The 121896-nt window shown below is 44.4% G+C and overlaps 2 protein-coding genes across 4 annotated transcripts in view; both read left to right on the forward strand.

The window, feature by feature from the left end:
- SMCHD1 (structural maintenance of chromosomes flexible hinge domain containing 1) overlaps positions 1-11612 on the forward strand; it is a 155120-nt gene extending 143508 nt beyond the window's left edge. For both annotated transcript variants that reach the window (XM_032152699.2, XM_058438574.1), the window contains 3 exons: positions 2265-2423; positions 2731-2845; positions 9155-11612. In XM_032152699.2, the coding sequence (XP_032008590.1) occupies positions 2265-2423; positions 2731-2845; positions 9155-9179 (299 nt within the window). In that variant the 3' untranslated portion in view covers positions 9180-11612. The remainder of the gene's footprint in view (positions 1-2264; positions 2424-2730; positions 2846-9154) is intronic.
- Positions 11613-54951: 43339 nt separating this feature from the next.
- EMILIN2 (elastin microfibril interfacer 2) lies at positions 54952-121505 on the forward strand. Of its 2 annotated transcripts, none has more exons than XM_058438575.1 (8): positions 54952-55085; positions 55574-55696; positions 92450-92625; positions 97935-99860; positions 114159-114542; positions 116383-116415; positions 117105-117233; positions 120474-121505. In XM_058438575.1, exons 1-8 carry the CDS (start codon positions 54952-54954, stop codon positions 120809-120811), a joined length of 3243 nt encoding a protein of 1080 aa, XP_058294558.1. In that variant the 3' UTR covers positions 120812-121505. The 2 variants fall into 2 exon arrangements, with proteins under 2 accessions (XP_058294558.1, XP_058294559.1); XM_058438576.1 differs by having other exon boundaries at positions 114162-114542.
- The last annotated feature ends 391 nt before the right edge of the window (positions 121506-121896 follow it).

Raw genomic sequence — 121896 nt, forward strand, 5'->3', positions numbered from 1 at the left:
AAAGAAAAGAAAAGAAAACATTGCTTTAATGTGGAATTAGAAATCAGACCAGAATAAAGTTCTTAATAAAGTGTAAGGAACATAAGGGTTTTATCGTCACTCAGTTTCACATATAGAATTTGTATTTAAATATGAATATATTCACAAGCACACACAGATGTGTATGTGTAATTTGGTCACTCATTCTAAGTGTAGATTTCTAGAATATTGGGTAGATTTCTTTTTAAAACACTACTCTTGACCCTTAAAGTATAGAATATCTTATGTTATACCTAATGTACTCTGTACTCTTAATTTCTACCACAGTTTTACTTATAAACTACTTATATATGTTTAAGTATTTGAATGTTTATATGTCCATTTCCATGGATATTGATCATCTTGGTGTGGGACTAGCATCTTATCCAGATGCTAAATGTTTTAGGTTTTGCAAGCCAACTGGCAAAATCAAGGATGATGTTACGAATATATTTATATAACTATTTAAAATGTAACCATTTTAAACTGGATAGGCTAGTGGCTCACTCCTGTAATCCCAGCACTTCGGGAGCCCAAGATGGTTGGATCGCTTAAACCCAGGAGTTCAAGACCAGCCTGGACTCAAGCAGTCCACTCACCTTGGCCTCCCAAAGGTCGAACAGCATAGTGAAACCCCTTCTCTACAAAAATTAGATAGGTATGCTGGCCAATTTGCCTGTAATCCGAGCTATTCACGAGGCTAAGATGGGAGAATCACCTGAGCCCAGTAAGTTGAGGCTGCAGTGAGCAGTGATTGTGTCACTGCACTCCATTCTGGGCGACAGAGTGAGACCGTATCTCAAAAAACAAAAACAAAACTGAATAAACCATTCTTGGCCAATGAGTGGTAGTTTACTAACCCTTAGCCTAGAGTATAGTCACTATTTAATACTTAGTGTCTAGTAAATCATGGAGACAGGCAATAATCTCAAACCTGAATAATGTAATACTTTTTTGGAATTTCAAAATTTATTTTTATGGCAAAAAGAACATTTGATCATTGTGGAAAAAAATTGGAACATACAGGCAAGCATCATGAATTTTTAAAAGAACTCATAATTCCCAAACCTACAGATTAAACATTATTAATAATTTATTGTATCACCTTCCAGCCTTTTGTCTATACAGTGGGAGTATATATAGTTTAAAATAAGTTGGATTATTCTAACAATGTTGTTTTATAGTCCCTTTCTATATACTATTCTATGGTGGAAATTTTCCCAGGTCATTAATTTGAATAATGTAATACATTTTTAGACAAAGTAATTTAAGGAAAGTTAAGTTTTTTGAAAGTGAAGTATTTTTCTGAGGGTGTTTTTTAAAAATTCTGTTTTTTTTTTTGTTGTTGTTGTTGTTTGGTTTTTTTTTTTTTGAGACGGAGTCTCGCTCTGTCACCCAGGCTGGAGTGCAGTGGTGCGATCTCAGCTCACTGCAAGCTCCGCCTCCCGGGTTCACGCCATTCTCCTGCCTCAGCCTCCCAAGTGGCTGGGACTACAGGCGCCCACCACCATGCCCGGCTAATTTTGTTTTTGTATTTTTAGTAGAGACGGGGTTTCACCATGTTAGCCAGGATGGTCTTTATCTCCTGACCTCGTGATCCACCCGCCTTGGCCTCACAAAGTGCTGGGATTACAGGTGTGAACTACCATGCCCGGCCTAAAAATTTTGTGTTTAAAAATAATAGCCATGGTTTTTGGAAGCAATGATTTTCTTTTTTTACAGTACAAAAAATAAGAAGAATTAATGAGTTGCATCGCTGTCAAGTTTGAACCACCACAGCATGCTCACTGTCAGTTACACTTACACATCTTTTTATTAGAAACCCCGTTACTCATCAGTTTTCATTTGGGAAATAGTGATTTCTAACAATACAGTATTTAACGTATTTGCCTTCCCCCTGCAAAATTTGTCCACATGGAGTTATATTGAATACTGAATATCGGACAAGATATAAACATTGGCTTGAGAGAGAGTGATCCAGTAAAAAACAGAGCACTTTTATATAGAGAACTCTTCCCTGACACAGAAGTAAACTTAAGTCAAAGAAAATTAAATTTAACAATTTTGTGCTGGGATCTTAACTATGCTTTTTTATTTCATTTGTTTATATTGAATGTTTTATGGCTTTAAAAGTAGATCCCCTATGTTACCATAACACAAATCCCAGTGTTGCTCATTTTTTCCCCTAAAACGTGAGTTTGGTTTAATAGCAGTAATTTAATCAAATGCATTTGGTTTCTTTACAGATCTTCTTCAGCAGTATCGTTCTGCTGTGTGCAAACTAGACAGTGTGAATAACGATCTTAACAGTCAATTAGAGTACCTTCGCACTCCGGATATGAGGAAGAAAAAGCAAGAACTTGATGAACATGAGAAAAATCTCAAACTGATAGAGGAAAAACTAGGTAAGTCTTTGCTTTTTGTTAACTTCTACTTTCTTTGTATGGAGATAAATATTTATGATGAGAGAGAATCCAACGGTAAGAAAAAAGAATGCAAATGATTCAGAACTTAACAAAAACTCTTAACCTCCAAGTCCTATCTGATAAATGCTTAAAAACTATTCTTTCACCAGAAGTAATAAGAGGCATTCTCAGTATTCTTTCTTTATTCTTTTTCTATAAATTATGACGTATTCATGTTTGCATTTCTGTCATACAATTCCATTGTTTTTATTGTAAAGTTAACTTTCTACATTTTCCATCTTCACAGGTATGACTCCCATACGTAAGTGTAATGACTCATTGCGTCATTCACCAAAGGTTGAGACGACAGATTGTCCAGTTCCTCCTAAAAGAATGAGACGAGAAGCTACAAGACAAAATAGGTGAGTTTGTTTGACCTGATAATTATGCTTGGTTAGTTTACCAAAGTTCTTGGGTCTCATGATAGCTTTGTTTTTTTGAGATGAAGTCTTGCTCTGTTGCCCAGGCTAGAGTGCAGTGGCACAATCTTGGTTCACTGCAACCTCTGCCTCCTAGGCCCAAGGGATTCTTGTGCCTCAGCCTCCCGAGTAGCTGGCATTACAGGCATGCACCACCATGCTTGGCTAATTTTTTGTATTTTTTTGTAGAGATGGGGTTTCAGTGTGTTGGCCAGGCTAGTCTCAAACTCCTGACCTCAAGCAATCTGCCCCTCTTGGCCTCCCAAAGTGCTGGGATTACAGGCGTGAGCCACTGCACCTGACTGGGTCATCATACTTTAAAAACAGTATGAGTTCATGTCTGATTCTTCCTTTGAGCCAGAATTAATATTTTAAATTTAAAAAAAAAGTAATAATGAAGATAAAACTTAAGCATTATATTCTCTTAGGATACTCAATCTTCTAAATAACTTGTGCTAATTATTTAGAAATGTTTATATCTTATTTTTATGTTAAAAGTGATTGTTAAGAGTCAAATTGCTTGTCTATTGTTTGGCTCATTGCATTCAGAGGATCAGTAACTTAAAACTTAATAAGTAGAGAATATGCAAAACCCTTTGTAAATCACTTATTTTAAAATTGCTTATAATTTTTGGTTTGGAGAATTAGGTGCCATTTAGATCACCAAAAAACCAACACAGCCATTTCCACCCTAACTTCATAGTAAGAAAACTGTCCCTTTTAGATTAAATGTTAGTAAAGTCATCCCACAGAAGAATATCATGGTACTGGTGTTTCTCTTTTATTATTTCAAAAGGTTTAATTGTAGACTCTACCTGAATATGTTTTCTCATATCAACTGTAGAGGAATTCCCTTGAAACTGTGGTGTTTGGAATTGTTATTCTTTGCCATATTCATCTGCATATTCTACATTTATTCAATAAAGATTTGAAATCTCACTCTGTGTTGTATGTTGCTGGGTGAATAAAACTGACATGGTTCTTGCCTCCGTTGGAATTCTGTAATTCTATGCGGTAGAGGGACAATTTAAAAAGTAAATTTTTTTCTATTTATAAGGAATGAAAAGGCCGGGTACAGTGGCTCATGCCTATAATCCCAGTACTTTGGGAGGCCGAGGCAGGTGGATCACCTGAGGTCAGGAGTTGGAGACCAGCTTGGCCAAGATGGCAAAACCCTGTCTCTACTAAAAATACAAAAATTAGCCGGTCATGGTGGCGCACGCCTGTAATCCCAGCTACTCGGGAGGCTGAGGCAGGAGAATTGCTTGAACCCAAGAGGCAGAGGTTGCAGTGAGCCGAGATCGCACCATTGCACTCCAGTCTGGGCAACAAGAGCATAACTCCGTCTCAAAAAAAAAAAAAAAAAGAAAATAGGGAATGAAAAAATGATGAAGTAATAGAAAATAATAGGGAAACAATATCAGTTGTCTGGAGAGATGCATTGAAACAGAGAACTGAAGGATGGGGAGGAACCAGCCATATAGGGATTGGTTTCAGTCAGAGGTTGGGAAGGAGGCATGATGCTCTAAGAAAACAGGTGTGGTATGTTTGAGGAACTGAAAAGATGTTAGCGGCTAAGGCATGGTATGGTATGCAAGAGGGAGAGGGCCAAACTGTTGTCGGACATAGAGGCAGAGGCCAGATTATGAAACTCCTCCCTCATCATGTTGCAAAAAAAAATCTATTTTAAAAGTTCATTGACATCTCTTGAGTATCACACATGTAGGCATGTGAATGATGTGTTCATGGGCATGAGGTGTATACAGACTATTAAGCTGATCATTCAAAGTGTGTTGGGGCAGTTTAGCATCAGAAGGACTCTTTGCAGTGGATTTAGACATATAACTTTTAGAAATTATGAGTTCAAAATGACGCAAAAATCCCTTGTTGGTCATCATTGCTGGTTGGTAGGGCACCTGCTTGTGACTGTGACAATTTATATATTCATATAGAAAAGACATGTGTATGAACTATCCTTGCAGGTTACCAAATAGTTACAGAAAGGTCTTCTTTGTAAAAGTTATTCTTTGTAGAAAGTTCTTATATTGGTTAAATAATATGGTGTCTGGGATATACTCTAAAATACTCCAGGAAAATAAAGTGGCAGAGGATATCAAAATAAGACTTGGCAAAATGTTTTCATTACTAAAGCTTGAAATAGGAAATTCACTGTATTATTCCCTCTGCTTTTATGTAGGTTTGCCATAATTTTTTAAAGAAGTATTTTATGAACAGTGGGATTATTTTTTTAAGAGACCAGAATCCACTTCCCACTAAGGAAATTCCTCAAGGTGCAGTTCTAGGCTAAGATGTAAGGTACATGTTTTTGTGCCACAGTCTCAGCACTAAATTTGCCCTAGACCTTCCAGTTACTACAGCACTACTATGGACGTTGATTTGGAATTTGTTAATTAACATTTTGTAGCAATTCAGAGGGAGTTTATGTTTTAGTTTATAATATTGTTAGTAGTATAATGATTATCGGTCATATGTGTATATATATCAAATGGTATAGATTTACAGTGTTGTACTATACGTGAGTCACATATAATTTTAAATTCTCTAGAAGCCATATTAAAAAGGAAAAAAGGAACAGTGAGATTAATTTTAATAATAGATATTATTGAACCCAATATCCAAAATATTTCTACATGTAAACAACGTTAAAAATGATTAATGAGCTATTTTCCTTTTTTTTTTTAATACAAAGTCTTCACAATTCAGAATACAGCAAATCTCAATTTAATTGACTAGCTACATTGCAAGTACTCTGGAGCCACACACATGGCTGGTGGCTACCGTTATGGACAGCACAGGTATAGAAAGAGCTGATGATCCTAAAATCTTGTATCCTATGCATCCTTACCCCTATTCCATCCTTCAGAGGCAACCCTTGTTTTAACTGTTAATTTTTAGTTACTCTGTTGTTGCCTCCACTTTTAAAAGTTACATTATTATGACTATGTAAATATTGTTCAGGCAAATATTGTACTAGGCAAACTTGTATGCTAGAATTACATTTCCTTCTCTATACGGGTCTAATGTCATGACTCTTACCTAGGCCACCAGTTAGTGCTCCAAACATCAGGCTCAAATAAATCTTCCTTACTCTGTTATTCTTAAAATCACGTGAAGTGTTACTCCAATTGTTACTAAGACTCTTTCTTGCTGCTAATTTTTCTGGAGTTTTTAATTGCCACCTTTTTTTTTCTTTCCCTATGTATCTTAATCACATCTTCTTCCTCCTGTACCAGTGACTAGTAACTGTGCAGGCCTCCTGTAAATCTGCCATCCTGGGTCTTCCTCAGTTACTCTCTTGGATTATATCCATTATTTATTGGATTCCATGGCTTTCTCTGTCTTATAAATTACTTAGAAAAAGTGTGTAGAAAGATAACTTGGAGCCCTTCCATGTCCGAAAATGTCTTCATTTTGCGTTCACATTTGATTGAGGTTTTCTGGGGATAACAGGATCGAAACAAGGCTAGAATATACTAGAGGCGAAGGGATTGGGAAATAGTCTAGAAATAATAGGAGACAGTCTGCCTGATTTAGCCCCAGAAACACTTTGGACTCAGAACAAAAGAGTGAGAAGTCCAGCAACTCTCCCTGTTTGGGAGTCCTGTCTCCCAAACAGGGAGAGTGGCAAATAAAAAGGAAGGAACAGAATGGAAAAGGAAAGGAAGCCACAGCCTAGAATGTACCAGATTTTCAACCCAAACTTTGAAAGCTTTGTTTCCTTGTCACCAGGCATGAAAAGATGCCACTACAAAGTTAGATGACAATGGAAATGAATTAAGTGTTGGTATATTGGCTTTTGGTAGTTGCTGGCACACTAGGACCTAATGCTGGCCTGTGGGAACCAAAAGGCTGATAATTGGCTCTACACCTGCACATTTATCTGTTTTGATTTTAATTCAACAATTTTTACTTATTTATTTTGTAGAGATGGGGTCTTGCTATGTTGACCAGGCTGGTCTCAAACTCCTGGGCTTAAGCTACTCTCCTGCTGCCGCCTCCCAAAGTACTGGGATTACAGGCCTGAGTCACCATGCTCAGCCCAACATCCACATGTTTAAAGCAAAATCTGTGGACCCATGACGTTGCTTTGCCCCATCCTGGTTATAGTTACCATCAAGTCCCACTCGGAGAAGAGACTTGATGGTAAAACAGTTCTATTTTTATAGTAGTAGAAGAAATTCCAGCTAGCAACATAATCCTCTTCTTAAATGTAATTGTACAGCTAACAGTCATCACGCATGTGAGGGTAGCCAGCAACGTGAGAGACAAAATCAACCTGGAGGACAATTTAGTAAAGAGACTAGACCTCTTTTATAAAATTATAATTACTATGTAGCAGAAAGGAGCCAGGACAAGAATGAATAAACAGATTGCAAATATTATTGCTGAAATAAAAATGTTCAATAGGAGGACTAAAGTCAAAAAAAAAAAAAACTTCCCAAATACAAAAAGAGAAGACATAGAGAACCAATTCAGACTATTAGTAATCTAGAAAGAAGAAAATGGAGAAGGAAATGCTATCATGTGGAAGAGAATTTCCTAGGGATGAATAAAATTCATTGAATGCCCAGCAACAGTGACTGACAAAATACTAAGATACTTCATAGTAATACTGTATCATGTCAAGGAGAGGGAGAAAGAATGTCAGTGTTCTTAGAGAGCCAAAGAACCATATTTTCAGTGCAGCCTTTAGCACATGGGGAGACACACACACACAAAGCTATCGTTTGTTTAGCTTTGTGATGGCAGTATTAGAAGTTTAGGTTGAAAATTTGGTGTATTCTGGACTGTGATTTTCTCCCCTTTGTATCCTGATTATATTCAGGAAATTTGTTAAAATCACTATTAGGGCCGGGCGCGGTGGCTCACGCCTGTAATCCCAGCACTTTGGGAGGCCGAGGCGGGTGGATCACGAGGTCAGGAGATCGAGACCATCCTGGCTAACATGGTGAAACCCCGTCTCTACTAAAAATACAAAAAATTAGCCGGGCGCGGTGGCGGGTGCCTGTAGTCCCAACTACTCCAGGAGGCTGAGGCAGGAGAATGGCATGAACCCAGGAGGCAGAGCTTGCAGTGAGCCGAGATAGTGCCACTGCAGTCTGGCCTGGGCGAAAGATCGAGACTCTGTCTCAAAAAAAATAAAATAAAATAAAATAAAATCACTATTAGGGATTTTCTCATCCTCAGTCTTTTCCTATTCTCTATAAATCTTTAATAAATCTCACACTCTCAAAAGGTCAGAGCATTTGAAATAAAAATCTTAACAGTATTGAATATTGGTATATTTCATCCATATAATCAGGAACAAATTTAATAATAGGAAAGGAAACAGGTACATTATATGTGTTTCTGTATATTTATGTTTATGTTTTTATTTACATATGTATACTGAATATATATTTGTTAGTGCTTACAGATCACCTACTATGTTTCATCAACTTTTAAGATTTCATTAACAATAAAAATGTCATTTTATGAAACATTAAAGAAAAATATTGCAAATTAACTCATGACCTTATAAAGTACGTCTGGATTTCAGAGATGTTAAATATGGAAAAAATATCTTAGAATTCATTAAATATGCTTAGCAATATATGATACTATGCAGTAGATGCCATTGTTTTCTTGAATAGAGGCTTCAGTTTTCTAAATCATTTCCCACTTATAAAGATTAAAAATTAGTTCTGTTAAAAATATGTGTCTTCTATTTGGAGATGGCAGTTCAGGGAACTATTAGAAAATATTTATATATACCTGAATTTTTAAAATCTGTAGCTATATATGTCAAGGTGCTCTCTGTGTTCATCTCTACATGAATGAGATTATGAATATTAAATAGGTTTTATTTTGCTTGTCTTTGTTACTTTTCTGTAATAAGAATTATAATTCCTGTTCTTAAAATAATAAGTTTATTTAAGGAAAAAGGGATAAAAGCAAAAATCTGCAGAATTTGGGTCTGAGATAATACCATTTCAAAGCACTGTGATACAAATTACTTATATATGTTATATACTGTGTGTGTGTGTTAACTACCTTTATTTGGGGGCTTGTTTTGCATACATGTGAAGGAAATGATTGTATATAAGGATTTAATTAAATCTGTTTATACCAAGAATTATATTTAAGAGAATATGGTTTCATTGGATATTTAAGCATCCAGGTGTGATGAGGGAGTTCAGGGAAAGGAAACCTTTGGTACATAAAACTTTTTTTTCTTTCCTCTTTGACCAGGATTATAACCAAAACAGATGTGTGAGAGGTGACAGAGAGAAGAGGCCATTGGTCTCAATAAGAATGCCCTGCTTTCTGCATCTCTGTTTCAGAAGACCAAGAGGGTGACTTACCAGACTGAGTATTTCTGGGGACAATACAAGTACCTGGGCATGAATTTCCATTTCGATTCAGATGGGACTGGAAACAGCCATTCAATTTTATGAATCTTACTGGACATTATGGATTTACTGGAATTATTCCAGACATTATGCCCTTTGGTTGTCACTACCTTGCAAATGTGTAAGAGGAAAATGCGCTAATGTGGCAGTGACTGTAAAACTGGCACATGGCATTTATTAATCCTTAAGAAAAGTATATGTACTATTTTTCAGTATAAATATAATGAATATGTTAGAACTATTTCTTGAAAACCTTTTTATTACTTTTGCGTGAATTTATTTAACAAAGATGTTTTGTCTTCTGTGTAAGGGAGGTTCTAGAGGCTAGATATTTAATTGTAAATATGTGAGGAAACTCAATGCAGAATTCAGGATAAAAATTTTAAAAGCACAGGTATTTGGGAATTGAAATGTTAAGATACCCAGAACAACATTAAATCGATGAGTGAACTTGTGAGAGTGGTAGCATTTCAAATTTCAAAAGACTTATCCTGTATATATATATATGTATATTATATATAAAATATTCAGCAGCACCAAGTTTTATAACTATTGTTTGTTTGACTTTATTAATACTAGAATATGTAGTCTCAGCCTTAATTTTACATTTACATTATTTTGTAATTTTTTATTACTATTTTTAAGGGGTTAAAGAGAACATACATTCTCACATTAATGTACTTTCTGGTAGAAAGTTGCTGCAAAAACATTTGAAATGTATATTAACCTAATGTATGTCATATATATGTCTTTGTGTAAGTTCAAGACTATTGATCTGTGAAGTTATTTTGTAAGGACATACATTTGGTGAGTTTGTGTCCCAGGAAATGTATGTGTTTTTAAACCCTTTCTAAATATGCAGGCCATTAATAAATAAGATTGTTTCTTCCCTACTGAATAGATAAGTGTTTTTCTTTTTTAAAATTGGAAGCTTCGTAAAAGTTATCTTGTTAAAAAACTGTGATGATGTTAACCTATCTTTATAATTGGAAATTATTTAAACTGTTTGTTGTTACAGAGGAAACAAAATGGTAATTATAGAATTAGCTGTAGGGAAGATTGGCTCCCATAGTGCTACAGGTTGAGTATCCCTTATTCAAAATGGTTGGGACCTGAAGTGTTTCGGATTTTGTTTTTTTGTGGGGTTTTTTTATTATTATTTTGGAATATTTGCATTATATTTACCAATTTGGCATCCCTAATCCAAAAATCTTTCATTAGAAATTGGAAATGCTTCAAGGAGCATTTCCCTTGTGTGTCATATCTGCGCTCAAATGTTTTGAATTTTGGAACATTTCTTGTTTCTGATTTTTAGGTTAGGGATACTCACCCCGTACCAATATTTGGAGTCCTTAGACATTAGATTATATGAAAATGATTGATAGGTAAGAAAGGTTAAAGAGAAATGACTTTTTAGGAACTAGACTTGAAAGTATAATTAATATGTGGAACTAGTTTGCTTTTATAATTCATTGTATCAAGAAGGAGTCATGTTTTAAATCCAAGGCATTGAGACTATCTAGAAGCAAAAAAATTGGTTTTAAAAATTCTTTTTATTAGAAGCGTGTTTAAAAACATGTCTTTTTTTTTCCCTTGAGCGACTGGCCTCACTACCTTGCCCAGGCTAGTCTTGAACTCCTGGGTTCAAGCAATCTTCCTGCCTTGGCCTCCCAAGTAGCAGGGATTACAGACATGCACCAACATGCCAATTTTTATTGCTTAAAATGGTGAATTCTATGGATATTATCTAGCACCAAGCCCATATCTGTACATTTTTGTTCATTTTATAATACTGGAAAGAATGTTCTATCAGTAAAATAAGGTTTTAAGTATGAATATCCATTTTTGTGGAGTTTTTTCTACCCTGTAAAAATTAACTTTGTGGTTCCCAGTAATTACAGTAAAAAGTTTTTCTATATTTTCACAATTGGATTTATCTAAGGATATTTCTCAGCATATTAAGGAATCCTTTTCTACATTTGAGCAAATACTGAGGTTCATATTGTACCAAATAATAATAATAAATTGCTTTTGCGTTTAATATGTAACATGTAAGAACAATTGAAATTTTCTTCTAAGATTTAATACTAGTCTTTTAGTGTAAAGGAATGTAACTGGAGAAGAAAACTAATGCTACAGCCATTTATCCTGTGTTATGTGTTATATAATCTGAAATTTGTCACCATGTTACAATCAGGAAGTTTTTTTTCTGGTTTCTTCTTCCAAAGGAAAATAATAGCCTACTTGTATTTTGAAGTAACTGAAATAAAACTCTCTCCAAGCCTTTTTGCACATTATGTTCATCAGGTTTCATGCGTACGTTTGGCCAGGCCTATGGTAAAAATAGGCTCAATTTACCTAACATTTTTATAGAGTTTTTGGTATAAGATTCTTTATAGAGACTAAAATTTGTTGCATATATAACATTCAGATTATTTTAAGTGAAATTGGCTCCTATTGTTAAATATTAGTGCTAAAAAAAGTTCAGTCTTCTAAACTGTCTATACTTTGGCTTTATGACTTGATTACTTTATAGTCATTATGAAATTGATGGGGTTAATTCCATTGTATTTTTAGTATAGAATTTTCAAATAATACATTTTAGTAAAAAACTTGAATGTTTAATTTTCATACCGTGAAACTGGTGAAAAATATTAAAAGCAACCATTTAAAACCTCTGGAAATGGTCCTGAGGACAAATGGCAATTAAGAAACATCTATTCAAGAACATTTACAAAAATTCAGTAAGGAAGATGAGAATCTGTGGTAGTTTGAACCAAGACTGACTGACTACTCACTTCCACCTCCAAGCTCAGCAAGCAGACTAATGCAGCCAAAAACGCTGGGTTCCTTATCCCACCATCTCCCAGCCAGAAGTTTTTTTCCCAAAAGAAGCGAGACTGTAGTGATTCTTGTCCTGCCTTCAACTGCCTTTTGCTAGCACTAAGTCCTGGGTCAGTGTGACCAAGAGGTGAGAGCTGTCTTCTCCCCACCAGGCCACAAAACCTTGAACACATGTGCTGAGATTGCTGGGGCCTTGATAACCCTCTGGCTCGTGAAGTAGGGTTCTACCCCAGGAAAAGCAAGCCAAGAGGATCTCAGGCTACTGCCCCCTTCCATTGCACTCAGCTTCTAGAGCTAGAATGCCAGCTCAAGCTTGCCATTGTCCCCACCTCTAGCTCCAGATCCTGGCTCAGAGATTTTTGCCTGCAAAGGAGGTAGGATGAAAACAAAACAGGTAGCTCCTAATCTCTTTCCAAAGGAACTGACTTTTAAAAAAGAGCATGAGAAGTTTAAACTAGAGAGCTCTTTGAAAAACAGTAGAAATTATGCTGTTGAAGGCTGTTGTGATACCTGGGTTCTTAGTTTAAAAGAATTTTAAAAAGAGACACACAGCAAAAGAAGTGCAACATAGAGTAATTTATTGTAAAGGAGAAAGAATATTTTGAAAGTTAAGTGCAGGATAGACAGTACACCCTGAGAGAAAGGATTCAGGGCAGGCTGCTCTTAAGGGTGAGACTGCAAAGACTACATTAGTGTAAATAATAGAGCAGTAAGCCAGCAATTAGTGGAGTTGGACAACAGGGTATATGGTCAGAGGAAGAAGTGCACGAGAGTACCCAGGATTTCTGGGGCATACCAAAAGCTGTGCCTCCCTGAGGAAGAACTTGAGAAACAACGCTGTTGGGATTAGGGAAGGATAGACTTCGCTAAAATAATCCATCCAGGCACTGAGCTTAAGCAAATAATAATAACCAAACCAGAGGGAGGTGAACTAGTAGAGTAACTACAGTATGTTATTTAAAATGTCCAGTTTCCAACAAAAATGTATGAGGCATGCAAAGAAACAGTGTGACTCATACACTGGAAATAAAGCAGGCAGCAAAAACTCCTGTGAGAGTGATCAGATGTCAGATTTAACCAAAAATTAAAGTACCCATTATAAATAAATATATTCACAGAACTAAACAGAAGCTTGATTAAAGAAGTAAACATTATGACTGTCTCATCAAATAAAGAATATATCCTAAGCAAACTAACAGGAACAGAAAACCAAATACCACGTGTTCTCACTTATAAGGGGATGTTAAACTTTGAGCACACATGAACATAAACATGGGAACAATAGACACTGGACTGCTGGGGTGAGGAGGTGGGAGTGGGTTGAAAAACTACCTATTGGGTACTGTGCTTGCTACCTGGGTGCAATATACCCGGGTAACAAATCCACACATGTGTACCCCCTATATCTAAAATAAAAGTTGAAATTATATGTGTGTGTTTATATACATAATTGATGTATATATATCAATAAAGAGAAAAATGTTTAAAGAACCATGTGGCAATTCTGGAGTTGGAAAGTGCAATATCTGAAATTTTAAAATTCACCAGGGGGCCTAACAGTAGGTTTGAACTGGCAGAAGGGAGAATTAGTGAATTTGAAGACAGATTGATAAGAGATTATGTAAAAACTGAACAGAGAGAAAAGGCAATGAAGAAAATAGAGCCTCAGAGAAATGTGGGACACCATTAAGTGCACATTGGTGCACTTAATGACACAGAAGTTAGGAAAAATATTCAAATACATAATGGCTGAAAACTATTAGAAAACAATAACCTATACATCCAGGAAGCTGAACAAATTTCAAGCAGGATGACCACAAAGAGACCAACAGATAGACACATCAAATTCTGAAAGTCAAAGACAAGGAAAAAAATCTTGAAAGCAGCAGGAATAAAAGTATAATACACATCTTTTGCAAAGACAGCCCCAATAAGATTAAGAGCTAGCTTCTCAGCAAAAACGATAGAGACCATATGGCAGTGGGTTATCATTTCAAAGTGCTCTAAGGAAAAACAACTATCAATAATTCCACCCCCAGCAAATCTATTGTCAAAATGAAGGAAAAATACTTTCCTAGATAAACACAATTCATTGCAAGATAAACAGTTCATTGCAACTCCAAAGTTGCAAGCAGGCCCACGTCAGAAGAAACACTAAAGGAAATTCTTCAGGTTGAAAACAAAATGACCAGGCTGGGCACGGTGGCTCACGCCTGTAATCCCAGCACTTTGGGAGGTCAAGGCAGGCGGATCATGAGGTCAGGAGTTCGAGACCAGCCTGACCAGCATGGTGAAACTCTGTCTGTACTAAAGATACGAAAAATTAGCTGGGCGTGGTGGTGGGCACCTGTAATGCCAGCTATTTGGGAGGCTGAGGCGGGAGAATCACTTGAACCCAGGAGGCAGAAGTTGCAGTGAACCAAGATCGCACCATTGCATTCCAGCCTGGGCGACAGGGCAAGACTCTGTCTCAGAAAAAAAAAAAAAGAAAACAGAATGACCTGAAATCGTCATTTAAATCCACACAAAGGGCACCAGAAAAGGTAGTTATGTAATTGACACTATTAATGCATATTCGTTCTCCTTTTTTTCTTAGTTGATTTGAAATGCAGTTGTATAAAATAATATGTATAAAATATATTGTTGGGCCTATAATATATAAAATGGAATCTGTGCATAATATTTTTGCCAATAACATCACACAAGTGGGTGGGAGCAAAGCCATAATACGCTATGAATATGAAGACATGGTTAAGTAAAATGCTGGGTTTGTAGCATTAATTTGTGTGTATATAACATACCACAAAAAGAGGCAAAAGTAAAGAAAGCTATATAAAAGAAACATTTCTATATATTATTGGAATGAAGCTAGTGTAGTAGTCCATTTTTACACCGCTGATAAAGACATACCCAAGACTGGGCAATTTACAAAAGAAAGAGGTTTAATTGGACTTAACAGTTCCACATGGCTGGAGATGCCTCACAATCATGGCAGAAGGCAAGGAGGAGCAAGTCCCATCTTACGCAGACGGCAGCAGGCAAAGAGAGAATGAGGAAGACACAAGAGTGAAAACCCCTGATAAAACCTTCAGATCTCATGGGACTTATTCACTACCATGAGAACAGTATGGGGGAAACTACGCCCATGATTCAATTGTCTCCCACCAGGTCCCTCCCACAACATGTGGGAATTATGAGAGCATAATTCAAGATGAGATATGGGTGGGGTCACAAAGTCAAACCATATCATTCCGCCCTTGGCTCCTGCCAAGTCTCATGTCCTCACATTTCAAAACCAATTATGCCTTCCCAACAGTCCCCCAAAGTCTTAATTCATTTAAGCATTAACTCAAAGTCCACAGTCCAAAGTCTCATCTGAGACAAGTCAAGTCCCTTCCCCCTATGAGCCTGTAAAATCAAAAGCAAGCTAATTATTTCCTAAATACAATGGGGATACAGACATTGGGTAAATACAACCATTCCAAACGGAAAAAAATAGCTAAAACAAAAGGGCTGGCTGGGCGTGGTGGCTCACGCCTATAATCCCAGCACTTTGGGAGGCCGAGGTGGGCAGATCATGAGGTCAGGAGTTCAAGACCAGCCTGGCCAATATGGTGAAACCCCATTTCTACTAAAAAATACAAAACTTAGCCAGGCATGGTGGCGTGCACCTGTAGTCCCAGCTACTCGGGAGCCTGAGGCAGGAGAATCACTTGAACCCAGGAGGCGGAGGTTGCAGTGAGCCAAGATCATGCCACTGCACTCCAGCCTAGTCAATAGAGTGAGACTCCATCTCAAAAAAAAAAAAAAAAAAAAAAAAAAAAAGGTGGGGGCAGGGGTGGGGGGCTTATAGGGTGCATGCAAGTCTGAAATCCAGCAAGGCAGTCAAATCTTAAAGCTCCAAAATGATCTTCTTTGACTCCACGTCTCACATGTAGGTCACACTGATAACTAAAGGTGGGTTCCCATGGTCTTGGGTAGCTCTACCCTTGTGGCTTTGCAGGATACAGCCTCCCTTCCCAGCTGCTTTCACAGGCTGACATTGACTATCTGTAGCTTTTCCAGGAGCATGGTACAAGCTGTCAGTGGATCTACCATTCTGGGGTCTGAAGGATGGTAGCCCTCTTCTCACAGCTCCACTAGGCATGGCCCCAGTAGGGACTCTGTGCGGGGGCTCCATTCTGCACTGCCCTAGCAGAGGTTCTGCATGAGAGCCCTGCCCCTGCAGCAAACTTTTGCCTGGGTATCCAGGCGTTTCCATACATCTTCTGAAATCTAGGCAGAGGTTCCCAAACCTCCATTCTTGACTTCTGTGCATGTACAAGTGTAACACCATGTGGAAACTGCCAAGGCTTGGGGCTTGCACCATCTGAAGCCACAGCCCGAGCTCTATGTTGGTTCCTTTCAGCCATGGCTGGAGTGACTGGGACACAGGGCACCAAGTCCCTAGGCTGCACACAGCTTGGGGACCCTTGGCCTGGCCCATGAAACCACTTTTTTCCTCCTAGGCCTCCAGGCCTGTTATGGGATGGGCTGCCATGAAGACCTCTGACATGCCCTGGAGACATTTTCCCCATTGTCTTGGGGATCCTCGTTACTTATGCAAATTTCTAGAGCCAGCTTGAATTTCTCCTCGGAAAATGGAATTTTCTTTTCTATCACATTGTCAGGCTGCAAGTTTTTCAAACTTTTATGCTGTTTACCTTTTAAAACTGAATGCTTTTAACAGCACCAAAATCACCTCTTGAATGCATTGCTGCTTAGAAATTTTTTCTGCCAGATACCCTACATCATCTCTCTCAAGTTCAAAGTTCCACAGATCTCTAGGGCAGGAGCAAAATGCTGCCAGTCTCTTTGCTAAAACATAACAAGAGTCATCTTTGCTCCAGTTGTCAATAAGTTCCTCATCTCCATCTGAGACCATCTCAGCCTGGACCTAATTGTCCATATTGCTATCAGCATTTTGGGCAAAGCCATTCAACAAGTTTCTAGGAAGTTCCAAACTTTTCCACATTTCCCTGTGTCTTCTTCTGAGCCCTCCAAACTGTTCCAACCTCTGCCTGTTACCCAGTTCCAAAGTCACTTCCACATCTTCAGGTATCTTTTCAGCAATGCTCCACTTCCAGTACCAATTTACCATATTAGTCCATTTTCACACTGCTGATAAAGACATACCTGAGACTAGGCAATTTACAAAAGAAAGAGGTTTAAATGGACTTACAGTTCCATGTGGCTGGGTGAAGCCTCACAATCATAGCAGAAGGCAAAAAGGAGCAAGTCTCGTCTTACACAGATGGCAGCAGGCAAAGAGAGAATGAGGAAGATGCAAAAGCGGAAGCCCCTGATAAAACCATCAGATGTCATGAGACTTATTCACTACCACGAGAACAGTATGGGGGAAAACACCCCCATAATTCACTTATCTCCCACCAGGTCCCTCCCACAACATGTGGGAATTATGGAAGTACAATTCAAGATGAGATATGGATGGGAACACAGAGCCAAACCATATCAGCTAGTATAAATTGAAGCTGATTCTAAGTCAAGATGTATATGATAAACCCAAAAGCAGCCATTAAAAAAAAACAAAAAATATAGTGAAATGATTATTGTAAAATTAATATACTACATGCTATGGACTGAATTGTGTTTCCCTTCCAAAACATTTATATGTTGAAGCCCTAACCTCCAGTGTGACTGTATGTGGGGATAGAATCTTTAGGAGGGAATTAACATTAAATGAAGTCACAATGCCAAGGCCCTAATTTGGTAGAACTATGGCCTTATAAGAAGAAATGATTTCTCTTCCTGTCTCTCTTTGGACACAGTGATAAGGCACCTATCTTCAAGCCACAAAGAGAACCCTCACCAGAACCTAACCATGCTGGCACCATGATTTCAGACTTCCTGTCTCCAGAACTGTGAGAAAATAAATTTGTTGTTTAAGCTACCTAGTCTGTGCTATTTTGTAATGACAGATGAGCTGACTAATATGCCTGCAAAAGAAAGCCATGGGGAGGAATAGAAGATGAAAAGAAGCAGGAGATAGATGGAGAACAAAAAGTAAGATGGCAAACATATATCCAATTTATCAATAATATTAAATGTGAATGGTTTAAATAATCCAATCAAAAGGCAGAGGTTTATCAGGCTTGATTTTTAAAAAACAAATCCAAGTATATGTTGTCTATAGAAGAGACACTTTAAATTCAGACACACAAATAGATTACAAATAAAAGAATGGAAAAGGATACATTATGCAAACAGTAACCACAGGAAATCTGAATCTAATATGAGATAAAATAGACTTTAAAACAAGTGTTATTAAAGAGGAAACTTTTTGGCTTCAGGAAGATATAACAATTAGAAACATATGCACCTAAAAATGGAAAATCAAAATACAAAAGCAAAAGCTGACAGAAACAAAGAGAGAAACAGACAATTCAACAATAATAGGTGGAGACGTCAATACCCCCTTTTCGATAATGAAGAGAACAGCTAGGCATAAGATGAAAACATAATAGAAGACTCAAGCAGCACTATAAACCAACTAGATTTAACAGACATGTGTAAAACACTCCATCTAACAACAATAATATACATTCTTAAACACACATGGAACATTTTTCAGGATATGTAAGGCTATAACACTTCAACACATTTACAAGGATGGAAATAATACAAACAAAATATGTTCTCTGCTTACATTACAATAAAATGTGAAAGTAATGAGAAAATTTGGGAAACTCACAAATATGTGGAAATTGAACTATACACTCCTAGATAACCAATGGGCTATAGAAGAAATCAAAAGAAATTCAGAAAGTACTTTGAGATGAGTAAAAGTCAAGGTACAATATACCAAAAGTTATGGGATCCAGTTGAAGCAGTGCTTAGAGGCAAATTTGTAGCTACAAATGACTACATTAAGAAAGCTAAAAGATCTAAAATCAATAACTTAATATTTCACCTTAAGACACTGGAAAGGAGGAAAACACTAAACCTAAAGTAAGCAGAAAGAAGAAAATAATAAAGATTACTGTGGAAATGAATAGAATGAAATCAAGAACAGAACTGCAGTAGAAAAAAAGCAATATAACACAAAGTTGGTTTTTTGAAGCAATAAATCACATTGACAAATCACTAGCTGGTTTGACTAAGGAAAAGAAGAAAATATACTAGAATGGAGAATATACTAAAATCATAAAAGAAAGGGGGAACATTATTACTGACCTTCCAGAAATAAAATGGATTATAAATGAATACGATGAACAATTATATATTAACAAATTAGAAAATAGATGAAATGGAAAAATTTCTAGAAGGACAAACTACTGGAATCGACTCAAGAGAAATAGACAATCTGAATTTATCTATAACAAGTGAAGAGATTGAATCAGTAATCAAAAAACTACCCACAAGGAAAAGCCCAGGCCTAAATGGCTTCACCACTCAATTCTACCAAACATTTGAGGAATTAATACCAGTTCTTCACAAACTCTTCCCAAAAATAGAAAGGAAAACATTCCGTCTCATTCTTTGAGTTTGGTAATACCCTGATAACCAAAACCAGATGAAGACATCACAAGAAAATTACAGACCAATATTTCTTATGAATATGGATGCAAAAATCCTCAATAAAATCCCAGCAAAATAAATCCAGCAACATATAAAAGGAACTCAGAGCTCAGAATGGGAAGGTAACAGGCATTGCTCAGAAACATGAAAAAACAAGCTACATTAATAACCCATAGATGTCTGGGGAAAAGATTATGATAAAAATATACAATAGACTGCTTAAGGCCTAGGAGGAAAAGTAACAGGCATTGCTCAGAAACATGAAAAAACAAGCTACATTAATAACCCATAGATGTCTGGGGAAAAGATTATGATAAAAATATACAATAGACTGCTTAAGGCCTAGGAGGAAAAGCTGGGGAGAGTTTCCTTGGAAAATTAAAATCATTCAAAAGTATCATGGAGGCCAGGGTCAGTGGCTCATGCCTATAACCCCAACACTTTGGGAGGCCAAGACTGGAGGATCGCTTGAGTTCAGAAGTTCAAGACTGGCCTGGGCAACATAGCAAGAACTCATCTGTACTAAAAATTTTTTTAAATTAGCCAGACATGGTGGTGTGCACCTATAATCCCAGCTACCTGGGAGGCTATGGTGGGAGGATCACTTGAGCCCAGGAGATCAATGCTGCAGGGAGCTAGAGACAGATCCTGTCTCAAAAAAAAAAAAAAAAAGTATCATGTATACATGTACATGTGGCTATTTAAAAAGCCACATGTTTGCCCAGGCAAGATGAATGCTCAGGAAAGACTTGAGAAGACCATAAGTTTTCACCTCAGGCTAATCCCTAGGCTTAGGACAAGCCTAGTTAAGTGCTGAAGGAGGGCCCTAACACAGAGTCAACCTGCGAAGACTGGGAGAGGGCTGTTGATTTTTTAGTTCCTGGTACTCTAGGAAACTTGTCAAAACATCAGCTGAACACTAGTTAAGGAAGAGACTTCAGTGACCATATACAACAAGGAATAGTCTTTGCAAAAATAGTTTGGGAAATCACTGAGTAGACCACTACAGCCTTAACACACACACATACACACACACACACACACAGAGCAAACTTTAGGGATGAGATTCTCAGAGTTGTCACATTGTAGTATTATACTATTCAAATGTTCAGTTAACGACAACAATCACAAAGCATACAAAGAAACAGGAAACTGTTGTTTATTTAATGGAATAATAAATGGACAAAAACTGTCCCTGGGAAAGTCCAGATCAGACTTATTATACAAAGACTTTAAACCAATTATCTTAAATATGCTCAAAGAGCTAAAGGAAAACATGGACAAAGAACTAAAGGAATTCAGAAAACAATGTATGAACAAAATGAGAATATCAGTGAAGAGAAACTGTAAAAAGGAACCACAGTTCTTCAGATTAAAAAGTACAATAACTGAAATAAAAAACTCACTAAGAGAGTACAACAGCAGTCATAAGCATAAAAATGAAAAAAATCAGTGATCATGAAGGACACTTGAAATTATTGCATCTGAGGAGCAGATAGAAACACAAAGAATGAAGAATATTTTAAGAAATAATGACCCAAAGTTCCCAGATTTGATGAAATACATGAATCCACAAATCCAAAATGCTCAATGAACTCCAAGTAGGATAAACTTTAACAGACCCACACCATGGCACATTATAATCACACTGAAGGAAAAGAATTTTGAAAGACACAAGAGAGAAGTGACTCATTACATACAAGTAATCCTCAATAAAATTGACAGCAAATTTCTCATCAGAAACCATGGATGCCATGGGTTGAGATGGCATATATAAAGTGATAAAAGGAAAACAAAATCAACCAGGAATTATATATACAGCAAAACTTTTCTTTAAGAAAGGGAGAAATTAAGACATTCCAGTTAAACAAAAGCTGAGAGAGTTCTTTACTACTAATCTTGCTCTACAACAAATGATAAAGGGAGTCCTTCAGGTTGAAATAAAATAGCACTAGGCAGTTAAAGCCATATAAAGAAATAAAGATCTCAAGTAGAGGTAAATGCATGGACAAATACAAAAGCCAGTGTTCTATTTTTTGTTTGTAACTATAATTTTTATTTCCTACAGGATTTAAGTACAAATGCATGAAAAATAATTATGAATTGGCTGGACATGGTGGCTCATGCCTGTAATCTCAGCACTTTGGGAGGCAGATCACTAGAGGCCAGTAGTTGAGACCAGACTGGGCAACATGGCAAAACCCCTTCTCTACTAAAAATACAAAAATTAGCTGGGCATGGTGGAGAATGCCTGTAATCCCAGCTACTTGGGAGGCTGAGGCAGAATCCTTGAACCCGGGAGATGGAGGCTGCAGTGAGCCGAGATTGAGCCACTGCACTCCAGCCTGGGCAACAGAGCAAGACTCTGTCTCAAAATAATAATAATAATAATAATAATAATAACAACTATCATTATAAATCTGTTATTGGGCACACATGTATGAAGATGTAATGTGTGACAATGTAAGAGTTGGGGAGGCAAAGTTGATAGGAGCAATGTTTTTGTATACTATTGAGGTTAAGTTGGTAACTATTGTGATACTGTGATTTAGAGTAAGAAATACATAGTTGGTCTTCCCTCCCTGCCCATTTTCTGGTACACAGTTCCTAAAATCCTTGGAATGTCTTAAGTGATAAATGCCTTTTTGTATGCTAATGAGATGACTGGTGGCTGGGTGCACCTGGAAAGCCTCAGGATGGGGGCTGATTGCCACAAGAACCAATCCTGTGTTTAGAGGGTTGGAACTTTCAGCTCCACTCACTCCCCCAACATCTGGGAAAGACAGAGCAACTGAAGTTTGAGATAATTGCCAGTGGCCAATATTATCAGTTGTGCCTATCTAATGAAGCCTCCATTAAAAAAAAAAGGGACAGAGTTTAAAGTTTCTGGATTGCTGAACACTTGGAGGTGCCTGGAAGGTAGTGTGCCTGGAGAGGGCATGGGAGGTCCATGCCTCTTCCCACATACCTTGCCCTATGTGTTTCTTCATCTGTATCCTTTGTAATGTATTTATAACAAACCAGTAAATACAAGTTCCCTGAGTCGCGTGAGCCTTCTTAGAAAATTAACTGAAACTAAGGATGTGGTCACTGGAACTCCAATTTATAGCCACTTGGACAGAAAAATAGGTGACAAGCTACTACTTGTACTTGGCATCTGAAAGGGGAGGCAATCCTGTGTAATTGAGCCCATAACCTGTGGGCTCTAACTCAAAGTAGATAGTGTCACCGTTGAATTGACTTGTAGGACACCCAGTTGGTGTCTACTGGAGAATCGCATGACGGCAGGAAAGCTACTTTATTTTTTTCTATCTGAAATGCTATTCAAAATATATTGTCATATATTTAAAATGTTAAATGCAAACTTCATGTCAACAACAAAGAAAATATCTTTAAAAAACCTACATAGATAAATGAGGAGGGAATCAAAATCGTTCCCCACAAATTAAAAAAAAAAAAAAAAAAAAAGAACAACCAACCAAACAAAAAAAACTCAACTAAACACAAGGAAGTATTGGAGGAAATGAGGGACAAATGTATAAGGCTACAGAACATAGCAAAATGGCAAAAGCAATCCTCAGAAATTATCTTAAATGTAAATGTAAATGGATTAAACTCTTCAATTAAATAGGAGCAGTGGCTCAAACCTGTAATCCCAGCACTTTGGGAAGCCAAGGCAGGAGGATTGCTTGAGCCCAGGAGTTCAAGACTAGCCTGGGTAACACGGCGCAACCTTGTCTCTACAAAAAAACAAAAAAGAATTAGCTGGGTGTGGTGGTGCACACCTGTGGTCCTAACTATTTGGAAGGCTGAGGCAGGAGGATTACTTGAGCCCAGAAGGTTTGTAGCAGGACGAGCTGCAGACAAAACTCCTCAGACACCAAGTTAAAGAAGGAAGGTGTTTATTCGGCCAGGGACATCGACAAGACTCCTGTCTCAAGAGCCGAGCTCCCTGAGTGAGCAATTCCTGTCCCTTTTAAGGGCTCACAACTCTAAGGGGGTGCACGTGAGAGGGTCATGATCAATTGACCAAGCAGTGGGTACGTGACTGGGGGCTGCATGCACCGGTAATTAGATCGGAACAAACAGGATAGGGATTTTCACAGTGCTTTTCTATACAATGTCTGTAATCTATAGATAACATAACCGATTAGGTCAGGGGTCGATCTTTAACTACCAGGCCCAGGGTGTGGCGCTGGGCTGTCTGCTTGTGGATTTCATTTCTGCCTTTTAGTTTTTACTTTTTCTTTCTTTGGAGGCAGAAATTTGGCATAAGACAATATGAGGGGTGGTCTCCTCCCTTAGGGTGAGGCTGCAGTAAGCCATGATTGTGCCACTGTACTCAAGCCTGGGCAACAGAGAGAGAGAGACCCTGTCTTAAAATAAAATAAAAAAACTAATCACAGCACTTTGGGAGGACAAGATGGGTGAATTGCTTGAGGTCAAGAGTTCAAGACCAGCCTGGGCAATATAGTGAGACCCAGTCCCTACAAAAAATACAAAAATTAGCCAGATGTAGTGGTGCATGCCTGTAATTCCAGCTACTCGGGAGGCTGAGCTGGGAAGATTGCTTGAGCCTGAGAGGTTGAGGTTACAGTCAGCCTTGATCACATAACTGCACTCCAGCCTAGGCAACAAAGTGAGACTCTGTCTCAAAAAAAAAAAAAAAAAAGAAAAGAAAAGAAAAACCAACTGATATATCACATTAATAGAATGAATGAAAAAAAAAAACACATGATCATCTTAATGTAGTAAAGGCATTTAACAAAATCCAACATTCTTTCATGATAAAAACACTCAGAAAACTAGACATGGAAGGGAATGTTCTCAACATAATGAAAGGGCATTCATGAAAAACCCACAGCTAACATTATATTCAATGGTGAAAGACTGAAATTCTTCCCCTAAGATCAGGAACAAGACAAGAATGCTGCCTTCACAACTGGTATTCAACATGGTACACTGGAAGCACTAGCCAGAGCAATTAGACAAGCAAAAGAAAAAAAAAAAGACACTCAAATTAAAAAGGAATAAGTAAAACCATCTATTCTGAGATATGATCCTATATATGAAAATCCCAAGGAATCCACAAGAAAGCTATTAGACCTAATAAAGGAATTCAGCAGGGTCGTAGAGTACAAGATAAACGTGCAAACATCAGCTGAATTTCTAAACACTGGCAATAAATCAGAAAAGGAATAATGGAAGTGATCAAGTGCAATAGTGTCTTCAAGAAGACAATACCTAGAAATAAATTTAAATAATGAGCTGAAAGACTTGTACACTGAAAACTACAAATATTGCTGAAAGAAATTAAGGATCTAAATAAATGGACAAACACCCCATATTCTTAGGTAGGAAGACTGAATACTAACATGTCAAAGCTACCCAAGGTGATCTACAAATTAAACACAATTCTTACCACAGTAAAAACAGCTTTTTTCTTTTTTGCAAAAAAGGAAAATAGATCCTTATATTCATATGGAATTGCAAGGGGCACAGAAAAAAAATCATCCTGAAAAAGAACAAAGTCAGAAGACTCACACTTCCTCATTTCAAACTTAATACAAACCTACTATAATCAAAACAATGCAGTACTGGCATTAAGATAGATATGCCAATGCAATGGAGTTGAGAGTCCAGAAATAAACCTATACATCTATTACCAATTTTGTTTTTTTGTTTTTTTTTTTTGAGACGGAGTCTTGGTCTGTTGCCCAGGCTGGAGTGCAGTGGCACAATCTCGGCTCACAGCAACCTCGGCCTCCCAGGTTCAAGCAGTTCTCCCTGCCTCAGCCTCCCAAGTAGCTGAGATTACAGGTGCCTGCCACCACGCCTAGCAAATTTTTGTGTTTGCAGTAGAAACAGGGTATTGCCATGTTGGCCAGGCTGGTCTCGAACTCCTGACCTCAGGTGATCCGCCCGCGTTGGCCTCCCAAAGTGCTGGGATTACAGGCATGAGCCACCACGCCTCAGCCTATGACCAATGTTTGACAATGGTACCAAGTCCCTTTGATGGGGGAAGAATAGACTCTTCAAAAAATAGTACTGGGAAAACTAGATTTCCACATGGGAAAGAATGAAGTTGGATGCCTACCTCATACCATATGCAAAAATTAACTCAAAATGATCAACAACCTAAATACAAGAGCTAAAACCATAAAACTCTTAGAATAAAATATGGGGGTAAATCATAATGACCTTGGAATCAGCAAGAAATTCTTATATGTGACAACAAAAGCACCAGCACCAAAATTAAAAATAAATTGGACTTCATCAAAACTCAAAACTTCTCTGCACCAAAGGACATTATCAAAAAAGTGAAAAAGCCAAGCTACAGAATAAGAGAAATCGTATATGATTCTCATATGTAAATCATATATCTCATAGGGATTTAATATCCCAAATAGTTGAAGAGCTCCTAAAACTCAAAAGCAAAAAAAAATCCAATTGTTAAATGGGTAAAGGACTTGAAAAGACGTTACTCCAAACAAAATATATAGCCAATAAACACATAAAAAGATGCTCAACATTCTTAGTTATTAGGAAGATATAAATCAAAACCACAATCAAATACGACTTCACATCTACTAGGATGTCTGTAATTTAAAAAACAAAACACCTACAGAAAATAACAAGTACAAATTATCTCCAACTAACAATGGTTTGACAGGATTTTTTTTTTTTTTTGACTTTATGACAGTGCAAAAGCAAGATGCATTCACTAGAAAACCATATCCGAATTTTTGAATTTGGATCTTTTTCTGAGCTGGTTGTAGGTGTATTAAATGCATTTTTGGCTGGGTGTGGTGGCTCATGCCTGTAATCCTAGTACTTTGGGAGGCCAAGGTGGGCAGATCATTTGAGCCCAGAAGTTCAAGACCAGCCTGGGCAACATAGTCAAACCCTGTCTCTACAAAAAAAAAAAAAAAAAAATAGCCAGGTATGGTGGCATGTGCCTGAAGTCCCAGATACTTAGGAGGCTGAGGTGGGAAGATTGCTTGAGCCTGGGAGGTTGAGGATGCAGTGAGCCAAGATCGTGCCACTGCACTCCAGCCTGGACAACAGAGCGAGACATGGCCTCAAAAAAAAAAGCATTTTCAACTTACAATATTTTCAGTGTTATGACGGGTTTATTGGGGCATAACAATTTCATTGTAAGTTGAGGAGCATCTGAACTGGCAAGAGCATGGAGACATTGGAACCCTCACACATTGCTGATGGGAATTAAAAAATGGTGTCGTTATGATTCTTCAAAAAGATACATATAGTATAATTGCCATATGATCTAGCATTTACACTCCTAGGAGTATATCTGAAGAATTGAAAACAGGGACAGAAACAGATACTTGTATGGCAACAATATTAGTCACAGTTCTCCAGAGAAACAGAACCAATATAAATATATAGTTATATAAAAAGGGGGTTTATTATGGGAATTGGCTCGTGCAATTACGAAGGCTGAAAAGTCCCACAAGATGCCACCTGCAGTCTGGAAACGCAGGAAAGCCAGTGGTATCATTTATTCCAAGTCTGAAGTCCTGAGAACCAGCGGAGACAGTGGTGTAACTCCCACTCCATACACAAGACCTGAGAACCAGGGAGGCTGCTGGTGTATGTCCTGGGGGCGTCCAAAGTCCCAAGACCCAAGAGCTCCCATCTCCAAGGGTGAGAGAAGGTGGATGTCCCAGCTCAAGGAGAAAGAGAGAGAGAGAGAAAAGAAAGAGAGAGAGAGAGACAGAGACAGAGAGTGAGAGAAAAAAGAGAGAGAGAGAGTTTGCCTATTTTTTTCTATTTGTTTCTTCAAGGGACCAGATGATGCCCAACCAGCACATAGTTCTTTACCGGGTAGGCTGACCCCCCAGGGGGGTCATTCCTGAAGGGTCTATGTCATTAGTCATGCCTGGATTGGGCTGTTGTTTTTCCATTGTTTTAATCACTGAGCACTGTAGTACTAACAGATGCCCCAATTGATCTCCTGTATTCTAGACATACTCTTCCCCACCTCAATGGTGGAGTAGTGTCCAATTTCCCCTTTGTACCCTGGATCAATCACCCCAGCCAGCACCGTAACTCCTTTCTGGACCTGTTGACTCAGAGGCATGAGGAGTCCAAAGTGGCCAGATGGCAGTCTTAACTTCCAGCTCAATGAAAGCATTGTTGTGTCTCCTGGTGGAAACATTGCTCCCTTTGGAACCAAGGCTTCTGGGCCAGCAGAGGAAAAAGTTGTAGGAACAGGAAACAAAAATTGTGCTAGTGGATCACTAGGAGTAATCCCAGCCACCAGAGAAACAGCACTGTATATTGGACGCTGATTTGGAGCATACACAGCCTTCTGAAGAAACCTGCCCCAGGCCTGCAAGGTACTGCCACCTAGCTGGCCCTGTAACTGAGTTTTCCACAAAATATTTCACCATTCTGTCAAGCCAGCTGCTTCAGGACAGTGGGTAATAGGGTAAGACCACTGAATTTAATGAGCATGAGCCCACTGCCACACATCTTTGGTGAGTTCTTTGAACAGAAGCAATGCTGTGTGGCATGCCATGATGGCAGATAAGGCATTCCGTAAGTCCTCGGATGGTAGTTTCGGCAGGAGCATTGCATGTAGGGAAGGCAAATCCATATTCGGAGTAAGTGTCTATCCCAGTAAGGAGAAAACATTCCCCTTTTCATGATGAAGAGATCCAGTGTAATCAATCTGCCACCAAGTAGCTGGCTGACCACCTTGGAGAAGAGTGCCATATCAGGGGTTCAGTGTTGATTTCTGGCAGGTTGGGCAGTCAGCATTGGCTATAGCCAGGTTGGCCTTGGTGAGTGGAAGTCCATGTTGCTAATGTATAACCTGCCATTATGGCATTATGCCATTATATGGCATTATACATTATGCCATGTACAACCTGCCATTATGGGCTGGGTGTGGTGGCTCATGCCTATAATCCCACCACTTTGGGAGGCTGACGCAGGAGGATCACTTGAACCCAAGAATTCAAGACCAGCACGGGCAATATGGTGAGATCTTGTCTCTACAAAAATAAAAAAATAAATAGCCAGGCGTGGTGGCACATGCCTGGGGTTCCAGGTACTCAGGAGACTGAGGCAGGAGGATTGCATGAGCTCAGGAGTTGGAGGCTGTAGCAAGTCATGATCCCACCACTACACTCCAGCATGGGTGACAGAGTGAGACCTTGACAAAAAAAAAAAAAAGGAAGAAGAGAAAAACAATCCAATATAAAAATGGACAGAATGGCCAGGCGAGGTGGATTATGCCTGTAATCCCAGCACTTTGGGAGGCCGAGGCAGATGTATCACCTGAGATCAGGAGTTCAAAACCAGCCTGCCCAACATGGTGAAACCCCGTCTCTACTAAAAATACAAAAATTAGCCTAGTGTGGTACGTGCACCTATAGTCCCAGTTACTTGGGAGGCTGAGGCAAGAGAATTGCTTGAACCCAGGAGGCGGAGGTTGCAGTGAGCTGAGATCATGCCATTGCATTCCAGCCGGGGCAACAACAGCAAAACTCTGTCTCAAAAAAAAAAAAAAAAAAAGAGAGAAGGCTGGAATCTGCACTGCAAAAGAGGAAACTCAAGTGGCCAATAAGTGTAGATATGCTCAACCTCATTATTAGGAATAATTAGGAATAAAGAAAAAAGACCAGATGTATTTCAGGATACAAAACAAATATATAAAAATCCGTTGTATTTCTATATGCCAGCATTAGTTAGAAAATTAAAAACTTTAAAATTGCAATTTACATAGAATTAAAGAAAAATAACCTAAAACCATAAAAACCCTAGAAGAAAACCTAGGCAATACCATTCAGGACATAGGCATGGCCAAGGACTTCATGACTAAAACACCAAAAGCCATGGCAACAAAAGCCAAAATTGACAAATGGGATCTAATTAAACTAAAGAACTTCTGCACAGCAAAAGAAACTACCATCAGAGTGAACAGGCAGCCTACAGAATGGGAGAAAATTTTTGCAATCTACTCATCTGACAAAGGGCTAATATCCAGAATCTACAATGAACTCAAACAAATTTACAAGAAAAAAACAACCCCATCAAAAAGTGGGTGAAGGATATGAACAGACACTTCTCAAAAGAAGACATTTATGCAGCCAAAAGACACGTGCAAAAATGTTCATCATCACTGGCCATCAGAGAAATGCAAATCAAAACCACAATGAGATACCATCTCACACCAGTTAGAATGGCCATCATTCAAAAGTCAGGAAACAACAGGTGCTGGAGAGGATGTGGAGAAATAGGAACACTTTGACACTGTTGGTGGGACTGTAAACTAGTTCAACCATTGTGGAAGTCAGTGTGGCAATTCCTCAGGGATCTAGAACTAGAAATACCATTTGACCCAGCCATCCCATTACTGGGTATATACCCAAAGGATTATAAATCATGCTGCTATAAAGACACATGCACATGTATGTTTATTGCAGCACTATTCACAATAGCAAAGACTTGGAACCAACCTAAATGTCCAACAACAATAGACTGGATTAAGAAAATGTGGCACATATACACCATGAAATACTATGCAGCCATAAAAAGTGATGAGCTCATGTCCTTTGTAGGGACATGGATGAAGCTGGAAACCATCATTCTCAGTAAACTACCGCAAGGACAGAAAACCAAACACCGCATGTTCTCACTCATAGGTGGGAATTGAACAATGAGAACATATGGATACAGGAAGGGGAATATCACACACTGGGGACTGTTGTGGAGTGGGGGGAGGGGGAGGGATGGCATTAGGAGATATACCTAATGCTAAATGACGAGTTAATTGGTGCAGCACACCAACATGGCACATGGATACATATGTAACAAACCTGCATGTTGTGCACATGTACCCTAAAACTTAAAGTATAATAATAAAATTTTAAAAAATTACAAAAATATTATTTATAAAATAACCATAATCTTAATAGTAATAGTTTTTTGAAGAGGAATATGAGAAAGAGGATTTTTTACAACCTGAGTTTAAAATGTGTATGGATATGCCAATCAATTGGATAAGCTAGATGAAATGGACAAATTCCTAGAAATATACAACTTACTAAAACTCAATCATGAAGAAATAGAAAATCTGAATACACCTTGTCCTAGCCAGCTTGGGCTACTATAACAAAATGCCACGAACTGTCCTGATTAGCAATTTCTCTCGCTCCCTTCTTTCTTTTCTTTCCTTTCTTCCTTCCTTCTCCTTTTTTTCTTGCTCTTCCTTTCTTTTCCTTTCCTTTCTCTTTTCTGTCCTTTCTCTCTTTTTGTTTCTTTTTTTCAGGGTCTTGCTCTGTCACCCAGGCTGGAGTGCAGTAATACCACTACGGCTCACTGCAGCCTCTACCTCCTGAGCTCAAGCAAACTGCCCACCTCAGCCACCTGAGTAGTTGGGACTACAGGTGGGCATCACCACACCCCACTAATTTTTGTATTTTTTGTAAAGATAGAGTTTTACCATGTTGCCCAGGCTGGTTTTGAACTCCTAGGCTAAAGTGATCCACCCACCTTGGCCTCCCAAAGTGCTGGGATTACTGGCGTGAGCCACGGCACCTAGCCAACAATTTCTTTCTTACAGTTTTGCAGATTGGAAGTCAGATCAGGATGCCAGCAGGGTTGGGTTCTTGCTGAGGGTCCTTTTTCGAGTTTCAGAGAGCTGACCTCTCCTTGTATCGTTACATGACAGAAAGAGAGCTAGTTCTCTTCCTCTTCTTATAAGAGAACTGATCCCCTCATGGGGGCTCCTCAGGACCTAATTACCTGCCAAAGGCCCCCACTAGTTAGTTTTGACATTTTTGAACTTTATAGAAATAAAAAAATTATACTTTAATGGAAGAGTCTTCTCTAACTTGTTTCTTTCACTTAACATGCTTGTGAGATTCATTCATATTGATGTGCACATCAGTAGTCATCCATGTTCATTGCTGTATAGTATTCCATAGTGTGGATGTACCACAATTTATCTATATTTTTTGTTTTGTTTTGTTGTTTTGTTTTTGAGACAGAGTCTCACTCTGTCTCCCAGGCTGGAGTTCAGTGGTGCGAATTTAGCTCATTGTAACCTCTGACTCCCAGGTTCAAGTGATTCTTGTGCCTTGGCCTCCTGAGTAGCTGGGATTACAGGCGCATGCTGCCACGCCTGGCTAATTTTTGTATTTTTAGTAGAGATGGGGTTTCATCATGTTGGCCAGGCTGGTCTTGAACTCCTGACCTCAAGTGATCTGCCCACCTTCGCCTCCCAAAGTGCTGGGGTTACACGCATGAGCCATCACACCTGGCCTTATCCATTTTACTTTTAATAAAGATTTCAGTTGTTTCTCATTTTGGCTATTATAAACATCACTGGAACTTTTTTGATTTTTTTTTGAGACAAGGTCTCACTCTGTCACCCAGGCTGGAGTGCAGTGGTGTGATTGCAGCTCACTGCAGCCTCAACCTTCTGGGCTCAAATGATCCTCCCACCTCAGCCTCCCAAGCAGCTAGAACCATAGGTGCATGCCACCATGCCCAGCTAATTTTTTAATTTTATTGAGATGAGGTCTCACTGTGTTGCCCAGGCTGAGTAACATTTTAATATAAGTCTCCTGGTGCGATTGTCCAAGATTTCTTTAAGGGTATATATATCTAGGGGTGCAATTGCTGGGTTTTAGAGTATGTACCTGTTCAAATATAAATAGTAATGCAGACTGTTTTCCAAAGTAGTTGAACCAGTTCAGACCCTAACTTAGTCTGTTTTGTGTTGCTTTAAAGGAATACCTGAGGCTGGGTAATTTATGAAGAAAAGAGGTTTATTGGGCTCATGGTTCTACAGGCTGTACAAGAATCATAGCCCCAGCACTTACTTCTGATGAGGGCCTCAGGCTGCTTCTACTCATGGCAGAAGGCAAAGGGACACCAACATGTGCAGAGGTCACAAGGCAAGAGAGGAAGCAGGAGAGTCAGCAAGTGCCAGGCTCCTTTTTAACAACCAGCAATCATGAGAATAGAGTGAGAACTGATCCCCTTCCCCAGAGAGGGCAATAATCTATTCATGAGGGACCAGCCCCATGACCCAAACACCTCCCATTAGGCCCTTCTTCCAACCTTGGGGATCACATTTCAACATGAGATTTGGAGGGACAGAGGTCCAAACGATAGCACACCCCTACCAGGAGCACATGACGGTTTCTCTCCATATTCTGACACTGGGCATTGTCAGACTTGTAAATTTTTTTCCATCTGTCAGGCATGTAGCGTGATCCGACTGTATTAGATATTAACTCATTAAGTAGGTATTAACTTGTACTTTCATGATTATTAATGAGGTTGAGCGTATTGGCATTTACTGGCCATTTGAGTTTCCTCTTTCTTTGAAGTGCAGATTCCAGTTTTTTTTCTATTTTTCTGTTGGATTGTTTGTCTTTTTCTTCTTGACTTGACGTTGTTGCTGATTTGCTAAGTTCCACTATAAATTCTTTCTCAGTTATTTGTTGTAACATCTGAGAGGGCCTGGAGGCACCAGAGAATCTTCAAAGAAGGGCTGAGGACCGGGGTCTTGTAGGTGGAGCTGAAGTTCTTCAGGCAGCGGGGGTATCCCTGCCATCCCACACAGAGGAGCAGCTTGTGCAAAGATTACACTGGCTGAAGGGCCTCCAATCACACATAACTGGAAAGAGGTAGAAAGGAGAAAGAATTGCTTTCTCCACTCAGCTTTCTCAGGCAAATTCAATGTGTTTCTGGCTTGAACATTCCTGTTTTTGAAGACTGCTTACAACGTGGATAAAATGGATTTGTGTATCTCCAGTTGGGGCTTTAGCTCTGCCTGGAATCTTTGAAGGCTTATCTCTGAAAAATTACCACAGATCTCTGGGGAGGAGAGTGGGGCAGATTGGAGGACAGCATCCTCTAAATGAAGTCATTTTCATGGTCAAGACTTGCTCCCTTTACTTTTTTTTTTTTTTTTGGAGACAGAGTCTGGCTCTGTTGCCCAGGCTGGAGTGCAGTGGCATGATCTCAGCTCACTGCACCCTCAGCCTCTCGAGGTCAAGCAATTCTCTTGCCTCAGCCTCCTGAGAAGGTTCCCGCCATTACGCCCAGCTAATTTTTGTATTTTTAGTAGAGATGGGGTTTCACCATGTTGGCCAGGCTGGTCTCGAACTCCTGACCTCAAGTGATCTGCCTGCCTCGGCCTCCCAAAGTGCTCCTTTAAAATGTTGAAGTATCTTGAAGAAGTATTTGGAACCCCAATCTAACAAGATTATTCATCATGAATCTGCCCTTCAAAAGATATAATTTATTTGTATTTCTCTGGGAATCATTTAGGAACAGCAGTTCAAAGCTTGAAATGGGTTTTCTTCATTTGTTATCTCTCACAGTTGACAGATCTCTCTTGCTAAGCTGCGATTTGGCAGTGCTTGGCTCTTAATCCCAGCTATTTAAAAGTACAGTTAAGGAAAACTGTAATTCTGAGGCAATGCATGTTTTGAAACCTTATTTGGCCTCTCATTATCTCATTCATTGGGGCGGGAAGCACTCAGGCTGGGGTCACATGCTTGGCCTAGGGAGAGGTTGGCTATTCTGTCCTCGGACTGACCGGGCCCTGGAGTGGGGCAGGGAAGGCCGAAAATAGTCATTTCTTGGCTGCATCGGTCAGGCAGGAGGGTCTCTGTAACAAAGGGTCGCTAACAAGTGAGACGGAGACACAAGGTCCCCGGAGGTCGGCCTCAGCAGGGACAGTGCATGGTTTGTAGGACAGTTGAGGAAGTCCTAAGCAAAGCTTTACAGAGCTTTAGATTGATTACAGTTGTTTACAATTGTTACAAGAGAAAACTGAAGTGTAGTCTTCTGTTCAAAGTTTGAATTTTCAACTCATTTCCGAGTTAGCATTCCTGGATCTTAGTCCTCACCCAAACCAAGCATCACCTTCCCCCCGCATATTATTATGTGTGTTAATTTGGTCAACTGTCTTGTAAAAGTCAGATGCCTGTTTCCTTGTTCCCACTCATTTGACTATGTGATTAAACAAGTATTACGCACCAGGAACTGTGCCAGGCATAGGGATAAAATATGAATAAGACAAATAAGAAACAAGCTTTTCCTCTAATGAGTCTTTGTTCAAAGCTAATAGCCGGGGCTGGGTTCGGTGGCTCACTCCTGTAATCTCAGCACTTTAGGAGGCCAAGGCGGGCGGATCACATGAGGCCAGGAGTTCAAGACCAGCCTGGTCAACATGGTGAAAACCTGTCTCTACTAAAAATACAAAAATTAGCTGGGTGTGGTGGCACACAGCTGTAGCCCCAGATACTCAGGAGACTGAGGCAGGAGAATCGTTTGAACCCAGGAGGCAGAGATTGCAGCAAACTGAGATTGCATCACTGCACTCCTGCCTAGATGAAAGAGCAAGATTCTGCTTTTAAAAAAAAAGTAATAGGCGGGCACAGTGGTTCACACCTATAATCCCAGCCCTTTGGGAGGCTGAGGCAGGAGGATCACTCGAGGCCAGGAGTTGGAAGCCAGCCTGGGCACTATAGCAAGACACCATTAAAAAAAAAAAAAAAAAAGGAAAAACTGGTGTTGGGAGTCAGAACGGATGTGACTTGGGGGTACTGCTGATAATTGGAAGGAGCCATGAGGGGCTTTCCAGGGGTGGTCGTGTTTTGCTTCATGATCCTGATGCTGGTTCCATGGCTATGTTCACTTTGTGAAAGTTCATTGAGCTGATCACCTATGATGTTGCCCAGGCTGGATACCATTTTAATATGTCTCCTGGTGCACTTGTCCAAGATTTCCTTAAGGGTATATATCTAGGGGTGCAATTGCTGGGTTTTAAGTATGCACCTGTTCAAATATAAATAGTAATGCAGACTATTTTCCAAAGTAGTTGAACCAGTTCAGACCCTATCTTAGTCTGTTTTGTGTTGCTTTGAAGGAATACCTGAGGCTGGGTAATTTATAAAGAAAAGAGGTTTATTGGGCTCATGGTTCTACAAGCTGTACAAGAGGCGGATGAGGCGAGAGGATCACTTGAGCACAGGTGTTCGAGGCCGCAGTGAGCTGTGGTTGTGCCACTGCACTCCAGCCTGGGTGACAAAGTGAGACACAATCTTTTTTTTTTTTTTGAGGCGGAGTCTTGCTCTGTCACCCAGGCTGGAGTGCAGTGGCGCTATCTCGGCTCACTGCAAGCTCCACCCCCCAGCTTCACGCCATTCTCCTGCCCTGGCCTCCCAAGTAGCTGGGACTACAAGAGCCCGCCGCCACGCCCGGCTAATTTTTTTGTATTTTTTTAGTAGAGATGGGGTTTCACCGTGTTAGCCAGGATGGTCTTGATCTCCTGACCTCGTGATCCGCCTACCTTGGCCTCCCAAAGTGCTGGGATTACAGGCGTGAGCCACCATGTCTGGCCGGACACCATCTCTTAAAACGAAAAAAATCATCACATGATTTGAACTTGGAACTTTCTGACCTCAAAACTGTTTAAAAACCCTAAAAAAAATTCTCAAGAAGGGAAAATGAAAAAACTAAAACAACATAAACATGCTATGGACAGATCAAAGCTGTTACTACCTTCTGACTAATGGAAAATGCAAGGTGAAATGAGCGTTTCCTATTTACAGACTGTCGAGGGGTCAAGGAGGACCCTGCCTTCATTTTCTACTGCAGTCTTACATGTTTTTCCCTAACTGTAAAAAACACAAAAACAAAGTATTTGATTTCTTGAATATTCTGAGGTTTTGCTTTCTAAAGGGTTTTTTGGGGACAAAGTGATGCCAGGATTTCTGGGAAAAATAGAAAGAACATTAGAAAAAAAGATACTTTAACTTAGTTCCAATGTGTTTCAATCTTAAAAGAAACTTTCACTGCACTACTGGGGATTCCAATTTAATAAATCTGTTTTTAAAATAAATGTCTGTGGGCCAGGAGTGGTGGCATGCACCTATAGTCCTAGTTACTTGGGAGGCTGAGGCAGGGGGGATCATTTGAGCTTAGGAATTCAAGGTTTAAGGAGCTATGATCATGCCACTGCACTCCAGCCTGGGTGACACAGCGAGACCCTGTCTCAAATATATTTGTGGATCATAGTTTTCTAATGTAAATATTATCAAAGTATAACATTCTTAACAAAGACCTAAGAGCCTGAGTAGCTGGGACTACAGGCACATGCCACCATGCCTGGCTATGTTGTTTTAGTCTTTTTTTGTTTTTGAGATGGAGTCTCGCTCTGACGCCTAGGCTGGAGTGTGGTGGTGTGATCTCGGCTCACTGCAACCTCCGCCTCCCGGGTTCAAGTGATTCTCCCTCCTCAGCCTCCCAAGTAGCAGGGATTACAGGCATCCACCACCACGCCCAGCTATTTTTTGTATTTTTAGTAAAGATGGCATTTCACCATCTTGGCCAGGCTGATCTTGAACTCCTGACCTCATGGCGTGTGCCACCGTGCCTGGCTATATTTTACTCTTTTTAAATAAAAATTGTTCTGGCTGGGTGCAGTGGCTCACGCCTGTAATCCCAGCACTTTTGGGATGCTGAGGGGGCAGATCATGAGGTCAGGAGATCGAGACCATCCTGGCTAACATGGTGAAACCCCATCTCTACTAAAAATACAAAAAATTAGCCAGGCATGGTGGCACGTGCCTGTAGTCCCAGCTACTCAGGAGGCTGAGGCAGGAGAATCCCTTGAACCTGGGAGGTGGAGGTTGCTGTGAGCTAAGCTCATGCCACTGCACTCCAGCCTGGGCAACAGAGTGAGACTCCATCTCAAAAAAAAAAAATTCTTCTAAGTTGTCAACGTGGCTTAGGTTGTGGACGGCGCATGCACAGAACCTGCTCTGTGATATTTAACTTGGCTATGACCAGTCCAGGGCATTTAAATAGACTATAGCACCACGCATCTGTATTCTTCTTACTTAGCTCCTGAGGATGAGTTGAGAAGTATGTCTCTGATTAACTTTTAAGTAATGAAGTCTGCAAAGACAAAGCCAAGGAAAGCACATGCAAATATCCAGCTTCATCCACAACCAACTAAACCACTGAGTGTCAAGTGTTTATTCAACTTAAAAAACATATATAAACTTCAAAAGTTACCAAAATCCATAAGGCAATAAGAGAAGAACCTGTCCTGGATGGAGTGATGACTGACAGTCCAGCTCTGTCTCCTTTCCTGACTTTACTAGTGCATTGATACTAATGTAGCCTTTATCAAGATTTGTTAAACAAACATGGTGTGGCTTTCAGTTCATTTTGGGTCCTTTAGAATCACCAAATAATTTATTACCCAAAACTAGGCACTTTTGAAGATGAAAAGAGACACTAAAGATAATTAACAGTGTTACTGACCTACAACACAAGCAAACTGAGACTGACCGGGCAAATCAGGACATCTGGTCACCCTACTTTTCTTTGGGAGAAAACAAACTAGAGTTTTTGGGTTTTTTTCCCACCAGCCTTTACTGTGTCTTTTTTTTTCTTTTCTTTTTTTTTTTTTTTTTTTGAGATAGCCACCTCCCAGTTTCAAGCAATTCTTGTGCCTCAGCCTCCTGAGTAGCTGGGATTACAGGTGCATCGCATCACATCTGGCTAATTTTTGTATTTTTAGTAGTGATAGGGTTTCACCATGTTGGTAAGGCTGGTCTTGAATGCCTGACCTCAAATGATCTGCCCGCCTCTGCCTCCCAAAGTGCTGGGATTACAGGCGTGAGCCAACCACGCCTGGCCCACTGCATCTTTTCACAGTGGCATTTCCTGCACACTTTCCTCAAGTCCATTGCTCCTCAATCTTACCTGGTTCCCTGCCCTCCCTCCTTCCCGGCTACTGCAGGGCCGTATATCTCGGTCTAGCTAATCTACCAGCCGGCCCTGCCTTTCCTTATTTATTAAAAACATCCAGTGTACAAGGTCACATTAACTATTCCCTCTTCTCTTGCAAATCACATTCATTTTGGATATCATGGCTGATTTCAAGCAAAACCAAACCAAACAAGAAAGAGAACACTCAGCTCAAACCCATACCACTCCACAGTCTTTCCTAATTAATGTTCAAATTTTCTGATTGCCTCAAGGTCTATTTCTTCATCATCACCCAGGCACACAGGTTTTTACTATGCTGTCTTCTATTTGTTGAGTGTAATTTACAGTGTTCCTAAGTCATTGCATATTTTCATATGTCTGTGTCTTACTCATCCATTAAGATGAGACAGGAGAACTGCTTTTCTCTGGCATCCAGATTGCCTGGTACACTGTTCAATATGCAACACATCCTCAATATTCTTTTTTGTTTTTAAGACTGAGTCTCACTCTGTCACCCAGGCTGGAGTGCAGTGGCATTATCTTGGGTCGCTGCAACCTCCGCCTCCCGGGTTCAAGTGACTCTGCCACCTCAGCCTCCTGAGTAGCTGGGATTACAGGCGCACGTCACTACACCCAGATAATTTTTGTATTTTTAGTAGAGACAGGTTTTCACCATGTTGGCCAGGCTGGTCTTGAATTCCTGACCTCTGGTGATCCACCCGCCTCAGTCTCCCAAAGTGCTGGGATTACAGGCGTGAGCCACTGCACCCAGCCCTCAATATTCTCACTGAATAAAGAAATCTTTTGACAGCCACAAAATTCCAAGAACTTTTCTTCACCTCACCCACCCCCACGTGGCATTTACTTATTACTCTCTGACAGCTGAAATATAATTAATTCTCATTATTCATGGATTCCCTATTTGTGAATTCACTTACTAAAATTTGTAGCCTCAAGAGTGACATTTATGGCACTTTCATAGTCATTTGTGGATATGCACACAGCAGTGAAAAATGTGTTGCCTGATGTGTATGTTTCCCAGCAACATACAAGAAAGCCACACCCCACCTTCTTGTTTCAGCTCACACTGTAGGTAAGTATCCTTTTCATGGTAAATTCAGTACTATATTTTTTGCATTTTTGTGTTTTTGTTGGTGATTTTGTTATAGTAGTTAGTCAGGCATGAGCAGGGCAGGAGAGAGCTCCCCTGAGCGCCCCCCAACACACACCAGGAATGTCAGGCGACCATCAGGTGATGGTTCTACAGTTGTTAACTGTCTCTCTAAAATAATAATTGGTCTCAGCCAGAGCCAGGGAACGGCAGGCTCCCGATAGATAGAAAACACCTGAAGGTGGTGATCAGCAGCTTCCGGATAAGATCTCAGGAGTTGGGTGAGTGTGCTGAAGCATGCGCACAAGACAAGATGGCAGAGTTTAACTGGTATATGACCTTCTGTATTAGTGACGGTTCCCTAGAGGGACAAAACTAATAGGATATATATCTATATCTATATCTATATATGCAGTTGATTAAGTATTAACTTACATGATCACAAGGTCCCACAATAGGCTGTCTGCAAGCTGAGGAGCAAGGAGAGCCAGTCTGAGTCTCAAAATTGAAGAACTTGGAGTCCGATGTTCGAGGGCAGGAAGCATCCAGCACGGGAGAAAGATGTAGGCTGGGAGGTTAGGCATGTCTCTCCTTTTCACGTTTTTCTGCCTGCTTTAATTGCCAGCAGCTAATTAGATTGTGCCCACCAGATTAAGGGTGGATCTGCCTTCCCCAGCCCACTGACTCAAATGCTAATCTTGGCCGGGCACTGTGGCTCACACCTGTAATCCCAGGACTTTGGGAGGCCGAGGCAGGCAGATCACGAGGTCAGGAGATTGAGTCCATCCTGGCTAACACGGTGAAACCCCGTCTCTACTAAAAATACGAAAAAATTAGCCGGGCGTTGTGGCAGGCGCCTGTAGTCCCAGCTACTCGGAACGCTGAGGCAGGAGAATGGCATGAACCCGGGAGGCGGGGCTTGCAGTGAGCAGAGATTGTGCCACTGCACTCCAGCCTGGGCGACAGAGCAAGACTCTGTCTCAAAAATAAAAAAAAAAAAGTTAATCTCTTTTGGCAACACCCTCACAGACACACCCAGGATTAATATTTTGCAACCTTCAATCCAATCAAGTTGACACTCAGTATTAACCATCACAAGTCCACCCCTTGTCAACTTGAACCTATATCTCCTGAGATCATACATAATCTTCAAATAAAGACAATAATGAGGCCATAATTATGCCTAACATAATACAACTATCCTTTGTACAACTGGAAACGCATCAATTCCCAACCCAAATACTATTACATACAGTTAACAATACTTAAATGCTGAGATAAAGGCAATAAATCTTATGTCACATGATAAAGGAAAAGGAAATAAAATGAAGATATTTTCTTAGTACATGTAAATACATGCACAAACATGTTTTTAGCAAAAGGAGAAAATATGACAATCACAGTCCCCATTTTTGCAGCTGGTCGCATGGTCGTAGCTGGTATTGATGACTACCTTTTTCTACTGCTCATCTGTATTCCCTTTGCCTTCAGCAAGCACCTAGGCAGGTCATGTTTTCTTTCCTGGTGGAGTGACCCAAACCTTCATTCCTGAGAGGCCTAAGCCATTTGTAGTCCCACCTGGCTTGAGCTGTTGTAGTTTCCCATTGACCTTAATCACAGGGCATGGTAATACTAAGAGATGCCCTAATGGATCTCCTGTATTCCATGCATACTCTTCCTTACCTCCATTATGGAGTAGGAGACTGATTTCATCTGATAGTCCGGGTCAGTCACCCCAGCCAACACTGTAACTCCCTTCTTAGCCTGTTGACTTAAAGGTAGGAGGAGCCCAAAGTGTCTGGGTGGCAATCTTAACTTCCAGTTTAATGGAATCATTGTGTCTCCTGGTGGCAGCATTCCTTCCTCTGGAACTAAGACCTCTAGGCCAGCAGACTGTAATGTTGCAGGAAAAGGAAGCAAAAATTTTGCTAGTGGATCCCTAGGGGTGATGGTAAATGGTGCCACTTCCACTCCTTGATTCCTGGACCTGTGAATCTTGGCTATGGGAGAAACAGTACCATATATTAGATGCTGATTCAGAGCATACACGACCTTCTGGAGAACTTTGCCCCAAGCCCTGCCAAATATTGTCACCTAGTTGACACTGTAATTGTGACTTCAAAAGGCCATTCCACCATTCTATCAATCCAGCTGCTTCAGGATGATGGGAAACATGGTAAGACCAGTGAATTCCATGACCATGAGCCCACTGCTGCACTTCTTTAGCCATAAAGTGAGTGCCTTGGTCAGAGGCAATGCTGTGTGGAATATCATGACGGTAGATGAGGCATTCCGTGAGTCCACAAATGGTAGTCTTGGCAGAAGCATTGCATGCAGGATGGGCAAACCCATATCCACAGTAAGTATCTATTCTAGTGAGGACAAACCTCTGCCCTTTCCATGATGGAAGAGATCCAATATAATCAACCTGCCACCAGGTAGCTGGTTGATCACCCCGAGGAATGGTGCCATATTGAGGGCTCAGCGTTGGTCTCTGCTGTTGGCAAATTGGGGGCTTAGCGGTGGCTGTATTCAGGTCAGCCTTAGTGAGTGGAAGTCTACATTGCTGAGCCCATGCATAACCTCCATCCCTGCCACCATGGCCACTTTGTTCATGGGGCCATTGGAAAATGACAGGGGTGGCTGGGGAAAGAGGCTAAGTGGTGTCCACAGAATGGGTCATCCTATCCACTTGATTATTAAAATAATACTCTGCTGAGGTCACCCATTGGTGAGCACTCACATGGGATACAAATATCTTCACAGTTTTTGACCACTTAGAGAGGTCCATCTACATACCTCTTCCCCAAATTCCTTTGTCACCAATTTTCCACTCATGCTTCTTGCAAGTCCCTGATCATCCAGCCAAACCATTGGCTATATAATCTCACAGCTGGCCATTTCTCCTTGCACACAAAGTGCACAACCGGGTGCACTGCTCAAAGTTCTGCCCACTGGGAAGATCTCCCTTTACTGCTGTCCTTCAGGGTGTCCTAGAAAGGGGCTGTAGTGCTGCAGCTGTCCCCTTTTGGGTGGTGCCTGCATATGGTGCAGACCCATCTGTGAACCAGGCCCTAGTCTTCTCTTCCTCTGTCAACTGATCATAGGGAACTCCCCATGAGGCCATTGGTGCAGGACTGGGGAGAAAAAGCAGGGTGGCAGGAGTGGAGACCATGGGCATTTGAGCCACTTCCTCATGTAACTTACTTGTGCCTTCAGGACCTGCTCGAGCCCAATCATGTACATACCACTTCCATTTGATGATGGAATGCTGCTGTGCACAACCCACTTTATGGCTAGATGGGTCAGAAAGCACCCAGTTCATGATAGGCAGTTCAGGTCGCATGGTGACTTGATGACTCATAGTCAAATGTTCAGTTTCCACCAAAGCCAGTAACAGGCCAAGAGCTGTCTCTCAAAAAGAGAGTAGTTATCTGCAGAAGATGGCAGGGCCTTGCCCCAAATTCCTAGAGACCTCCACTGTGATTCACCTTATGGGGGCCTACCAAAGTCTCCAAACAGCATCCCTATCTGCCACTGACACCTCAAGCACCATTGGATCTGCTGGGTCCTATGGCCCAAGTGGCAGAGCAGCTTGTACAGCAGCCTGGACCTGTTGCAGAGCCTTCTCCTGTTCTGGACCCCATTCAAAACTAGCAGCCTTTCAGGTTACTCGATAAATGGGTTGGAGTAACACACGCAAGTAAAAAATATGTTGTCTCCAAAACCCAAATAGGCCCACTAGACATTGTGCCTCTTTCTTGGTTGTAGGAGGGGCTAAATGCAGCAACTTATCCCTCACCTTAGAAGGAATAGCTTGACAGGCCCCATACCACTGGAACTGTAGAAATTTTACTGAGGTAGAAGGTTCCTGAATTTTAGATGGATTTATTTCCCATCCTCTGGCACGCAAATGTCTCATGAATAAGTCCAGTGTGTTTTGCTACTTCTTGCTCACTGGATCCAATCAGCATAATGTCATCAATGTAATGGACCAGTGTGATATCTAGTGGAAGCGAAAAGCGATCAAGGTCTCTCTGAATAAGATTATGACACAAAGGTGGAGAGTTGATATACCACTGAGGTAGGACAGTAAAGGTATATTGCTGGCCTTGCCAGCTGAAGGCAAATTGCTTCTGGTGGGCCTTCTAGATAGGAATGGAGAAAAAGGCACTTGTCAAGTCAATGGCTGCATACCAGGTACCAGGAGACGTGTTAATTTGCTCAAGCAATGAAACCACATCTGATACAGCAGCTGCAACTGGAGTCACCACTTGGTTAAGCTTACGATAATCCACTGTCATTCTCCAAGATCCATCTGTCTTCTGCACAAGCCAAATGAGAGAGTTGAAACGGGATGTGGTGGGAATCACCACCCCTGCGTCTTTCAAGTCCTTGATAGTGGCACTAATCTCTGCAATCCCTCCAGGGATGTGATATTGTTTTTAATTTACTATTTTTCTAGGCAGAGGCAGCTCTAATGGCCTCCATTTGGTCTTTCCCACCACAATAGTCTTCATACTACCAGTCAGTGAGCCAATGGGGGATTCTGCCAGCTGCTAAGTATGTCTATGCCAATTATGCATACTGTCACTGGGGAAATGACCACAGGATGAGTCCAGGGACCCACTGAACCCATGTAAGTCAGACCTGAGCTAAAACTCCATTAATTACTTGAACTCCATAAGCTCCTACTTTAACTGGGGGACCACAGTGATGTTTTGGGTCCCCCAGAATCAATGTCAGCTCAGAGCCAGTGTCCAGTAGTCTCCGAAATGTCTGATCATTTCCCTTTCTGCAATGCACAGTCACACTGGTAAAAGGCTGGAGGTCTCTTTGGGGAAGGATGGGTGAAAGATCCACTGCATAAATTGTTGGTAATGTAGTGGGGTCCTCCCTCAAGGAGACCCAACCTCCCCTTTATTCAAGGGATTCTGGGTCTGTAAACTGGCTCAAGTCTGGAAATTGAGGGGCCATGATTCTCTGTTTTTATAATTCAAATTAGCCTTTTGTCTGTTCAACCTAGAAGTTTTCCACTTGTATAAATTAAGTAGGAATGCAGTAGGCTTCCTATCAATTTCACTTCTAGGAACACCATGATTAATTAGCCAATGCCAGAGCTCTGCACGAGTCAGACTATTCTGATTGCCACTTGGCCTCTGCTGTCCATTACAGTAGATATTCCCACCTTGCTTGTGATGGTTGAGTGCCACTACTTGATCCCTGCCACCTCAGGATCCAATTATTCCCGTTGTATTTAAATTTTGTAGTTGAGTGACTACAGTTCCCACCATTAGCTCTGACATACAGAGAAGAGCAATTATAGGGCTTTTCAAAGATGCAGGTGCTGCCCTCACAAATCTATTTCTAAATGCATTGGTCAAGGGTATTTGGACCCTCCCAGCTGGGATGAGTAGGTCTAAAGTGACTAATCCACTCCACCATCCCAATCTCCCCAAGCCTTTGGATCCCTTCTCTACATTAAACCAAGGGAGATCAGGCATTTCCAGCTTGTTCACAGTGGGCCATCTTTTAATCCATATTTCAGCTATCTAAGCAATTACACTTTTAGAACATTTTTAACTCCCCGAGCTGCAACATTAAAAGCAGAGTCCCTACTCAGTGGGCCCAAATCAATAAATTCAGTGTGATCTAACTCTATGTTCCTTCTATCATTATCCCATACCCTTAATATCCACTCCCATGCCTGTTCTCCAGATTTCTGTTTATATAAATTAGAGAACTCGAACAGTTCTTTTCGAGTGTAGTGCTCCTCCTCATGGGTCACACTCTCAACCTCACCTCTATGGACCCACTGGGACTTTAGTCTAATTATAGGTCTAGAAGCAAACAGAGGTGTTGGGGGTGGCTCCTGAGGAGAATCAACATTATCTTGCCTGGCAACAGCCTCAGGGGAGGCCATCACTGTTTGCCTCAGACAGCGCAGGGTTTATCTCCTCAGACAGGTGGAAAGACTGATGGCAGCATGGGTTTGGGAGGGGATGTTGCCTCTACTGGGGATGGGGAAGTTGTTCTTTCTCGCAAAAACAGTTCATCAGAGTTTACAAACTCAGTGTCCCCAGCTTCATCAGGGTCCTCCCACACATCCCCATTCCAAGTTGCAGGGTCCCATTCTTTTCCAATCAATGCCCTCACTTTAACAGTAGACACCTGGTGAGTCTGTGCATGCACCTTTCATTGCAGGTCAGCTACTTGCATGATACAAGCTTGTGTCTGTTTTTCCACAATTTCAGCTCTTTCTCTATAGGAGATAAAACTCTCACTCATGGCTAACATGGTGAAACCCCGTTTCTACTAAAAAATATACAAAAAATTAGCCGGGCATAGTGGCGGGCGACTGTAGTCCCAGCTACTCGGGAGGCTGAGGCAGGAGAATAGCGTGAACCCGAGAGGCGGAGCTTGCAGTGAGCTGAGATTGCACCACTTCACCCCAGCCTGGGCGACAGGGCGAGATTCCATCTCAAAAAACAAAACAAAACAAAACAAATACTCTCACTCAGGGCAATCTTAGCATATTTGAGGCTCAGTATCTGCTTCTGAAGCTGGGAGATAGAATCCCTGAGTTCATCATTTTCTTTCATCACTTTGTCCACTGAACTTACGAGCAACCAACCAGCTTCATTATGTTCCTTGGTTCTCCACACATGATCAAAGGTTTTATGTATAGAGTCACTCAACTCCTTGCCTCTCAGGAGTGATGAATCAGGAGTGTCAAATGCATTTATTTTGCATAAATCTTTAAACAGTTCATGCCAAGGACTATCAGTGTTCTCCATACTGTTAGAAGTAGAATCCTTAGCATTTTGGGGTCTAATCATATTAAGCAGCCAACTCCAGAAACCCCAAAACCAATGAAATAACTCCATTCTTAATATTATGTTCCTCTAGAACCACACCTGGTACCAAAATCTGTATTAGTCAGGGTTCCCTAGAGGGACAGAACTAAAGGAGAGTTTATTAAGTGTTAACTTACACGATCCACAAGGTCCCACAATAGGCTGTCTGCAAGCTTGAGGAGCAAGGAGAGCCAGTCAGAGTCTCAAAACTGAAGAACATGGAGTCCGATGTTCAAGGGCAGGAAGCATCCAGCAGAGGAGAAAGACGTAGGCTGGGAGGGTAGGCCCATTTCTCCTTTTCATGTTTTTCTGCCTGCTTTAATTGCCAGCAGCTGATTAGATTGTGGCCACCAGATTGAGGGCGGATCTGCCTTCCCCAGCCCACTGACTCAAATGTTAATCTCTTTTGACAACACCCTCACAGACACACCCAAGATCAATACTTTGTATCCTTCAATCCAATCAAGTTAACACTCAATATTAACCATCACACCTGCCTCTAGAAATGCTAGACTGGTAAGGGAAGAATGTCTCAAATGAGCATGCGTACAACTCCAGTAAACACACTGAGCGTGTGGCCCCTCCCAAGTTCTGGCAAGCCACTGCACATGCGGACAGCCCAGCCCAAGGGCAGAATCAGGGGAGAAGGAATGCAAGACCCCCAGAAGTATGCCAGCGTATAAAATCCCAAGTCAGAAGGTCAAACCGCACACTTGATCTCTGAAGTCACCCGCTTGGCCCTCTTCCAAGTGTACTTCACTTCCTTTCATTTCTGCTCTAATGTTTTGTTTTGTTTTGTTTTGTTTTTTAGACGGAGTCTCTCTCTGTCGCCCAGGCTGGAGTGCAGTGGTGTGATCTTAGCTGGCTGCAACCTCCGCCTCCTGGGTTCAGGCGATTCTCATGCCTCAGCCTCCCGAGTAGCTGGGACTACAGGTGCCTGCCACCACACCTGGATAATTTTTGTATTTTTAGTAGAGATAGGGTTTTGCCATGTTGCCCAGGCTGGTCTCGAACTCCTGACCTCATGTGATCCACCTGCCTAGGCCCCCTAAAGTGTTGAGATTACAGGCGTGAACCACCATGCCCAGCCTGCTTTAAAACTTGTCTCAGCCTCTCCTTCTGCCTTATGCCCCTTAGTTGAATTCTTTCTTCTGAGGAGGCAAGAATTGAGGTTGTTGCAGAACCCCTGCGGATACAGATTCATTGCTGATAATAATTTCACTGTTTAAAATGGCTCCCAGGCATAGTGCTGAAGGGCTAACATTCCTAGCACAAGAAGGCTATGATGTGCCTTATGGAAAAAATATGTGTGTGTGTGTTAAGCATCATTCCCGCATGAGTTATAGTTGGGTTGGCCATGAGTTCAGTGTTAGTGAATCAAAAAGATATATTAAACTAGGTATCTTTAAATAAAAACACACATAAAACAAAGTTATGTATTGCTTGATTGACAGAAACACCTTTTGACCAGAGGCTTGTAAGAACCTAATGCTGTATTTCCCCTAGAAGCAACTGTTCAATATTTGCTAATTCAGTGTTCACGGCAACTTTATGAAACGTAAATACTGCAAACAAAGAGAACTGACTATACTTAAATAAACATTGTTAGAATTGCCCAGTCTGAAATACTAGAAAGAGTTAACTTGTTCATGACTAGTCCATACTATTCTGAGTATAGACCATGATTGTGCTAAAATCTAATAATTTATTTCAGAATCACCAAATACATTTTGCCTATTTAGAACATTTTGTTTATTCCAGAACAGTCAACTCACATTCCATGAATAAATGATGAACTACAACACAGTTTGATGTGGCTCACGTATATGAAGACATTATTGCCTAAGCTATTATAGCTCTCTTGGAAACAAACATGAGAAAAATTCTAAAGCCTATTTTTGTCAGTTATTTCTTATGATGAAAAAAATGTGTTCAAAACCATACCATAAGTGTGTCAGCGATGACATCTCAAATGTAGTGTATGGTATATTGTTAAAGTATTCTTAGATCTAAGAAACATCTGAAAACAATTAAGGGATATGGAAGGAGTAACTAATTTCATCTTTTTGAAGATCTTCACTGTTGAATTGCCCCATGATCTGAATTTATTTACGCAGCATTATTAATCTCAAAGAGCTCATGCCTTGTTCTAAAATAAAATCCTTCGCTGTATAGAGGATAAATCTTCTAAACAATAAGCTGAGCTACATGCTTTATCTGGGGAGCAGCAGAAAGAAAACCGGGCTAGAAGTCAGTATTCTTGTTTTTCTAGACAAAGTCTTGTTCTGTCACCCAGGCTGGAGTACAGTGGCACCATCTCGGCTCACTGCAACCTCCACCTCCCAGGTTCAAGTGATTCTCCAGGCACCCACCACCACACCCAGCTAATTTTTTGTATTTTGATTAGAGATGGGGTTTTGCTATGTTGGCCAGGCTGGTCTTGAACTCCTGCCCCCCACGTGATCTGCCCACCTCGACCTCTCAAAGTGCTGGGACTACAGGTGTGAGCCCCTAAGAGCGCAGTATTCTATTCTGGACAATCGCACTTAGGGCTATTCTGATTGAGTTATACACATGCAGTCTTTACACTTCATGTTTGGAAGGAACTGCAGTAGAAGGTCAGCTTCTATGTTGACTGGCAAACAAAAGGAATGATAAAGCCCCTGAACCTGACTCCAAATTTGTTATTGTTCTGATGTGGGTATGTCAGTAACAATGGTAAATATTCACCCTCCATTCACTGAGTGCCAGGCACGATGCTAACAGTTTACAGCTGGCAATCCAATGAATCCTCCCCATAGCCAGATGAGTGATTCCAATTTTCAGAGGAGAACATGGAGCATAGAGGGGTGTATTGCTTGTCCAAAATCATTCAGCTAAGTGGGTGAGGGTGCCGTATTTTGAACAGTACACTAACTCTACTGCATGAATTCTGAAAACCCTTTTTTTCATGTGATTTCAATTTTTCACAGTTTCGAAACTCTCAAGTGATAGTGTAAAATGTATAAAGGCACACACCCCTAATCAATATAGAAACATTTCCTCCCGGCATCTCTCATGAAAGATGATTAAAATAATGGCCATAGTCCTTGAGAGTGTCATCTAATCAGTCAGTTGATAAGGTCTGTCTTAGGTTCAAAGGATAAGGAGATTTTTGACTCCTTAGCTTTGTATAGCAAAGGAGATATTTACAAATAAATAAGTTAAGAAAAACCGAAGAGGGCAAGTGTTCTTTGTTTTGATTTCATTTGTTTGATCAAAGCCTTTGACAAGACAAGAAAGCAGCTGTTATTTATAAATTTTGAAGTCTGGAGACTCACTGAATTTGTTCTGGGCCTGGTGCCGTGGCTCGTGCCTGTAATCCCAGCACTTGGGAGGCCGAAGCAGGTGGATTGCTTGATCTCAGGAGTTCCAGACCAGCCTGAGCAACATGGGGAAACCTCGTCTCTACTGAAAATACAAAAACTAGCTGGGTGTGGTGGTGTGCATCTGTAGTCCCAGCTACTCAGGAGGCTGAGGTGGGAGGATCACCTAAGCCCAGGAGGTCAAGGCTGCAGTGAGCCCTGATTGTACCACCGCACTCCAGCCTGGGTGACAGACCCAGACACTATCTCAGAAAAAAAAAAAAAAAAAAAGAAAGAAAAAAAATTGTTCTGGGCCGGGCGCGGTGGCTCACGATTGTAATCCCAGCACTTTGGGAGGCTGAGGCGGGCGGATCACGAGGTCAGGAGATCGAGACCACGGTGAAACCCTGTCTCTACTAAAAATACAAAAAATTAGCCGGGCGTGGTGGCGGGCACCTTTAGTCCCAGCTACTCAGAGAGGCTGAGGCAGGAGAATGGCATGAACCCGGGAGGTGGAGCTTGCAGTGAGCCGAGATTGCGCCACTGCACTCCAGCCTGGGCGACAGAGCGAGACTCCGTCTCAAAAAAAAAAAAAAAAAAAATTGTTCTGAAGGTCCCTCTCCAACACAATGCCTATTTCAAATGGAGCTAAACAAAACTGTATCGCCCACGCCCTGGCATTCCAGAACACGGAACAGGCTAGATGCTGCAGCCAATTCGTTTTTCTTGGGGATATTTCTATTTCCCTATTAAACTACATTTTTTTAAAAGAATGAAGTGTGTCTTTTATCTGAGATACCTAGTCTTCAAGAACTTTCTTGTTCCATCATTAAATAAGCAGAACAAGGAAGCAATAAAGATACCTAAAAGTACACCTAGAAATCCAGGGGACAGTTTTTTTGAACTTTTGAACTCCAGAAAGTAAAGAGCCGAGGCGGGAGGGTCGCTTGAGCCACGAGTTCGAGACCAGCCTGACAACCTAGTGAGACACCTATCTCTACAAAAAAATTGATAAAAATTAGCCAGATGAAGTGGCATGTGCCTGTAGTCCCAGCTATTCAGGAGGCTGATTTAGGAGGATTGCTTGAGCCTGAGAGGTGGAGGCTGCAGTGAGCCATGGTAGCACCACTGAACTTCAGCCTGAGTGACAGAGCAAGACCCTGTATCAAAAAAACAAAAAAGAAAAAAAAAAGGGGAAGATGGGGGATCAGAAGGGCAGAAAGCCCAGGCTAATCTCATGATTCTTGACCACATCCTAGATGCAAATCAGTTCATCTTGATCAAATGTCCCCTGCGCAGATGACTGGGGTGGGGCTAGGGGAAATGTATTTGCCTGCTGCCTCAGTGATAGTCACCCTGCTTTTCCATCAGGCAATGGAGGGGGCACCTGGGTGTGCTGGAGGCCCAAGAGGCTCACTGCTTCCAAGAGAACTGTCCCTAAACACGTACAGAGCCTGATGAATGTCTTACGTCATGACTCACAAGTGAATGAGAGAATGGATTGTATGAAGTAGTTCTTCCTTGAATTTTTGCTTTAGGTAAGTTGGTCACACAATCAAGGGTGTGTGTCCCAAGTTACTACAGGACTCTTGTTTTTAAAGCAGAAGAAATTCCTTCAGATTGTTATATAAAATATAGTTTTCAAGTGCTCATTTAAGGTACTTGGCAGCATATAAAAAATTCATACTTGCAGCTTTCTGGCAGTCATATCCATGTTATTGTTCATGGCAGGGATCAGAAGTCCTGCCCAATTAGTCTGTTTCTTAGTGTGCTGAAGCTCTCTATCCTCCGGAAGCTTCCCTCTGTCTTGTTTCTTATGCAGGCCTCTCTGGTTCCTGAGTTTGTTGCATCCCTTCCTCCAGCTGGAAAAGAGAAAAGAAAGAGGGTCTCTTGGGATCTTGGCCTCAAATCAAGAAATAACCTGTGGCTGGGCACGGTGGCTAACGCCTGTAATCCCAAGACTTTAGGAGGCGAAGGCAGGAGGATTGCTTGAAACCAGGAGTTCAAGATCAACCTGGGCAACAAAGTGAGACCCCCCTGCCCATCTCTACAAAAAATAAAAAATTAGCTGGGCATGGTGGTGTGTGCCTGTACTCCTAGCTGCTTAGAAGACTGAAGTAGGAGGATCACTTGAGCCCAGGAATTGGAGGCTATAAGGAGCTATGATGGCATACAAAAAATCAGCCTGGTATGGTGGTCTGCGCCTGTAGTCCCAGCTATTCAGGAGACTGAGGCAGGAGGATTGCTTGAGCCCGGGAATATCGAGGCTGCAGTGAGCCATGATTGCACCACTGTACTCCAGCCTAGATGAGAGAGCAAGACTCCATCTCAAGAGAAAAAAACAAAAAAGTAAAAGAATGGAATAATAGGCCAGGCACAGTGGCTCATGCCTGAAATCCCAGCACTTTAAAAAGCCAAGGCAGGAGGATGGCTTGAGATTAAGTGTTCAAGACCAGCCTGGGCAACATGGTGAGATCCCATCACTACCAAAAATTCAAAAAAATCAGCTGAGTGTGATGGCACACACCTGTGGTCTCAGCTACTCGGGAGGCTAAGGTGGGAGGATCACTTGAGCCTGGGAGGTCGAGGCTGCAGTGAGCCATGATCACGCCACTGGACTCCAGCATGGGTGACAGAGTGAGACCCTTTCCCCCAAATAAATAAATAAAAATACAAAAGAGGGAAGTAACCTTCTGAAAGTCAAGAATGTTCTGTCTTCCCAGGGCAGACCCACAATAACATACATGGGCTTATGTCTAGAGAAAGACATGCAATAAACATTAGCTCACTTAGTTGACTGTCCATCAGGAACGCTAACACCCTTCATTGCATGGCAATGCCTGGAAGCTCTCCAAACACAAGCCCCGTGTCAGTTTGGGCTCACTCATGAATCCTCAGTATTTTTGCACGATGCCTAGCTTGTAACAGATGCTCAGAATGAAATTTATTTACCAATAAATGCTATTGATAGCTGATTAAATATAGTATCGTGGTCATCTCAATGACAAGTTGGCCCTTATGCTCTTGGACAACTTCCTAGTATAACTTTGATTTGACGGAAAAAACAGATTGACTTGATCAGTTCAATGCACTTTCAAGTTTGAGATTTACCTGTATCAGAGACACACTGGAGTTGTTCTCTGCTAACTGTAGATACACACAACTTGTGTGTTCCCCCCATTTCCCCCGCCCTTCCTCTTCTTCATTTCTATACTCTGTTCCTACTCTATGAGTCTTTACGGCCAAGATGGTGTTAGGACAGGCAGGATAGGGAAGTCACACAGAAAGATACAGATTGGGTTACGAAAGACAGCTTTTTATCCCTTTCTGTTATTTCCCCCCCACGGTGGCTCTTTTGAAGGCTGGGATGACTTCAGTCCACTATTTGCATGATCTTCCGCTTAAGAGTCCAGGGACAGATGATGTCCTTACATGGTATAATGTTCTGCTTGGCCCCTGTAGTTTCTACTTAGGGACTTCTCTTTCTTTCATCTGCAAATCAAAAGGTCCAACAACACCATCAAAGAATATTAGAAACAAAATAGACCAATGGCTTCATTTAGTAAAGTAGGAACATAGCAAACGTTTTTATTTTTTATTTTTTGAGATGGATTTTCACTCTTTTTGCTCAAGCTGGAGTGCAGCGGTGAGATCTCGGCTCACTGCAACCTCCATCTCCCTGGTTCAAGCGATTCTCCTGCCTCAGCCTCCCAGGTAGCTGGGATTACAGGCATGTGCGACCATGCCCGGCTAATTTTTTTTTTTTGTACTTTTAGTAGAGACGGGGTTTCTCCCTGTTGGTCAGGCTGGTCTTGAACTCCCGACCTCAGGTGATCCACCCTCCTCGGCCTCCCAAAGTGCTGGGATTACAGGCGTAAGCCACCCCGCCTGGCCCACAGCAAAGCTTCATTCACTTAACAAGTCATGGCCAACAGCGTCTGGTTAGCTCACAGAGGCCATAGTTTATCTGTGGAGTCTGGTAACCATACCACTCACGACCCTGTACATTAATTAGATGCAGCAGGTCATCTCAAATACATAGCTCTCTCCAACACCCCTTAGAATACAACACTTGGGTGGTGATTTTATTTAACATTCTGGTACTTCATCCCAAAAAGAAACTGGTAGAGATTGGTGTAACTCAACAATAGGCAGAAAACCTACAAGAAAGTTTAAGACAGATGTCTAGCAGTGCCTGAACTGTTGAGAAGCAAAGGTGAGTAAATGCCTTAGTTTCAACAGAAAAAGAAAGTTCACAGTAGGACCTCAGAAGCAGAGGTTGTGAGATCACCTTTCAAGAACTGGAGTCAGTGATAGAGCTGGACGCTGAGCTGCAGCAGCCTCTGGGAATTGGTGGGGCTGTGGCTTGTCCTGTCTTGCCGCCCCCCGCGTGTACTCGGAAACTGTTAGGTGGTGCCTAAGGCAGAGTTGGGCAAAGAAAGAAGAGAATCAGCGTTCATTTCCCCCTGGACTCTCTAAGTCCATGGAGGTGGTGGCGGAATGGCCCTGCCTTGCCCGAGGAGGAAATTCGAGTCGAGCCCCCACTCCTCTCCCCGCGGGACTGATAAACATGTCCCTCATTCACCCCGGGAGGCTGGCACCCAGGCACGACGCGAGGACAGCCAGACTCGCCGACTGCGGCCGCGTCCCGAGGGTCCGGGAGCGAGCCTGTTGGAAGGTGGGAGGCGGAGTTGCTCGGCATCTGGGAAGAGACCAAAGGAATGAGTAATTGGAAATTCTGTAACATAGACCCTTATCCCAAACCCTTTAGCTCTTCCACCCCGAGCCCCCTGCCGAGAAGTGAAGGGACTGGAGACAGGGAGACGTAGTGGAGGGAGAGTCACGTTTCGGAGAGGGAAGTGAAATAAAGAGGGCGGCACCCGGGGGGACCCGTGCGTCATTGAGGGACCGAGGAGAAGCGCAGGGCGCACAGGGCTGCAAAAGGAGAAGTAGGAACGAGAAGCCGGAGGGGGCGGCCGCGGAGCGCTGGTTGGAGCGCCGCGAAGCGCCCGAGCCTCCTGCCTTCGCGGGCGGCGCCCTGGCCGCCGGCAGCCTTGTGGCCGGTGCCCCGATCCGCCGCGCTCCGGACCCGGGCAGGCGCGGCGCGCCCGCTGCGCGCAGGATGTGGCAGCTGAGATGGCCTTGGCCCCGCGCGCCCTGGCGCTGGGCGCTGGCGCTGCTGGCCCTGGGCGGCGCGGGGCTGTGCCACGCCGGCCCGCAGCCCGGGTATCCCGCGCGGCCCAGCGCCAGGAACAAGTAAGTGCGCGCCCCTCGGCTGGCCCCAAACCGCCTACTCCTCCCCGGCCCCCAGTTGAGCCCCGGAGCTGCCCTGCCAAAGACGACGAGCGGCAGCCGGGGGTCTCCCTTGGACTTCCCCGGGCGGCTCCTTCTCCGGGGAACCGCGCGCTCCGCAGCCGGCGCCTCAGGCGGAGCTGACTCCGGGGGCGTGGGCGCAGAGAGTGTCCCGCAGACCCGGGTGATCCGAAAACGACTCCCAGGAATTCCAGGAACCCCTGGGACCATGGATGCTTTTCTTTCCCGTCTTGGTCGGGTCCAGGCGCGCGCTCTCCAGAGGCGCACCCGGGCACCCTCCGGCGTCTGCTCTGTGAAGCTCCCGCCTCCGCAGAGGGCGACGGCCCCCCCGACCCTCGCTCGGTCTGGTGCTGCTGCCGTCCCCTCTCCCCTGGCCTCATTGTTCTCCGGGTTTACACCGTGCCCTTCTCCCTCTCTCTCCTGCACCCCAGGAACTGGTGCGCCTACATCGTGAACAAGAATGTGAGCTGCTCTGTGCTGGAGGGAAGTGAGAGTTTTATTCAGGCTCAGTACAACTGTGCCTGGAACCAGATGCCCTGTCCGTCCGCACTGGTGTAAGTCCTGGAGCCGGGGAGCGGGCGGGGCGCGCCCGGGCCGGGGCGGTGGGGGTGGGGTGGGGTTGCCGCGCTGGTCTCCAGTCCTCCTGTAAATCTCTTCCAGATCCGGTGAAAACCCAGCAGCGGAAAAGCGCTCAGAGCGCTGCGCGGGGCACCGGCCACGCTGGGCTATTTAGGGAGTGTGTGCTGTCGGAGTGAGCGGGGAGGATGCGCACGCCTTGGGAGTGTGGGGTCGCGGGGGCAAAGGAGAGGATGAACAAAGCTCCCACTCCCACTTCTGTTTTTTTTTTTTCCTTTCAATGTTTGTTTCTAACATAAGGCAGCTGAATCTAATTGGATCCATATTGTGTGTTCTGGGGCACACAGAAGATTCCAAAATGTATACTGCTAAAGACTTTCCAGTATAGGATTCGCTGAGAGGTTTGGCTAAGTAGTGTTCTAAAACGAGTGAGTTCTGTCCGTATGTCCCCATAAAACGGAATCTTCCAGTTTTGTAGATGTCTAAGCTAAAACCTCAAGAACACTTTGCTTAAAAGTGTGGTTCCCCAGCATCCCTCCCCCCAACTTAGATTTGGAGATTCGCTAGAGATTGTGGGAGAGAATGGCCGTTAAAGACAGGCGGAAGAATTAATCATCTTTTTGCTTGTAAAGATTTCACCATCTTAAAAAAAAAAAAAAAAAAAACAGGAAGCAATGCAATAAAGTACAAATGCCGTTAAATACATGACACTCATTCAATTGCCATCAGGCAAGTCTTAGGGGTTTTGTGTCAGTCTGATATCGGAAGATGGGCCAGTGTGAATAAATGGCTGTTGAGGAACACATGTGATGGCTGAAATTAATTGTTTTCCACTAAGAATAAGTTGTTTGTCTTAGAGCACAGTTGTCATTACAGCGGAGAATAGTCAGTAGGCGGATCTGTCTTTGGCCAAACCAAGGGACAGACTGGAACTTGTACTCCAGGAAACCTTATTCCAGAGAACAGTAGATGAGCCTGAAGTCTTGTGGGAAGTGGTCGCTGGGTCCACCCCACGTGGGCTGCTGGAGGAGCTGCCAACAGGGTTCAGCTAATTCCTGCTCGGCAAAAACAAAGCAAAACAAACAGAAACTTAGACGAGGTCCCCATTTCCTAATATACAGTGGAAAACGCTGAAATTGAATGCCCAGCTAGGCTATCTCTTTGAGTTGGATACATTGTCAGAGAGATAAGGTACTGTCATCCAACCTTAATCTCTTAGTAAGATTGAGACCTCATCGTCTATGGCCAGCAGTCAGTGACATCAGAACCAAGCAAGGTTTTTACACTGTGGGAGTGATACAAACTAAGTATTCAACTCAGTTTGAATGCATTTGTTTAAAATTAGAATTGCGTTATTAGTCAGGAATATTTTATTCATCTTATACAAGAACTGCATATTGTGGCTTGCTATAACCTTAAAACTTACTGGTGACAATTCGGAGATAAATTAGTTTTTCATTTTGGGAAGTAATGCATTTTTGTTTAAAAGATGGCTTGTTTTTATTTTCTCAAATTATTTTAGCTGCTTGGAAAACCAAAGGATGATTTAATTGTTCTATTTGACCAAAACTCAGTGAAACTTGGTTGTCAGTGGGGAGTGAATCGCCTCCAGATTGGCAGGTTAATGCAAGGCAGTGGGAGTGCATTTTTGCCACCCAGTGAGTAGGACAACAGAATTGTTATAAAAAATGACAGATGTTTCTGTTGTTTTATTAAACAAAGCCAAAATAAGTGACCTGGGTGTTTTATTTCAATAATAATCATGTAAACAATTCAAGTGCATTTTTACATTTTAAGTACTGCACTGTAAGTGTGAAGTTTAAGAAACAAAGACAGACTGAGTTGATAAACCTGAAAACCTTGACATTCGCTTCAGCAGTAAATTCAGTATTGACCTTTTTCAATTTCTTTAGGGATGGAACAGACTGGTTTACCTTATTTTTCAACTGAGGAATGCTTCCTAAGGTTTCTTTTTTGTTTGTTTGTTTTGTTTTGAGACAGAGTCTTACCATGCCACCCAAGCTGGGGTGCAGTGGCATGATCTTGGCTCACTGCAACATCTGCCTTCTGGGTTCAAGCAACTCTCATTCCTCAGCCTCCCGAGTAGCTGGGACTACAGGTGCGTGCCACCATACCCAGCTAATTTTTTTTTTTTTTTTTTGTATTTTTAGTAGAGATAGGGTTTCAACATGTTGGCAAGGCTGGTCTCGAACTTGAGCTCAGACAATCCGCCCGCCTCAGCCTGCCAAAGTGCTAGGATTACAAGCGTGAGCCACCATGTCTGGCCCCTAAGTTTTGAGAATTGGTGGATGAATGAAGACAAAGGAAGGAACCTTCTTTTTATACTTAACAAGGAGGAATGGCTGCTTCACATGGAATTGCTCAGTGTTTTCTGAGGAATCCAGAAGCCTGAGTCACGGGGGACCTGTGGAAGGAAAGTTGAGGTTCTTTTTTATTATTATTGTTTTTTAGAGACAGGGTCTCACTGTGTCACCCAGGCTGGGGTGCAGTGGCACCATCATAGTTCACTGCAACCTCTAACTCTTCGGCTCAAGCGATCCTCCCACCTCAGCCTCCTGAGTAGCTGGGATTACAAGCACAAGTCACTGCATCCTGCTAGTTTTTTATTTTTATTTTTTTAGGGATGGGGTCTCACTGTGTTACCCAGGCTAGATAAAAAGGTTCTTCAGAAACTCACCCTAGAGTGACTGAGGGATAATTTGTGAGCAGTCTTGGAAGTACAGGGCTGGAGGTTGGCCAAGATGCTGGAGATAGAAACGCATTTATGCAGTTGAGAGTGACAGAGAGGTTGGCATCATTGAGGCCTTGACATGGTTGAGAAGAGCTGAGTTCTTAGGGACAGTGGAGGGGAAGGAAGAGGAAGAGCCAGGCAAGGAGAGAGAGTGAAGCAAAGATATTGGTGGAGGAAACACCATTTTAGAGACTCAGGAGAAGTCCTGGAGGCTTCAGGCTCCAGAAAGGCCATGGGTTAGTGAGCAGGAAGCAATTGTTTCTGCAGAAAGAGACCATTCAGGTCAGTGGGGTGCAGGCATTGTAATTTGTGTGAGATTGAGGGAGTGAGTCGTGAAGAAACTTAGTTATACAGAAAATGATATGATGGGAAAAAGGCTCTGATGGAAAAAAAAAAAAAAGGAGTTAGATAGTAGCCAAGCAGGTAAAGAATTACTTAGAGAGAGATCTGGGCCAGGCAGAGGGGCTCATGCCTGTAATCCCAACATTTTGGGAGGCCGAGGCGGGAGGATCACTTGAGCCCAAGAGTTTGAAATTAGCCTGGGCAATATAGTGTGACCCCATCCCTATAAAAAAAAAAAAAAAAAGCAGGGCATGGTGGTGCATACCTGTAGTCCCAGCTACTCGGGAGGCTGAGATAGAAGGATTGCTTGAGCCCAGGAGGTCGAGACTGCAGTGAGCTGTGATCATGTCACTGCGCTCCAGCCTGGGTGATAGAGTGAGACCCTGTCTCAAAACAGAGAGAGAGAGAGAGAGAGAGCACTCTGCCTATCTGGGGACAGAAGTAAAGTAGCCATAGAGAGAGTGCCCTGAGACTGAGGGTGAAACCTCTGGGAAATGGGGTGTGACGGAGGTACTCATTCAAATAACAGGAGGAGGGCTTCTGTGCCCAGCCATGTCATTGGGCCCTAACAGCCTCCTTAGCTGTAGAGACCGACTACAGGCCGCAGGTGCCTTGTCAGAAGGATTAGACAGTGCCCCGTTTACATGTATGAAAAGCCTTAGATTCCAGATTGTGAATTGGAATATTGTTATGTGAAACCAGGAACAGAAGGGGTTTTTATATAAGTGGGCATTTTAAGTAATCACTTTTCTGATACTATAAAGTACCTTCTATGTGCCAGGCCCCATGTTAGGGCTTTCCATTTCATATATTAGTTTATTTAGTTTCTGCAACAGCCCTTCGGGTTGAATGGTATTGTCTCCATTTTACCAAGGAGGAAACTGAGATGAGCCATTCCCTAAATTGCCTGTGATCACGTGAAGGTAGCCACTGAGCCGCCTGCTAATCCAGGGCTTTGCGGACTGCCCTCTGTCTCTATAGCAATTGAGAATGTGCCTGTTTGTTTGTCTTAGTGTGTGCTTTCGGTAGGTTGCACAGTACTCAACTACTAAGAGCATTTACACCTTCTTTCATAAAAGGCAATTCTCATATAAAAGTGTTGAGAATGCATGTCTGTGTGCATTCGCGCGTGTGTGTGCATGTGCATGCATGTGCCCTTAACCCTCTCTACTGTGCGTCATTTGCCTACAAAGCATGAACTATGTCATTTTTCACTCTATACAGTTTGTTGGCTTATTTTAATGAAACACTGGCAGATTGGACTGCTTAAAGTTGTTATTAGAGAGGCGAGAGTTATCGGATATACTGCATGGACCAGTGAGCTCGACCACTTCAGGACTTCCACACGTGTGTTCCTGAGCTCAGCTGCCAACATGAAACTTGTCACGGGAATGGTGTTAAATGCAGGCTTCCAGAAAAAGAATTTAAAGCCCATGCCCTAATGGTTGTGATACTAGTTTTGTGTGTAAGTAATTGTGCAAAAATTCGTTTTTTCTTTTTTGAGACAGAGTCTCGCTCTGTCGCCCAGGCTGGAGTGCAGTGGCACCATCTCGGCTCACTGCAACCTCCACCTCCTGGGTTCAAGTGATTCTCCTGCCTCAGCCTGCTGAGTAGCTGAGATTACAGGCCTGTACCACCAGACCCAGCTAATTTTTGTATTTTTAGTAGAGACAGGGTTTCACCATGTTGGCCAGGCTGGTCTCGAACTCCTGACCTCAAGTGATCCGCCTGCCTCGGCCTCCCAAAGTGCTGGGATTATAGGCGTGAGCCATTGCACCTGGCCTGCAATAATAATTCTTTAAACACCTATAAAGATTCGCCATCACTTAGGAATTTAAAATTGGGATGTCTTCTCTCTCTGTGTCTCTCTGTAGTGCACAGGTACTAGATGTGAGGAGGGCTGTGGATCCTCCGGGCACAGGATTGCTTCAACAAAACATGATTTGTCTTCCCTCCATAAATTCCTAAGGGTGGCTCAATAGAATCTGAGGAAGAGGAGAAGGAAAGGGGACCATCCCCTGGGAGATAAGGAGAGGATGCAGAAGGGACCTGTGGACTCTAAATAGCACATAACTGCACGCTAGGCATTTACCATTCAGTCCTAATTCCCAAGGTGGGTCTAAGGGTGCTTTTCCCATCCTGAGGTAATTGTTTTACTTTATACTTCTACATTAATGAAGCCAAATCTCTTAAAAATTTCATTGTATTGGGGAATTTTCCCAATTAATCCTAAAAACCCTTGGCAGCTTGAGCAGTCTGGTAGATTCTGCCATCCCCCAGCCCTTAGGACATTCCCAGCGATCGCCCGTCAGTGTGGTGGACGCAGCCTCTGAATCTGGACTCTCCGGAGCCGCTGTAAAGGTGGAGACGTTCTGCCTTGGTCATGGGCTGGTTTTAGGGACAGATAAGTGGAGACATGGAATTGGAGTGACTTGGAATTCTTCGAGGCACTGGGCGGGTTGACATCCGTGGGATTGAGGCTGACCGCAGTGAGAATATTTCCTTAAAGTGCATCGTGAGGATGTGACGAGCCCCCGCCACGTTCATTGTTTTCCATTCTTATAGCAACCCTCTGGGGTCATTGCCCCCATTTTACAGGAGGGCAAGTAGTTAGGAAGCAGCAGAGCCCGCCTCCAAACCCACGCCTGTTATTTTCAAACCTCACACTCCTCCCACTCCACACCCGGCAGCCCCTGGAGGTCTCAACCCACGGCCGGGCTGAGCACCCTGAGGGTGCATGTGTGATGCCTACCGCAACGGGTGCTACATTGCCAGCCTCCCTGGCAGGGTGGAAAGGCAGGAGGGAAGGGCCTGACATTTCTTACAGCCTCCAATACCTATTGGTAGTGTTTGGATGTACAGCTGGTAGAAAACAGCACCATGTTTCTTCTCTTTATTGGACTGGCATTGTTTCTTGCTTCCAGATTGTCCCATCACCTCCTGCTGAGCCTGATGGTTTTAGTATTGGGGGCTTTGGGAGGTGTCCGGTCCACAGATAGGCTGCATTGTTGGTGAAGACATCCAAGGACCCCAGAGGTGAGACAGGATTATTCCCTCTGAGTTTACTTTGCCTCCCAACTCAGGGCTGAGTTTCTGTAGGGCCCAGAGTTTTCTCTTTCTAACACCACACACTGACTTGGGCTTATCAGCATCTGGCCACCTCCCCCTCAGCCCCTCGAGGCCTGTGTTGTATCTTGGTGGAATTTTTCCTATTAGCTCTTTTTCTAAAAGGATCTTACCAGTTGGGGGAGGGATCTGGGCGGGGTCAACACAGAGCCTGTGCTGCTGAGATAATGCCTGCCAGGAATTTGCAGCAGGTGTTGAGTTCTGTTGCGTTCAGAACACCTCTAATCCTCCTCAGGTTCCAAGGGGAGCAGATGGTTGTTCAGTTGGCAGAAAATTTGTCTATTAGGGAGTAACCTCAGCCAGGAAATGTGGCTTAAAACACACACACACACAACATTTGGCTGGGCGTGGTGGCTCATGCCTTTAATTCCAGCACTTTGGGAGGCTGAGGCAAGAGGATTGCTTGAGCCCAGGAGTTCAACACCAGCCTGATTAACATAGTGAGACCTTGTCTCTACAAAAAGTAGAATAAACTAGCTGGGTATGGTGGTACGTGCCTGCAGTCCCAGCTACTAGAGAGGCTGAGGCGGGAGGATTGCTTGAGCCTGGGAGTTGAAGGCTGCAGTGAGCCATGATTGCACTACTGCATTCCAGCTTGGGTGACAGAGTCAAAAACAAAACAAACAAATAAAAAAAACCCAGAACAGAACATGTAAGGCTGCGGGGATCGGGGGAAAGAAAATGAGGACTTACATCTTCTAGAGCCAGTTTTCTGTTTTCCACATCTCCAGGAACAGAATAACTTTCAGTTCAAAACGTACCTTTTGTGTACAGCTTTGGGGGAATTTTTTTTCCTTCAGCTTTTAAACAAAAGTTTCGCCATCAATTGGCTGTAAGGAGGCTTGTTCCTTGGCATCGAAGGTAACTTGGAGTCAGCTGAGGAAGACTGAGCTCGTGTCAGAGACTCCTGCACGGGAGGGCTGGAATCCCAGGCGCTCAGCCCTCGAGAGCTGCAGACTGTTGGGGTTTCATTCTTATCGGCCCCTTGGGGCTCTCCTAGAATCCAGACCTTCTTTCGGTTTCTGATTCTCTTTTCTGTCTCTTACTACGCCCGCCTCGGCCTCCCAAAGTGCTGGGATTACAGGCTTGAGCCACCGCGCCCGGCCCATTATTTTATTCTTATCACGAGTTCAGCCAGGAGACTAGGCAGGGCCGAGACTGGGGTCTTGGAAAAAGAACTTCGTGCTTAGGGGTTACACTTTCTACCTTTGTCTTACAGAACAGTGAATAGCATTCAAACAGAGGTAATGGCCTTACGAAAAACAGCCTGCTTTTTGTTAGAACTTGTCTTCATTAAGCTCTGTAACTGGTCTTCCTCTGTTGATGTGTTCCACCCACGTTGGCACGTGGTATATGAGTTAAAATCCTGAGGTAGCTGGAAAAGGGGAGGCAGGTGGGGGCAGGCTGTAGAGAACGGCAAACGGGTAGGAGCTCCATCCAGGTTGGGTGGGTGGCTGACGTGCTTAGGAAGAGGAGACAGAAGAGTTGGCCTACAGCCTGACATCTCCCACTACCAAGCTGTGTGACCACAGGCAAGTCACTTAGCCCTTCTGAGGCACACTTTCCTCACGTCTACATGACGGGGTTGTGGGGAGGAGGCCCAAGGACGGGAACACAGCTGACAGAACTTTTAAAAATTGCGCCGTCACACTAACGTAAGGCATACCTAGCAGGCACGTCTGGTGAACACTCACCGTTTTCATTGTTTGTCGGTTTGGAATGTTATTGCCTCACAGGTGATCTTATCTTTGAAGACTTTGGGTTTGAAGTTAATGCTTACTGACACATTGGAGAAAGGCTAAAATGCTCACGGTTGAAATCGTTAAATTCAGTGAATTAAGATAATAATGACACTGGCTTGCCTAAGATGAACTTTAAGTGAAGCTCAGCTGGGCACGGTGGTATGTTTTTGTGATTCCAGCTACTTGGGAGGCTGAGGCGGGAGGATCGCTTGAGTCCAGGAGTTCGAATCCAGCCTGGGCAACATAGACCCCCCTCTCTAAAAAGTAAAATAAAATTTAAATGTAAAAAAGAATTAAGTGAAATTCTTAGAAATTGCATTGGAAGCCAAGCCAGCAGTGCAGTCTCTTTGGGGGAAATGCACATAAGTGATTGTGGTCAAAGTCAATGCTGCAGGAGCCTGTGGGCATTTCTTACTGGTTCTGCAGGTGTCTGTGTGCCTGGAGTATGTCAGTAAGGAAAGGTTAGCTAGATGTTGGATGTTGCTGTGAGTGGTGGTAAACTAGTGCCAATCCCCAGGTGATCTACCCCACAGCCACTAATGTGTTCCTTGAATTCTTTTAGAAAAAAATCCTCTTCCTCATGTGCCTAATATTAAGTTGTTACTAACATGTGCTGCGTGTACATAATGAAGTAGGTGCCGCATCCAACAGTTACACAGAACTTTACATCCTGTTTTTAAAAATCGAAAGCGGGTAAACTATACCAGTGGTGAGATTCCTTCTAGTCTGCCACACAAATGTTCTGATTTATTGTTGGCTGCGTGACTTTTTTACTGCTCAGCGTTAACTACTTCCATCCTTGATGAAGTAGTTTTCTTGGCTTAAAAATAACAACAAACCACTTGATAACATGGTACAGCCGAGCATGATTTCTCCTTACAAAGAACCATTTTCCTGGGAGAATCGAGGGAGGAGCCCCTTATTTTTCAACATGACAGCAGTTCACACTGAAGGAAAAATAATGAAATGACTAAAACTAAACGTGCCAATAGTTTTCTTCTTTCCTTCCTGTTTTAAAATGGTGATGGGGGCTGAAACAAAGTAGGGAGCATTCAAATGAGCCAAATTCCTGGTTCGAAAATACTGTAAAAGCAAACGTTTCTGGGTGTGTCACTTAGAAGGACCCAGAAGGACTCAGCTGCCCTTTTTTTGTTCCACCTAAGAAAATATTAGAAGATGAGGGAATACGCCTAAGAATTACTCTTTGCAGTGTCAGCCTTTCAGGACAATGTATTTTATTATGTGTTTGGTTAAAAGAAGTTTGGTTAAAGAAAAACAGTGTAGGTGAAGCTTTTTAAGTGGATTATTTCAATGGAAGAATTTGCTGAGACTTTGCAGCTGTTCCTCAACTTTTCCCATCTGTGCACCTTTGTGACTGCACAGGTTCTGCCTAATGCGTGGCCTTCATTAGCTTATGTTTTACAGAGATTTACTCTCAGTCCATCAGAAGACAAGGCACAAGATGTTTCCCTCTTACTTGAAGTGGTTTCCCTGCATCTGCTCGACAGGGATGTTGTGAGAGGATAATGAGGTAAAGACCTAAATGTGTTTTCTAAACCATAGTGGTGACAGTGCTGCTTGTTTTTCTGCTAACTGAAGCTTTTCCACATATCTTGAAACGGAGGAGGAAAGCCGAGGGGGTGATTGCAACAGAACTTAGGGCGTGGGACGAGTTTCGCAATCCAGCCCTTCTTGGGGAGAACCTCTCTCCATTAAAGCGACTCTGGCTTGCCTTTAGCCTTTGAATGAAGGACTGGGGCAGGGAGGCATGGTCAAGCCTTTCTTAATATTTCACACATTCCAGAACCTTGAGTCCGGTCTGTTGTGCTGACGGTGCTCAGGCCTGGTTTATGTCAGGCATCTCTGACCTTGGAGATTTGGGGCAGCTTTCAGCAGGAGCAGCAGCCTGCCGGTGCCAGGAAGCAAGGTCAGGGCCCCCACTCCGCCACGATGGGCAATGCGCCCTTTCCCATCACAACAAGTTTCATCACCTCCTGGCCACTCTCAAGATTTGCGAGTCATTCTGTTGCATTGTTGCTGAAAATAACTGGCAAGGCAAGGCACAGATCTCCTTCTCACGGCCGGTGCAGGGGGAAAGCAGAAATGCCACTGTATCTCGTGTTTGGAACCAAAGAGCAAAGCACTTTCTAGAAACTCCTTGTCAGAATCTTTACCAGAAAATGAGTAATCCCAATTAGGAAGCGCTTTTTGTTGTATTTTCCTTTTTGTTTATTTTTTTTATTTCCATAGGTTTTTGGGGAATGGCTGATATTTGGTTACATGAGTAAGTTCTTTAGTGGTGATTTGTGAGATTTTGGTGCACCCATCACTTAAGCAGTATACAACGAACCCAATTTGTAGTTTTTTTATTTCTCACCCCCTTCCCACCCTTTTCCCCTGAGTCCCCAAAGTCCATTGTGTCATTCTTAGGCCTTTGCATCCTCATAGTTTTGCTCTCACTTATGAGTGAGAACATAATGTTTGGTTTTCCATTTCTGAGTTATTTCACTCCAATTCCATCCAGCTTGCTGTGAATACCATTAATTCATCCCTTTTTATAGCTGAGTAGTATTCCATTGTATATATATATATTCCACAGTTTCTTTCTTTTTTCTCTTTCTTTTCTTTCTTCTGATTCTCACTCTGTTACCCAGGCTCTGGAGGGCAGTGGCACCATCTCGGCTCACTGCAACCTCCACCTGCTGAGTTCAAGTGATTGTCCCACCTCAGCCTCCCGAGTAGCTGGGATTACAGGTGCCCGCCACCATGCCAGGCTAATTTTTGTATTTTTAGTTGAGACAGGGTTTCACCATGTTGGCCAGGCTGGTCTCGAACTCCTGACCTCAAGTGATCCACCCACCCCAGCCTCCCAAAGTGTTGGGATTACAGGCGTGAGCCACCACACCCGGCCCTATACCACAGTTTCTTTATCCACTTGTTGATTGACGGACATTTGGGTTGGTTCCACGTTTTTGCAATTGCAAATTGTGCTGCTGTAAACGTGCATGTGTAAGTATCTTTTTCATATAATGACTTCTTTTTCTCTGGGTAGATACCCAGTAGTGGGGTTGCTGGATCAAATGGAAGTTCTACTTTTAGTTCTTTAAGGAACCCCCACACTGTTTTGCATAGTGGTTGGGCTAGTTTACATTCCCATCAGCAGTGTAGAAGTGTTCCCTTTTCACCACATGCACGCCAATATCTATTATTTTTAAATTTTTTTGACTATGGCCATTCTTGCGGGAGTAAGGTGGTATCGCATTGTGGTTTTGATTTTCATTTCTCTGATCATTAGTAACACTGAGGATTTTTTCATATGTTTTTTGGCCATCTGTACATCTTCTTTTGAGAATTGTCCATTCATGTCCTTAGCCTGCTTTTTGATGGGATTGTTTTCTTCTTGCTAATTTGTTTGAGTTTGTTACAGATTCTGGATATTAGTCTTTTGTCAGATGTATAGATTGTGAAGATTTTCTCCTACTCTGTGGGTTGTCTGTTTACCTTGCTGACCGTTCCTTTTGCCTTGCAAAAGCTCCTTAGTTTAATTAAGTCCCACCTATTTATCTTTGTTTTTGTTGCATTTGCTTTTGCGTTCTTGGTCATGAAGTCTTTGCCTAAGCCAATCTCTAGAAGGGCTTTTCCAATGTTATCTTCTAGAATTTTTATAGTTTCAGGTCCTAGATTTAAGACCTTGATCCACCTTGAGTTGATTTTTGTATAAGGTGAGACATGAGGATCCAGTTTCATTCTTCTACATGTGGCTTGCCAGTTATCCCAGCACCATTTGTTAAACAGGGTGTCCTTTCCCCACTTTGTTTTTGTTTCCTTTATTGAATATCAATTGGCTGTAAGTATTTGGGTTTATATCTGGGTTCTCTATTGTGTTCCATTGGTCTATGTGCCTATTTTTATACCAGTACTATGCTGTTTTGGTGACTATGGCTTTATAGTATAGTTTGAAGTCAGATAATGTGATGCCTCTAGATTTGTTCTTTTTGCTTAGTTTTGCTTTGGCTATGTGGGCTCTTTTTTGGTTCCATATGAATTTTAGGATTTTTTCCAGTTCTGTAAAGAATGATGGTGGTATTTTGATGGGAGTTGCATTGAATTTGTAGACTGCTTTTGGCAGTATGGTCATTTTCACAATACTGATTCTACCCATCCATGAACATGGTGTGTGTTTCCATTTGTTTATGTCATCTATGATTTCTTTTTTTTTTCTACTTTAAGTTTTAGGGTACATGTGTACAATGTGCAGGTTTGTTACATATGTATACATGTGCCATGTTGTTTTTCTGCACCCATTAACTTGTCATTTAACATTAGGTATATCTCCTAATGCTATCCCTCCCCCCTCCTCCCACCCCACAACAGGCCCCAGTGTGTGATGTTCCCCTTCCTGTGTCCATGTGTTCTCATTGTTCAATTCCCACCTGTGAGTGAGAACATGTGGTGTTTGGATTTTTGTCCTTGTGATAGTTTGCTGAGAATGATGGTTTCCAGCTTCATCCATGTCCCTACAAAGGACATGAACTCATCATTTTTTATGGCTGCATAGTATTCCATGGTGTATATGTGCCACATTTTCTTAATCCAGTCTATCGTTGTTGGACATTTGGCTTGGCTACAAGTCTTTGCTGTTGTGAATAGTGCCGCAATAAACATACATGTGCATGTGTCTTTATAGCAGCATGATTTATAATCCGTTGGGTATATACCCAGTAATGGGATGGCTGGGTCAAATGGTATTTCTAGTTCAAGATCCCTGAGGAATCGCCACACTGTCTTCCACAATGGTTGAACTAGTTTACAGTCCCACCAACAGTGTCAAAGTGTTCTTATTTCTCCACATCCTCTCCAGCACCTGTTGTTTCCTGACTTTTTAATGATGGCCATTCTAACTGGTGTGAGATGGTATCTCATTGTGGTTTTGATTTGCATTTCTCTGATGGCCAGTGATGATGAACATTTTTGCACGTGTCTTTTGGCTGCATAAATGTCTTCTTTTGAGAAGTGTCTGTTCATATCCTCTGCCACTTTTTGATGGGGTTGTTTGTTTTTTTCTTGTAAATTTGTTTGAGTTCATTGTAGATTCTGGATATTAGCCCTTTGTCAGATGAGTAGATTGCAAAAATTTTCACCCATTCTGTAGGTTGCCTGTTCACTCTGATGGTAGTTTCTTTTGCTGTGCAGAAGCTCTTTAGTTTAATTATATCCCGTTTGTCAATTTTGGCTTTTGTTGCCATTTATTTTGGTATTTTAGACATGAAGTCCTTGCCCATGCCTATGTCCTGAATGGTATTGCCTAGGTTTTCTTCTAGGGTTTTTATGGTTTTAGGTCTAACATTTAAGTCTTTAATCCATCTTGAATTAATTTTTGTGTAAGCTGTAACGAAGGGATCCAGTTTCAGCTTTCTCCATATGGCTAGCCAGTTTTCCCAGCACCGTTCATTAAATAGGGAATCTTTTCCCCATTTCGTGTTTTTGTCAGGTTTGTCAAAGATCAGATAGTTGTAGATACGTGGCATTATTTCCGAGGGCTCTGTTCTGTTCCATTGGTCTATATGTCTGTTTTGGTACCAGTACCATGCTGTTTTGGTTACTGTAGCCTTGTAGTATAGTTTGAAGTCAGGTAGTGTGATGCCTCCAGCTTTGTTCTTTTGGCTTAGGATTGACTTGGCAATGCAGGCTCTTTTTTGGTTCCATATGAACTTCAAAGTAGTTTTTTCCAATTCTGTGAAGAAAGTCATTGGTAGCTTGATGGGAATGGCATTGAATCTATAAAGTACCTTGGGCAGTATGGCCATTTTCACGATATGTATTCTTCCTACCCATGAGCATGGAATGTTCTTCCGTTTGTTTGTATCCTCTTTTATTTCATTGAGCAGTGGTTTGTAGTTCTCCTTGAAGAGGTCCTTCACATCCCTTGTAAGTTGGATTCCTAGGTATTTTATTCTCTTTGAAGCAATTGTGAATGGGAGTTCACTCATGATTTGACTCTCTGTTTGTGTTATTGGTGTGTAAGAATGCTTGTGATTTTTGTACGTTGATTTTGTATCCTGAGACTTTGCTGAAGTTGCCTGTCAGCTTAAGGAGATTGTGGGCTGAGACAATGGGGTTTTCTAGATATACAATCATGTCATCTGCAAACAGGGACAATTTGACTTCCTCTTTTCCTGATTGAATACCGTTTATTTCCTTCTCCTGCCTGATTGCCCTGGCCAGAACTTCCAACACTATGTTGAATAGGAGTGGTGAGAGAGGGCATCCCTGTCTTGTGCCAGTTTTCAGAGGGAATGCTTCCAGTTTTTGCCCATTCAGTATGATATTGGCTGTGGGTTTGTCCTAGATAGCTCTTATTATTTTGAGATACGTCCCATCAATACCTAATTTATTGAGAGTTTTTGGCATGCAGGTTGTTGAATTTTGTCAAAGGCCTTTTCTGCAGCTATTGAGATAATCATGTGGTTTTTGTCGTTGGCTGGATTATGTTTATTGATTTTTGTATGTTGAACCAGGCTTGCATCCCAGGGATGAAGCCCACTTGATCATGGTGGATAAGCTTTTTGATGTGCTGCTGGATTCAGTTTGCCAGTATTTTACTGACGATTTTTGCATCGATGTTCATCACGGATATTGATCTAAAATTCTCTTTTTTTGTTGTGTCTCTGCCAGGCTTTGGTATCAGGATGATGCTGGCCTCATAAAATGAGTTAGGGAGGATTCCCTGTTTTTCTATTGATTGGAATAGTTTCAGAAGGAATGGTACCAGCTGCTCCTTGTACATCTGGTAGAATTCGGCTGTGAATCCATCTGGTCCTGGAATTTTTTTGGTTGGTGAGTTATTATTGCCTCAATTTCAGAGCCTGTTATTGGTCTATTCAGAGATTCAACTTCTTCCTGGTTTAGTCTTGGGAGGGTGTATGTGTCCAGGAATTTATCCATTTCTTCTAGATTTTCTAGTTTATTTGCATAGAGGTGTTTTTAGTATTCTCTGTTGGTAGATTGTATCTCTGTGGGATCGGTGGTGATATCCCCTTTGTCATTGTTTATTGCATCTATTTGATTCTTCTCTCTTTTCTTTATTAGTCTTGCTGGCGGTCTATCAATTTTGTTAATCTTTTCAAAAAACCACCTCCTGGATTCATTGATTTTTTGAAGGTTTTTTTGTGTCTCTATTTCCTTCAGTTCTGCTCTGATCTTAGTTATTTCTTGCCTTCTGCTAGCTTTTGAATATGTTTGCTCTTGCTTCTCTAGTTCTTTTAATTGTGATGTTAGGGTGTCAATTTTAGATCTTTCCTGCTTTCTCTTGTGGGCATTTAGTGCTGTAAATTTCCCTCTACACACTGCTTTGAATGTGTCCCAGAGATTGTGGTATGTTGTGTCTTTGTTCTCGTTGGTTTCAAAGAACATCTTTATTTCTGCCTTCATTTCGTTATGTACCCAGTAGTCATTCAGGAGCAGGTTGTTCAGTTTCCATGTAGTTGAGCGGTTTTGAGTGAGTTTCTTAATCCTGAGTTCTAGTTTGATTGCACTGTGGTCTGAGAGACAGTTTGTTATAATTTCTGTTCTTTTACATTTGCTGAGGAGTGCTTTACTTCCAACTATGTGGTCAATTTTGGATAGGTGTGATGTGCTGAGAAGAATGTGTATTCTGTTGATTTGGGGTGGAGAGTTCTGTAGATGTCTATTAGGTCTGCTTGGTGCAGAGCTGAGTTCAATTCCTGGATATCCTTGTTGACTTTCTGTCTCGTTGATCTGTCTAATGTTGACAATGGGGTGTTAAAATCTCCCATTATTATTGTGTGGGAGTCCAAGTCTCTTTGTAGGTCTCTAAGGACTTGCTTTATGAATCTGGGTGCTCCTGTATTGGGTGCATATATATTTAGGATAGTTAGCTCTTCTTGTTGAATTGATCCCTTTACCATTATGTAATGGCCTTCTTTGTCTCTTTTGATCTTTGTTGGTTTAAAGTCTGTTTTATCAGAGACTAGGATTGCATCCTCTGGCTTTTTTTGTTTTCCATTTGCTTTGTAGCTCTTCCCCCATCCCTTTATTTTGAGCCTATGTGAGATCTCTGCACGTGAGATGGGTTTCCTAAATACAGCACACTGATGGATCTTGACTCTTTATCCAATTTGCCAGTCTGTGTCTTTTAGTTGGAGCATTTAGCCCATTTGCATTTAAGGTTAATATTGTTATGTGTGAATTTGATCCTGTCGTTATGTTGTTAGCTGGTTATTTTGCTCGTTAGTTGAATGCAGTTTCTTCCTAGCCTCGATGGTCTTTACAATTTGGCATGTTTTTGCAGTGGCTGATACTGGTTGTTCCTTTCCATGTTTAGTGCTTCCTTCAGGAGCTCTTTTAGGGCAGGCCTGGTGGTGACAAAATCTCTCAGCATTTGCTTCTCTGTAAAGTATTTTATTTCTCCTTCACTTATGAAGCTTAGTTTGGCTGGATATGAAATTCTGGGTTGAAAATTCTTTTCTTTAAGAATGTTGAATATTGGCCCCCACTCTCTTCTGGCTTGTAGAGTTTCTGCCGAGGGATCAGCTATTAGTCTCATGGGCTTCCCTTTGTGGGTAACCTGACCTTTCTCTCTGGCTGCCCTTAACATTTTTTCCTTCATTTCAACTTTGGTGAATCTGACAATTATGTGTCTTGGAGTTCCTCTTCTTGAGGAGTCTCTTTGTGGTATTTTCCATATTTCCTGAATTTGAATGTTGGCCTGCCTTGCTAGATTGGGGAAGTTCTCCTGGATGATATCCTGAAGAGTGTTTTCCAACTTGGTTCCATTCTCCCCATCACTTTCAGGTACACCAGTCAGACATAGATTTGGTCTTTTCACATAGTCCCATATTTCTTGGAGGCTTTGTTTGTTTCCTTTTACTGTTTTTTCTCTAAACTTCTCACTTTATTTCATTCATTTGATCTTCCATCGCTGATACCCTTTCTTCCAGTTGATCGAATTGGCTACTGAGGCTTGTGCATTCGTCACGTAGTTCTCATGCCGTGGTTTTCAGCTCCATCAAGTCCTTTAAGGACTTCTCTGCATTGGTTATTCTAGTTAGCCATTTGTCTAATTTTTTTTTAAGGTTTTTAACTTCTTTGCTATGGGTTCGAACTTCCTCCTGTAGCTCAGAGTAGTTTGATCGTCTGAAGCCTTCTTCTCTCAACTCATCAAAGTCATTCTGCATCCAGCTTTGTTCCGCTGCTGGTGAGGAGCTGTGTTCCTTTGGAGGAGGAGAGGCAATCTGAGTTTTAGAGTTTCCAGTTTTTCTGCTCTGTTTTTTTCCCGTCTTTGTGGTTTTATCTACCTTTGCTCTTTGATGGTGACATACAGTTGGGGTTTTTGTGTAGATGTCCTTTCTGTTTGTTAGTTTTCCTTCTAACAGTCAGGACCCTCAGCTGCAGGTCTGTTGGAGTTTGCTGGAGGTCCACTCCAGACCCTGTTTGCCTGGGTATCAGCAGTGGAGGCTGCAGAACAGTGGATATTGGTGAACAGTAAATGTTGCTGGCTGATCGTTCCTCTGGAAGTTTTGTCTCAGAGGAGTACCCAGCCATGTAAGGTGTCAGTCTGCCCCTACTGGGGGGTGCCTCCCAGTTAGGCTACTCGGGAGTCAGGAACCCACTTGAGGAGGCAGTCTCCCTGTTCTCAGATCTCCAGCTGTGTGCTGGGAGAACCACTACTCTCTTCAAAGCTGTCAGACAGGGACATTTAAGTCTGCAGAGGTTTCGGCTGCCTTTTGTTTGGCTATGCCCTGCCCCCAGAGGGGGAATCTACAGAGGCAGGCAGGCCTCCTTGAGCTGTGGTGGGCTCCACCCAGTTCGAGCTTCCCGGCCACTTTGTTTACCTACTCAAGCCTCGGCAATGGTGGGCGCCCCTCCCCCAGCCTCGCTGCCGCCTTGCAGTTTGATCTCAGACTGCTGTGCTAGCAATGAGCGAGACTCCGTGGGCGTAGAAACTTCTGAGCCTGGCACAGGATATAATCTGCTGTGTGCCTTTTGCTAAGACTGTTGGAAAAGTGCAGTATTAGGGTGGGAGTGACCTGATTTTCCAGGTGCTGTCTGTCACCCCTTTCTTTGACTAGGAAAGGGAATTCCCTGACCCCTTGCGCTTCCCGGGTGAGGCGATGCCTCGCCCTGCTTCGGCTCATGCTGGGTGCGCTGCACCCACTGTCCGACACTCCCCAGTGAGATGAACCCAGTACCTCAGTTGGAAATGCAGAAATCACGTGTCTTCTGCGTCACTCACGCTGGGAGCCGTAGACTGGAGCTGTTCCTATTCGACCATCTTGGCTCCTCCCCCTCTATTATTTCTTTCAGCAGTGTTTTGTAGTTTTCCTTGTGGAGGTCTTTTACCTTCTTGGTTAGGTATATTCCTAAGTTTTGTTTTTGTATCTATTGTGAAAGGGGTCGAGTTTGTGATTTGATTCTCAGCTTGGTCACTGTTGGTGTATATCAGAACTACTGATTTGTGTACATTAATTTTGTATCTTGAAACTGCTGAATTCACTTATCAGTTCTAGGAGCTTTTTGGAGGAGTCTTTAGGGTTTTCTAGGTATATAATCATATCATCAGCAAACAGTGACAGTTTGACTTTCTCTTTACAGATTTGGATGCCCTTTATTTCTTTCTCATCTGATTGCTCTGGCTAGGACTTCCAGTACTATGTTGAATAGAGCAGTGGTGAGAGTGGGCATCATTGTCTTATTCCGTTTCTCAGAGGGAATGCTTTCAACTTTTCCCTGTTCAGTATTATACTGGCTGTAGGTTTGTCATAGATGGCTTTTATTACATGGACGTATGTCTCGTGTATGCCAATTTTGCTGAGGATTTTAATCATAAAGCAATACTGGATTTTATTAAATGCTTTTTCTGCATCTATTGAGATGATCATGTGATTTTTGTTTTTAATTTGGTTTATGTGGTATATCACATTTATTGACTTGCATATGTTAAACCATCCCTGCATCCCTGGTATGAAACCCACTTAATATGGTGGCTTATCTTTTTGATATGCTGTTGGTTTGGTTAGCTAGTATTTTGTTAAGGATTTTTGCATCTATGTTCATCAGGGATGTTGGTCTGTAGTTTTCTTTTTTTGTTATGTCCTTTGCTGGTTTTGGTATTAGGAGGATACTGGCTTCACAGAATGATTTAGGGAGGTTCCCTCTTTCTCTGTCGTGGAATAGTGTCCATAGGATTGGTATCAATTCTTCTTTAAATGTCTGGTAGGATTCAGCTGTGAATCCATCTGGTCCTGGACTTTTTTCTTGTTGTATTTTCAAAATGGTAACATACATCTGTGATGTTTTGTGTTATTTTACACAATATGTCAGTTTGAAGGGAGTTATTTTGTTTTTTAAATCCTGTTTGGCTTTCTTCCTTAATCATTGATCCAATACCTTTAAAAGAACAAAAAGTAAATATTAGACCTGAGTTCTCAATAGGCAGGCAGAAACAATTTGTTATGTGTTGAAGAGTAATCTGATACATTTTTAAAAAACCAACTCTAGTTAAACCTTCATTCTGAAACTTTGACAAAGACTTAATGATGCTGATTTTAGTTTCTATGTAATTGAAATATGTTATTGCATAGTCTAGAAAAGACTCTCTGGTACTTTGCTTTCACAGATCTGAAGAGATTTAAAAATACCTTAATGCAGAAATTACATAGTTAAAAAAAGCTTAATTGAAGTATAATTTACATGAGTAAGCCACATATTTGAAGTTGTACAATCTAATATTTTGACATATATACCCGTGAAACCAACATCACAATCAACATATCCCTTGCTAATCTCTCCCCCCAGTTTCTCCCCACGTGCCCCCTCCCTGGGAACTGCTGATCCACTTTCCCTCACTAGGGATAAGTTTGCATATTTTAAAGTTTTATGTAAATAGAGTCATACAGGTTGTGTTGTACTCTCTTTTGACTGGCTTCTTTCATTGAACAGAAAGATTTTCAGATTCATTCATGTTGTATGTATCAGTAGCTGATTTTTTTTTTTTTTTTTTGAGATGGGATCTCACTGTATTGCCCAGACTGGTTTTGAACTCCTGGGCTTAAGCGATCCTCCCACCTCAGCCTCCTGAGTAGCTAGACTCCAGGTGTGTGCCACTGCACCTGGCTGTGGTTGATTACTTTTTGTTGTTGGATAGATTCCTCTGTGTGTGTGTGTGTGTGTGTGTGTGTGTGTGTACCATCATTTGTATATAGTTGCTGAAGACATACGGTGAAATACAGAGTGGGCAAAATAACTTATACTGATAGTAAGGATACTTCTCGGAGTTTCTGAAGAACAACTGAGATGGGAAATACATTACAGATATAGAACACTAGATAAAATAATAATGGACCAGGCGTGGTGGCTCACACCTGTAATACGACAATTTGGGAGGCCGAGGCAGGCGGATCACTTGGGCTCAGGTGTTAGAGACCAGCCTGGGCAACATGGCAAAACCCAGTCTCTACCAAAAATACAAAAATTAGCTGGGTGTGGTGGTGCACGCCTGTGGTCCCAGCTACTCAGGAGGCTGAGGTTGGAGGATCGCTTGGGCTGGGGAGGTTGAGGCTACAATGAACTATGATCGTGCCACTGCACTCCAGCCTACGTGACAAGACCCTGTCTCAAAATAAATAAGTAAATAAAAATAAAAACATAATGAAGTAAACATTTCACATTTATAGCCCCGGAAAATGTTGGATTAAGGATTCATAATTAGCATAAGCCATTTTGAATTGGCAGAAAGCTCAACAGGCTTGAAAGAAGACTTTTATTTGAAGACTCTTTGTTTCATTAAACAAATATTTTTGTGCAAGGCCTACATGTGGCCCAGAACTAGTTTCTACAGGGATACAGTAAGGATCTTTCTGTTGGCTTCCGGAAGTGCACATCTAGCAAGTGAATTGAAACATAAACATAAATGATTAAAACATAGAAGGTGGGAATGAGAATTGCAGTAAGAGAAGCACAACGTGCTGGGGTGTTCAGAGGTGGAAGAAAGTTATTTCCAGCCAGGAGGAATCTGAGAACTTGTTTGCAAGTGGTGACGTCTTACGGCTTTGAAGGAAGCTTCTAGTTGAATATATGCAGATGTGAGAGAAGGCTAAGGTCGGCGTAAGCCAAGACACACGAGCAAGGACCTGGAGGTGGGTGTCCACAGGGGGTCGTAGATCAAGACATCGGCAGGATTGGTTCTCCCGAGGGCTTTGAGGGAAGGATCTGTTCCAGGCCTCTCTCCATGGCTCGTAGACGTCCGTCTTCTCCCTGTGTCTCTTCACATCATCTTTCCTCTGTGTGTGCCTGTCTCTGTCTCCAAATTCCCCCACCCCCCTCTTTTTTTCTTTAGCTATCCTGGTAACTAAATTTTCCCTGTTTTCTGAGGACACCAGACCTATTGGATCAGTACCCACTCTAATGACCTTGTTTTAACTTGTTTTAACTTGATCACCTCTGTAAAGACCCTGTCTCCAAATAAAGTCACATTTTCTGGTACTGGGGGTTGGGACTCCAACATATCTTTCTGGGGGGGCACACAATTCAGTCCATAACACTGTGGTTGGGAGTGTGGGCTTTATTATCCATGCAAAGGAGGGTCATGAATGCTTTCATTGGGGACATCATCAAATTTGAGTTTTTCCCCCCTTTTTATGGAGGATGGGGTCTTGCTATGTTGCCCAGCCTGGCCTCCAACTCCTGGGCTCAGGTGATCCTCCTGCCTCTGCCTCCCTAAGTGTTGTGATTACAGGCGTGAGCCACCACACTTGGCAGGGACATCATCAGAGCTGTGCTTCAAATGCTAACCAGCTGTGTGTGCAAAATGTACTTGGGTTGGGGCACCATGTGGGGTGAGGGGCACAGGAGGGACTCACTCAGGAGACTGGCAGTCCATGCCAGAACGGAGGGGGATGCCCAGCTGGCAGTGGAGAGAGTGAGCACTGGGCCTGGGACTGCAGCTCCTCCTGCTCCACAGGTTCTGAGGACGTGGAGATTTGGCACTGAGCGGGGATCTGTGTGCTCCTCTGTTGAGGGTATTGCTAGAAAGGACCACGTGTTGCAAAGGAAGTTGAATTAGTTCATGGCCTGTCATTTGGAGGTTATGGCAGGATTGCTTTTATCTGAGAGACAATCAGGACTTCATTAGTCATCACCTGATTGTCAGAAATTAACTATAACCCTTCATGTGGGCAGTGGAGTCCATTATTATGGAGGTAATCCAAGTTTTTAGTCTTATTGCAAATGTTTGCCTTATGGTAAATGAATACATTGTATATAATTTTCATTTCTGTAAAGCTTTATTGTTTCAAAGCTTTTTCCTTTTTTATCCTTTTAATGTCTGGGGGGCAAAAGAGGAGCAAATATTATAAATCTTAGTTGATATTGGAGGTAACAGGATTAGAGCAGGGTTGGGTCTTGTCTGATGTAACTGATCTTTGGCCAAGCTGGGAGTAGTGCGCCTCAGTTGTTACGGATGATAGAGACATGTTTATTGTTCATATGGTTTCCATATTAGTATAAGTGCTTCATATTGAATGCTGACGGCTCAAGAAAGGCCATGATGCCCGGGTACCACCTGGTAGGCATCCAAAGGATGCTGTTGTTGCCCAATGAATGGATGAAAAAGCATGTGTTTTCAGCTTGTCTTTCCTTCTACTAAGAATCACGTGATCTGGGTTGAGTTTTCAATTTTCAGTCATGGAGACTATAAATTTGAACAACTGTCCATGGCTTCTATTTTTAAAATGGAAATTGTGAGAGATACAGTCTTTGAAACTGGTTTTTTTAAAATAAAAAATTCATATGGGGTCTCACCATGTTGCCCAGGCTGGCCTTGAATGCTTATGCTCAAGCGATCCTCCTGCCTCGGCCTCCCACAGTGCTGGGATTACAGCCACGAGCCACCATGCCTGGACTGAAAATGGTTTTCAATACTCGATGAAAAAGCAGTAGCTTGCAGCTTAAAAGGATGTGATACGGTAGATTCTAGTTAAATCAACCAAAGTAATGATATAAATTGTAATGTAGATTACTTACTTGGCAATCTCAGTGTGGCCTTTACATGTTTTTTGCTAAGCTGTGACTCTCCCTGATCTATGACACAGCTTTCAAATTGCGAAGGTTCATGTCACACCACTATAGAGAAGAGTTTGGCGTTACCAAGAGGATACAGTGACCAAAGATATAACTGTTCTTTGAAAAAGGTGAATACTAAACACAAAGGGAATTATTTTAATATTAATTGTGTGGCTTCTTTGAGAATACCATGCCTGGTTTTATATTTTATTTACAAAAACTGATTGAGGCAAAGTGAAGTCTTTTTGGGTCGTGGGCTAGCTTATGCCCATGTTTATTGTTAAGAGGACAAGAAACACTGCTTAACCCAGAGATCTTAAGTGTTTTATTTAAATAAAACAACAAAATAATGCAGATTATGTGATTTAAAAAAAAAAACCAAAAATTTAATTTTAGAGAAATGGGAAACAAGCCACCTATATTTAACACTTATAGGCCTTGTCCGGGCATGGTGGCTCATGTCTATAATGCTAGCACTTTGGGAGGCCAAGCAGGCGGATCACCTGAGGTCAGGAGTTCGAGACCAGCCTGGCCAGCATGGCGAAACCCCATCTCTACTAAAAATACAAAATTACCCAGACATGGTGGCACATGCCTGTAATCCCGGCTACTCAGGAGGTTGAAGTAGGAGAATCACTTGAACCCAGGAGGCAGAGATTGCAGTGAGCCAAGATTGTACCACTGCACTCCAGCCTGGGCGACAGAGTGAGACTCCATCTCAACAAAATAAATAAATAGCTGGGCACGGTAGCTCACGCCTGTAATCCCAGCACTTTGGGAGGCCGAGGTGGGCAGATCACGAGGTCAGGAGATCCAGATCATCTTGGCTAACACAGTGAAACCCTGTCTCTACTAAAAATACAAAAAATTAGCTGGGTGTGGTGGCGGGCGCCTGTAGTCCCAGCTGCTTGGGAGGCTGAGGCAGGAGAATGACGTGAACCCAGGAGGCGGAGCTTGCAGTGAGCCGAGATCACGTCACTGCACTCCAGCCTGGGCAGCAGAGCAAGACTCCATCTCAAAATAATAAATAAAAATTTAAAAAATGGAAAAAATTGTGAACAGATGTCAGTTGGGCTCCTCTTCACCCCAAAAGTCTATATATGTGTCTCATTCCTCTTGAAGTACAGGAATTGTGGCAGCCCCAAATCTTCCCTGTAGACAGGGGCAATTCCCAAGGCTTAGTGTCCTGCCGCCTCCTGAGTTGTGCGCTGGCTCTCTGAACCACTCTGGGTTGGCCTTGGTATGAAACCTTACACCCTCAAGTTCTCTAATAGAAGTACAGTCCCACAAGCCTGCATAAGCCATGAGGACTTTACTGATGACTGTCACAACACAAACGACTTAAAGGACATCATAGTTATCACCCACCTTAAAAGTCTGTTGGCCACCCTGATTCGTCCTGGAGAAAAGCTCCTCTTTCCTTGTTACTCCCCCATGGCCACCTCCTCCATCACCCCTCGCATTTAAGAGCAAATAAACACATTCATGTTGTGTAATAGTATGTATTAGTAGTTGATTACTTGTTTTTTTTTTTTTTTTTTTTTTTTTTTAGAGATAGGGTCTTGTTATTGTTGCCCAGGCTGGTCTCAAACACCTGGGCTTAAGCAATCCTTCCTCCTTAGCCTCCTGAGTGGCTAGGACTCAGGTGTGCACCACTGCACCCAGCTGTAGTTGATTACTTTTTGTTGTTGGATTCCTGTGTGTGTGTACCATCATTTGCTGAAGACATGTGGTAACATACAGAATGGGGAAAATAACTTTGCATCAGTTCTTTTCTTTATCTCGCTAAGCAGCCCCTCCCCTCCTTGGTGCTGTCCTTCCCTCCAGGCCTAGAGGTGGGTTGGGCTCTGGCACTTTCTTCCAGAAACGCCATGCCCCTTCTGAGCAGAGTGCAGGCGAATGAAAACATCTGCACCTCACTATGTGAAGTGTGAATTTCAAAAACATAGTAATACTGTGTTAGCCTGGACTGTGGAAGAAATTTGAAACTAGGTTATAATGTTTGGGTCCTTTTCCTTCCATATGGTCATAAATTAGAACAGAAATATGTGTTCCTGTGTTTTCAAATCTAGATATTTTAAAAACGAGAATAAATTTTCCAAAAGGAAGAAACTATGTTTATATCTGCAAAGAAACTCTTTATGTCTCCAGATTTTCGATGCTTCTGAGTGACTGGCACCGTTTACAGGCGTGGCCTGTTTAAGAGCTTGTCAGCATCTGTGGCCTTCACCGAAAGGTCTGAAATTGATTCCAAGTGGGATGTCATGGCCACTTCTCTTGATGTACAGGATCTAAAAACAACACTGAGAACAGTGGATGGGCAGCTACACGCTGGAGCGTTGCTGGAGGATGTGGCACCTGGGAAGAGAAAGCACAGGGTGACCAAAGTCCTTGAAGAGGGAGGGGTGCTCGTGCTGCAAACCAGGGAAAGCTCAGGTCAAGGGAAAAGCAGGAGAAAGGATGTCAGTCATTCTTGTGACTTTTGTAGGAGAACTTGGGCCATTAAAAAAGAAAGGGAATAATCAAAATAGAGTTGTTCAGCAGCTCTGAATAGAAAGGGTTGGATCACAAGTCCACGGAGGGAGGGTCGCTTCGTGGTGAGCACCATGCTAATGGCTCAGGCCAGCAGATGTTCTCATGGCCATGCCGTGGGAACACTTGGGGAGCTGATGAGGGAGGGATCGTGAGACCAGTGTTCTGTGATTCTGCCTCCAGGAATGAGGAAACATGATGTCAGTTTCAGAATGGGGATAGTATAGAATGTATTTGGCTGAAACAGCCTGCAGCAGCAGTGGCCCTCCCCAAAATAATTCTTTAGGAGGATGTGGGCCTCCATCAAGTCTTGGATGGTTCAGACATGCAGTTAGCTAAGGCTTGTGGGATGCCCCACACTCACTCCCCACCTCCCACACTTAGGGCAGTGCCGTGAGTTTTGTGATGCATCTCCCACGGTGGAAGGCTTGCATGAGCTATATTTCATGGGGTTGGGCGCAGCCTGCAGTTGGAAATGATGTCATTTTTAGCCATGTGAGTTTGCTCAGAAGGAAGGTACCGCTCTCCTAGTAAATCTAAGAATAACAACTTCACTGTCTGCTGCAGCCAAGTTGGGACCAAGCCTCGCAGCAGAGCTGCTGTGGTTTTCTTTCATCACCTTTCTTTTGGACTGTAGAATAGCTCTGTCTTTTGGGATATGGGGGGTGATAAATTGTGGAGAAAACTTCTATTCATTACCCTATATGATCAGGGCAAAAATACTGAGGAGTGAAAAGGATTTTAGATTTTTTTTTTTTTTTTTGAGATGGAGTCTCGCTCTGTCACCCAGTTCGGAGTGCAGTGGCGTGATCTCAGCTCACTGCAACCTCTGCCTCCTGGGTTCAAGCGATTCTCCTGCCTCAGCCTCCTGAGTAGCTGAGACAACAGGCGCCTGCCACCACACCCGGCTAATTTTTTGTATTTTTAGTAGAGACGGGGTTTCACAGTGTTAGCCAGGATGGTCTCAATCTCTTGACCTCGTGATCCACGTGCCTCGGCCTCCCAGAGTGCTGTGATTACAGGCGTGAGCCACCACACCTGGCCAGGATTTTAGATTTTAAAAGCTAGCTTGCCACTCTACGTGATAAGGAAATTAATTCAAGAGGAAATGGAAAAATAAGCAGCTTATAATTGTGATTTCTCCAGCAGATAACATCTTTTGTACTGGGAAACAGTCACCTGTAGAATATTTTCATTTTGAACACACTGCATTGGTCTTAGACCTGTTATTTTAAAAATATGTACAAAGCTACATTGTAACCTGATTTTTATCAGGGCTCTTCAACCTTTTAGATTCATTGGATACATTTTGTGTTTCAGAAATATCTTTGTCCAAGCATTCTGGCTTTTAGAATTTAGATGAATTTTCCTAAAAGGCCAAGTGAAATATTTCACATTTCTTTGCTTTCATGTTATTAATTTCTCCATGTAGCGATCTGATTAAAATATGTGATGTAGCAGAAAGAGATAAGATGAAAATTCTGATTTTGGCATTTGATGTGCTTTAAGCTGCAAGAAGGTCCTTTGGTTCCTTGACTTTATCTGGAGTGGGAGACTTTTTCAGACTATGGAATGTTTGCATTGGAAGGGATCTCTGGGGTCAGAGTGCACCTCCTAACATGCAGAGATTGGCTTTATAGATGCACATGGTTTCAAATGGCCAATTTTTGACTGTCAGTAGGACAAAGTGGATTCAAATGGGAAATGTTTCTTCCACTGGACAGAACTACTTTTCCTTCAACCTAGTTTTGAAATCACTTCCTATTTCAAACTTTATAGCCTGTACTGCCCAACATGTTTAGCAAAATGTCAATAAATATAAAAAGCCCTCTTTTTTTTCTCATACCACATCATCTAAGAAAAAAGCTTATTTTTTATTCATTGATTGACTGTTTTTTTTTTGTTTGTTTTTTAACAAACAAAACATTTGTCATAAGTAGTTCCTAGAAAATCAGTCTACTGGCTGGGCGTGGTGGCTCACGCCTGTTATCCCAACACTTTGGGAGGCTGAGGTGGGCGGCACCTGAGGTCAGTAGTTTGAGACCAGCCTGACCAACATGGCAAAACCCCATCTCTACTAAAAATACAAAAAAAATTAGCTGGGCGTGGTGGCATGCGCCTGTAATCCCATCTACTCAGGAGGCTGAGGCAGGAGAATCACTTGAACCCAGGAGGTGGAGGTTGCAGTGAGCTGAGATCATACCTCTGCACTCCTGCCTGGGTGACAAACCGACATTCCATCTCAAAAAAAAAAAAAAAAAAGAAAATCAGTCCACTGTCTTGCGAATTTCTAAATTGACTGAAGTCAACTCTGTAAAAGTGAATTGCTGTGTAAAAAGGAAGGAAATTCTGACACACTGTGACCTGGATGAGCCTTAAGGACATTACGCTAAGTGAAATAAGCCAGTCGCAAAGAGACAAATACTCTATGATTGCACTTAAATGAGGTATAAGGGTCATCAAATTCATAGAGAATGTACAGTGGTGGTTTCCAAGGACTGGGGGCGGAGGGGAATGGGGAGTTGGTGTTTAATAGGGACACAGTTTCAGTTTGGGAAGGTGAAACAGTTCTGGAGATGGCCAGTGGTGATGATTACATAACAACGTGAGTGTGCTTAACACCGCACAATTGTATGCTTAAAAGTGGTTAACGTGCTAAATTTCAGGTGGCTGGGCACAGTGGCTCACACCTGTAATCCCAGCACTTTGGGAGGCGGAGGCCAGCAGACCACCTGAGGTCAGGAGTTCGAGACCAGCTTGGCCAACATGGCGAGACCCTGTCTCTACTAAAAATACAAAAATTAGCCAGGCGTGGTGGCAGGTGCCTGTAATCTTAGCTATTTGCGAGGCTGAGGCAGGAGAATCACTTGAACCTGGGAGGTGGAGGTTGCAGTGAGCCGAGATCACGCCACTGCGCTCCAGCCTGGGCAACAGAGTGAGACTCTGTCTCAAGGAAGAAAAAAAAAAAAGATACTAAATTTCATGTTATATGTATTTTACCAAAGTTTGAAAAGAATGAATTACTGTGGCTGGAATGAACTGCTCCATGGAAACTTAGTGCAGTAGTGGATTCCGGGTAACCCAACCCAGTCTGCCCTGTGTGAGAATCGGAGTCTCCTGGAAATGCTCATTTTCCTTCTTTGGGGCGGGCAGTTCCTCCCCCTGGCCTGGCTAGGGTACTTCCTATCATCCCTGGGGAAACACCTCCTTTCTGGTTTCTTCCTCCATCTTCCCGGCTCCGTTCCAGTCAATACTGTGTTCCCACACACACGAATGGAGCAAAGAAGAGCTGGCTCCAGGCCTCTGGGGGCAACCAATGACTGGAAGGAGAGGGATTTACTAAAAGTCGGCTCTCCGGAGAAATCCCGTTAAACAAGTGTCCCCAAGGGGGCACCAGGTTTTGGTTCTGTGCAGTTTTAGTAACCTGTGTCAAAATAAAACCCAGGTCAGTGCCGTAAACACAAGGCAAGGAGCCTTGCCTTGTGGAGCAGCTGGCGAGATGGTCCCCTGGGATGATTCCCTCCGGGACGCGTGGGTATTTTCAGGGAAGATTCCATTCCTAGGTCTGGAATGGATGTGGAGGGAGAGAGAAGATGGGTTGATGGGGGTTAGGGATCAAGACGTGAACAGATGCGCGCCTGCTGCTGATTACTCAACAGTCTCATGAATCCCCAGCGCAGCCCTGTCAGGCAGAATGTTCTGCAATGATGGAGATGTTCACGCTGCCCAACACTGCAAGCGTGGCCACTGCCACTTGTGCTGTTAAGTCTGTGAAATACACTAGTGTGACTGAGGAACAAAATGTTCAATCTTAATTGGTTTAAATGTTAACAGCCACACCAGGCACGGTGGCTCATGCTTGTAATCCCAGCACTTTGGGGAGGCCAAGGCGGGAGGATCACCTGAGGTTGGGAGTTCGAGACCAGCCTGACCAACATGGAGAAACCCCATCTCTAAGAAAAATACAAAAAAAATTAGCCAGGCATGGTGGCACATGCCTGTAATCCCAGCTACTAGGGAGGCTGAGGCAGGAGAATTGCTTGAACCTGGGAGGCGGAGGTTGCAGTGAGCCGAGATCGTGCCATTGCACTCCAGCCTGGGCAAAAAGAGCGAAAACTCCATCTCAAAAAATAATAAATAAATAAAAATGTTAACAGCCACATACAGCCAATGGCTACCTTATTGGACAGCACAGCCCTAGGTCACCTCTGGCGTGATTCTTGTCCAGATCATTACAGACTAAGGATCTTGGAGCTTGACTTGGTTCTGGAAAGACTCAGGAATTCACATCTGCTTTGATTAGACCTGAGGATGACTCTGGGGTTTACAGTAGGGACACTGGACTCCCTAAAACCTACTAGCACAAGATGACTGGTCATTAATTGATTAATCAATTATTGATTTAATGATGACTCTTTTTTTCTGAGCCACAGTTTCACTCTGTTGCCCAGACTGGGGTGCTGTGGTGCCACCTCAGCTCACTGCAACCTCCACCTCCCAGGTTCAAGCGATTCTCATGCCTCCTGAGTAGCTGGGACTACAGGTGCACACAACCACACACGGCTAATTTTTGTTTTTTGGGTTTTTTTTGTATTTTTAGTAGAGATGGCGTTTCACCCTGTTGGCCAGGCTGGCCTCAAACTCCTGACCTCAAGTGATCCGCTGGCCTCGGCTTCACAAAGTGCTGGGATTATGGGTGTGAGCCACCATGGCTGGCTTAAAAATAGGGATGTTTTTAAAAAAGGATGATGGAACGTTATACAGCACTAAAAAGAAATGAATCATGAAGCCATGGAAAGACGAGGAGGAAATTTAAATACATGTTAGTAAGTGAAAAAGCTGATCAGAAAAGGCTACAGATAGCCAGGTGCAGGTGCAGTGGCTCATACCTGTAATCCCAACACTTTAGGAGGCTGAGGCAGGAGGATTACTGGATCTCAGGAGTTCGAGACCAGCCTGGGCAACAGGGTGAGACCCTGTCTCTACAAAAAATTAAAAACAAAAATTAGCCAGCCATGATGGTGCGTGCCTCTTGTCCCAGCTCTTCAGAAGGCTGAGGCTGGAGGATTGCCTGAGCATGGGAGGGCAAGGCTGCAGTAAGCTGTGATCGTGCCACTGCACTCCAGCCTGGGTGAGAGAGAGCAAGACCCTGTACAACAAACAAAGAAGAAAAGGCTGCATACTATATGATTCCAACTATATGACATTCTGGAAATAGAAAAGCTGTGCAGATAGTAAAAAGCTGAGGGATGAATAGGTGGAGGACAGGGGATTTTTAGGGCAGTGAAATGCCCTGTACGACACCCTAATGGTGGATCCACATCATTATATATTTGTCCAGATCTATAGAATGGACAGCACCATGAGTGAACCCTGAGGTGAGCTATGGACTCAGGGTGTCAATGGTGTGTCACTGGAGGTTGGGTTCGTCGGTTGTAACAAGTGCACCACTCTGAGGGGGGCGTTGATAATGAGGGAGGCTGTACATGATGGAGGGAAGTATATGGTAAATCTCTGTACCATCTTCTCAATTTTTCTGTAAATCTAAAACTTTTCTAAAATGTTTGGCTGGGCATGGTGGCTTATGTCTGTAATCCCAGCACTTCGGGAGGCTGAGGCAGGCAGATCACCTGAAGTCAGGAGTTCGAGACCAGCCTAGCCAACATGGTGAAACCTTGTCTCTATTAAAAATACAAAAAAAAAAAAAAAAATAGCTTGGCATGGTTGTGGGTGCCTGTAATCCCAGTTACTCAGGAGGCTGAGGCAGGAGAATCGCTTGAGCCCAGGAGGCAGAGGTTGCAGTGAGCCAAGATTGCACCACTGCACTCCAGCCTGGGCGACAGAGGGAGATTCCGTCCGCCCTGCCCCCCACTCCCCCCAAAAAGAAAGTTAAGTATATTAATTTGATTGATTGATTTTTTGAGGTAGGGTCTCTGTCACCCAGGCTGGAGTGCAATGGCTGTGATCATGGCTCACTGCAGTCTCAACTTCAAGGGCTCATATGATCCTCCTGCCTCAACCTCCCAAGTAGCTGGGATAAGAGGTGTGCATCACCATGCATGGCTGACTTCTAAAGATTTTTAGTAGAGATGAAGTTTTGCTATGTTGCCCAGGCTGGTCTCGAACTCCTGAGCTCAGCAATCCTCACTCCTTGGCCTCCCAGAGTGCTAGGATTACAGGCATGAGCCACTGTGCCCAGCCTAGTATATTAATTTTTTGAAATGGGATGTTATAGTGAACAAAACCAACAGGAATTCTATCCTCATGGGGCTTACAGTCTGGCAGGGAAGACAAACACGGAGTAAGCAAACACAAATGTAACTGAGGCATGTTATGAAGGAGGTCTCAACTTGAGTCAGTAGAAGGAGTCTTTGTGGGGATGACGTCAAGTGGAGGTACTGTCATTTTATCACATTTTGTTTTAACAGGGACACTTCCAGTCATATGGTCCCTGGACGCTGACACAACTTTTCCAGGCTTTTTTTCACAGCTCCCTTCTCATTAGAATCTCCTGGGCCAGTCTAGTGTCTTGACACGGTTGCTGAACCCATAAAAATGGGAAACCCTTGTTTCACCTCCAAAAAGGGTTTTAGAGGAAGAGGCGGGGGAAAGGAGACTTGGCTGGAATTGGGGAGAGTTCACAGGGGCCAGGCGGCAGGGCGACAGGCCCAGGGTTACAGCCCCAAGGACCGCCCCCGCCCATACCCAAGGCAGCTGTGGACGGGGCTCTCCAGAGGGCTGGGGCACTATCACAGTCACAGCCGAGGCTGGGAAGGGAGCCAGGGCTGCAGCCGAGTCCGCCCCTCCAGCGCTGCCCCGCCCCGCCCCGCCCCGCCGCCTTAGCTTTTCCTCTGGCTGCGGGTCCCTTGGCTTGGCCACCCCCACACTGCAGTTAGTTGACTGATTCTGTATCGAGTGAGCATCTCCCGCGTGCTCACAGCTCAGGGGCCCCTGGGGATGCTTGGGCCGCCTGTCTCTGCTTCATGCCCCCTGCCTGGTCCTCTGGCTCCCAGGCCTAGTAGGAGGGTGGCCAATTCCCTGAAGGGAGGAAGTGGATCCTGGGTCTGGGGCTTCTCCACTTTGGCTGCACTTGACAACGACTTGGGGACTTTTAGAAGGGTACGAGCACCCTCCACCAATTAAGGTACAATTTTGCTGGAAGTTCCTTGGCATTTTCTAAAGCTCACTAGCTATTTTCCTGCAGTGCCTTGGGTGATGAAGAGGGTGACCCAGAATCCTCCTTTGTTGCTCCCCATCCTCTAGGGAATCTTCTAGCTGGCTACTGCCTTAGTGGGAACCCCTTTCTGCTGGGAAAATCCCAGTAGGGATTTGGGATTGGACAACCCTTTCATCTCCCCCTCCCCCTGAGCTCCCAACTGAGCCCGAGGGCTGACTAGCAGGGCCCGAGGCCACCTCTGAGATCCAGATTTGTCATCGTCATGGTGGCTGCTGATGGATTCCAGCCGTTGATGCCAGCCAGGAAGGCCTCTTCCCCACGCTAGGCTTGAAAACTTGTCAGGAGCGCCTCAACCTGAACTCCCTTGGCCAGAAACTCAATAGCAGGCAGATCAGACACCGAGCAGGAGTGGGGAACATGTGTCGAGTGGGAGGGGCTGGGGCTCCAGGCTCCAGGGAACTTTCCTACATTAGGAGCTGGGGAGCTGGCCCCAAAATAAAATTGGCTTGAAAGAAAAGAACAAAGTGTGTTGGCACAGCAAGGCCTTTCTTCCACTCTGGAGCATGACAGAGGTCACAGCCCCCTGCTGGGCTGGGGTGGGGGCCGTTCCTCTTCAATGGGCACAGGAGTGTGCTCTGCCTGGCCTGGCTCAGCCTCCTCTGAGACGGCTTCATGCAGGCCTGGGTCGTCATCTCCTGGCAGATGAACAAAACCTGAGAGCAAACACATTTCACATTCAGTCTGAATGCTCAGAGGAACCACGTTTTTCTGAGATTACACATTCTTCCAGCATTATGCTCTACTTGAGAATGCAAAACAATCCAGTGCAATGATGCTTTCTTCCCTTTTTACATTTTTAAGGACCACACAGAGGACTCCTGCTAGGTGGTGGTGGGGACTGAGGGCTAGTGTGTACCTGGCCACGGGTGGGATGCTCAGGAATGGGTTGGCCGAAGTGGGGGTTGCCTACCTTCTTACCCAGCCCTTAGGGCCTTCTGGAACATCTCCAGGTGGGGCTGCTTCCTCAAATATAAGGCATCGCCCGAGAGAATGGCTGTGTGGGGTGCAGAGAGGATGCTTGGGTTTAACGGCCCTGCCCCTTCTGGGCTGTTTGAACTTGGACAAGTCGCTTAACCCCATGAGCCTCTGTTTTCTCACTTGTGAAAAGGGGAAAATGTACAGTAGGGCCTTGGTGGAGGTGGACAGCAATGAGAGAAGGAAGATCTTTCCTCTCCTCATCCAACTGCCTGAGCAGCCCTTGTTTTTCCGTGTTACTATCAGCCTTCCTCTTCAGTTTTCCTTGGAAAAGGCTCTCTGAGCTTTCTAACATCTGCATGCCTGGCCGCCACCCCAGACCCCTTAAATCGGAACCTCTGAGGGAGAGACCCAAGCGCAGGTATTTTTTCAGTTTCCTGGGTGATTCTGATGGCTCAGGCTAAGAACCACTGCTCTAAAGACCAAGGCAAACAGGCCGGGCATGGTGGCTCATGCCTGTAATCCCAGCACTTTGAGGTTGGGGGATCACTTGAGGCCATGGGCTTGAGACCAGCCTGGGCAACATAGTGAGACCCTATCTCTTAAAAAAAAAAATTTTTTTTTAATTGGCTGGGCATGGTGGCTCACACCTGTAATCCCAGTACTTTGGGAGGTAAATGTGGGTAGATCACCTGAGGTCAGGAGTTCAAGACCAGCCCGGCCAACATGGTGAAACCCTGTCTCTACTAAAAATACAGAAAATAGCCAGGCATGGTGGCAGGCACCTGTAATCCCAGCTACTTGGGAGGCTGAGGCAGGAGAATCACTTGAACCTGGGAGGCAGAGGTTGCAGTGAGCCGAGATCATGCCATTGCACTCCAGCCTGGGCAGCAAGAGCGAAACTCCATCTCAAAAAAAAAAAAAAAAAAAATTACCCAGGTATGGTGGCTGTAATCTCAGCATTTTGGGAGTCCGAGGTGGGAGGACCACTTGAGCCCAGGAGTTTGAGGTTGCAGTGTACCATGATTGTACCACTGCACTCCAGCTTGGGCAACCAAGTGATACTTAACTCTACAAAACAAAAAACACAACAAAAACCAAAGGAAACAGGGACAGTGGAAGGTGCTAGGAAGTCTAAAGGGCTTGGTGGGTCCTGGCTGTCAGTAGGGCCCTCTTGGGATTCTGCAGCGTGCCTGGCTAGTCCCAGTGGGGTGGATCCTATACCCAGAGTGTAATTGTCAGGGTGTGACCCTCGGGGAGGGTGTCAAAGGTCCATCACATGTCAAAGGTCCAGCACATGATTTGTGCTTTCCTTTGAGAGGTAACTTTGAAGTCCACCTGCCACAGGGCTGGTGCTTGGGAGGGAGTTGCTTTGCTAGGTAACTCTGCTGCTGCTATTGTCCCGCCTCCCCCATGGGCAGCTCTCAGCAACCCTGAAAAAGTGACACTCAGCCTGTTGCTTTCTGGGAATTGGCTCAAGAAGAAGGCCAGCTGCTGGTGCTGGTGTAAGAAATGAAGAGGAGCTGAAGAGCTTCAAGAGAGATGATTTGCAAGGCAGGAAATCACAATTGGGCTGAAGTAGGGAGGCCCCATCCTGTGTGGCTGTGGCTTTTGCCTGTGCTGTGAGCAGGGGCCGCTGTGGGGGCTGAACTCCTGGCTCTATCCCTGGTGAGCCTGGGGCTGCGGGGCTGTCAAAGTCTGTTGTGGGCCCAGGCCCAGCCTTGAGTCTGGAGGACTTTCCAGCTCACTGCAAAGCTCTCTGTGTGATATCCCCGGGCATGAGGGAATGTGCACTGTCAACAGGACTTTTTGAGTGCTTCCAATTCTGCTTCCTGATTTCTGTCATTGACAGTATGAACCAGGGCATCTTTGTAAAAAGTGAACACAAATAGTGTGAGCTGCCATCTCCAAAAGCTGGTGGCCACCTTTGCTAGCATCGGGAAAGGGAGGTGCAGCAGTAAACACACAGACAGGATGGAGAGCAGGGTGCCAGGGAGGTTTCTTTCTTTTTATTTTTTTGAGTCGGAGTCTTGCTCTGTCACCCAGGCTGGAGTGCAGTGGCGTGATCTCAGCTCACTGCAAGCTCCACCTCCTGGGTTCACGCCATTCTCCTGCCTCAGCCTCCCGAAGAGCTGGGACTACAGGCGCACGCCGCCATGCCCGGCAAATGTTTCTGTATTTTTAGTAGAGACAGGGTTTCACTGTGTTAGCCAAGATGGTCTCGATCTCCTGACCTTATGATCCGCCCACCTCGGCCTCCCAAAGGCTGGGACTACAGGCGTGAGCCACCGCGCCCAGCCTCTTTTTTTTTTTGAGACGGAGTCTCGCTCTGTCTCCCAGGCTGGAGTGCAGTGGCGCGATCTCGGCTCACTGCAACCTCCACCTTCTGGATTCAAACAATTCTCGTGCCTCAGTGGTAGCTGGGACTGCAGGCACGCGCCACAACACCAGGCTAAGTTTTGTATTTTTTGTAGAGACTCAATTTCACCATGTTGGCCAGGCTGGTCTCGAACTCCTGGCCTCAAGTGATCTGCCAGCCTCGGCCTCCCAAAGTGCTGGGATTACAGGCCTGAGCCACTGTGCCTGGCCAGGAATATTTCTTTAAAACACAAAACAAAACAATCTCTAGTGACACCTGAAACAAATCCTCACAAACTGAGTTGTGGAACAGAAGTTTGGTGAAACAAAAGCTTGGTTTGGGGGCTGAAAAGTATCCTTCTCAAATGGGAGTCTTGGTGATTTTCTAAGCTGTGTGTTCCCCTTGCTGGGAAACGGGTGCTCAGGGCAGGTGGAGGATTGGGGAGCCCCTGCCTTCCTGAGGCTGATCTGAGTTAGGCTGAACCCCCCAGCCAGATCTGGACTGAGGAGACCAACATCCCCTCCGGGCCAGCCTGGAGAGCAGGCAGGGTCCTGCGTGCCCTGAATCCTCTTTATTTGGGTCTAGCGCCGGAAGATGCTTGTAACGGCAGCCAATAAAGAGAGATGCCATCCCTTCTGTCCACAGGTATCGAGTGAACTTCAGGCCTAGATATGTCACTAGGTATAAGACAGTGACACAGTTGGAATGGAGGTGCTGTCCTGGCTTTAGAGGGGGAGATTGCCAAGAAGGTCCCAAAGACCCTGTGAAGACCCTCCGCCCCACGCCGGCTCGGCCTCGAAACAGCTTGAAGAAGGCCACAGGTAACTTCTTATTTGTGCTATTATGTATGGCCACCTTTAATATTTCCGGTGCTCCTTCAAACAACAGGATTTGTGCTTTACAATGGTGAGCTTTGAATGGACTTCAAATAACACACGTAGATGCCTGCAGTAGCCACATGTGACAAATTTATTTTCAGGAGCAGTAGCAAGTAAGACAAACTTCCTTGCAAGTAAATTGCTTTGCTAGGGCCAGCTTGTTGTGAAAGCCAATGTCTTAAACATCAGGGTAGGAAATGCCAGTGGGTTCAGACTTGTGTCACCTGGAGGCACAGCTGTAAAAAGATTCAGATGTAATGATGTACTGTTTGTTTTTACTTGGGCCCATACATCTGAATTTAGGGGGGTTAAAATTGTTTTTTATTTTTTATTTTTTTTTGAGATGGAGTCTTGCTCTGTCGCCCAGGCTGGAGTGTAGTGGCGCAATCTTGGTTCACTGCAACCTCTGCCTACCTGGTTCAAGCAATTCTCCTGCCTCAGCCTCCGAGTAGCTGGGATTACAGGCGCCTGCCACCATGCCTGGCTGATTTTTGTACTTTTGGTAGAGATGGGGTTTCACCATGTTGGCCAGGCTGGTCTCAAACTCCTGACCTCAGGTGATCTGCCCACCTCGGCCTCTCAAAGTGCTGGGATTACAGGTGTGAGCCACTGTGCCCGGCCATCACTTCATCTTTTTAAGTTCAGCCATAATAAATGCAGCCTAGGTTTTCTTATGAAATTAGATGCTTAAATGATTATATTTTGCCATGAGGGAGGTGTTCTCAATTTTGAAACTCGTAGTTCTTCCCAACATTGTCTGTAAAAATAGATTTTAAAATGATTTTTTCACTACAAAAGTAATGCACATCAATTAAAGAATGTTTATAAAATATAGGAAAAATATTTAAGGATACATAATCTTATGACTAAATGAGAACTACTGTTGACATTTTGTTATAGAACCTTACTCTCTTTCCTATGTCTGTACATTCATTTTGTTAAAGAAAAATTCATTTATCTCACAAATATTTATTGAACTTCTATATCTGTCAGGCTCTATACTGGGTACTTGGAATAAGTGAGAAAAAAGGCAGAGTCCCTGACTTCATGGAAGGCAGACATTAGAGAGTAATTACAATAATCCATGACAGATACTGGGATGCGGGGAACATGACATGGGGGTTGGTGGATTGTAATAGTTTATTTTTGTTTTGTTTCATTTTAGTTTTTGTTTGACAGAAGTTTAAGCATATTGTAGTTTAATAAGTTAAATAGCTTTATAAGGACTAATAGGAAAAACAATGACCATCCCCAAACCCTTTTCCTCATTTTCCCTTTCCATGGGTAGTACTTTAAACTCTTCAGATGAATCTTTTGGAATTTACCTCCATATCTATTGGTTTTTCATTATGGAAGGTGAGAATTTAACTCCCTTTCATCCACTCCTCAACACATGGCTCCTATCCCCCCATCCCTTCCATACGGTTAGACCATAGTCTTTATTTACTCAGTATTCAATGTTTACATTGTAGTAACTATGTAGATAATGTTTACAGCTGAGCCATGTGGTGTACTATGAATAGGTTTTCTTTCCTACGCAGCTTTTTGATTCCTTACAGTTAATCATTGTCTTATGTTTTTCCTTTGCTTGGTTTTCTATCTTTTTATTGCTATTTCAACCCAACTCTTCTCTGGCTCTCTAAATGTCCCCTCCATATGTTCAGACACAGCAGTTTCATCTTCTTGAAGAAGTCTCCCTTGAGCCTTCTCACTTGCCCTACCTGGACAGGACATCCTCTTTTCCTGTCATCACCCGAGGATCTTAACTTGCCCCTCTCCTATTGAATTCCCTGTTTCCTGTGTCCCCTGCTCCCTCTTTCTTGGCTTATCCCCTTGCTTTGCTTGAGCCTGTCCTTTAGTAGCTTCACGAGACAATTACATGGGAAGCAAACTTTTTACCACTTTATAGTATGAAAACTATTTTTTATTCTAGCTTCAGAAATCTAGGTCAGAAATCACTTTCCTTCAGAATTTTGACAATAGTGCTCAGTTTTTCTCTAGCTTCCAATATTGCTGCTAAAAAAACACCAAAACTTTTCTGACTCCCAGTTTTTTGTGTGTGACTTGAGTAGGTTTTTTTTGTCTCCCTCCTCCTTTTATTTTGTCCTTTTAGTGGGATTTTAGGAAGGAGTAAAAAGAAATGCTTATCCTCTGATATAGTTTGAATGTTTGTCCCCTCCAAACCTCATGTTGCAATGTGACCTTCAATGAATTCTTGCTCTGTTAGTACACATGAGAGCTGGTTGGTTGGAAGAGGCTGGCACCTTCTCCCTTCCCTCTCACTCCCTCTCGTACCATGTGACACACTGGCCCTCTTTCACTTTCCATCATGAGTAGAAGCTTCCTGAGGTCCTGACCAGAAGCAGTTGCTGACACCATGCTTCTTGTACAGCCTACAAAACTGTGAGCCAAATAAATCTCTTTTCTTCACAAATTACCCAGTCTCAGATATTCCTTTATTTCAACACAGAATGGATGAACATACCCTGAATTCACTGTCATTATAAAAAAATACTATTTTTGCAACTTTTTCTTTTTTAGAGACAGGGTCTTGCTCTGTAACCCAGGCTGGAGTGTAGTGGCATGATTACAGCTCACAACCTTGAACTCCTGGACTCAAGTGATCCTCCCACCTCAGCATCCCAAAGTGCTGGGGTTACAGGCAGAACCACTGCACTTGACCTGAAACTTATTTTTTATTGAATAACCTATAATGGACAACCTTCCGTGTCATGAAATATTCTACAATACCACTTAATGGCTTGAGAGAATGTGAGTTATTGAACACCATCCTCTACTGTTGGTCACTTAGGTTGTTTGTAATTTTTCACTATTACAGATAATATATGAATATGCATCTTTTCCTATTAAATTTTTGCACTCATTTCTGATTATTTACTAGAATAAATTTCTTGAAGTGTAATTGTAGGGTCAAAAGATTCTGAGTATTTTGATACATGTTGCCAAATTATCCTTTGAAAAAAATGCAATTTGCCCAGTCACCATGGTATATGAGCAAAGCATTTCCTTACATCCTCAATCTTCCCCCCTTCGCTGACCTTTGTTTTTATTTCCTTTGTTTAGAATAGCATTCCACTTGCATATGATTCAGCAACTTGTTTCTTTCTTTAGTGTCTTAAGAGAGAATAAGGGCCGGGCGCGGTGGTTCACGTCTGTAATCCCAGCACTTTGGGAGGCCGAGGCGGGAGGATCATGAGGTCAGAAGATCGAGACCATCCTGGCTAACACAGTGAAACCCCATCTCTACTAAAAATACAAAAAATTAGCCGGGCATGGTGGCGGGTGCCTGTAGTCCCAGCTACTCGGGAGGCTGAGGCAGGAGAATGGCGTGAACCCGGGAGGCAGAGCTTGCAGTGAGCCGAGATCGCACCGCTGCACTCCAGCCTGGGCAACAGAGGGAGACTCTGTCTCAAAAAAAAAAAAAGAGAGAATAAATATTTCAGTAAGGAAAACAAGGTGTTCTTTGTAGTTCTCCGCAAAAAGAAAGATTCTTGGGGATTTGGATATCTGAATTTCAGATTTGGTTTTACCACTAACTTGATTTTAATAAATAATAGCTGCTATTATGAGCTTGTGCAAAAGTTCAGAGGAGGAAAAAACAATGATCATTGAATTCAAATATCTACAACATTCTAAATTAATTTCCAGTGTTTTCCAGTGTAATATGTTAATGCATTTTATTTAATTGCAACCTATGTTGTGTTTGCCTTCTTCCACTTTATATGATATGTTTCACTATAGTTGCCAGGTTTGTCAGTGTTAACCTCTTTCAGTATTTCTTTCTTTCTTTTTCTTTTTCTTTTTTCATTTCTTTTTTTTTTGGGGGGGGGGGGGTGGGACAGGGTCTTTCTCTGTTGCCCAGGCTGGAGTACAGCGGTGCTATCTCGGCTCACTGCAACCTCCGCCTCCTGGGTTCAAGCGATTTTTCCACCTCAGCCTCCCTAGTAGCTGGGATTACAGGCATCTGCCACCACATCTGGCTGATTTTTGTATTTTTAGTAGAGATGGGGTTTCGCCATGTTGGCCAGGATGGTCTCGAACTCCTATCCTCAAGCAATTCACCTGCCTCAGGCTTCAAAAGTGTTGGGACTACAGGCGTGAGCCATCATGCCCGGGCACAGTATTTCTTGTATCCTGCTGTACTCAGGGCATAGTTTGTTTCTTATTGTCCTATTGCTGCAGGTTTCAATAGTCTCCTTTTTATTTGCCTCTATGTCTATCAATTTATCTTCATTTTATGACTCATCACTATCATTCCCCCTTATTATTAAAGATTAATAATTGTTTCTTTCTTTTGGATTGTTTCCTTGGTGTTTTCTCAAAATAAGATTATCCAAAATTCAATGTTTGCATTCTTCTTCTTTTCTTTTTTTTTTTTTTTTTTTTTTTTAAGATATAGGGTCTTGCTTTATTGCCCAGGATGCCCTGAAACTCCTGGGCTCACACCGTCCTCCTGCCTCCCCAGTAACAGACTACAGGCACACACCACTTCCCTGACCAACTTTCAATATTTGCATTCTTTGACTTAGTGAATCTTACTATATATGGCCAGACGGGGCTGTTGTTAGGAGACACTGATGAATAGTTGCTTTATCTCTGTTGCTTTTTGTCCGCCAAACTGCAAGCAGGGCTAAACAATGTCTATGAGACTCTTCGAGCACAGAGATGTTAATGAAAGTAAAGGACAACATTCAGGCACTGCTTTGAGAATAACATCAGATGATATGATATCATATGATATCACCATCCAACAGCTAATGGGTGGATCTTGCTAAAGTGGTTTCTTGTGGTTTTACTGTATGCAGTCAACTCTTGGGGTGTGGCTGCAGTTCACTAATATGGGAATGAAGTGTTCATATGATAAAGCGGATAATGAATATTTCCCCTCAGGGTGAAAGAGACCATTGGTTATCTAATAGGTGCCATGTACATATTATTTTAACAGCTCTAGGAGCTGTTCTTCTTTATAGATGAGAGGATTATAGTTCACAGAAGTTAGTTAACTTGCTCAAGGACAGACAGTAAATAGCAGAGCCGGAATGCAAGTAGAGGTCTATTTGACTACAAAGCCCATACTCTTTTCTACTGTACCACAGTACTTACCTACAATTGTGTAGTGACCTGTAAGTGAAGGTGTACATGTATTTTGTAGGTACCTTGTTTATTGTCTTGGCAGAATCTGGCTAAAGGTAGAAAATGTTCATTCATGTCCAACTTTTTCTTTGTAACAGATAATGAACCCAGCCAAGTCTCAGAGCCCAAGAAGACTTTGTCCCCAACTGGTACAGCACAACCAAGCTGGGGGGTAGATCCAAAAGAGGGGCCTCAGGAACTTCAGGAAAAGAAGATACAGGTGCTAGAGGAGAAGGTTCTTCGACTCACAAGGACAGTTCTTGACCTCCAGTCTTCCCTTGCTGGAGTGAGTGAAAATCTCAAACATGCCAGTCAGGATGATGCCAGCAAAACACGGGCACCAGGGCTCAGCAGCCAGCACCCCAAGCCTGACACCACTGTTAGTGGAGACACAGAAACGGGCCGGAGTCCTGGTGTCTTCAACACTAAGGAATCTGGCGTGAAGGACATCAAGTCTGAATTGGCTGAAGTCAAAGATACTCTAAAGAACAAAAGTGACAAGCTGGAAGAGCTGGATGGAAAAGTGAAGGGCTACGAAGGGCAGCTCAGACAGCTCCAGGAAGCAGCCCAGGGCCCGACGGTGACCATGACAACCAATGAACTCTACCAAGCCTATGTGGACAGTAAGATCGACGCCCTGAGAGAGGAGCTCATGGAGGGCATGGACAGAAAGCTGGCTGATCTGAAAAACTCGTGTGAGTACAAGCTCACTGGCCTCCAACAGCAGTGTGATGACTATGGGAGCAGCTACCTAGGAGTGATAGAGCTCATAGGGGAGAAGGAAACAAGCCTGAGAAAAGAAATAAATAGCCTCCGAGCCCGGCTACAGGAGCCTTCAGCCCAAGCAAATTGCTGCGACAGTGAAAAGAATGGTGACATTGGTCAACAGATCAAGACATTGGACCAGAAAATTGAGAGAGTTGCTGAAGCCACCAGAATGCTGAATGCAAGACTGGACAATGAGTTTGACCGCCTTATAGTTCCAGAGCCAGATGTGGACTTTGATGCAAAATGGAATGAACTCGATGCAAGGATCAATGTGACGGAGAAGAACGCTGAAGAACATTGCTTTTACATTGAGGAAACCCTTCGGGGGACCATTAATGGAGAGGTGGGTGACTTGAAGCAGCTTGTTGATCAGAAAATACAGTCTCTGGAAGACCGTCTGGGGAGCGTTCTCCTACAGATGGCCAACAACACTGGTGCAGAGCTCAGTCCCCCAGGGGCAGCAGCCCTGCCAGGGGTGTCAGGGTCAGGAGATGAACGGGTCATGATGGAATTAAACCACCTGAAGGACAAAGTTCAAGTTGTTGAAGACATTTGCCTGCAGAACATCCAGGGAAAGCCTCATGGGATGGAAGGTGCCTTGCCAAACAGGGAAGACCGCGCAGTACGCGACAGCCTGCACCTTTTGAAATCTCTCAACGACACGATGCACAGGAAGTTTCAAGAAACCGAACGAACCATCCAGAAACTTCAAGAGGATTTTAGTTTTCTTTATTCTCAATTAAACCACACAGAAAATGATGTGACTCATCTTCAGAAGGAAATGAGCAATTGTAGAGCAGGTGAAAACACTGGCATGGGTGGGTTCACTAAGGTGGGTGAGCAAGAAAGGACAGTGGACACCCTGCCATCCCCCCAGCACCCCATGGCTCATTGCTGCAGTCAGCTGGAGGAGAGGTGGCAGAGGTTGCAGAGCCAGGTCATCTCGGAGCTGGATGCTTGTAAGGAAAGCATGCAGGGGGTCCAGTGGGAGGTCTCCATGGTGGAGGGCAGGGTGTCTCATATGGAGAAAACTTGCAGCAAGCTGGATTCTATCTCAGGAAATCTTCAGAGGATCAAGGAGGGGCTCAACAAGCATGTCAGCAGCCTGTGGAACTGTGTCAGGCAGATGAACGGAACGCTCAGGTCGCATTCCAGAGACATTTCTGGCCTGAAGAATTCAGTCCAGCAGTTCTACAGCCACGTCTTCCAGATTTCTACTGATTTGCAAGATCTGGTCAAATTTCAACCATCAGCAAGTAAGTTGAATCTTACAATTCTATTTCTTGTATTTCTTTGCGGCACGCAGCAACATTTTTAAAATAATTTTTTGTTCATTTTTGATATTGTTGAAACTTCATCAGGTAAAAATGTGACAGTATTATGCTAGATTTTGGACAGTTTACGAAATTAACTAAATGTCATCAGGCCTACCCAAATGTGGTTCATGGATTGGTGCCTGAATTATTTGGTGCTGGGTAGCAATGAGAAATATATATATTCTCAATGTTAGTATTTAGGAACTTCTAAAATAATTTGACAGACTGGTCGCAGTGGCTCATGTCTGTAATCCCAGCACTCTGGGAGTCAAAGGAGGGTGGATCACCTGAGGTCAGGCATTCGAGATCAACCTGGCCAACATGGCGAAAATCCGTCCCTACTAAAAATACAAAAATTAGCTGGGTGTGGTGGCACGCGCCTGTAGTCGCAGCTAGTCAGGAGGCTGAGTGGGAGAATTGCTTGAACCCGGGAGGCAGAGGTTAAGGTGAGCCGAGATCATATCACTGCACTCCAGCCTGGGCAGCAGAGTGAGGCTCCATCTCAAATAAATAAACAACATTGTAGCATTTAAGCACATGATCTATATATTTTACAAAAATATCAGTTCACAACACATTGAAAATAAAAAAGGAAAACTTGTTCTTCCCACAGACGGATGGCAAAATATTATCTGTAGAATCAGGTTGGTGAGCTCAGAGCTGGGGTCAGATTTTTGGCATAACAGCTTGGGGCAGTGGGTGTTGCCCTCTCTTCTACCTAGGGAGTCTCCTACGTACCTCTCTTCAAGCATCACTTTTTATCTGTGTCATTATCATCTTCAGGGCTTAGCTGATGGCAGATAGGATGCTGTCATATTTGTTTCCAGACACAGACAGCAGGACCGTGGATGAGAGCAGTTTAGGGGCAGGAACTATCTAAAGCTCCATAGTGCCTGGATCCAGGAAGCTCAGCAGTAGTGCTGAGAGCAATGCTGGCTACACCTTAGGCACTCAACAAATGTTTGTTGAATGAATGAATGTGAATGAATGAATAATATATGTAATAAGATTTTTTTGTTACTTGGGGGTGCTAAATGCAGCCTCCTTAAAGGACAGAGCTTCTCTTGTACCTGGGTTTGTACTCTGAGACAGCCTCAGACATGAGCCAGCCCTCTCTAGCTGGAGTCCGGGCGTGAAAGGAAGGAAGAGGGAGCTCGCGTTTTTTAATACTTTCTATGTACAGCACTGGCTTAGTCCCTTCAGGGGGACTGAATCTCATCACCGTCTCACAGAAAGGCTGTTTTCCAACAGGGAAAATGTGCCCAAAGTCATGTGGCTGTTCAGTGGGGGAGCCAGGATGGGAACCAGGCCAGGCTGCATCCAAGAATTGTTTTCTTCCAGTCCAGCCACGATGACTGTGTCTCCCCCAGAACTGAGCGCAGACTTACTTGGTCCACGGGGACTTGTTGAGGGGCCTGCTTTGTGCTAGAAGGAGCCTATTTCCTGACCTCCTCCTCCCTGTTTTCTTTTCTCCCATCCTTGCCTTTGGTACTTTTACCTCCCCGACCTGGTTCCGCTCCGGGTGACACAGGCCCTTGCACAAGGAACTGAGATTTCACGGCCTCTGTGAGCCTTGGGATTGTATGATCAAGTCCCAGATGAGACATAAAACCCAAGGCAGGGCAGGCTAGAACATGGGAAGCACGCAAGCACTGGCCTGGTTAGGGAGAGCCAGGGCCAGGTCCTGGCAGCTCAGGAGGGTGGAGAGGGTCCGAGGTAGGTGGGAAAATGCCCTGGATGTCCGCAGAGCACTGTGCTTATCTTGCAGATGACGAGTCACCTAGGCCCAGGAGGACCAGGAATCTGGCCCCCATCCGAGTGTCCAGCCCACTGCACCTCACTATTTATAACCCAGCCCCTCTCCCACTCCAGGGCCACTCAGCTCCTCTATCTCTGGAATGTTGAGTAGAGGTCACAAGACCATGTATGTGTTCATAGAATGATTGTCCCTTGTGGTGACAACGCTGTCTGGTCTGTGTCTTACAATAACAGATTGAATCAGATATTTCCAGTTGATTTGGAACTCCCTGGTGGCGTGGGAAGTTGTGTTAACATTTTCACATTTGTCTGTTGCAGTAGGAGTTGGGGGGTAAATCCTTTTAAAAGAGAATGTGCCATACAAAACATTATCCCTTTGGACTGAACTCATTGTGGTGAGTGTAGACTGCATGGAGTTTTGAGAATTTCATTGATCGGAAAAGAGCTAGAAATAAACAAGCAGAGCCTCCTCTGCCCTTGTCTAGCATCCAGGTCTAGGAGACCTGGAACCTGAGTATCAGAGGTGCATGGGAGAATCTGGAGCTAAGGTCACAATGAAAGTGACATGTCAATCAGTTAAAAGTCAACAGAATGTTTACTGAGTGCCTACGATGTGCAAGTCTCTTGGGGGACCTAGAGATAAGTAGGCATAATCCTTACGCTAAAGCATTTGCAATCACAGTGGGAAAGAGACTCATAGGTCTGCAGAGAGATGAATGAGATTGTTTGTGGCATAGCAGTGTATCCCTTTAGTTCATAAGCTCTTATTGAGCCCCTATTACATGATAGGTGATGGCTGTGTGGGGGAGTATGTGGATAAAGGACAGTCTGATGGGGAAACAAGCAGACAGATGGTCACAGGAATGAGGTGAGCATGAGCCACCTTGCATGTTCAGAGAAGCACCCACAGTGGAAGTCAGGGAGGGATTCTCAGGAGAGACCCCTGAGCTGAGCCCTCAGTGTAGGTATTTACCGAGCAGAGTACAGAGGCTGATGGGGTGAGGAATAAGGTGAGATGAGAGAAGCTTCCAGGAGGAGGTGTTACTGGATCTGATTGAGGGATGGGTGGGATTCAGAAAGCAGGAGGGGAAGACATTGTGGATTAGCTATTTATTGCTTTATAACAACCCATTCCAAATCTTGCTGGCTTAAAACAACAAAGATGTATTAGTTTCCATTATTCTGTAGGTCAGGAACCCCAGCAGGGCTTGGCTCAGCGGTTCTTCTGCTCTATGTGGCATCAGCTTGAGTCGCCCACTCAGCTGCATTCAGCTTGCGGTTGACTGGAAGGTCTGTGAAGACTCAGTCATTTGTCTGGTGCCTCGGTGCTCCTCCACCTGGCCCCTCTCTCCATGTGGCCAGCCTGGGCTTCCTCACAGCATGGCAGTCTCAAGTAGTCAGACTATAGCGACAGGCAAGGGAAAGTGGAAGCTACTGGGCCTGCCACAGGCTAGCCCAGAGCTGGAGTGGCATCACTGCCACATTCTATTGTCAAAGCAGGTCTGCTCTTGAAGGGTGATGTGGCTGGTATGTTTGGGGAGGGAAGGGGGATTAATGGTGGTCATGATATCTACCACAGTGAGCACAGGTCCAGAGGTGAAGATGTGTGATGGTTTTGGACCAGTAAGCAGATCGCCAGACCAGGAACACATGCTGTGGTGTTTCTACTCAGCCTGTTGCCCTCTTCACAGATCCTGTTTCCTTTGGAAGCATCACTGAGGTGAGGCTGAATTATCCAAGAAGCAGCCAACAGGGGAGAAGAAGGGCCTTCAGCTGATGCTTAAATAGATCTAAGTCTCTTTTGTATCCTTCTGTTAAGGACATATATATATAGCATATGTATATATTGCATATATATAATGAATAAATAAATATATATATATATATATAAAATTTTTTTGAGATGGAGTCTCCCACTGTTGCTGGGGCTGGAGTGCAGTGGCGTGATCTTGGCTCACTGCAACCTCCGCCTCCTGGGTTCAAGCGATTCTCCTGCCTCAGCCTCCCAAGTAGCTGGGATTACAGGTGCCTGCCATCACGTCCAGCTAATTTTTAGTAGAGACAAGCTTTCACCATGTTGGTCAGGCTGATCTCGAACTCCCGACCTCAGGTGATCCACCCATGTCAGCCTCCCAAAGTACTGGGATTACAGGCATGAGACACTGCGCCCAGCCAGATATACATATTTGAGACAGGATCTTGCTCTGTCGCCCAGGCTAGAGTACAGTGGTGCAGTCACAGCTAACTGCAGCCTCAACTTTCCTAGGTTCAGGTGATCCTCCCACCTCAGCCACACAGGTAACTAGTACTACTGGCACGTGCCATCGCGCCCAGCTAATTTTTTTGTTATTTATTTATTTTTTTTTAGAGATGGGTTTCACCACGTTGCCCAGGCTGGTCTCAAACTCTTGGACTCAAGTGATTCACCTGCCTCAGCCTGGGATTCAGGCATGTGCTGTAATTACATGTGCTGGGAATTACAGGCATAAGCCAGCGTACCTGGACAATTTTTTTTTGGAGTTGGGGGTGGGGGAACAAAAGGTCCACAAGTCTGGGCACAGCGGCTCATGCCTGTAATTCCAGCACTTTGTGAGGCTCAGACGGGTGTATCGCTTGAGCCCAAGAGTTCGAGACCAGCCTGGGCAACACAGGAAGTACCTGTCTCTACAAAAAATACAAAAGATATATACTTTTAAGAAAATGGTCCAGGCAGAGGAAACAGCATTCTCAAAGGCTATGAGGAAGCTCTTTTGAAAAACCCAGAATACTGTTATGGCCAAGTGTATAAGCAAGGCAGAAAGGTCATCAGCAAAATGAGGTCAAAGCGAGGGTAGGAATGAGATCAGGCAGGCTTTCTAGGCTGTGATAAAGGAACTGGATTTTAAGTACCGTGAGAAACTATTGAAGGATTTTGAGCTGGGGAGTGATTACTTCCGTTGAAATCTCAGCTCATCCATGCTTGTGAACAGTGGAGGATTAACTAGTGTCCTGGACTTGGTAATCACTCAGGAAAATTACCTATTACTTAAACCTTCCATCCTCTAGAATGGATGTTTAATCAATTCATGTCTGAACTTTTCACCCTTTCTCTACGTGTAAACCCCCAGGCCTCCAGCCTTGGGAGAGTGAGAGAGGGCCTGTGAATACAGCAGACACAGGGTGAGGGGCCCTGGTGGCTCCGGGGATGCTGTAGATGGCCACGGATTTTTTTGTTTTTCTTGCTTTCCCTTTCTTTTTCTTCTTTTTAAAATTGGGGTTCAAATAGACCGTATAAAAAGCTTTAGAAATGGTTGGGCGCAGTGGCTCACACCTGTAATCCCAACACTTTGGGAGGCCAAGGCAGGAGGCTCACTTGAGCACCGGAGTTCAAGACCAGCCTGGGCAGCACAGTGAGATCCTGTCTGTACAAATTAAAAATTAGCTGGGTGTGGTGGTTTGCACCTGTGCTTCCACCTACTCGAGAGGCTGAGGCAGGAGGATCCCTTGAGCCCAGGAGTCTGAGGCTGCAGTGAGCTATGATTGCACCACTGCACTCCAGCCTGGGCAGTACGGCATAGTCCTGTCTCTTTATAAAAATACAAAAACAAAACCCTAGAGATCTCCCTCTTCAGCATTCACAGCTTCATGTATCTCATGTATCAATAGTTTTTTTGAGCAGAATCTCATCACTTATGAACAAATTAGGTTATAAATGGAAAGGAGGCTCGAGGCCCTTTATTCCCTATGCAATGTAGCCACGGAGTTGAGCCCTCCTTCCCGGATGGACTCACTCCCATTTTCACAGGTGCGGGGAGCATCAGGCCTTCACACTCTCTCAGCAGGATCCTCTTTTGTTCCTTTTCCCCAAGTTGCTCAGCCTTACCCCCACTAGAGTCTGCATGACTCATGAGTGATTCATAGGGAATTACTCACAGGTATCCCCATGAGTGGGGGTGTGTCCTGGCCGCAGAGTCTGCCTCCCAGGCATTGGGTGACCAGCAGAGGCTGTCTCCCTGCCTGGGACCCAGGACTGCCCCGGCCTGCAGCCCAGTGGCAGCAGCATGTGGAGAATGGGGCAGCCCGCCCTCCCCAGCTGGCTTTAGCTTCCCCTGGCCCCACACAGAGGCTGAGCCTCAGCTGGACCCCACCTTCCCACTGTTCCTCTCCCAGTAGAGGAAGGAAGGGGTGCTGGTAGCGAGCAGGAGGGGAAGGCAGAGGGACGTAGCTGGGTGCAGGGGATTTCTCTTTCCAGATGTCACGCTTCCAAGAAGAGACAGCCGGCTTAGATGTCAGCACACTAGAGATAACGGCATCACTTCCTTTTTCTACTGTCCCACCCCTTTCTGCTCATGTCTCTGAGTAATTTTCATCATAGCATTTCTTTTAGGAGTGCTGCAGGTTTAAGCATACTATTTTTGAGTTAAGCTATAACAATGAAAAAGCACAGCCTTCTCAAATAACTATTTAACCAGAAAGCCTGGCCAGGGCACTGCCTGATGCCAGCATTCTGACCCCTTTGCCCCAACTCAGAATCAGCTGAGTTTGGGAAGAGTTTAGGCCCAAGGTAGCATGATGGACTTAGGTTCACAAAAACCGCAGCTGCTCCACTGCATCTTAGCCTTTCAGGCCATAGGGAACTTCTGACAACTCACCCCCTTTATCCTGTAGGCACCAGGTTTCTATGATGCCCTTTGGTTCGCGTAAACCGCAGCTGCTCTACTGCATCTTAGCCTTGAACTTAGAGCTGCAGTCTTCTGAGAATGGAGCTTTCCCAGAGCTGCATGCATAAATGCCTCTGGGATCTTAAAAAAAGAACTCCTCGGCTCACTCAGGAGATCGCTGCTCAGCAGCAGGGATGAGGTGAGGGCCAGGAATTTGTAATTAAATTTGTAACTAAAAAAACCGCTGGCTCTAGTCCTGGAAATTGAAGGAAGGCTACCCCAGAGGCAGAGGGATCTACCCACCCCAGGTAAGCTGTGCCCAAAAAGAAAGAGGAGGTCGGGGGGAGGGAGGACACAGAATGAACCACTGACGGACACTGCGCCACCAACAGAAGTCAGCTTTGTGTGAGCCCACTTATGGACTCGATTCCGTTCCAGTTTCTGAGGTCTCTCCTGGTGGCTTATTCATGTAGCTTTATATAGTGAGTCTTAAAATCAAGCAGTATAGATCCTCCTATGCACTCCCATATAAATTTTAGAATCAGCTTGTGAATTTCTTTCTCCCCATTTTATTTTATTTTATTTTATTTCAGATGGAGTCTTGCTCTGTCACCCAGGCTGGAGTGCAGTGGCACAATCTCGGCTCACTGCAACCTCTGCCTCCTGGGTTCAAGCAATTCTCCTGCCTCAGCCTCCCGAATAGCTGGGATTACAGGCGCCCACCACCATGCCTCACTAATTTTGTATTTTTAGTAGAGACAGGGTTTCACCATGTTGGCCAGGCTGGTTTCAAACTCCTGACCTCAGGTGGTCCATCCACCTCAGCCTCCCAAAGTGCTGGGATTACAGGTGTGAGCCACCGCGCCTGGCCCAGCTTGTGAATTTCTAAAAAAAATTTAAAAATTCCAAGAGCTGCTGATGTTCAGCTGAGTGAGCGCCTTCTCTGTTGGGGTTCTGTGATAGCAAATTACTTTCCAGCTCAAATGTATTGCCACAGATTTTAGCACACATGACTAAAGCTGTATTTATATTTCAACATTCACTAGTTTGTACTTTGCAGAAATTTAGATGCATTTTCTGTATTTAGCCCTATCCTATGAGTTTCACCATTGTTATGTCTGGAGTCTTATTATTTTGGTGTCAATATGGTCCCTTCTGCAGTGCAACTAACACAGTGCTCCCTCTTATAAACTTGAGGGCTTTTTTTTTCATTCAAACCAAATTCAAAAACAGCATTCATTCATTCATTTATTTACTTATTTATTTCTGAGACAGGGTCTTGCTCTGTTGCCCAGGCTGGAGTGCAGTGGTGTGATTACAGCTCACTACAGCCTTGAACTCCTGGGCTCATGCTGTCCTCCTGCCTCAGCCTCCTGAATAGCCAGAACTACAAGCACACATTACCATGCCCAGCTAATTTTTTAAATTTTTGTCGAGACAGAGTCTGGCTATGTTGAAAGCCTGGTCTTAAACTCTTGGCCTCAAGCGATCCTCCCAGTGCAGCCTCCTAATGGACTGGGATTGCAGGCATGAGCCACAGTGCCCAGCTCAAAAGCAGAGTTGAGGTGGACATCGACTTGGAGTAGAACTATTCCAGGGAATGCATGTTTGCCTTCTCAGCCCCAGGGATACTTTTACATGCTTGCTTGTCAGCCACCTTGGTGGCCTGCCCTCCTGTCCCGCAGGGGAGACCAACAACTGTTTCTTCGAAAAAGCCCCTTTATCTAAGCTCACCCTGGGCCCATTCAGCACCACAAGCGACAGTTTCTCTGAATTTTCTGATGAGTCCAGCATTTCTCAGGCTTCAGTCCGTGATGGTATGGGGTTATTTCCCAGGAACTAGAGCTTTGCCACTCAGCGGAGCAGTCAACTGTGAAAGCATCTTCCATCCATCCGCTTAGCATTCTGTATGTCAGCACTTTGATGCTTTTTTTAAAAAAAAGTCTCAAGTCTTGATCAGCATCTTTAAAATACTTCTCCAGTTTCAGCATTTGGTCAGCAGGTATACCTTTTGGATGGCAGGGAGATCAGATTTCACCTTCACTGGAGTTCTGATGAATTACGCTTAACATTTGCACAGTGTTTTACAAATAGCGGGGCATTAGCAGGGCACACCCACATCCATTGCTTCTTCTGATTGGCATCAATTTCTGCCTGGATGACAGGAGGGCACTGCAGGTTGAGCCCATTGCATGGACAAGGTTTCAGTGGCTTTCCCACAGCCGAGTCTCAACCACAGGCTCTAACAGCTAAGGCCAGGCTTTCTCCAACAGCCTCTGCTCTGTGACAAGACACCCCTTAGTTGCCAAGAACAGGGCCAACCCTTTCCCCAGGTCTCCTCCTGCAGCCCGGCTGCTCAGGGCTCTTGCAGAAAGCAGGGCTTCCTGGAGACAGGAGGCAACCCCTGACTCCTGTAATGAGCGAGGGTGTTAGTTCAGGGGGAAGACACTCATTTTTAGCACATCAGCCCCATGAATTATTGGGGATTTTCTTAGGAAAGTCTTTGTTTTAGTAAAAGTTGAAACTGATGTTTGGTTTTGAAACTGACTTTTAACAGGAGCTTTCCAGGAGAGGGAATGGCTTTTAATCCCTACATGTCAGGTTCACCCGTGGTGAAGCTGCGACCCTACCCAACCCATGCGGGGTGTCAGGCAGGCCTGGTGCAGTGTGGCTGGTCTGTCCCTATCATTCCTCAGGAGTTAAAACACATGAGGAGCAACCTTGGCTCTTATGAAGAATTCATTTCAAATGGTCTGTTCTTGAATTAGAAACACATGTTCAGTTCAGAAAGCAGTCGGCTGCTGGAGAGGTCTCTTTCCAGAAAGAGCAGAGTGCTATCCAGCCTTTGTTAGGACTTGGTCATAAATGTGTGCGTTCGGCACCCCATGTGATGCTGTGGACTGAGCCGGAGCTGGGAGAGGCCAGGGCTGGGGGCACCTATCCCAGTGAGACGTCGCTTTTTCATGACTCTCTGCTATGATGTGGCGGGCTGCTTTGGAGCCTTCAGCCGTCCACGGCACTCATGCACGGACTCCCCAAGGAGATCCACTGAGGATATTTGGCTCAAGCAATACCTTAGTTCATTCTTTTTCCTCTGCCTTCCACTAGTGTAACAAGTCTGGGTGTTGAGGGAGTAATGGATATATTAAAATGGATTATAGTAAAAGACAGAATGATCACTGTCCTATATGTATCAGAACTGCCTTGTTAGGACCCCAGAATGGCTATTATTTTTGGCAAAATTAGGGTTCCCAATTTAATGGCTGGCAGGAATTAGGGTGCATGGCCCATAGCACCTGTCGTAGATAGGTTGAGCCTTCTTTTATTCACCCAATACTTAAATTGTTCAATGTCAATTACCAGGCCTTGTGCTAGGCCCTGGGGATGGCAGAGAATTAAGATGCTCAAGTACTCATCAGTCAGCCAGAGAGGAAAGGTCTGAACCACAGAAAGAGCCCCCAGAGGTCCATGTTGTTTCCTGGTGCAGAGACGGGACTGTTCAAGCCTGCTGGGCCAATCCAAGAAGGCTTCACGGAAGAGGTGGTTTTGAACTGGGACTTCAGGAGCGGGTGCCGTTTCTCTCAGTGAGGGTGCTGGAAGAGGCCATTTCAGGGCTGTACATGGCAAAGGCACGAAGCCAGGGAAGTCACATGAGAGCTGGGTACCAGTGAGCATACTGATGGCAGCCAAAGGAGGCAGGAGACTCGGAACATCAGGCCGAAGAGAGTCAGTTTGATTTTTACGAGAGGTAGAGAACAATGGAAGATTTTTGAGCAGAAAATAATATGATTAGAATGCTTTCTAAAGAGGATTCTGGAAAAGGTGTGAATGAAGGATCCAAGCAATATTTCAAAATTAGAATCAGCTGGGCTTAGCAACAAATTTGTGTGTGAAAGAGCGGGAGGGGGAGACCAAAGGAGAAGGAAGAGTGAAATAGGACTCCATGTGCCTGGATGAGGGAGAACGAGGGCGGATTTCAGAGGAAAAGGGTGATTTGATGGGTTGGTGGGGACAGGGGAGAAAATAAGGGCCAGTTTGGGGGGCCTGTGTTTTGCCATTTTAAGATGCTTTGCTGACTGTAACTTATCGAGGGTTGAAGGACAGAGGAAAATTCTGTTTTCCCCTGAGTTTTTGATGGAGAGACATACGCCTGGGCTAAAAGGAAGAAACTAGTGGGGAGGAAGGAAAGAGGGGTTGAGAAGAGAGAGGAGTGATGTCAGACGGAGCCGATCCAAGAAGAGCAGGGAGGGTGGGGCTGGGGCTCAGGCAGAGGCGTGTGCCCTGGGAGGCAGGCCAGCTTCTGAGCCAGGGAGATGATGTCCAGAGAGGAGGAGGAAAGAAAAGAAAGATGAGGAGTCCACTCAAGTGTGCTTGGATTAGAGGGGAAAGGGCAGAAACAGGCCCTCAGTGTCTTCTACAATTATATTTTATAAAAATAAGTAAAATAACACTGAGAAGCTCATAATGAAAACCAGCTCCCCTGCCCCCTTCTCCATCCTTCTTCCCATGCCCCAGAGGCAGCCACATGTAACTCTTCCAGCTGTTTTTCTTTGGTACTTACCTCCGTATTTCTAAATTGATTTATCAGCGTTAGACATTGTATATTGACTCCCCTTCCTCCCAGTTCCCAACAGAGTTATCCTACAGTCCATGTGCAACATCTATGCTATGCTGAGCCCAATAGCTCTCTAAGGTTGTGTTGCTTTCCTTTTTACTTTTCTCTTAATTGGTAGTAGTGTTGCTTATATCCTATGTATCTATTTTGGAGTCTTCCTACCCTTCAACAGCCTCCTAATACAATTTTCTACATCATAAAAAAGATCATTTGTCAGTTCCATTTTTTAAAAAATTGACCTCCCTCCTGGAATTCTTGCTCTTTCTGATCTAACCTGGACTGGTTATTCACTAGACTTTTGCAATAAGGCTTTCAATCTGAGCCTGCCTTCACTACTATCCTAGAAATGTCTTTAGCCTCTCTCCCCTTTCTTTACTCTCTGTTGCTTTTTCATGGTTTACTCCCTTGTTTCAGTAGTGCACATTTCCCAATACCTTTTTAAGAAAGGGTGCGTGAGAGATAGCATTTTAAAATTTTAAAAATATTGCCTGTCTAAAAATATCTTTATTCTACTCTTGTAATTGATGGGTATTTTTGCTGGGTATAGAATTCAAGGTTGACAATTATATTCTATAATTATTTGATGACATTGTTCCCTTCTCTTCTAGTTTCCAATACTGTTGAGAAGCCTGGTGATGCCTTCCTGATTTGCAGTCACTTTTTACATTTTTTTCCCTTGTAAGTTTGTAATATCTCCTTTTTATCTTCAGTGTTCTGAATGTGGCTTGGTTTATTCCTTTTATTCAATAATTGTGCTGGGATCTTTCATTTTCTTCAGTTCTGGGAAGTTGTGTGTTTATTTGATAATTATCTCCTTACCATCCCATTACCCCTACATACCAGTTTTTCTGATCTCTTTTTTTCTGGAAGGACTTCCTAGGTTGACCCTTTAATTTTCTTATGATTTCCTTCCTATTGATCATCATTTTGTCATCATATTCTATCTTCTGAAAGATTTCCTTAATTTTTGTCTACCAACCCTTTCACTGAAATCTCTGATTTTGGCAAGTGCCTTTTTAATCAGCAAAGGCTCACCCTTATTCTCTGACTATCCCTTTTGTATAGCAATCAATTCTTGCATCTTGGATGCAATGTCTTCTACTTCTCCGAGGGTAGTTATATGTTTATTTTCTTGCACTGTGTCTGTCTCTTTAGAGTTCCTTTTCATTAGTTGGTGTGGCTTGCTTTGGTCCCTGTCGTTCACACAGGCGGCTTTCCTCATATGTCAGGTGATTTTGACTTTGGTTCACATTTAATGGGGAGACACTAGATAGAGTTTCACGACTGTGGGCATCATTATAGGGTCAATTTGAAGAATCCTCCTATCTCCAGCTAGAGGTATAAGCAAGTGGCTGGGAGCTCAGCAGAGGATGGGGACTGTGAGCCTCCTTATTCAGGGAGCAGACTTTCACTTAGTGTTTTTAGACTGGTATCTTACTCCTATCTTCCACTGTAGCTGGTATCTGCATGTTTTTCAATCCCTCTGCCTCAGTTTCTCTGTCTAACCCAGCCTTTCTCAACCAGCGTTCTAAAGAGATGTAAATCCTGATGCCATTCTATTGTTTGGAGTGAACTAACTTCTCTGTATCTAGAATGGAATTAGCTCTGTATCATCCTCAGGGAAAACTGAGAAAGTAATCATTCAAATTGTTTTCTCTTGGGCTTCTCTCATGGAACATTGGTTAGGAAAGGCTGTTGGAGAAACTGCCTCTCTCAGGGTGTTCTGGCAACCTGCCTCTGTGGGTGGAGGGGGGGCATGTATTTGATCTGCCATATTTATCTTAGTTTAATTTTTTTAATTTTTAGGTGTTATGTGTACAGAGTAGATGTATATATGTATGGGGTATATGAGGTATTTTGATACAGGCATGCAGTGTATAATAATCAGGGTAATAGGGTACCTATTATCCAAAGCATTTGTCATTTCTTTACAAACATTCCAATTCTACTCTTTTATTTAAAAATGTGCAAAAGATAACTGCTGACTGCAATCACCCTGTTGTGCTATCAAATACTAGATCTTATTAACTCTGTCTAACTATATTTTTGAACCCATCAACCATCTCCACTGCCCTTCTCCCCAGCTTAGTGAGGCTGGAGTGCAGTGGGCGATCTTGGCTCACTGCAACCTCCACCTCCTGGGTTCAAGTGATTCTCCTGCCTCAGCCTCCCGAGTAGCTGGGATTACAGGTGTGCTCTACCACACCAGGCTTTTTTGTTGTTGTTGTTGTTGTTGTTGTAGTATATTTGGAAGAGATGAGGTTTCACCATCTTGGTCAGGCTGGTCTCGAATTTGGGGGCTCAAGTGATCTGCCCACCTCGGCCTCCCAAAGTGCTGGGATTACAGGCGTGAGCCAACGCGCCCAGCCCGCTTAGTAAGTTTTAAAACAAAACTAGACAGCAGGTCGAGAGGCAGCTACTGATTTTTGTTGGGTCCTAAAGAAAAATCAAATTTGTTGCGCTTTGAAACTCTGGGCATTGTGGGCACCAGACTGATGGGGGCGGGGGGGATGGCGTTTCTTTGTGAGTGGTTCCTCAGCCAGACCCGGGTATTTTTAGGCGTCCTGTGGACGGTCGGGAGGGGCTTCCTGGAGGGCTAGTTCCAGGAACGAATTCAAAGGAGGAAAGGGCGGCAGCTTCCGGCTGCTTCCCAAGAGGGCCGGGAAATGTAAATCAGGAGGTTTCTCCGTTGCAAGTTCCTTCGGCTGGCGAAGTGAGCGCTGTGGCTGTGGCCCCCGTGGAGCCTGAGCCCTCCGCACGGCCTCAGCGCAGCCTTGGGGCCTCCCGGCAGGGTCCCTCGGCAGCCCGCGGGAGAGGCCGTGGGGCCCTGGGAGGAGCGTGTTTCAGAGACTGTGAGGGGGTCGGTGGCCTCAGGTCCCTTTCAGTCATTTGCGGTGCACCCATGGTGTCCGCGTGCTGTGAAATCGGGAATTGTTGGATGCCGGAGCCAAGAATGAGGCCGGTTTGGAAAGTGCAGCCGTCTACGCAGGAGAGGCTGGAAACCCCCCAGCCCTGGGCAGGGCTCCCTGGCGGCTTCCGGGTGGCCCAAGGCGTCCTCGGAAGATGCAGGCGGACGCCCGTGTGTCCTGCTAGCGTGACGTCGCAGGGGTGGCCGCAGAGTCCTCACGGGGACCCCACTCGCCGGGACTCATGGAGGGGACCCTGACGGGGCAGTCAGGGCTGAGGTTTCCTAATCCTGTGTGTTTCTTTTTCCCCGACGCCCAGCAGAGGAGCCCTCAGAGGCACCCTCGCCCCCGCCGCCCTCAGAGGCCCCCAAGGAGTCGCCGCAGCCGGAGCCCACCCCGCCGAGGCCCAGTGGCCCCGCAACCCCAGAGGACCCTGGGCGACGGTCGTCCGCGGGCCATCGGCCCGTCCTGCCCCAGCAGCCCTTGCTGCCGCGGCCCCCTGAGGAGAGGCCGCCCCCACCGGCCTGGCCCGGCCGGACTGCGCTGCCCCAGCTGCCAGGCTCCACCGGGGTCATCATGGAGACGGGCCAGGCCGGGCCTCCCGCAGGCGCGGGCGTGTCTGGGCGGGGTCTGCGGCGGGGCGTGGATGGCCAGACCCGGAGCGGGACCATCCCCAGCGCAGAAGGCTTTGCGGGCGCACCAGGTGAGGCCCAGGGCTGCGCGGGGAGGAGCGTGGTGAGGAGTGCGGGGCTAGCCCAGAACTTCCGCCTGAGCCTCGGGGTCTGCTGAGGGGCTTGGCGGTCCGGGGTCCAGCCTTCAGGGGGACGAGTTCAGAAATGCAGCTTTGGAAGGATGCCGAGGCCTGAGGGACCGCTCATGCTAATCCAGCACGCGGAGGCGGGGGCACCTCAGGGACAGTGCAGTTGTCTATACTTAGAAATACTGAGTGGCCCCGCCGGTTGGAGTACCAGTGCCACACGGGCAGCTCATTGATTCCCAGCAGGAAGGATCTTGGAAACCAGAAGGGTATTGGGAGCTTGGGTAGTAGCAAAGCAGGTGGCACAACAGCGTGGCTAGGCAGGAGGGCTGTCAACCACAGGCTTTGGGACTTGGGGCAGCTTTCTGAGCTCTCTGAGCTGCAGTTCCTGCAACCATAAAATGAGGAGAGTGCAGGACCTCAGAGGGTGACTGTGAAGATAGAGAAAAGCCCAGTTCAGTGCCCCACTGGGAAGTGCTCCCCATGAGTTGTGAATGTCCACACCATTACTGTCGTGGTGACAGTGGGGGTGGTGTCATAGTAGAGACAGGAGGAGAAGGAAGTGAGCATTTGTGGGATACCCACCACGTGCCAGGGACTGAACCGCATCTGGATCTCCTGCAGCCCTCCTAACAGCACTGTGAAGCCAGTGTTGTTTTACAGATGAGGAAACTGAGGTTTGTGGCTATAACAGATAAACAGATGACCCTGAATGGGGCAGGTCATGTCATCTGCCATAGATACATGCATAGAACAATGCAAACCGTGAGTCAGACCAGGCTGACCATCAGGGACATGCAGACACTGGCAGGGCTGGGGTTGTTCCCCATCGGTGTTAGCCTGGTGCACCCAAGGCCCCTGATGCCCACGGCTGTCTGGAAGGCTGGGTCACTGCTGAGAAGGAGACATTTTCTCTCACCAGCTTTCTTTTTTCTATTCCTTCTAAGACACCTGAGCTGCGGTGATCACAGCTCTTAGGCAGATGTCCTGTTTTCTAAGATAACATTTATCTTCTGTTAGTTCCATGTATCATGGATGCTTAGGCTCTCTTGGGCTATTTGTTCCCTCATTTGTCCATCCACACACCCTTCCATGCATGCAGCACTCACCCATGCATCTATCCATGTATCCCTTCCATCCGGCCACCCACACACACATCTATCAGTGTATCCACCCATCGACACATCCATCCACCCACATATGCATCCTCATATGCAGAGGCTGGGGCACCCCAGGGACCCACCCACCCATGTATCCATGCACGTATCTGTCTACCCACCTATGCATGTGCACATCCATCCACGCATCAAGCCGTGCACCCTTCCCTGCATGCATCCACTCATCCATCTATTTGTCCCTCCACTTCTGCACCCACCCATCCATGCCTCCATTTAATAAGTACTGCGTTCAGTCTAATTGAAGGTAGAGCTCTTGAACAGAACACTGCTAGAGGGCAAATGTTTGTTGGCTTGTGTGACTCTCAGTCGCAGAGAAGCCTCCAAGGCTCCAGCGCCCATCTCTTTCTTTCCTGCAGCCAGCTTGCCCTCAGTGCCCTCTTCCCCGCCAGGGATAAATGGGCTAGTGAGGAAGCAGGGACAGGCTGGTACAAATGTGCCTCTGCTTGTAGGAGGGCAGTGACAGTGGGTGCCCTTGTTCTATGTCTGTTTCTATAGTAGTGAAGACTCGATTTGAACTTGTGAGGAGCAAAGAGAAAAAAGGGGGCTCAGAACAAGGAGCTGGTGCTTAGGATCTTGTTTGACATGCCATTTCCTTTTTGCTTTTTCAGGATACCCGAAGTCACCTCCTGTAGCTTCCCCAGGTACGCCTGCTGAGAGACCAGGGGCAGGAGGAGCGGTCTCCTTGGTGGCCTCTGCCCCTCCTCTGCATTTCCTGCCTCCTCCCTCCAGGCTATTAACACAAATCAAGCCTGGGCCCAGCCCTTCCCCACCCACCAGCACTGGGACAGCCCTCTGCTGACTACAGTGGACCAAATTCCCCAAGGTTTGCTCCCCAGAGAGGGTCAGAGTCAGGCCCAAGACAAGGAATCTTCCTTCCTCCATCATCCCAGCTCATTGAGTTTCCCAAGGGGATCACTGGGTGGGCCTCTGCCCTTGTGTGGTCCTGATGAGCTTCCTGGGGCTCCAGGTTTTACTGATTTATTAGTAAGGAAGCAGCTCCCTAGATGATGATGCACCCACTGCCTGGCCTCCTAACACGTGTGCTCACAAGTGTGTGCGCGCACACACACACACGCTCATCTCATATGCTTACATGCCCAGCCTCTCACACACCCTCCTAACAAGAGTCTGTCCAGTTTCTCAGATTCCTCAGCTGTCCTGTCTGCTGATCCTCAGACAGGGAACCCTCTGGCTCTTGGGCATGAGGAGTTTGCTTCACCACTTTGGGTGAAATAAAATGGGCCTGGCACGTAGGCCTCAGTTTTCCAGGCCCTCCCCCTAGAGGACAGAAGCACGTGGGTCAATCCATTCCATCCTTTCTCTGCTCCAGGAGCTCCGGTGCCTTCTCTGGTGTCTTTTTCTGCGGGGCTCACCCAGAAGCCTTTCCCCAGCGATGGGGGCGTTGTCCTCTTTAACAAAGTGCTGGTGAACGACGGGGATGTTTACAACCCCAGCACGGGTGAGTGTTTGAAGGGAACTGATACTGTGTCCTCCTCCTACCCCAACGCAGGTGGGACCCCTCCCACCATGGCTGGCTGGTTCCCAGCGTCCCGTGGGCTCAGGGAGGATGCCACCCTGGAGCAGATGCCCAAGTGGGCCTGCACTCCTCTGCCCCACTCTGTGGGCTTTCACGCAGAACGTTTCCCGGCTCGAGGGCTGCAGGCTGCATGGGTGTGTAACATTTTCTAGTCGTGAGGTCAACACGCTAGTCCTCAGCATTCACCACTGGGGTTGCTATTCATTTTTTACGGCAGTTACGAGGGCTCTGCCGGCACAGCCCGCCATGCCCTGGCCACCTCTGATAGCCACCACTGCAGCCCTCTCTCTCGGGCTCCGACAGTCATCCTGACAACCTGGGCCAGGACAAACGGGAGGCTCCCTCAGGGTCTCCTAGTTGATGATGAACAGAGCCAGAAGAGGGACTGCGCTCCTCAGAGGGCCTCATGCTCCGCAACAGAATCCCTTCAGCTGGGAGCTTGAGTCTTTCTGCAGCGCCTGGCGTGTCCCCCTGCCCCGGGTGGTTTCTGGGGGTCCCAAGGATCATGGGTGTGGAGTTTACCTCCGGGTTCCCTGTGTGCCATCAGTGTCCACTTGGGCTGGGCTGCTCTGCCCGGACTGAGGGCAGCTCCAAGGAAAGCAGGGTCCAGGGGCGCCTGGGCCCATCAGGACAGAGCTCCCAGGCAGGTGTGGGGAGGTCCCCACAGCCCGGGGTCTTTCCTGACCTCTCTCTGCCCTCAGCAGTCACTGTTCTGCTCACACACTGTGAAGAGGGCCTCCTGGAGGGGGGTGGGGCAGTGGATTTCAGGGAGGCCTTGCCACCCATAAGCCACTGGGAGGGAGGGGGACTTGGTTTCCTTCTTGGTAGTTTTTAGCCACCCCCAGCCTCACATTTGCCCTGTCTGGTCACCGTCTGGCTAAATCCCATCTGTCCTTAGGCAGTGGCTCTTAACTGTTATGTTAGCAAGCCTAAGTTACCTGCAGAACTCAGAGAAATAAATTCTCAGTGCCCCGGGCTGATTAAGCTGGAGCTTGGCATCTAAGGTCAAGGCGAGAGGAACGCCACTTACTTTCCACCGCCGTGTAGCTTCCTCCTGGGCCCCACAGGCCTCCAGGCCTCTGCTCAGAGTGGCAGTCGCCTTTGGGGGTCAGTACATCAGTGAAGGGGAATCCATATAGGTCTCAATGCTTGCCTCCTCAGAAGAAAGAATTTGACCAAGGGGCACGAGGCAGAGTGAGACTGAGGCAAGTTTTAGAGTAGGAAGGAAAGTACACTCGGAAGACGGCCAAGTGGGTGACTTGAGAGATTCAAGTGCGGTCTGACCGGTGACTTGGGGTCTTATACATTGGCATGCTTCCCGGGGGTTGCGTTCCTTTCCTGATTCTTCCTTTGGGGGGCCGTCCGCATGCACAGGGGCCTGCCAGTGCCTAAGAGGGGGGCATGCACAGTGTTTCCTGGAGTTGTGCGTGTGCCCACGTGAGGTGTTCTTCCTGGACCAGTCAGGTGTTCCCAGGAGGTCACACACCAGTTAAACACCATTTGAAACATCATTTTTGCCTCTTAATGCGCATGCATGAGCTTCATCGCCCAACTCTGGAGATCTTATCTGGAAGCAGCTGATCATCAGCTTCAGGTTTTGTCTGACTATTGGGCGACTGCCTTTCTGTGGTGCTGGCTGCAACCAATCATTAATGTAGAGAAACAGTTAACAACTGCAGGACCATCATCTGATGGTTGCCTGACATTCCTAGTTGGGGTAGGGGCTCTCCTGCCCTGCTCCCATCTGCCTGACTGTAACAAGGCCATGCTCCCCAGGTCACTCTGCACTGCCTTGGCCATAGGGACGGTTCGTCTGCTTGGACAGGTCAGGTGGCGCTTGCAGGCAGGGACTGTGACCTATAGTCTCACATTCCCAGAGCTACCTCTTGTCTTGCATGGAGCAGGTGCAGAAAGGGAATTCTGGGTGAACTGAGTGAGGCTTCACCACAGGCGACTCTGAACAAAGGTGAAGGCCACATTCAAAACGCCAGGGCTGGTGCTGGCCTCAGGGCCAGGTACCTTAGGAAGCCTCTGGAAAGCCCTCAGTTACTTGCTGCTCAAAGTTGGGAAGCAGACTGGGTAGCCAGGCCTCTTCTGTTTTCCAGAGCAGATTGAAGGCTTGGACTCCTGACAACCACTTTTTTTTTTTCCTGAGACAGTCTTCCTCTGTCACCCAGGCTGGAGTGCAGTGGTGCCATCTCGGCTCACCGCAACCTCCGCCACATAGGTTTAAGGGATTCTCGTGCCTCAGCTTCCTGAGCAGTTGGGACTACAGGTGCACGCCACCATGCCCATCTCATTAATTTTTTTTGTATTTTTAGTAGAGATGGGGTTATCCATGTTGGCCAGGCTGGTCTCAAACTCCTGACCTCAGGTGATCTGCCCACCTTGGCCTCCCAAAGTGCTGGGATTACAGGCATGAGCCACCATGCATGGCCAGGACCACTCTTTTTAGCTCCTGGGCCCTCCATTTTATGTCCACTCTTGGCTTGTGGTCAGCGGCAAGGTCTGGTGTCCACTGCAGAGCCCGTGAGTGATGGCCATTCCTGCCAGCATTTGGTGTTGGCACTGACTCTCCTAGCTGTGGGGCCACCTACAGCTGCTTCTGCTTAGTGAATTGTGACATGTACAGATCTTTCCACCTTCCTCACCTTTGGCCACCACTTCCTTTCCCACCTTGGGCCCAGAATGTGTGTGTCATGGGCTGAGTATCAGTGCTCACTTCTGGCCATTGCCCAGTGTGGGGAGAATGGCCTCTTACAGGAGAAACCTGGCATGGCCCCTGGGGTTACATGGTGCCATGTCTGCCTCTCCCTGGGTTGGTGGCAAGCTTCGTTTTTATTGGCCCTGCCTCACGGGTATTCTGCCCAGCAGCAAGCTTTGAGGCTGACTTTAGCCTTTAGGTGCTTCCAATAAGGAATGCCTCCAAGAGGCATTCTTAGGTCCATGGCAAAAAGTGGTATGGGCTAAGGTGGCCTCTGCCTCACGGGTAGGCTGTAGGGGATGAGCATAAAAAGAAGCTGAGGCAGGCAGCCAGCTGCCATGGGAAGACAGAGATGGCTGGTCTCCCAGGCCCAGGTTAATCACTGGGGGGCCACTTACTGCCATGGCAAAGGCTGTGACGACAGCAGGTGAGCACAGGGTTTGCCTTTCTCCCCACAGGGGTCTTCACGGCTCCTTATGATGGGCGCTACCTGATCACGGCCACACTCACCCCCGAGAGAGACGCCTACGTGGAAGCAGTGCTGTCGGTCTCCAACGCCAGCGTGGCCCAGCTGCATACTGCTGGGTACAGGAGAGAGTTCCTGGAATACCACCGCCCTCCAGGGGCTTTGCACACCTGCGGGGGCCCGGGGGCATTCCACCTCATTGTGCACCTGAAGGCGGGAGATGCAGTCAACATCGTGGTGACTGGGGGCAAGCTGGCTCACACAGACTTTGACGAAATGTACTCCACATTTAGTGGGGTTTTCTTATATCCTTTCCTTTCCCACCTCTAAGGTGACTGGGGAGATGTCAGGGGAAAGATAGTTGTAAAAACTCTAAAGCTTTAATATATTCGGTTTTGTATGTAATGGAAGCACGGGGCTAGAGTTTCCACATATGCCCACCACCTGTCCCCAACATAAAGGCCTTCCCTCACTGTTGAGGCCACCATGCCTTACTGCATCCAGCCAGGCTGCAGAGAGTGAGGCACACGGTGAATGTGGCCACTGACTTTTCTGCCACTCTAACTGGACAACTGGAAGACTTGGAAAGGCCTCCACCTGTATCTACACTCCGAGGGCCCTGGATTGGGCCTGGGCTTGCCACAGAGGCTCCGTCTGACTGTGGGCTGGGAGGAGGGAGGCAGGGGAGAGCCGGCCACTGTGGCTGGTCTTTACTGCAGGGCAGCACTGTGGCCAGCTGTCTGTCTGTACACTGCACGCAGAAGTTTAAACACTGAAGTGCCGAAGTGGCCCGGGCCGCCACACAGAGACCCCGACTTTAGTTTGGGCTGTCTCCTGCTTGGCTCACCATTGCCGCCTGGGACTTAGCCTGCTCAGGCGGGCCTTGGCCCAGCTGCAAATGGGGATGCGTTAGAGACTGTTCCCAAAGCTTGCTGGGCTCCTTAAATGGCATGTACAATTTAAGTGGAAAGACAGGGAGTGTCAATAAAGATGTAAAGCCATTTCCAGTTACTTTTGTTAATTTAAATGTGGTCCCTTACAGATTGGGAGTTGTTGCTAAAAAGCAAACTTAAGAAATTTCTTGTTTCAAAAAGGGCTACAGAAAGTAATCTTGAGTAAAATTAATCTCAGCTACAAAACTGTTACCCCTCCGCATCCAAGCTGTACACTTGGGTTTTGTTTCTGGCTTGTGAAGACGGACCAGATGTGCACGGAGGTCAAGGCCCCATGTCATCTGCAGCTGGAGTGGCTCCTCTGGGGATGCTGCACTCAGACCACAGCAGCTGCCCAGGCTAACTCGATCCCTGCTGCTTCACTGCACCACCAATCTCCAGCAGACAGACACAGCTCGCTGAGCTCTCGGGTTTCTAAGCAGCAGGAGGCTCAACCTAACGCTGGCCACACACTGACAGCTG

This window comes from Hylobates moloch, unplaced genomic scaffold, assembly GCF_009828535.3.
Source record: "Hylobates moloch isolate HMO894 unplaced genomic scaffold, HMol_V3 SCAFFOLD_5, whole genome shotgun sequence".
NCBI classification, from domain to species: domain Eukaryota; kingdom Metazoa; phylum Chordata; class Mammalia; order Primates; family Hylobatidae; genus Hylobates; species Hylobates moloch.

Bases quoted from the DNA above. Each gene is read 5' to 3' on its own strand.
- EMILIN2 (XM_058438575.1), top strand. From the start codon at position 54,952: ATGTGGCAGCTGAGATGGCCTTGGCCCCGCGCGCCCTGGCGCTGGGCG. The intron at 114,543-116,382 runs GTGAGGCCCAGG...TTGCTTTTTCAG, and splicing joins AGGCTTTGCGGGCGCACCAG to GATACCCGAAGTCACCTCCT. The intron at 117,234-120,473 runs GTGAGTGTTTGA...TTCTCCCCACAG, and splicing joins TGTTTACAACCCCAGCACGG to GGGTCTTCACGGCTCCTTAT.